Below are 127,091 nucleotides of genomic sequence, written 5' to 3' on the forward strand. Positions count from 1 at the left end.
CACTCAGATTGGCGAAAAGAAGAACCGGCAATTCCAATGGTGTGAGTCTTGCCAACGGCTGCACTTGAGGTTCTGAAGGCGAAATAATATGTGCGTGGCAACACATCGAAGCTGATATCTGAAATAAATAAATAAATAAATAAAATAAACCCACAAACAACTGGAAACCGCTCAGCCAAGACACATGCTGTGAAGACAAAAGACTGTTGGAATGAAATTATTTCCACTTCATTTAGGCTGTAAATACATGTCTGTGCTTATCATACTGTTTGGGCCTGCAGGGGAGACTTTGAAGGACCTGACGGCATGCCACTGTATTCTGAGGGAAATTAGGTAAATTAAGTCTCTACTGAAGGTCCAGGTCCAAAACTCACTGCCCACCACCGTATCATAACAATAACATGCATGGTAGCAGGGTTGAGTAGTGGTTATTACAACCTGACTGACGGTCTAGAGGTCCTAAACCTGGCATGTTCTCCCTGACTGGGTCCAGCTCACCCTTGCCACGAATGAGGACATGCGGGGAAAATAGATGGATAATAATTCTATTATTAAACAATATACCGTATGCAGGCTACTTTTGCAGACTGTCATTGGATTTCGAGTATGACAAGTATGGTTCTGCTCTACATAAGCACATTTGGACAGAATAGGTGAGAACATTTCGACGGATGTCTTTTTTCTAAATATCGAAATTAAAATTAGGAATCAATGAAGCGAGCAGTATTAACTTGGACGTCCCACTTGCATTGGTTCATGATTGACTGATGGCGCTTTGTGTGATTTAACAAATGGTTCTCTGGCTGTGACATGAGGTCAAAAGTCGTCCATATTGTGATTTCAAGGTGGTGTCTGAGTATTGGCTGCTTTTATCCATCCAGCTTGTTGCTTCTGCACTGATGATGAGGTGATGTGTCTTTCCTGGCCAGGGGATTTCCTTCTTTCAGAGGTACTCAAAGTTATTAGTGTGGAGGAGGATCTGCTGGCAGTTCTAAGTTCTAAATAATATTCGCTGTTCTGCTAAACGACCCAAAAAGTACATTCTCAAGGATAACTGCTTTTACGGTATAATAAAATCAGTTCAGATGAGATCTCACTTTACATTTGTTCACCTGAAAAATTAAACAAAACAATCTCCCAATGTTTCATTGTACCCACATCCACTACAACGCGTGCAAATTATGTAATAAGAGATTGAATATCGCATTTTGAGTGATTACGAACATATTGAGTCACATGGACTTGAGTGAAGTGTTTTCCCTCAGGCTCTCTTTGGCTCTATAAAGCCCACACGGATGGATCACTTACGACTTGCTGAGACTTGTCCAGGGAGAGTCACATGATTTAAACTGTAAATCGCAGTGGGCCGCAATTTGACAGCGGCAGATTAATGTACTTCATGACAAAGCCCTTTTTCAACTTTATGAGAAACATGGAAAATGACCTTGAAAGCAAAACGATTTTTGTCTGTTAGTGTAAGGATTCAGTAACAAATTGAGGGACTGAGACACTTTAAAGTGAGACTTTTGAAAAGGACAGTGATGGGAAGTGAGAGCGCCCACCTACACACACTTTGATATACTGCTGCAACCAGGAGTTTGAACGTGTGAAAACAAAGATGACACTTGAGTATGAAAGGGCGGTTGTTTGTACATCGCTCCTTATCTGCCTATATCATGCATAGAAATATGCTTCAGAACAGTCTTTGATTCAAGATTCAAGAGCGCTTTATTGTCCCCACGGGGCAATTTGTGGTGCAGCCAGCAAGCCAGAGCCAGACAAACAATACAGAACTACAATCAACAATGACAGTAAATAGCTCAAATACATGACAATAATAGCTCAAATGAAATCATAAAAACAAACTTAACACCACAAAGACCACAGTGAGTGCTGTATGCTTTAACCCTTTCACGCACCAATAACGATAACTTGTAAAGATAACATGATAGGCTGTCCACTGTAGTCACCGCTGTCCCTGAAAGGGTGAAAATGCTAAAAGCGCTAAAAACCAGGGTAAAAAGACTGGAAAATGGCTCAAAATGCACACGGTCAATTAGGGCTGTGTAAAAGGGCCAGTGGCCACAGCAATCCGGGGCTTTTTTTTTTTTTACCTTTTTATACCGGAGCCCAGAATGACGCAGTTTGAATTCAGATGCCAGGGGATGCGTAGGATCTGATAAAACCTGCCTTGTCTTCATTGAAAGACCTGTTCTGATAGGAAAGAGTGTGAACAAATTCAATAAAACAAGAGTAAAACATCTTCATAATATCGTTTGTACTAATGTATAATGATGATCTATCATTACAGCACATTTTTTTTTTTTTTTGCAATAACCAGCTCTGACCGTGTTTTCTCTATCTCGCATCATTTCCATTAGTGCACTTTTGAGTAATGTGGTTTATAAAACAACAAGAGTGTAAACTTCACATACAGTGTACGCATTTGAGTGTAGTTAAGAAATTCATCCAGCAAGTAAGCTGACACTGTGTAACAACCGAGCAACAGAGACATTAGCTAGTCCACGTTGAGTCATTCGGCCCATTTGTATTCTTGACATCGTGGGAACTCCTGAATGGAAAAAAAAATGGCATGTCCAACTTGCCTCGCTATTTCCTAACGATTTTAACAATTAAATCTAAAAAATGATTGCAACCTTGATTAGAAGTGAACGACCTTCAAAAATATCAGCAAGAGCCACAAGAAAAACGATCATTCAGGTAAGAGCCAACCCAAACATCACAGGGAAGGGATTTTCAGCCCTCTCTTGCTGCGGCTGGGACACTTGCACGCTTCACCAATAAGAAGAAAACTTAGTTGACCAGGCTTTCATGAAAGCATTGCTTGGAAGAAGACACTGCTTACAAAAAAAAAAAGAACAAAGTACCTGCACAAATCCGGAGCATTTTAGAAGTCCATTCTGTGGACAGATGAGTCCGAAATTCAACTGCTTGCTCACAATCCAAAACTGTCATGTTTAGCGAAAACCTTCACCTTACAGTGAATAATAGATGGTGAGAATGTTAAGATCTGAGCTTGATTTCATCTTCAGGACCTGGTCAACTCCACATAGATCAGGGAATATTGCAATCTCCTGGACCATAACCTGAAGTCATCTGTTGTTAAAGTTTGGCAGAAGATGGATCATGCAACATGATAATGATCCAAAGCATTCCAGCAATACAACCAAGGAGAGGCAGAAGAAGAAGATTCATATTCTGGATTGGCCCTGTCAAAGCTCTGACTTAAATTGTATCAATTGCTGTGGTGGGACCTGAACTGGGCAGTTCATGCCAGATGCCAAGCCAACCTGTTGCATTCTGCAAAAATCGCCCCAAATATAAATGTAAAGAAAAGGATCAATTTCTCATTTTCAATCCTCTTCAAATGCTTTGCCGTGGTCTTCTTCTAGATGTAATTTAGCCCAATAATGCATGAAATATCTGTCCATAAATACACCAAAAGTAGCAAGTTCTTCAGCACTTTGCCTTATTAGGGTGGCAGGTGAATTGCAGTCTACCCTTGAATTGGTTGCCTTTTAATTAATATCGACAAACAACCACTCACACTCACTTTCAAACCTGTGGACAATTTCGAGAATGGGTTGTTTCAGTTCAATTATTTTCCTACGGGAAACTCTGAACACATCGCAAGACAACCATTCTGAAAGGATTGCATTGGACCTCGGACATTCTGCTGCAGAAAACACTTACTTACCTGGGATGAAAGGTCATTGAGGTCACTGTTTTTGCAAGCCCTCAGCTGGTAGACGTTTCTGCTGCACTTAATCAAAACTACTGCAACCAGTTCCCTGTGACCAGGCAATAAATCAAACATTGGGAGAGTTTTATAGCATGTCTCGTTTATTGTCTCAAATCATCAGCTGCTGTTTTGACCAAGAAGGGGGGGGGGGGGGCAACAACACTGTTTGCCAATATGGCCACAAGCAGGGGTAATTGGTAGTATTCAGAGTTTGGGATGGCGGCTAAATTTGAGCAGTTCATCTGCCACCGTGAGCCGCGCTGCATGTGCATGTACGCCGGGCTCAAGTGCGACGGCCAATAGATGTGCAGGATTTCACGCTAAATTCTTCTCACATATCCTTTCTCTCTGCCCTGTCTTTAAGGCGCTACCTCTAAGCCCTCTTTTCTCTCAACCCCCCACCCCACCCCCCTGTTTTGTTATTTTACCTGGAGGTGCAGGTGTGAAAGGGTGAGGCTGTGGAAAAACATAAGAGCTTGTCATGAAGGAATCCACTGACCGACCTCTGCGTCTTGGCACACAATGACAAATGGCTTCACAATTTTCCACCTGAACGAGGGGCAACAAAGCACATTTCCACTAGCACTGTTCGGTCCAGCCAGTGAGAGTACAGTCCTCCTCTATCGTCCTGTCGAACCAGCAGCACACTAAGCTGACAAAAACGCACTCGTGCCTATCCACAAGAAGTGTTTCACATCATACGCTCATGAGCTCATCTCCGATGCGGGGCTGAATGAGGATGGATTTGACTGATAATTTGCAGACAAAAAAATTTGAACAACATACAGTAGATTAAAAGTGTCACGGGTGTTAAAGTGTGTGTGCCTCTTGTCTCCTTACTGGTAGCAAGGGCTCTCCCGCCAAGTGCCCTGTTTAGTTTGGCAGTCTTGAGAGAACACCACGTGCATGTTTTATCTTTGAATTTATGGTTTTACCAATAACTCCTTTCAAGTGTGTGTTTATCCTTCAGGATCCACAGCACCGCGGCGAAACCAGACAGACAGCTGGTGGATGTGCAAGAAACCGTATACGCTTTAATGGACTTTGCAACTGCATTGCATCATGCGCAAAAGCCATTCAACACGAACCACACACGATCTGCCAAAAGGCTTTTGAGTGGGAATTCCTAAAACGGGATTTTTTGCTCCTGACCAACTGCAGCACGTGATTGCCTTCAATTACCACAATCTCTAGATTTTGACTGTCTGGCGTCCGCAAGGTTGCGGACAGAATCGGACAGAATCGGACCCCACAAATGTAGACTCAGGAAAGTTGATTGAACGAAAATATTTCTTTACAAAAATAAATGCAAGGTCGACAAAGTACAAATAATGATGCTGGACAACAAGCCAGGATGAATGCGAAGAAAACAAAAATCGTTCGCTGAAGACGAGGAAAAAACACAAATGAAAATAGCTTGAAAAAAAAGTACAAGAAAGACCAAACCACGTGCAGAGCAAACCGTGTTTGCACTTTAACACACCAAACACGACTTACTTGAATAACAGAGAAAACATAAATCAAGGCAAAAGTCAAAAACGGAACAAGAGTAACATGAAGAATGACTTGAGCAAGGCAAAATTATTCGACAGGTTGGAGTGGGTCCATGAGGTCCTAAAATAGTCCCAATAATTGCGATGCCAGACAGGTTCACGGCAGAAAAACCGGGAACGCCTCTGCCACCTCTTGGACACTAACAGAACGCGATCATGACAGTGACCTCAAAGACAATGGGAAGAAACAAAAAAACAACTAAAGAAATAATCAAATGAATGAATACATTGATTAATTTATCGCTTTTCATACATAACAAAAAGGAACATAAATAAATAAATGCTTGGGGATTCCATCCAGGTCATTTCTTTCTCAGAGCAATGAAGTTGCGTCCAATTGCACTGCTCTGCTGGTGGTTCAATTCCAGCGCCGGCCTCCCTGTGTGGAGTTTGCATGTTCTCCCCGGGCCTGCGTGGGTTTTCTCCGGGTACTCAGATTTCCTCCCACATTCCAAAAACATGCATGGCAACGATCAGCTCATCAGCAAGCTCTGTCGAGGCCTGAACAATTGAATCAGGTGTGTTGGAGTAGGGAAGGACCTAAAACAGGCAGGATATGGCTCTCGAGGAACTGGAGTTCCCTACCCGTGCTCTCAAGTGTTCCGAGGTGTGAGTGTGAGCACGGATGGTTGTTCGTCTCTATGTGCCCTGCGATTGGCTGGCAACCGGTTCAGGGTGTCCCCCGCCTACTGCCCAAAGATGGCTGGGATAGGCTCCAGCACCCCCCCCCCCCCCACGATGTTTGTGAGGATAAAGCGGATCAGAAAATGGATGGATGGATGGATGGATGGATGGATATACTAAAGAGAGAGTTGCACAATTATCTCACACTTGTGTGGACAGGGCTAGCCACTCAAAAAACAGGGTGCGCAAAGTGTGGTGTGGATCTTGCACAGGCAATATTTACCAAGTCACATGAGAACTGTTTTATATTGTGAAATAAAAAGCATGATATGTCTTCTTTAAATCATTCACTCCCAAAGACGTTTTTAAACGTCTTTTCAGGCTTGATCCAGAATTGGCTGGTACTGAATGAGTTAATCATCTCCCGTCTCATGATGTCTCATGTGCGTAATGATAGTTAAAACAGCATTCAACGACATATACACCAAAGTCCATTCGAACAACTTGCACACTCTCATTAGAACTCAGGTATCGTGATGCTCGGTTGAGTGATGCGAGGTATTCGTTTAACTAGATAGATAGATAGAAAACAGTGGACTGTATGGAATCCGTCCTGTTAAAAATGTCTGATAGTCATCTGAATCATCTCCCCAACCCCTTCAGATGCACATGATATTTGTCAGAGGAATCCATCCATCTTTTGGAGAATGCCGCGGCTAGTAATTCCTGCTAACCAGTGTTTTCACTGCTGATTGAATTGCTTCCAAAGCAGAGAGGAATGTTTCATGTGGAAGCTATGGAAATGAACCAATTGACCTTTTGCCTGACCCCAAAGATCTCTACGCCCTGTGGGAGAACAAACTGTCAGGCGGCACCAGAGTCGGGAAATCAAAGGGGGAGCGCTATGCTGTTATTAGTGCAATGGCACTGTGAGACATGCCGACACTCCTCTCCTGCATGGCTTGAGATCACAGAAGATAACAGCCAATTCTAAGGAGGTGAGGTGTAGTTTATCATCAATAATAGTATAAAGGCAGGCAGTAATAATACAATACAAGCTGATGAATGCTTATTGAGCATGTGAGTATGTGTGTCCTGGCGGGGCAGTCCGGCTGGGTGATTATGTCCTATAGGGATAACCTGTCACAGTGCTGAGAGCTTAATTGATGCCTCATGCTTTTCGGTGGGCAATTATGCCGCCCAAATGTCAAGCCCTAATTTGTGACTGTGTAATGTGGACACACACACACACACACACACACACACACACACACACACACACACACACACACACACACACACATACACACACGGGCCAGCGGAAGGGGTGACACGACTTCTCCACAGGGATTCACTCACAGGTTTGTTCAGCAGATGTGCTAGCTTAGAACATAGCAGCTCAAATGCTGTCAGAGTTTATGTCATGAATCAGTCACAACAATACAACAGGTTTTATTAACACAATTTTTTTTTGTTAGATGAAATCATTTAATGTACAATAAAAGTCAAACCTTTGCCCTAAATATGAAAATACGTCTTCTGTTTGAATCGGTTGCTTATTTATGGCCTCGTACTTACACAAAGATATTGAATTTGTTCTCAAAATGAGCACGCTGAAAATAAAAATCAAAGATTAGCTGTTAATAGTTTTTTTTAAAATGCAGAACAATCAAGAAAAAAAGATTTTAAAACATTATTATTATTATTATTATTTTTTTTTTTTAGGGGACAAAAATATTTTTGTTCACTTATGTGATGTTTATTTCTGCCCCTTCAAGACATCAGGCCTGGTTAGTTTCAACATCCCCAAAGACCATTTCATAATGTTTGTGAACAAAATGCACCAGGCTTTTAATTATGGACTAACCCTGCCCTAAACTATCAACAACAACAATCTATGACAAGTGTTTAGGGTTGCGCGACCAGATATTCCCCAAAGGTTTTTTTTTTTTTTTGGGACCCATTTCCTTAAAAACCACCACAGTGATCCAGCAGAATATGTGCGTGAAAAGGATGCATCCAATGCATGTTGCAAACAGTTGGACAAAAAAAATAAAAACGCCTGCTGTCGTCTGGTAACCACTTCTAATTGTGGGCATTTTCTCACAGGTATCTATAAAATGTTTGGTTGGCTTGACTTACAATATGTTAGCCACTCCTAATGTTCCAGCCTGCTAAGAGACCACAATGTTAGGATTTTTATTATTGACTCAACTTACTGATTGAAATGTAAAATCATGTAAAAATGTCGTGTTTCATCGCCACAAGGATCTGGTTTTGAATGTCTGCTTGGCCCTTTTTTTTGTCGACAGTTTGAATGTTTTCCCTGTAAATATGTCAGCTTTCTCCAGGTAGTTTGGCTTCCGCCCACAATCCAACAACATACATGTTAGGTTAATTGACTCTCAATTATCCATAGGTAGGAAATATTATGATTGACTGGAGACAAATTCGGGTTGTATGGTCATTTCATGGCAACATTTTTTTCCCCCCATGGTTATTTTGTCACATGTGAGGACTCAGGACCTTTATTCATTGGAACCTAAGGTACTTTTGCAGTATGAATATTTGTCAATAATTTTCTTGTATCTAACAATGGCTGCTTTCTATTCATGTCTCCATGGAGATGGAGATAGAAATGCGAACAGAGGAGCATACTTTCCACTGGAGCAAGCCGGCAACTTGAAATGTGTCAGTAAATCAGGTATGCTGCTCTAATTGCTCCTCGCAGATGTCAGACCACAAAGTCCTGTCCTGTCAGCGACTACACCAAACAGAGTAGAACTCAAACTCAGTGAAATGTGGCCGCAAATGCACGATGGATGTTTGTTGGGGAAAGGATGAATGGATCGCACAGTGCTCGACACCTCTGGCTGCTGATGTCAAATGGATAAAGCTACACTTAAACTGCTGGTGTAATCCATATAAACACACACATGCCGCTCCATGTGACATTTACAGTACCTGCGAAATAAGCACACTTCAAAGAGCCCTAAATCAATAGTCACAGGATTCAATTGGCATAAAACAAACTCTCAGAAGGGGCTACAGGTGAGCTTCTCGGTACCTCTCTGTCCTCCCAAAACACTGCATTTTAAATATAGAAGTGATGCTCCGGGATCACCGGGGCCAGACAACAAAGCAGGCTATATTATTTCCTCCCTCCTCCCGCTAAGTCTCGGCCTCAACAACGGGTCTGAGATCAGACTCTTTGAGGGAACACCTGTCAGGGTGGACGGTCGCTGATTTCCACACCTGCCTGTGTACTCACTTTGCACACACACACACACACACACACACACACACACACACACGCATGCGCACACACACACGTACACGCCAAAGCACGCATGTGCACAAACTTGATTGGGTTTCAAGAGCCCTTCAAGGCCACCGCTGAGGAGGTGATGAAAGTCAGGGAGCGTCCATGAGGCTTAGGAGAGAGGCTTTAAGTGTTTTGAGCAAGTAGTTACACACCACCTGGAGGAGCTGAAGCACAAGGGCCAGGTAGATTCCAAAACATTCACTGGCAATATCCATCATGATTCATGTGTACCGGTAACTTAGATGTGAGGCATAGCGAGGGGGAGGTAAACCTCTCATTAAAGAACTCTATTATGCAAAGGTAATAGCCTCACATTTATTGCATAGTTAACTCGAGGACAAAGTGTAAACAAACATGCAAAGAAATATATATATCAATGAGCCTCCATTTATAGCTCCAGCTGTTTCTTACTGATAACAAGTTTACAGGATAATAAATGGATGTGTGATGTCAATATAATTCTTGGGTTTGTCTTGGTTTTTTTTGGGCGGGGGGATATCAAACGGTTGCAAATAACTCATTAAAGCAACAAAGTAGCATAAAGCCTTTTGTCAGATACTGTGTTCTTTGGATCGCTTGAAGAGATGGGACTGGAAAGGAATGATGAACACACCCCTTCCATCACTTCTATTGTGTGAAGTGAAAGAAAGATGAGTAGTGACATATTACAACATTAGAGTTGTGTCTCACGATAGGCATGCGTGTGTTTACACAGCGGAGAGGGGAGGTCCACACGCACGCAGGTGATAATTCCGGTTGCATGTTGCTGACATTAATCGATGACAGGGGTGTGTTGATGTTCAAGGTGTGCAAGTGGGAAAGTCCCAGAGTATCATGCAGTGGAAGTACAGAGAGGGAGCGAGAGAGAGAGTCAGAGAAAGAGAGAGAGAGAGAGAGAGAGAGAGAGAGAACTGTCAGGAGGCTTTGCTCCCCCCAGCTCGCCATCACGCACATACATCACAGGCTGAGCTTTCAAGCTTCAGTAAGGATCTGCTCTCGACCGAGGAGGAAACAGCACGGTTATGATATGAGAATGTGGAGTCCTAAAAATATATCACTCAGACGTTCATCTTTTTTTTTTTTCTTACTACCGACGAGTTCATACACGAACCTCCTACAATACTATTACCATTTTGGTTACTTCTTTTATCGACATGAGTCAAAATATGAGAAACCGCCTCTCAGTATGACACAATGCGATTCTTCACGAGTACAAACTACAATCACTTAAATACGTACCTATTGCTCAATTAATAATTCTTCAACAGTGTCAATAATAACCATAACAGTAATGATACATTTCATCAGAAGTGAGCAATATTATCTTTACAGAAGCAGACTTTGTGATGCAGCTCTTATATTGGATCTCATGAGACTGTGCAAGAGGTCTGCTGTTTCTTTTCTTTATGATTGTTGCAACGAGGACACACGTTGCAAGAGATACAGTCTTCTTATTTTGTAAAATAAAAACCGTTTAACTTTCATTGTAAAAATAATCTGGCGGCAGAGGTCACCTAATCTTTATCACTCTGACCTCCACTTTTATTCAGCCACTAATTTCTCAGACCTGCTGTCGAGGTCGACATTGTAATTGGCCTATTCAGCCAATGGTGGACTTTGAGGTTTTTATGTGTGTATCAACTCGATATGAGCTGCGCCCAAGAATGATGGAGCCCATGAAGAAACACAACATTGATCTTGTAAACAGGTTTATATGTTGAAACTGTGGATGATAAAGGCAACCAGTCAAAGTGTTTCTTTTACAAATGGCTTTCGAAAGTAACCATGGGCGTCAGTTAGCTCCGATTCTCACGATGAAACACATCATGATCACATTCGTATTTATTGTTTGACATCAATAACTTGTAAGGGATATTGCTGATGACACACACGGTTGGTCTGTAACTGTGCCACATTTTTAATTGTGACTTGTACTTGTGGTGAAATGCATTGAGAACATACGATTAAAAATGTCACTAATATTGGTGGCCTGACAGTATTGTGGAGCTTTTCAATGGATAGAAGACATAGTAATTGTACAGTGTTTCAGTCTTTACATAATTCATACACTTTCTAGTGGTTTCTCTATGCTGCATGTATCTAAATGTAAAAAATATATTCTCAAATAAATAAATATATAACATAAATATATGTATCTAAAAGGAATAAATAAATCAGTACACTTTAGCTCCTCTTTAAAAAAAAAAGTCACTGTTTTCCTTCAAAGTCCTCCTGAACAGCGCAAAGCACCCAAACAAACACATTCCCACACGCTCATCGGATGTCCCAGAAGACAAGGCCGTTCCCGCTTGGACTCCCGTTCTATTGCAGGTACTTTGAGGTTCTTCCGTCCGCACGGACAAACGGCCCCCTCATGTTGAGCGTGCAGACTGACAGAGTCAGACAGTCTCGTCTGTCTGGGGCTGCTGAGAGATGCCCGTGCATTCCCAGAAGGGGCCCGGGTGCCTTTATCCCCACCGGCTGGCCCACTGTCCTCCAGCCTGTACAGCCTGCATCCGTCCCCATTCACTTGCTGCCTGCGTGGAAAGGGTGGCAGCAGCTTTTCCCGCTCTGGACCGGACCTTGGCAGGTTTCAGCTATGGCCCAGGATGTCCCTGTATAGCTCTGGCACGCGATCAGGGTCAACGGGCCTGGGCAAGAAGTGTGTAAATTTTTGATGCCGCCTGGATTTAGTCCCATCCCTTGGTGTGCCGTCTTTATTTAAAGCCACAAAATAACGCGCCCCTTTGTCTCCGTGTTTGTAGAGGTTGGACGAGTATGTGTTGTACCAGTTCTCCTCAAACTGCTCTCGAAAGACACATTCAGCTGTCAGCTTCTCCTGACAACAAAAGGAAAACAACTTTTCAACATTTTTTTCCAAATACAAAACCTTTTTAACATTGTGCAGCTTCTGCACACATATACACTGTAACATCGTTACTTCCAATTGAATGGAAATTTATTCAGTAGAAGTTGTAGAACGTCAGTACTTTACAATGTACAGTCATTTATTGTGCATGTATTTAGCTACTGATTCAGCGAGCTGTACATCAGTGAAAAAAATAGCATGTTGAATTTACTCAATTTTATTTTGTTAAGTGGCTGCACATAATAGAATCATCTGATTTCGATTGTTTAAAAGTAGATGTAGAGTCTACTTGAGCATGTACTCGGATTCAGTTTGTTTTGTTTTGTGCAAGCCATTTGACAAAAAAAGTGATTACATTCAACACAGCATATTTTTCAGCAGTGTACTTGAAAGTTAGTAAAAGCATTTATCTATCTATAAAAGCTTATAAAGGTACTTACAGAGCCATATAGCTCTCCTTTGTCATTCATTCCCAAATAGAGTCCACTGTCCACTCCTCGGATGCTTATTAGGCCAACAGCAAGGCTTATAAATTCCAAAATACCTGGAAATGTAACAGCACATGACAGTCAGTATAATATATCAGTCATGTTTCAAACTACATGACAGATACCAAATGAGACCCGTTTAATTACAGACTAGACAAGTATGACTAATGTATTTTTGGGGTTGGTTATCAAATTCACATTTTAACATTGCAGTATGCTCTTTTTTTTTTAGATCAGGATAAATATCAATGTACCGAAACGACTGTGGTCCTTTCTCGTCCCTTGCACGGTGCCATCCGGAAGTATTTCCAGATGGAAACCAGTCCTGCAATACAACTGCCTCCTCCTCAGGATCCCTTTGAGGTGCGTTAAATCCGCGGCCGAGCTGCGGGACAGTCCGTCCCCCGGTAAGAGTTGCTCCCCGAGCAGGGTCGGTGGACTGTCCACGATTGGGGTCAAGAGGAAATGGGACCCGACGTGCGCGATACCGTCGATGCCGTGCAGGACGCCACTAAGTTCCCCGAGAGAAGCAGTCGAAGCAGCAACAGAAGCAGCCATCGCGAAGTTCACAGAGGAGCACACTTGGCGTGGATCCTGAGCGCCTCGATCACTTATTCCATGTTGTGCAAGGATTTTTCGCCACTGTCCACGTTCTGCAAATACACGCTTCTTCCTGTCTCTCTCTCTCTCTTGCTCTCTCGCTCGCTCTCTTTTACCACTCCTCACGCTGCGTACCTGCTGGATGCCTCTGTGGGTCCGTGGGGTGGGGTGGGTGGCGGAGGGGATTTAAGGATGCGTACAAACTGCAGTGCGGGCAGGTAGGTAAGCTCCTGGGAGGCTTGCGCTCAGTGGCAGGCAAGGTAAAGCAGGTGCAAAAGCAGAGACGTAGGAATGGGCGGGGCTGTCACACTTGAGACGAGCTCTGGCCGGGCTGCAACCCCCCCCCCCCCCCCCCCTTTCTCCCCTGCTCGAGCGACCCATGAGGACGCGAACAAAGGTTGAGAATGAACCCTCTATTTTTGCCAATAATATTTATCAATGATCATCCGTTGGTGAATTTCCCCACGAGGGATTAAGAATCATTTAAAAAACAAGTACATAGACGACAACAGCACAACAACGTAAGAGCAGACTGGAGTTGATTTACACCACATTCCAAGTGATAAAGTAGTAAATGTGACAAGGAATATAGGCCATGAGTCACCAAACCTTTTGAAACTGAGAACTACAGGTACTTCTTGGATACTGATTAATGCAAAGGTCCACGAGTTTCATACTCACTTCTGAAATAACAAATTAGCTCAAGCTGCCTTTAAAGTGTTTGTTTGTTTGTTTGTTTGTTTATTGAACATAAAACATATATACAGTAATAATTTGACAGAAAATAAGGTAGATAAAAAAAGTAAAAAGAAAGAAATCAATCTTCATTCAACACAGTTATTATGTTCAAGGGAGTAGGAAGAAGTAAAAAACTTATCTAGTCCTACCCCGTTATGTGATTGTATCTAATAAATCATTTTTATATCAATCAGAAAAGTAAGAAGAAAGAAGTCTCCATTAAGGCTCATACTTTACCCTTAACCGTGATATTTTTACAACTTTTGGTTTGTATCGGGATTATATACTTCCACACCCTGACACTCTTGTGTCAATTTTCTCTTAAATTCATAATGGATATTTATATACCTTTCTCTATTTATCAACTTAGTTCTGATTTATCATTATATTTAATGTTTTGAATTTATCATTTTAACTCTGATTGATGTAGGTTGTTTGTACTATTTTTTTGAATTTGTTTTTTAACTCAGCAAGCGATTTACTCATTTTCAGGTCCGTTTCGAGATTATTCCACAGATTAACACCTTTGATAGATACACTTCTTTGCTTGATGTTTGTTCTTGTTTTGAGTTTTTTGAATAAGTTGGTACCTCTTAAATCATAGCTGCTTTCTCGAATTTCGAAAAAGTGCAAGTCACCACAAATATTTTCTTTACATTAATATGTTGTGTACACCCATGGTAGTCGAAAAATTGTATTCTGATTAATGTTGCGTTTGTGGACTAGGAATTAAGAAGCAACATCTACTCTGTTTTTATCTATCTCAAGGGGCGGCCATTTTGCCAGTTGCTGTCGACTGAAAATGAATGACATTACAGTTGCTCTGGGCTGTTTTTTGCTTTTTTTTGGAAAGCAGAATAGATTTTCACCGACCAACCCAAGCATGATTAACTCCAGTCTGTTTGATTGAGAAAATCACTTCAATAGAACCTGTCATAACAAAATTAAGTTGGCCAAAAGATCTCGAAAAGGAGAATAAAATACCTCGATCCCCCCAAAAATTCAAGAACAGATGCGAAATAAAGTAGACACATATCAATCTGGAAAGGAGTAAACACACATTCCTAAAGCTTGACAACTCAAAGATTCTATGGTGAGAGCCATTATCCACAAATGGAGAAAATATGGAATACCTGTATTGATTAACCTTCCCAGGAGTGGCCAGCCAGCAACAATTACCCCAAGAGCACATCAACGACTCATCCAGGAGGTCACAAAGAAATCCAGGAGAACGCCAAAAGAACTGTGGGCCCTCTCAATTAAGGTCAGTTTTGATTACGCAACAATAAGTTGATGTCTCTGATCCACTGGTGAAAGGATACTTTGATCCTCTCCTCTTTCATCTATAACTGCTTCAGACAACAAAGTGTATGCAGAAAAGTGGTGAAGATTGCACGACTGTCTGTGTCCTAGGTGTTGTGCTGTGTTATTTTTATTATTTTGACTTCAAAATGGCGCCGCGTGAGTGGCTGCCTTTCCAGCAGCTCCTATATTTTGTTGTTCTACTTCTTCCTTTCATAACTTTGCTGCTGTGAATCGGGAATTTCTCCATTGCGAGACTAATAAAGGTTTTCTTAAGGAAGAGACTGGACAAAAATGGCATCCATGTCAGAGTTTCAAGGCAAAACCCACTGTTGAGCGAATAGAACAAAAGGATCATCTTGCTTAAAAAAACAAAACAAAACAAAACATTAGAATAGTTCCCAAGACTTTTGGAACAATATTGTTTGGACTGATGAGACAAATGTTTACCTTTTTAGAAGGTACTGTATGTGTCTCGTTACATCTGGTGTCAATGTAACAGTATTTCAGAAAAAAAAGAACATCAACCTCTCAATGGTTTGAAAAAAATATATAGAGTTTTGGAGTGGACTTGAACTACAACTACAAATGTTTAAAACCAGTTTGTAATGCAACAACAATCACATAAATCACATAAATCTGTCAAGCAAATGCAGTAATACCTTGATTTACAGGTATAATTTTCTGTGACCAAGCTCATAATCTCATTTATTTATTTAAAAATAATATTGTTTATTGAAATACATTGAAAGCAAAACCAACAGCTATAGTGTTCTATGTGTGCCTTCAAGGGGTGTGGCTTCGAGAGTGATGTCAGGAAGTCCTAATGCGAGCTTCTGGATGTGTGTTTTGGCTTGCTGTAGCTGTTTGCTCATGTTTTATTTTCGTACTTTTGTGATTCCCATTCAACAGCTGAAAGTGCATAAGCAACTGTCACTCCATAAAAGTAAGCAACATGTACTACTACGCCATATCAGTGCAAAAAATACTATAACCTATCCAAAAATTAAATTAAGTTCGTCTGTTCTTCTTCAGAACTGCTACCAACAAAAAGAGCCTGAACAACTTGTGGAGTGTGCGTGTCACAATGCTCAGGCGGCACTTTCAACATATTGGCAACCAATCTCAAAACACACATCACTTTGATGGGTTGATATATGTAATTATGTTCCTGAAAAAAATAAATAAGGGGTGTGAAAACATGTGATCAAAGCGGCACATCAAAGGCAAGCCAAAATGTGGGTGTAGGGGTTATGCACCTAATGCTCCCTGGTTCCACCACCTTTACCCCCCCCCCCCTCCTAAAAAAATAAAAAATACTAAACTAGGCTCTATTGATCGTGAACTGCTTTTGGGTGCCCTCTAGTGATTGCAGTGCCCAGACCTGGTGCTTTTTTGCTCATGTCTTTGGCAAGACCTGGATGGCACTAAATATCTTGAATTTCAATGAAAACAAGAAGTTATGGTGTTTGGTCCCAGAGGCCCTTGTCCATCCCATCCTGCGGACTTGGGCCCCTTGGCTTTTCATAAGCCAACAGTCTTGAATTTGGATTTTAAACTGGGCGGTGATTTTAAATTGGTGCCATTGTTAAATCCAGCTTCTTTCATTTTAGGCAGCTGGCTAAAGTAAAGCCTCTCCTTTCTCAAGAGCACTTTGAAACAGTAATTTGTGCCTTCATCACAGCTGTATTACTGTGATGGACTTTACTTTTGAGTCAGCCAAACCTTCATTAAGCAACTCCAGTTGGTCCAGAATGCTGCTGCTCACCTCTTGACTGGTACTCATAAGAGGCAGCCCATAACTCCTACTCTGGCATCCCTTCACTGGCTCCCTATACATTTTAGAGTTCTTTTTAAGATCCTATTATTTGTTTTCAAGTCTTTAAATGGCCTCGCCTCACCTTACCTCTCTGAGCTCCTCCACCCCCACGCACCTGCCCAGTGCCTCAGGTCTGCGGTGCCAGACACGACTAGAGGTACCAAGAACTAAGCGGAGGCTCAGAGGGGATCGAACCTTTTCTGTTGCTGGGCCCTCTCTTTGGAACGATCTCCCACTGAATGTTCGGCAAGCCCCCTCGCTGCCCATTTTTAAAACTCATCTTAAAACTAATTTTTATTCTTTGGCATTTAATTCAGTATGCAACTAGATTTTTTTGTTTTACTGTTTTCGTGCGTTCTACTGTTTTTGTTATTAATTTATTGTTTGTTGCTGTATGAATTATTTTTGCTCCATGTACAGCACTTTGTATACAGTTGTGGTTGTTTTAAAGTCTGTTTTCATACATTTGCATCAGGCCAAAACTCCATTCTAGCTCAGTTTAAGGTACAATTTTGATACACCAATTCAGGTTGGCTTTACAATGACATCATCAAAGGCATGTGAAGTTACAGTACTCTTAGTGTTGTCATTATCAGGCGCTGTCCATTGCCCTTTGGTGCTGAAACAGCATGGTGACCACATGACCTAAAAGATGTCCTACGTACATGCGTTTGAGGAATATAGAAAGGTTTACACCACACCATGTAAATAACGAGCCCCCACGTTGAGTTTCTCCACTTGGTGACGTGTCAATGCACCACATACATTGTTTGTACTGATACTTCCACAAGTAAAAATACTTTTATTGGCTTTATAGGCTCTGTTTTTGCCCCTGATACTCATGCAAGCAGCTGATCTCAGCATACACTGATCTGACATTGTACCAATCTATCTATCTATCTATCTGTCTGTCTGTCTGTCTGTCTGTCTGTCTGTCTGTCTGTCTGTATGTCTGTCTGTCTGTCTGTCTGTCTGTCTATCTGTCTATCTGTCTATCTGTCTATCTATCTGTCTATCTATCTATCTATCTATCTATCTATCTATCTATCTATCTATCTATCTATCTATCTATCTATCTATCTATCTGTCTATCTGTCTATCTGTCTATCTGTCTATCTATCTATGTTGGTGACATCATGGCTCAGTCGGGTGGTCGTCTCCCAACCCAGAGGTTGGGGGTCCAATCCTCAGCTATTGCGACCTTGTCGAAGTGTCCTTGAGCAAGATACTGAACCGCCTGTTGCTCCAGATGCTGCGTCATCAGTAGGTAAATGAGGAAACAGTGTAAAGCAAAAAGTGCTAAGTGACGGCCCATTTCCCATTCTCTCCCTCTCTTTTGCGTGACATCACATGGTCAGATGGGCTACACGATTCTGTGCCACACATCACAATTATAATAACATTGTTAAATTAAATTCAATAGGTTGTGGCTGTAGTATTGTTGCTAATTGCTGTATTATATCTGAAACTAGGTCACTGTTGGTGTTGTGGACACAATGCTGACTTTCGAGCAACCAGTGTGGGATCAGTTCCACAGCAGTTCAGTGTAAGTGTGAATGGTTTCCTGTGTGATTAAGTGGTGGTCAATTTGGGGCGCACAGTATTCAGCTGCGATAGGCTCCAGCCTCCCCACAACCCTATACAGGATAAGCTGTTGAAAACAAATTGCTGCTGGAGGTACTGGTAACTAATGCTTAGGCCGCAGGATCCTGGTACACAGGGCTGACGTTCGATGATTGGTGGGGTCAGTTAGTGAGGGGGGTTAATGGTTAAGCGGTGGAGAAACACATTCTCTGTACCCATTACAAGTGGCACAGTGCCACCTGACTGAGAGATCTGCTCTGTCCTCACCAGTCCAGCCGCTCTGATCTGGCTGGGAATGGACTTTTGAAGAGACAGTATCTGGTGCACAAGGATGAAAAATGTGGCCAAAATAACATGCACCTTGTTACTGAATTCAAGCAGGGCTTCTGTTTTGAGCAATCCGGTCTTTATAATCACAAAAAGTTATAGTATCAAATTTTAAAAATGCACTTCATGAATGTGGATGTGTGTTTACAAGCTTGGCCCTATGGCCCACATTTTCAGCTGTGTACAAATTGCAAAGGGATTAGCTCTTTAAGTGTATATTAGAAACAGCTCATCACTGTCCGAAGTTAAAAACAAGAAACTAGTCCACATAATAATTGCAGACTTCATTGCTGAGGCACGGCTTTTCATGGATTCCAGAAATGCACATCGTTACAGTAAAAAAACAAAAAACAACAAAAACAAGACAATTGGACAGTGTAATATGTAACGATTCATAATTAATTATGTTTGCTTGAAAGCAGGACGGTGGCCTGCATACGTTAAGCACATCCATCGGCCTGTTTTCAGGTTGGCGTCCAAATCCAGACTCTGGCCGTCTTTGAGGGGTTTGTGTGTTTTCCCCTTTGCTTTTCTCCAAGTGCTCTGGCTTCCTCCACGTTCCATAAGCATGCAGGTTAGCTTCATTGAAGTCTTTAAACTGTCCTTGGGTGTGAATGTGAGTGTGAATGCTTATTTATTTATTTTTTGTCGATATGTGCTCTGCGATTGCATTTTTGGAATGTGTGAGGACAGTTGAGATTTTATCAAAAACCTTGAGAACTGTGTGGCAGACACGCGAATCACAGCACCATTGTGCTTTTGCCTCCACTAAGGCGATATACAGTGTGATAGCCACATACTGTGTTTTATAACCTGTTGACATGTTTATACAAACACTGCATGGGCTGATTTTCATCTGACTTGTTGGCGATGGATGTTTCCAGTGTTTCAGGTAACTGCTGTAGGTGTATTCCAAGTCGAACTTCCTGATGTCAGTATGGCTGTAAATATGTTCCTATCTTTGCTATTCTGTTGATAAACTGACCATGTGCTCAATAGCGATTTGCCTAATCACACCTCAGTCCAGTTATCAGATTAATAACGCCAATTTTTCTTTCCTACCGCAAAGATTTACGGTCCTGATGGCACCTACCAACCCTTTAAAGATCTTAAAGAAGTTTGAATTCCCCTGGCTCTTATTTGAAAGGTCAGGCCTCACATGCTGAAGGAAGAGCGCAGAACGTTCTGTTTCATATTATCCATCCTACCTCAGTCAGAGTTTGATCTGCCGGTGTTACTCAATTTAAGGGTTGGGTATATTGTAAAGGTATTTCTCAGTTTGGCACATCTCCTTTGACTGACAGACGGAGCATTGAGCCAATCTCAATGCAAGTTTTATTCTTTATTACCGTCCTTTTCTAAACAGTTTCATTTGTCTCGTCACACACTTTGTCAAACTATCCAAGTGTAGTCACTCCTGCAGAACAACATGTTGAAAAGCAAATGGGATGCGTCATCAGACAATATGTGCAGGCTTGATGTGCTTCAGTCATAACACCTGCGTAAAGATAGACATCTTTACCAGCAACCCCACTTTTATGGCTCATTTATGCGGCAACAAACTTGAGATCCACAGTGATCAAGCCATGCAACAGGCTTGTAATAAATGGAATGGTGAGGCATTTTGATAACTGTGATTGATTGGCATTTAAGGTTTCTGACCTGCTCTCCTTATTCTTTTGTCACTTGTGTTTAAAATGTTCATGACCGTCTTTGATAGTTATACTGTGGTTTTTAACAGACGGAAGATTAGTATTGACCTACCGTGTAATATTAGCCACTCTCATCGCCACTGAATGTGGAAGAGAATGATTATTGGTGTTGTTGAAGTCAACTTTCACTTCACTTTTGTTTACAAGGGCAACTTTCATTTGCTTCTTAATTTGTCAGGAATGCATGTTTGTCATGCAAGTTATTCATATTAGTATTCAGCAGAGTAATGCACTTTAGTGGCGAGCACGTCACATCATATAGCAATGATCATCGCCTACTTTCGTGCAGCCTATAAAATGTGTCAATGCAAGGTTATTGGCAGTGTTATCAATGCCATTATGTCCGCCATGTGTGTTTACGACACTCTCCTCTTATCTTCTCCTTTATTGGCCATTGGAATGCATGGGCAGCAATACACAGAGTGCATGGCTGTCGGCATTAACTTGGTTTTCACTTTTTGTTTCCTGGTTCTGTATTCGCGCTTGTTTGATATGTACACTGTATCTATGAAGCTATTTGATCAGTTATACCTTAAGAAAATGTTATTCATATACAGGTGCTATACCATGTGCACCCATCCATCATCTGATCCGCTTACCCTCACAAGGGTCGCGGGGGTGCTGGAGCCTATCCCAGCTGTTTTCGAAGAGTAGGCGGAGTTTACGCTGAACTGGTTGCCATCCAATTGCACGGCATATATAGACAAACAACCATTCGTGCTCACAATCATACCTTGGGATAATTTAGGACATTCAATCAACCAACCATGCATGTTTTTGGCATGTGGGAGGAAACAAGAGGACTTCAATAAAAACTATTTTTCACACAATGAGTAGCCCCTCACACATACAGTACATGTTGATGATTCTCCAAAAGAACGTAACACAACTAATTATGAAATTAAAATAATTTCATTTTGTCTTCTTAATTTCAACATTTAATTCTCAGGCATTGTCTTCCTTTAACTCAAATTATAGAAGCAATACAGTCCCCTCCAAAAGTATTGGAATGGCAAGGTCAATTCATTTGTTTTTGTTGTATACTGAAGACACTTAGGTTTTCAATCAAATGATGACTATCCCACAAAAGTTCAGAATTCCAGCTATTATTTCATGCTATTTACCTCTACAAGTGTGAAACAACTCGGGGACAGAGCACATTTTATTTGAAGCCACCCACTTTTCGACTGGTGGAAAATTCGCATCCTTGTATCAATGTACTAATTTGTACATTCAAGACTCTCTGTTATGATTAGGCACTTTACAACCATTACTATAAGAGGCAAACCTTTCTCACTTCAAGTTGTTCATTTGTCACTCCAAGCTGTTGTTCCAAACAAAATTATCATGGCAAACATGGCAACTGATTTAACATCAAACGTCCGCTAACTAAATGCCATCATACAGTACATGGCAGGCACACTTACCAAAATGAGCACAGATTTTTTGTTAAATAACAATACAAATCTCCAGACAACACACATAGAGGGCATGGTGTTGTATATTTATCTTCTTATTTGATAACTATTAAGGAGGACACAGGAAACAAAATCACGTCTGCGTTTAAATGTGAAGCTCTCTCCCACCACTGAATTGTGTGTGCCTTGTATTATTATTACCGATTTGTCTTACTGTTTATTGTGCATGTTAAATTGCTCCATGTACAGCACTTTGTATGCAGCGATGGCTGTTTGAAAGTGCTCTATAAATACTGTTGACTTGACTTGACTTGACTTGTAAAAAGAGGTGGCCTGATTTCTTCTTAGTTCTTTTTTTCTTTTGGGTGGGTGTCAAATTGCTGGTTTGTAATGATTTCGGGAAGACTAAAAAAAACAAAACTTTCTCCCCGACACAAACTGCTCCAAAAGAACGATGAGACCCATGCATTTTTGTTTTCTCATTAAAATATGTGACAGTGACTTAATCATAGCGACTGCTGTAAACACTCTGGTAGAGCAATCGGGTTGTGTGTCTTACCTAAAGTGTGTGGTTATATATTCGTACAAGCTTTAACTTCAGTGAAGGATTTCATTAACTTGTTAGTTGTTGAATAACAATGGATCAGCAAAGTTGCATGATGTAAGCGAAGCGGTCAGTGTAGGCGAATAGGGTTTTAAGGTTTCCACCCGAGCAAGCACCTTTCGCTCAGTGGGTGAGGTGAGCCAGTGAAGCATCAGCTCTCCCAACTCTGCTCTCTCCTCTGTTGCTTTTGCTAAGTGCCAGTGTTGGGATTCGGGGCTTTTAATCCTGCTGTTAAACGTTGCGGCTTTGTCAGAGGGAGAAAAGGACCGGATTGATCTGGGAACAAAGCGTTGCTTTCGAGAATGAGGGAGTCGTTTGAACCCAGCAATGTCGAGACTTGTCCCACTGGCCACCCCCTGATCACTGCGGACATTATGAAGCCTGAGAATGGCATTGGATTACATCTCTGGGACTGCCACTCTGTATGAAGTGTTTCTGTGGAATTCTCTGTATTGTCTAACAACATCTACTTGAGCTCAGAGGTTGAGCTGGCGGGAGGGAAGGGGGGGGGGGGGACGTTCCCTAAGAGTGAAGGTGTGTGGTATTGGTGAGACCTGGCTGGAATCTTAAAGGTTTTCTTTTTTTTTCTTCAACCCATTTAAGCTTAAAAGGCTTTGAAGTCAAAAATATCTTGTCATTATAGGGCCGTACCTGCCAAACTGAGAGCGCTTGATGAGAAGTTGGAGCACCTTGGTGTGCCAAAGTCTCGGATGAAACTTTGGCATGTGCATACAGTATGTTCCTATGACTTTCATGTCAACCAAAAAGCGGGTGTGTCCCACTCTCGGATTGTGGATGCAAAGCTAAATTAAAAAAAAAAAGCTTAATTGGTTCCCATTTTTAATTCAAGTGTTCAATTTCCTAAATGTCTCCCTGCAGCAAATCACAAACCAGATTTTTTTCCCCCCACCCATGACACTCAGAGCAGTCACCCAGAACTATCTTTGCACAATTCTCTATCTTCCCGAGGAAACAAAAGCTTGGGAATGCTTTCAGAGGCAGAGAGGACAAGCCTCCCAAGATGGCTCGTGACACTTACTCTTCCCATCTCCGTGTCACATAACAAAGGGAGCTGAAGGACACGGCACAAAACCTGAATCGGCCATTCTCAATCAGTGACAGATCACTTGAGAATGTATTACACCTTGTTACCCAAACACGATCAGAAGCCGTAGGCCTTAAATTTGTTTGGGTTTGCCTCGAGATAGGTCAGCTCAGTTCAGTAAAGCTTGTGTTTGTGTGAGGGGAACACCAAGCATGAAGTCAAAAGGCACCTTTTAAGATGTTATCAGTCAGCGTGAGAAGATTACTCTTGTCTGAAGGCGTGCTGTCTTTCTTTGGATGGCTTATTCATCTGGGATGCGTGACTTTGAACATTTGTAAACACCTTAAGCAAACTAAGTGATGCTATTTGATGCCACATTTCGGGCCAAAATGGAACATCTTGTTTTTTGTTTCTTGACTAATTGTTCAGGCTGTTCTTGCTGTCATCCGCTGAGAGAGTACGTCTTTCCCAACAAGTCAGTGCAATGTTGACTCAGGTTTTGTTTCATTCCTTTTTTTTTTTTTTTTAATTATTGTTTTTGGGAATGCAAAGCCGACAGGCCCATGCAGGCTTCAGAATTATTTTATTTATTTTATTTAAGTAATGACATTTTTGAGAATTTCATTCTGTAAAAGCTGGAAAATTTTCAAATTGGTGGCCATGCCCGGAACATCTCACCAGGTAGGCATCCAGGAGGCATCCTAAACAGGTGCCCTAGCCACTTCATCTGGCTCCTCTCAACATGGAGGAGAAGCAGCTCTGAGTCCCTCCCAGATAACCGAGTTTCTCACCTTATCTCTAAGGGAGAGACCCGATACCCTGGGAGGAAACTCCTTTTGGCCTCTTGTATCCGGGATCTTGTTCTTTCGGTCACAAGTGGTGGGTCGTGACCATAGATGAGGGTGGGGACATAGATCGTCCTGTAAATTGAGAGCTTCGCTTTCTGGCTCAGCTTATTCTTCACCACGACAGACCAATACAAAGTCTGCAAGACATAAAATGATGAAACAATAAACTGAATAGTAATACAACATACAAAGTCTCCTCACCTGCTTTCTCCGTCTCACTCTCTCTGTACCATCAACCAACAGGCAGATAATTAAGCAATGTGTTTTATATCTAATAAGACATATAAAACTAATACATTAATCCACTTCGCATCATTCTAGGATGGACCATTTGCTCTAACTCTGACCTAAACCTGGTTCGTGTTATCGTCAGTAAATTTTGCTGGTCTGTCATTCATCATCTGTCAATAATCAGGCCACCCGTCCGTCATCATCAGTCCATTATTATTTCAAGCTGACCAAATCTATCATTGTCAGTCCATCACTCGATTAGTGTTATTTTCCCCACGCTTCATCATCACTAAATTACCGCAACAGGGATTGTTTTAATGCTTTATTAAACAATTTATTACAGCTCATCACCACTATTTTGAGACAGTCAGATCTTCTTCTTCGCCGGCGGCGCATCTGCGACAACAATGTACTTACATGGTGCGGTGAAATAAAAACAATGTGGGACAATATCATTGCGGTCTGTCATTTCTTTCTCAGAGCATTGAATCAATTGCAACTGGATTGCTGAGGTTGTCTTAGAAGATGTTTAGCCTCTCACCGGAAAATATTTAATCAGTTCGTGCAACAAAGCTTGGTTCGGAATGACCAGCCTGAATTGACTATTTATGCTCTGCGTTGGAAGCATGCTCCACCATCATAATTGGTGCCATTCATTTCGGATGCAAAACAACCATCATTAAGATGTCGTGCAGGGACAAGTCATTGGGTGAAACTCCCTCATCAATATTCCATTCAGTTGTGAAAAGGCAGTGGAACTACCTCTGCAATCAAGAGGGACTTTGTTTTGTCATTGTGGTCGGGGTAAAATTATTGAGCCTCTGAAGTCCCTATCCTACTGAGTGGTGAACATTTGCGACTTCTTGGCGAAGACGGCAAAATGCGTGTGCACGTCAGGGTTCGTTCAAGGTCGCAAGTGCTCACCAAACCTTCACCAGATGTCACCAACAGCTTTCCTGTTTTTTTTTTTCTTGTCGCAACATGTTCAAAATTCACTTGCGACAAGAAAAGTACAGGCAAACGTCTGACGAACATGTGGGGACCGTTTGGCGAACATTTGCGACCTTGAACGAACCCTCACAAATCATTCGCACGAAACATTCCCTGCCTTCGAAAACATTCACAAATGTTCGCCGGTCTGTGGGATAGGGGCTTTAGAAAGGGATGAAAGGATGGCATTGTATGTGTGTGTGTGGGGGGGGGGGGGCTAGGTGCTTCAGCACCTCAAAAATGAACTAGACATGCCTATGGATAATACTTGATCAGAATGTTAATATGTTTCTCCACCATCCATTGCTTTGGTCAGAATGAACAAATGATGACTCACTAACTGAATGAATGAAGCTTTTGAATTGACATTTGCACCATTTAAAGTATGAAATTGTCCAAACAGGGTGAAACTTGTCTGAGGCTTTTATCTCCTGCACTACATGCAGGTGGATGTAAACATGCATAGCTGTATAGAGAGATAAGAGCTTCGCTTTGAGGTTTTATCACTCACACACAGAATAAGGTAGCTTTGCTGGGCCAAACCTTCGCATCTCTGGAAGGTCTTAGATTAAACTGAAGCCCGCACAACCATCAAAAAGATCATTAAAATGGGTGCTCCGGTTTTGAAAAATATCATTACGCTTTGCAGGTAAACAAACATACTTTTCATGTATTCATAACGCTCAGAAATAAGTGGCAGAATTGTTGAAACACCAATTGTATGGACTAGACGGCGATGACAAAAACAAAAACAAAAAACAATTGAATCTTCCAATTTCTAAAATACTAAATGAATTCTGTCTGGAATTTCTCTTAATGCCCTTTTTCTTTCATGAACCTTTCCTTTTTTTTTCTTTTACAGCATACCTCTCAAGTCAACATGGATCATTGCCACACAGCATATGCATTGTTATTTTTTGTATGTCTTCGTTGTTCTGTTTTAAAAAATGCATATACAGTATATTCCAAGAGCTGATTTGTTTTTCTTCATGTGAGATTGCTGCACTGAAATCATCATTATGTCAAGTGCAATTATCTTATCTTATTGTTCTCGTCTTTGTGCATGTAAGCGTGTGTGGTACTGCCGTGCGCATGATTTATGTACTTGTCAAGATTGGCCGAGAGGCTGTACTTCAAAAACCTCTTAACTGAAGATTGACACCGTTTCTGTCCAGACCCACATGTTTTATTTTTACAGTTTCTTGCGAAGTGGTATTTGGGCTCAGGTTACCTTTTGTGATGGGTTTGACCATGACGATACCAGTCAGAAAAGAAGATGTGTCACTGTGGAAAGCACTCCCTCTCCCTCTCTCTTGCTTTCTCTCACACACACACACCCACGCATGCACACACACTCGTGCACACACACACATACACACACACCTCCTGATAGACAGATCCATCCTTTCAGAACTCGGCCTAAAGACTTGAACCGTAGGTGTGTCTTTTTTGTTTTGATTCCCTCTGTATTACCGCTGGTATCTTTCCAGCTCAAGTTCAAAAAGTGAAATGCTTGCAAAACACGTAACAGACATGTCTTCAGGCCTGCGGTTGGGCTTTCCCCGGTGTGTTCTAATTACAAGTGTATGAGGATCTTTTCATGGGCTGAGATGGCAACAGCGAGGTGCATTCAAGAGTTCTTCCGTAATTAGCTCAGGGATCATGTTGTAAATCTCCTTCTCTGGTGAAAAGGAGCGACGCACAGAGGAAGTGGTATTTTATCAGCGTTCTCACATCCGTCCGTAGTCCAGCAACATGTAAAAAATGAAAATTAATGACTTGGTTTGCTGATGTTGAGTGATGTTACTGTGATCATTTAATACACATAACACCAATTAAAAGAAATTGTCTGTTGTATGTCAGCAATGTGTAGTTAAAGTGGTTCAACATCCACGGTGAAAGCACTAGCACCTGTGTAAACTGTGGCAATAATCACCATTGTGCAATCCCAGATCAGCAGTATGGCATTGCGACCACCATGCTGCTTTAAAGGGGAAAAAAACATTTGCAATATGTTCTATGCAGCCCCACGACTCTAAACACGGCATTCTGATTCATATTGCGTATGTGGAATATGAGTTAAGCAGTAAAATGTACCCGTTTTTGTCCATCTCGAGGGCGGCCATTTGGCCACTCGCTGTCAACTGAACATTACATCACAGTTGCTCAGAGCTCAGGTAATGAATGACCAATCATGGCCCTGCTTCAGAAAACAGGTGAGCCATGACTGGTTGTCTCCTGAGCCCTGATCCACTGTGATGTCATTTTCAGCCAACAGAAAGTGGCAAAATGGCTGCCCCTTTAGACTACCGAATGCTAAAAACAGCTGGATTTTACTGCTTAATTCATATTCCACAAAAGCAATACAATTAAAAATGCAGGAGTTAGACTAGTGAAGGCCCATAGAACATATTATTGTCAGGACAATTTTGGGGTTGACTTCCTCTGTAAATGTGAGAGTTCTGAGGCAAACAGCGGATGGAATGGACCTAATAACCTGCATTTACCTTTTAAACAAGCGCCACAACACCCACACACCCATCCTTTCCAGGAATTACCTCTCAGATTTTGACCCTGCGTGCTGCACCCTGTGCATATGATTCATTGGTTCAATGTCCTGTCAAGAGACTGCATGCATGGTTGCAGCCAGTCTCATGTCAGACATGATGGGCCTCTCAGATAAAGTACAGTCCGTCAAGCCTGTCATACTCCCTTTTGGTCTGTTTGAAGATGGAACTCTAAATTCAAACTGAATCTGTTTCGGGACTCCTGAATGCCATCATGAAAGCTTTATGAAAGCTTTACAGGCAATGTTTTAAATCCATTTTTTTATACATGTGTGTGTGTGTGTGTATATATATATATATATATATATATATATATATATATATATATATATACTGTATAGATGGGTGAATTAAATGGTAAAAAGAAAAAAAAAAGACATTACAGTAACTGTACCCTTAGGAGATCATTGACAATAATGGTTCTTTCATGTCTCGTGCAACATGCCCCTTTCCAAAATTTTGTGAAAATTGTTTTTGTTATTAATGTGCAATCTTACGAACTGGAAGTGTCTATTATAAATAAACATAACAAATTTTTCTAGCCAGTTTATCCTTATCAGGGTTGTGAGTGAGCTGGAGCCTATTTTGTCACTGACTTTGCTCAGAGGTGGGCTGCACTCTGGACTGGTCACCATACAATCAGATCATTACTTGTGTTTTAAAAATCAAAACGACTGCTCTAAAAAGGGACATTTTGAATGGATGGAAAATAGTTACGATACAACCTTCCTATGATGTCGCATGTCTGTTTCGTCACTAAATCAGCTGAATCAGGTCTACCTCTTTGCTCTTGTCCTTTGGCTTTTCCCTAATCTAGATCGCATGTGCCAAATTTACAGTATTTTGGCTTCTAAGAGCTGACATTCAATGCCTGTTGCAGGTCTTAAAAAAGAGAGAGCCAGCATGCGGAAGCCCGGAGCATGTGGGATGGCAGCAGTCTTGGTCTGTGTTTTGATCTCACAAAGGTAGCTGCAGCATGCCTTGTTTATTTATTTGCTTAAATGGGAATTCAATACAGTGTTTGACCTTCTTTCTAGTTCTCCTACAAAGTACATATGCTTTGGCGTTCATAGAGTAAAGTGGAAACTTTACTTTTCCTTAAAAATCTACTTCCTTTGAGTACAATAACACTTGTAAAGATGCCAGTAGTATGTGGAAGGACTGTGCTGTACAGCTTGTATTTGTATTGTGCAGGATTAACGACCCCCCTGTTTGGTCACAGGCACAGTGAGATATTAAACATTAACTTTGAGTAATTATTCAATAGCTGGATCTCTGTACAGCTATTAACTAACATCTTTACAGCTTTAGGCATAGTGAAGTCAATGCCAGTGTTAATATTTACCTGGCAGCCAGACCACAATCCAATTGCAATCGATGCAGTGTGAAACAGACCCAGATGATAGTGTCACATCAGTTGTGTATTGGTAAAGTGCACGTGAGAAAACAATCCGGGGGATGTGACGAATGTTATGATGCACAGTTATCGTATTTTCTTTTAGAATATTGACTGAAACATTTTTAGGACAAAGCTTTGATGGTTCACTTTTTTTTGTAGACTTCAGAAGGGCGTGCTTAGTCTGTTGTTTTTCCTGAGGTAAATATGTTCTCACGTGTTAATATCCCCTCAATGACTTGCATACATTGAAACTGTTGTGATTTGCTCGTGACCGGGTTAAGTATTGCTTTGTATGTGCAACTGTGGTGGTGGCCTTTCCTGTCAACAGCCTGGCTCTGTCACCCATGTTCAAGGACGAATTGCAGACAGAACTACTTGAAATGAAGTTCTTCTATTCCAAAGCCTGCTATCGGTCAAGGAACTTTTCACTTATCCCTCTTCGCTATACACCAATGTATGTGATGTCAGCAGATACTTGTGCAACACAGCATACCAGATAAAAAGTTGTACCGTTCTTTTTAGCATTTCAGCGAGCTTTATACAAAAGGGTTTTCTATCAGTTTCTTCTGACTGTAAATTTCAACTATACAATGGATATAAGGTCTACACACCCCTGTTCAAATGGCAGGCTCTTGAGGAAACATTTCCATTTGAACCTTTTTGAGACGGTAAGTAAAAATAAAACACTTCATATGGTTGCAATAGTGTGCACATCCTGTTCTAAATGATCAACGACAAGAAATCTGATCATTTTCATCTCGTTTTTGCTTGGGGTCTAAAATGTCCATCGATTTAAGCCCAGTCTTTACTTAATGAACTACATTTTGGTTTCATCTCCATCAGTCTATGAAAATGAAATTGATTTAGAGCTCATTTCCTTGTCTGTTGAGTAGAATAACCTTTGGCTAATGACAAACTGGCAGGGTTTACTTTCTGGACCTGGATTTAACACCTCTATCAGATAGAATTTGCATTTTGTCCATCAATAGGTTTCATTAAAGAGATGGTTGATCGGGATGAACACTGGCAGTTATATAATAGGTGTGTATGTAAGGATGTATTCACACCTGTACTGTTCGGTCCACTGTAAACGGACCAGGTTTTGTTTCCCATACTGGTTTGGCCCTTTTACGCAGATGTGAATACACACAAATGAATCCTGGTGCAGATCAAGCAACCAAACCGAGACCCACTTTTTGAGGGGGTCCCAGTACACTTACAAACTAACAGGTCTGAATACAACCCACTGCCCATCTGCACCCAAAACAGGATATGTGTGACTTTTTGGGCTGAACAAGCCACCGTGGAAAATATTAGCCCGGACTAAATGCTGATCATACCTGATTTGTCTTCTGTTTAGCCATGTCGCTGGCAGCAAATTGTTGGGTCTAAGCATGCAGAGTCCACGCTCCTGCGGGTTACTGCATGCATTTGCTGACACTGTTCTACAATTGAGAAACATGGCGTTGCGAAATGAATGAGCTGCTCTTGACACTCAAAATTATTTTGAAGCTCTCATAACAGCACAAATATGCAGAGCAGGAATGCGGCATGTAAAAAATTGCATGTTTGTGCTCCCTGTACTGCCCTCGTCATTTCAGTCCAATGAGTGCACCGATTGTCACATGTGGCAATGTGTTTACAGAATATAGTTCACCTGCAAAAACTACAGTGTGAATATGAACTGCATCAAACAAAAACAAAAATAATAAAGTGGACCAAAGGACGTTTCTGGTGCGACTACACTCGAAAAATGTCATTCACCTCCCTGAAAAAGTCAGTTGTGATTTCATGCTTTTTTTTAAATGACTACATTCAACACATCTTAATGACGGCCATTATTTATGGGCGAAGACAGCTTGTTTCAAACATCAGCCTGACGATGTCATTGAAGGAAGGAGACAAGACTGTAATATTGTTTCCTTGCTCACTTTGCCACATTCTGTTGTTACCTACCGTCTGAAAACAGTGACTGATCATGACCAAAATTCATATGCACAGCTTTACTCATGTCCCCTCCATCCTGTGAAAATATACAAGCCATCAGCAGAATATTTTGTATTTTATTGAGATTAAATGTGAGCTCCGAAGAGGAAAAGCCGTTATCACCTCCACAAAATCAAAATATTGTGTCGACCATTTTTATATTTTTACAGGTTGAACTGGACAACTGGACTGGAGAGTAGGGATGTGCGCATGAATTTTGGTGGCGATTGGTTTAGTTTTCAGACATTTAGTGGCAGAAAGTAGTCAGCTGCACATTGCTTATGCAGCCAAAGTTACTGGGGCGAAGCTGGCTTCTGTCTGGCCAGAGATAGACCTCCAAACCGCTATAGGAGTGAAGTACATCCCGGATGGAAAATAGGTCATAAGACGGTATGACATGCGCTCATTGATGTGGCTGCTGAGAGTGCGTCAATGTTGCATAGGCAGCTGATGCAGATGTTGGCTTGGCGAAGTTTCAAAGTTGCACTTTGAAAAATCCGACACATTTATGACCAGGGTTCTAAATTAACTATTTAGATCAGAGTTCATCATATTGGCTGTTGACTCTCTAAAGTTACCAGCTAAAGAGAATTTCCACCAGCCATTTTTTTTTCTTTACCTCTGCCGTTTTTATCCATTTTGAACTACATTCACACTATCTCTGTTCATTTCTCGCATTGGTTGCACCCTAGACTGCAGCATGAAATATCACATTCTTACAGTCAATCGTCGTATTAAACGCCATTATGTAGCATTACGGCACAATATTTATTGGAAATGTAGGAGTCACCGCCAGGGTAAAAATGACTGAGAGCAAAACATAGTGGAGCATAGGGTTGGCCATCATTTGAATTTGAACGATTCTGGTTTCAAACAATTCTCTATTTTGATTATTTTTGGGGTGTCTAAACTATGGCCATTTATTATTTGCGGCTCACAGCAAAGACTATAATAACACTTGACATGGCCCCTGTCATTTGCCTGCATTGTATTACCGTACTTACCTTCTACACTGAGTGGCAAGGCAGGAGAACAGAAGTTTCTTCTTCATCTTCCTTGTTTTAAACCAATCAGTCATCATTCAATAGAGCCACGGGACACACCAAAATGTTGAAAAATCATTCATGTTTCTCGTTCTTACTTAAAAAAAATTTAAAATATGCAGGTACTGTCAAGAAAAATAAATACAATATAGCTTCACAAACCTTTACCCACGCTGATGAATTGGTTAAGTGTTAAATGAAACATGTCAAAGCAGTCAAAAGCACAGCCAGAAATGTTTTAGTCGGGTGCCTGGGATGACACAGTGAATGTGCTTAACATATGATACTTATTTTTTGAGTTTGCATTCAGATATGTTGTACATTTATTCTTTAAATTTTCAATTGGTATTATAAATAAAACATGGCAGAGTATCAAGAGGTCAAAGAATACCGCATCCATGTGAAAATTGAAGAAATATCTCATATCCACATTTTAAATGACTCTCAGCAGGAAGGCGCTGCAAACTAGCGTTTATCACAACGTTCTGTCCTCTTGGTCCGGGATGTCAGTTCAAAACATTGGTCTTGTAGTCACCGATTCAACTTATCCTGCTTGTTGGTCCAACCACCAACAGTGCAACAAGTTCCTAAGCCATGCAAGATATTTTTCAATGCAATGGGGGCGAATGATAGAGTGCAAGTCATTTGATTTTGAATATCTGCTGATACCGAGTCCCGATCAACACCTCTGCAATACAATAGAATGGAGAGGAAAAAGAACCCCACATCCCAATTGTTTCAATTATCTTATTCATTTATTTTGAATGAAGGTATCTTAAGATGAAACCCTTTATATGGCTGTTAATGAGCAGTGGTTCAAATAATGAAAAGAATGAAACAATTTTATCCTTGACTTTAGAAATTTAGAACATTTAAAAATTGAATCTTTTTGAGCTGATACCAATCAGCTGAAAGTCATGTGATCGCCCCGAGTTTTAACCATGTCCACTGGATGCCTCAGAAATGTGCTTGATGTGATTGTGACCAGACTCAATTGCTGGTACAGCGGTGAATCTGGTTTTCCGCGCTATAATTTATGGTGATTTATCTATACACATTTCCATTCAAATGTTGACCCAGAATTAAAGCGCATATTTAGTGTGATGACGTTCCTGGTTAAGTTCGGAGGAAGTGATCGAACAGCATACTGCATGTTCATCTTTACCTGCGTGACAAGACACCAACAAAACACAGCACACTCGAGCAGCATGTTGCTAGATTTCCATTGATAATCAAGTGGGCCTCATCATTAGGCTAAGAGATATTTTATGGCCCACACCTTGTTAAAACAGCAAACCATCACAGAGAAGTCATTACTCCATTTGTTCGGCTGTGTGTGTTACCTGTTTAGAGGGGCCCCCGGTGAGAGAAGGAACTAGTCCCGTGGGATGCTTGAGTGGAGATCAATAGGCCCAATGTTTAAGTCACCAGCCAACCCTGAGATGTTTGGGGATTCATCACTTTTGTTTTTGTTTATTCAAGTATCAGGTTAATCTGCTTTAGAAATGTCTGCAAGAGGCCTGACCTCTTCCCAAAAGCGACAGCTTACCCCCCTTCTCTGTTGATGAGAGCTCTGCGAGTCCATACTGCACGGGGAAAATCCAGCAATGTATGCTTTATCTCTTAGGATGTGTTATCTACCTGGTGGCTTTAAGGTCCCGTTCACACCAAAGGAATCGCCTTGGAATGAAAAGAAGAAGATTATGTTTTGTGTGAACTGGAGCGCTGCCCTTTGTTGACACTTGTAGCTGTCTGCTTTATGTGGCACTTATAATTTGACGATTTGCATTTCACAATGCTCAAGTTTATGTCTTTGCAGGGAATTGTCTTTGAAGACTTCAGATCTTTCTTACAATTTCCCAACAACAACCTGGATGATTGTACCTTAGCTAACTGTTACGCTGGTCAACAGGGCCGGAGTGGGACTGACTTTCAGCTTTGGCGTTTCAGGGCTCAGAGCTGCCCACTTTAGTTCACAACGTTTTAACCGCCAGCAGTGCAACAAAGTCCCAAGCCGTACAAGACATTTTTCAATGAAATGAGGACTAATGACTGCTTAAAAAAGGAGGTGAAAAAAAGATGCAAGTACACCACTCCATGTAACGAAGCTATATCAAATAGGAAAATTTTAGCTGAGGTCTCTTAAGGTCATTAATGTCATCTTAATAAAGATGACTTTGACCTGGAAGTCACATTCTCATTTCCCCATGAGAGCCCTCAGAAATAAGGTGGATAAAATGCTGCATCTGAGGAAGGTGGTAGGTGGGACTTTTCAAACTCCTGACAAGGGAAATTGCACGACAAGACAGAAGACATCTTTGAACTGTGAGTTCGAGTTCTGAAGTCGGAAAAAAAAGGACCCAGAGTTCACGGACCTATTTCAATGTGATGTTACTCGATAATGGCAACCCCAGGGAGGGAGACCCAGACCGTTAATGGCAAAACACAACTGACAAGATTCCAAACATATATTTAGCTTTATTTATTTATTATTACGGTACATTAATTTAGTTTGTGATTTGTACTGACTGTGTGAATGAATAAAATGCTTTGAAGATAAGATATTCCTTTATTTATATAAATGGAGGAAATTATGAAGAAGGTTTGCCGGAGCTCAGCTGTGATGAACATGTGTTGTGATGAACCAGAACAACAAACAATTTATTGGAATCAGCCATCTTTGTTGTTTACATTCACCTCAAATGCTTTGAGGATGGAACTTCGACCATCCATCCATTGTCTGAACAGCTTATCCTCACGAGGGTCGTGGGCATGCTGGAGCCTATCCAAGCTGAATTCGGGCAGTAGGCGGGTACACCCTGAACTGGTTGCCAGCCAATCTCAGGGCACACGTAGACAACCATTCACGTTCACAATCACACTTAGTGAGAGTTTAGACCGTTCAGTCAACCTACCATGGAATTTGGGAGGAAACTGGAGTACCCGAAGAAAACTCACTTCTGCACTGCACGGGGAGAATATGCAAACTCCAGACAGGTGGGGACAGAATCAAACCCCTTCTCTCTGCACTGTGAGGCCGACGTGGTAACCAGTGGAAAAATCAGACTTCCCGCCTTCCTCAAATGCAGTATAAAATCTGTGGCCGGCAACCATATCACGTTATCATCCTACAATCCATTGGGCATGTGAAAAACATAGCGGCCGCTATATATGAAATTGTTGGAAACAAGCAAGTATTTTTACAAGAAATTAACAATATGTTTAATAGTAGAGGTCAGCGGTTGTATTTTATGAAAGCAGATTTATCGAATGCTGTTAAAAGAGCAAGATTAAGGCAGGTGACAATGAGATTGGTTTGCTATTGCGATAAATGCAAATACCACTGCAGTTGGCTTGCTGGTTTTCGAAATGATTCGCCTGAGATTTGCTACTAAATCTACATCTACAATATATTCTCATCTGGAAAGGCTGCAGGAAAGACATGAAACCTGGGCTTGGGTAATCTGTAATTACAATCAATAATGGATTTCCAAACCGTGCAAATCTACAAATGGACGTGTATGAAGTGTCAAATGGAGACAACTATACTACCAACCAACGTGGAACATCACCACCATCTACTGGATTAAAATGGATATAAATTGAAATTTACAGCGCCCCAAATAGGCTGAGCACTGAACTTTATATTTGTTGTTGTGACCTTTTTCCCAACGAATATTAGACTCGTTGCTTAGCAATTACTGGAAAGACACTTTTCCAAGAGCTGCTAATTGTTATTGAAAGATGGAATGTAATGAGGAGACTCGTTGCTTAGCAATTACTGGAAAGACACTTTTCCAAGAGCTGCTAATTGTTATTGAAAGATGGAATGTAATGAGGACGGGAGTATTCAACTAAAAATCCCAAGGACCCCTTGTAAACGCAAATTTGTTCAGGGATCCAGGCGTGGCGCTACACCGGGGCGACGGGGTGCTATTGCACCGTGAGAAACTTATTATCAGGAAAGTATCATTACATTATTGTGTCGTATCTCGGGCCAGTGCGGGCAATGCCACACACAAACATTCTCATTTGTGTGCACTTGATTATCACACTCGCTTCCCCATTACTGTTTTTTTTCTTCGGCTGAGCAAATCTACGGCCCCGTTAAAAGGAGCTGTCCCGTCCGCTTGGAGTGTGCCTTTACTTAAAAGAGACACGCCATCTGCCGCTAAAAACACAGCTGATTGGCTGACAATCCTGTGAGTTCAGACAGATTGTCGTTCAGCTGGAGCTCGAAGAAAAATAACAGCTTGTTTTAAACTAATTGTCGCATACACATTTTCATTGGATCGAGGCTGCTTTTTTAAACGTTGAAATGTAATTGCATTCGCTCGACTAAATTTCATTTGAGGAAGAACGTGAGGATGTAATATCGACCGTTGATTTGAAAGGATATTGAAGTCGCTAATGTTAGCTGGTGTTGAATCGCTTATTAAAAGAGGCTAGTTGGCTAGTGTTGTAGTATGTCGCAGTTAGCTTCATGGCAAACTCGGAAATCAGTTTGCGAATGATTACATGAATATTTATGTCATGTTGATTCTAGTTAACAACTTTCACTAACATCGTGTGTTAGCCTCGCGCTATCCGGGTTTAGCACTGCCACTAAGCTACCTCTATCCATTTGTCTCCAAGGTGACAGTGCTTGTGCTTTCGTGCATCAATTTCCGCATGGTATCAGCAAGACGTGTGCCACTATCGATCATTCGAGATCAACCGCGGTTTATCTGGAAGACCTTACCGTGGATGACTGAAGTAATGGTGCTGCGTGGCCGCCGCCGGGCGGGCCGGTGTTAGGAGCCGGGCACACAGCGGAGTAGGTCGATCTGGAGATGCCGGAGCGGGGATGCCGCTTTTTGAACACAATGTTGTGGGTATAGAAGAGTGGATCTACCTCTCTGACTCGGCACTTGGACTAGGGAATCAACTTTTCTGCCCAACCTGCAGTGGCACATATATGGATGGTGGGGTCGCAGTATGCCCACCCCCTCATCTACCACAACAAAACAGACTGGAGGGAGCCGCTGTGCAGGAGAGGGGCCCATGTTTGCCAGCTCTTCCTCTCCTCTTAGCTCCTCTTTCCGGTTTGTCCCGGCTTTCTTTCTGGGTGCAGTGGCAGCAATAGTGTTCCAGCTGTCATGGGGAGGCTTGTCCCTTACCTCTTTCATCTTGAAGCTCTTCATTTATGTGTCATTCGCCCTCCTCTGTTTCCTGGCTGGGAGCTTTGTTCTGCTTGTCCGGAAGAGTCCTCTCAAAGTCAGCTGCTTTGACAGACACAGGAAACATTCAGTCCAACAGCTGGAGTTCTTCAACAAGCTCATGGTAAGATGTTTCTAGTGTCTCAAAGACACAGGTTCCCTCCTTCCACCAACCACAACATTCGGTACACTTGCACAATCAATTGCAGTTACAGTATTACCAGCCCGGGTGCTTGGCTCACTCTTGTGCCGCTAGAGATGGTCAGGGGGTACTGTGGGAAATGATCCAATTTTATGAAAAGCTTTTATTGATAAATTACAAATATATCTATGTTCATTTAGGCAGAGCAATGAAATGCTCTTCCAAAGGATGGCAAAGAGTACAACATATCTGTCTATCCACCTGTTGCCATTCATGCACCAGAATAAGTCATGGCTTCCTGTTTGTATATTAGTTTTCTGTTTGATTCAATGGGCACAGGTTTCACACTGGGTTGGTCAGTTTATAAGTAAATCATAATTTCAGTATTCATACTTTTTATGACAAATTGTGTGTCGGTGTGCTGGTAGATTTTTTTTTATTGTAAAATAGGATTGGCTCAGTCAAGGTTGGGAAACACTGGTCTAATGAGTTCTAATATAATCTGTAGCAAATGACCTATAAATATATTGGTGTAGTTTGCAGTGGAGTAGACCTGCACAGCATCAGACTCAGTCAAGATTTTGCCCCTCTTAGTTGAATGAGGTAGATTTTAGACATACAATGCAGTGCCCTTCTACACCACTGCAAATAACACATATTGTATGTATGTAACTTGGTTGGCGTGCCGATTAAAACTAACCGATATTATAATTGCAAAAGCTGTTTTAAAAAATTTCACACAAGTATTGATGTCAGATATCGTCATGTGGTGCTGAACTGAACTAATGCATTGGTTTCAGTGAGCTCGATATACATTTCTTCAGGCTTTTACTGAAATTGCTGTGTGAAAAGGGACCACATGCATTCATCAACAAAGAACAGGCTTGTGCAATTTGGTTGAATCATTCTAAGAAAAGTGATACTGTCTTGCTTTTTATGGGAAAGCAGTGGCTTTGTTTGTTCATTCCTCTGCTCAATGACTTATTCATGTTGCTTCTGTGGAAAAGAAAGTCAACATATTTCTTTTACTTTCAGTCTGAAAGACATTGTCAATTGTACATTTTTCGCTGTAGCACATTTCCCCCAATGTTTATATTGCTCTTTTACATTGTCACAGACTGAAGGGAATGAACTGATGTTAACTGTTTTTTCAGACTCGATTTTCTGCCCCAGTTCAAGAATTGAGCCAGAGTCGGAGGGTGGTGGTATCACACAATTTGGACAAAGTCCTCAAGGAAGGTAAAGTAAGAATTAAGTTATTTAATTTTTTTGTGTGGCAGTGCGCAGGATGAAACGGAAGTTGTACATCACCAAACTTTATATCATTAAAGACACTATAGCAGATGCATAATTGTAGCAAAATATATTCATCATTCTCTTCAGGAACATCTACTCCGTATACAGTACTCCCTTTGCTGTGTTTCTTGCATTTCTTATTCTTATTTATTGTGATAAATGTTATGCAAATGGCCAATGCAAAATCGGCCAATGTATTTTTCCGTGTTTCTATATCTTAAATGTTAACTCCAGCATAAAATCAGTGTATTTGCACTTCAGTAAAATGTCACTCCTGACAATCCTCTGTTCTATAATTCATCTTGCATACACACTAGTTAATTCAATTTGTTGTGAAGTGATTAATCATTTAATCAGCGCTTTTCTTTTAACATTTTTTTTCTACACCCAAATGATGGTCGTATGACTATTAACAAAATTGCACATTCTGATTACGAGTAGACACCTTTTTGTGTTACAACTTTATGCTGAGCAAATGCCAAATGTGTTACACTGGCTCTGCTAAATGTCACAACAACCTCAGCTCCTAAAAAAAACTGCTGAGTGATGGATCTTTGCTCCCCCATGTCATCATAGCCAGACACTGTTTTAACACGCCTGCAAAATGAGTTGCGAAACTAAGAATCAGTTGCCTTCCTCATTTACACAATGGGTGTGTATTTAAACCTGCTGCATGTGTTTGGAAAAAATACTATTGATTATCATTAAAAAAATACACTACTGTCAAGGTATTCTTGTTGTCATTGTAACCACAATGAATACATCTCCAGGTTTTAAGGTCCCGATCGGATTATAGTTGGAGACCCAACCTTCTGTTCGTATTGTGTTTTACAACAATAATAAACAGTATTTATAATTCGTGTGGATAAAATTCATCGAGTGCGTATGAATAGCATGGGCGTCAGTGAATGGGGGGCGATGGATGTACAGGTATATTTGGACACACTGTTCTTTTTAAAATGCCATCATAATGCCCAGACTCAGATATATAATTTTCAAGCAATAATAATATAATAATAATAATAGATTTTATTTATAAGCGCCTTTCAAGACACCCAAGGACACTTTACAATAACAAAAAACACAAAACAACACGGGTTGAGCAGCGGCAGTGGTAATAATTTACCGACCCTGGGGGTGTCTGATGATTTGAGATTTTCATAATTAAAGTCAAAGGTGCTTTGTCCTAAATTGTTCAACACCTCTAGACCATGAAATAAATCTGGAATTCTGAACTTTTGTGTCACATTCATCGTTTGATCTGAAACCCAAATAGTCTTCGGTATACAACAGAAGCAAAAGAATTGACCTTGCCATTCCACTAATTTTGGAGGGACCGTATTTGGCTAACTAGAAGCACATTCACTTGTAAAATATGTGGATCATTATGCAATTTGTGTCAACTCTGATGTGAATATATATTTAGGTTACTATCTCGTGTGATATTTTCTGTTCCCAGATGTGCTAAAGCTTGTATTTTCAACCACAAAATATATTTGATTAAGACATGTTGTCTACCCACAGTGTTGGACTATGCCTACAGAGACTACATCCTGTCCTGGTACATTCCTTTGAGTCGTGATGAGGGCCAGTTGTACTCCATGCTGTCAGAGGACTGGTGGCAGATGATTGGGCAGTTGAGATGTCGACTTGCCGATATAGATCTTGTTAACGTGGTGTGTTACGACACCATCCGAATTTTACATACACACTTCACTGGCCTCAAGGCTGCATCTGCAAGGTACACACTTCTACCAATCCATTTATGTTCATAAAAACAAACAAAAATGAAAAATGTACAGAACCTGCAAGGGAGTGTGGTAGAGTAAACCACTGGTGTCAAACTCAAGGCCCGGGGGCCAGATCTGGGCTGCCATATCATTTCATGTGGCCCACAAAAGCAAATTACCGGTATGTGCATTGACTTCATGTTTCTTGGTAAAATACCAACTTAGCAAATTAGCTTCACTTTTAAGAACATTGAGATGTTGCAAGCATTGTTTACCATTCAAAAGTACTTATTCATAAATGTGTTGAGTGTAATATGAGGCGATCATTTATTTGGGTGCACAGTCATAACGGCCCTCTGAAGGAAACCGTAACTGTGATGTATCCCGTTATAAAAATGAGTTTGACCCCTCCTTAACTTTCAAGAAAAAGTTTGTTTTACAGTGTTGTGGTGGTCGAATGTAATAAAGTAACTGTCACCTAATTTTTCCCGCTTTCATTCACTCTTTTCTCTGCTTATGTTAGTGGAGAGAAATTACATGATCATCGACGCTGACACACACATTGCCACCAAAACACAAAGTCCAAATATTCACTTATCAACTAGTTTCATTATCATATAAAGCCAGGGAAGCCTTAATATTACTGTATTGCCTTCCCATTTGTGAAAATGATTTGGAATTAAATGTGTCTACCAGAACTCTATGCGATGCTTGGTATTGAAATCACTCGGACTTTTAAGTACTTCATGTCAAGATGACAGAACCTGTCCTGTTCCTTCTTCATTGTGTGTCTTTTATGTGTGGACAGACCAGATGAAGGAGCTCAGCCATTTCCGCTCCATCCATGTTTGGTTAGTCCGGAGTCAGAGTTGGCCTTCCTTCGCTGCGTAGCCAGAATACTGCTGCTATGTTTGTTGCCACAAAAGGATGCAAAGTCTCACACACTACGCTGCTGCCTCACAGAAGTGATCACTACGAAAGGTATTTCAACTTGTTTATCAGTCACTGCAATACTTAGAAGTTGTTAAAACAAAATCTGAAATCAAGTCATGTGGTTTCGAGAAGGTGCATAGTGCCTTTTGATTTTATTACCATGTTCTGTTCTTTGAGGTTAGTGATGCCAATGTAATCAATTTTAGCAGCCATTTTGAATAGCTAGTAATCAAATGCATTCGTATTTTGAAAATAGTAATAATAATAATACATTTTATTTATAAGCGCCTTTCAAGACACCCAAGGACACTTTACAATAACAAAAACACAAAACAATACCGGTTGAGCAGCGGCAGCCAAAACGCGCCAGCGTTCACTCAATCCGGAAGGCAGAAAGAAACCACAAGGGAGGGAGAGGGGGAGAAAAAAATCCACGCTCGAACTACCCTCATTTTGAGGATAATTTGAGTTAGGCAAAAAACTCCTGCACAAGCATATGACAGTTACAACAGGTCACAAGACATAAACAATGAAGACGGTGAAACAAGGGAATGTATGAAGGAGGGGGTGATGGTGGGGAACTAGCTTCCGTGCATACTTTCATCAGGGGAAGGTCGAGATAACAGATGTTGTTTTGGTAGCAGGCTGCCCAAGAATTTAAGACAGCATTGAGTCCGTGGCTTATGTCTCTTTAGTGGCGTCGATCAGCCAAATCCGTGATTTCAGTCAATATTTGAGCACGGATTCCAGTTTCTCCAAGTTCTTGACCATCTTGCAGAGACGCTCCAAAACCGCAACAGTTTGTGGTTGAGCACAGTCTGAGTCTGAGTGTTCGACATCCGCACTATGCCATCCTTAGACCGGCAGCCTCTTCCCTTCCAATAGAGCCGCTCCCGTCGGTTGAATTTTGCGGTAGATCAGGTAACTGCTAACACCAAACAGCAGCATACCTGTTATCGGAAGGCCGATAATGTAGATGTCATCCACATCCTCAACGGACAGTGTTGACAGGCACACCATTCTCCGCTTCCTCCAAGGATCTAGGGTGTACCCAGCAGCAAAAGTCCCCGAGGGGCAAGTAGGCTCCCCACTGCCTGCTCTTCTCATCGACAAAATTTTGTCGATGGCATCGAGAGACCAGCCAACCAATTCCATGTTTGTTTTTAGGATGAAAATACGACAGGAGGCTAGGAAAAGTCAGACAAAGACAGCACATGGACTGAGTGGCGAGCAGGGAAGGGTGGGGGTGGGGGGACAGGAGCAGACAGCAAAAGCGTCCGCCTTCGTCGAGAGCCAAGCAAGATATGTAGTTTGATATAGTCGTTAGAAAAGGTACTGTTCCAAGATTTCTATTGCATTCTTCAGTGATTAGACCACGCGATCAACATATAAACCGCAGTAGAATGTCTATCTCCAGTAACGGCAATTAAATACCTGTACAAATTTGCATTATTTATATGGCCAGATGGACCACTGTTTTGTCCCTTTACAAAGGAGTCAATAGCAGACAATTGCCACTGGATTGTAGAAGTCAGCAACATGAGGCGGAAGTCATTGATCACCACACCAAATTCGGTGTGTGCTAAACAAAACGAAAGACTCCTTTTTTGTTTAAAAACAATTATTTAAGTCAAAAAGTCTGAAAAAAAATAACCTTTTTTTTTGGTGTGTGTGCGTGTGTGTTCTACAGTTTTGAAGCCTTTGGTGGAGGTTCTTAGCGACCCCGACTCCATAAACAGGATGCTGCTATCTCAAATGGAGCAGCGGGAGCAGCAGGCTGAGCAGCAGAAGAAAGCTTACGCCTATGCTGCCTCTTATGAAGACTTCATTAAACTGATATCAACTTCCACTGATGTCATTTTCCTCAAACAACTCAGGCATGACACCGAAATAATGCACAGCGCATGCACAATAGATCCTACTGTCCTTACATACTAAGTGCAGTTTACGCAAATATGTTTAGCAAACAGTGTAAATGGCTCATCTTTTTGCTGCTGTGGGCTGTTGTTGCCATGGGAGCAGACTATGCGTCTGAGGCAATGTAAGAGAGCTCAATGCAGAAAAAGTCATATTGCTGCTTTGTCTCATTAATCCAATATTATTTGCTAACTTCAGTCATATTACTCAGATTCAACACTTTCTCATTACATTAGGTTGCAAAAGATATCAAATGATTGTTCATGTAATTTTAGTCATACCGTATTAAAGATCCAAAGACATCACACTATTTACTCAACAACCTTTCCTCCCTGCAGGTATCAGATAGTGGTAGAAATTATTCATGCCACCACCATCAGCAGCCTGCCACAGCTCAAGAAACAGAAAGGTACTATTTATTGCTTTTCATCAATGTTTTTTGTTTTTTTTTGCCCCCCCCCCCCCCCCCCAAAACTTCAGTCAGGCTTTTTGGCTTTCTTTTGGTTCTGTGCTGTTAAATTCTATAGCGTCAGCTTTACTAAATTTAGAACCTAAATCGTTAGCCTCATCAAAGTTAGTAATATTTTGCTTCTGTGAATATGTTTCCATAAAAGAATGCCTTCAAATTTTAGGGGCATCTGTGAAAAATCCAAAAATGAGTGACTTAATGCAGTGGTCACCAACCTTTTTTGTGTCATGGACCAGTTGAGCCAAGAACATGCTGTTTGTAGACTGGCCACCATTTTTTTCATTGCTATAAAATTGCCGGCTTTAAAGCACTAGTAATAATAATAATAATAATAGATTTTATTTATAAGCGCCTTTCAAGACACCCAAGGACACTTTACAATAACAAAAAACACAAAACAATACGGGTTGAGCAGCGGCAGCCAAAACGCGCCAGCGTTCACTCAACCATAGAATAATTAAACATGTTAACTGATTTTATTTTCATTCTACTGTAAAGGAAAGGTAAAATAAAATAACACGGTGAACTATTAAGACATGGACCATTCATTCATTCATTCATCTTCCGAACCGCTTGATCCTCACTAGGGTCACGGGGGGTGCTGGAGCCCATCCCAGCTGTCTCCGGGCAGCATGGACCAATCAGAAATAATAAATTAGCTAATAATTTTTAAGTTGTGATCTATGTACAGCATTAGCATCGTTGCTACTTGCAAATGTGACTGATCAAAAGCTGTACAATTGATTGCTGCTTTCATCCGGTGGTGGCCGGCTAGTTATTAGAGTGGAAACTGCACGACACTGGGGGGTCACCAAACTTTTTGAAACTGAGTGCTACTACTTGATCACTGATCAATGCTAAGTTTGATACACATTGCTGAAATAACAAATGTGCTCAAATTACATTGAGTAATATTTCTAATTATTCATGCTAATCATTTATGTGAAGATAATATTCATGTTAACGGTTTCTCACAATAAGTGGGAAACGGATGCATATCAATATGCAACACTTTAGTTTGTATATCTCTGCCAGTGTTCACAATGTCCCATTCATTTTGTTCTACTTGCTGCCCGCTGGTGATCTCTATTCTTAACACATCCTGGTATTGAATCTGATGACAAAATATTTCACATTCATGTAAAATGTGTGAGGGTTATCTACATTTTGGATCTATTCTGCAGAATTCAGTTCTTCAAGGAAGTTCGGTCAGCAATTGGGTTTTGAACCTGCCGTGATGTGACACTGCCTCGACACTAAATAATTTGGTCTCACTCACTCGGTTTGTCTCTGTCTCTCCCAGAGCGTAAAGGCAAAGAATCAGCAGCCATGAAGGCAGACCTGCTAAGGGCCAGGGACATGAAACGATACATCAATCAGCTGACTGTTGCTAAGAAACAATGTGAGAAACGAATCCGGCTACTAGGTGGACCAAACTATGAGAACAATGAAGATGGAGGAGCCGATGACAGTGATGAGCCTCTCAGCCAGAGGGTACTCATTTTTAAAATTTTATTATTATTAATATTATGTACAGTACATTTCTGACTTATCATTCTGGCTCATTTTACAGAATAAAGCCTGAATTATGATTATCTCATTGGACCAAATCCCATTTGCCTCATGTTAGCCTTTTTCCTCATATTCAGATTCTCCTGTTCGATGACATCATGTGCAATCCAGGTTACAGGGAACATTTCAGAGATTACATGGAGAGAGTTGATCGGAGAGCTCTGATAAGCTTCTGGGAATTGGTGGAAACACTGAAAACTGCCAACAAGGTGACGCACGTAACCAAATATTGACTATACTAACTCAGCGAAAGTTTGAATAAAGTACAGTTGGCATGGGTGTGTCATTGTGCATTTGTATTCAACAGAATGAGGTGCCCCAAATTGTTGGAGAAATCTACCAGAAGTTCTTTGTAGAAAGTAGAGAGATTCCGGTGGAGAAGTTTTTGTTGAAGGAGATCCAACAGAGTTTAGTAGGAAATAGAGGAACTGAAGTCTTTGTGAGACTACAGGAACAGGTCAAATTTCTACTCCTAAAACTATAGGGCACTAAAGCCATGCAATGTCCAAATGTTCTTCTACAGTGTCAGTTCTGTCCATGCCAATTTCTAGGTGGCTGAGACAATGAGGGAGCGTTACTACCCTTCCTTCCTGGTTTCGGATCTCTACGACAGGCTCATCAAACGAGATGAGCAGCACAGCCAGTCACAGTGTCGCACCGAGGAGAAGGATGAAGGGGTTAGAAAACATGCACGGATTCTTACCATGAATGCACAATATCTGCACATGCCTCGTGTGTACATTCCTCTTGGGGGTGTACACATTTCAAGTTCTACATCTTCAAGAAATATGTTTGTGTTGTGGTGTAGTGTCGGGCTCTAGATGCTGGAGAGGAGGTGTGTGATGAGGGCAGTAAAGGAATCAATGAACAGGCCAGCTATGCTGCCACTAAACTTCGCCAGCTGTATGACAAATTGGAGTATAAGAGGCAAGCCCTGGGCTCTATTCAGAATGCACCCAAACCAGATAAGAGGGTAAGGAAATATTAACAAATAATTAATGTTATTATAAGTAACTAGCTTTGTGAGGGTATGGATCGAATTATTACATGTGTAAAACCTCATGGCCTGCAGGCCAGACCGGCCCGCCACATCATTGTATGTGGCCTGCGAAAGCAAATTATGTGTCAACAAAATTGAAATCTTTGAAATTATGAAGGCTTTTACTTGACATTTGCTGTCGGTTAGCATGCCGGCTAAACTGTTTGTGTGTTTCTAGATTGTGAGCAAACTAAAAGAAGAAATAGCGGCCATGGAGAGAGAGCACAGTGAACTTCAGCGACATATCACCAGAACTGACTGGTGGTGTGAAAACCTGGGTCACTGGAGCGCTACAATTACCACTGCTGAAGTAATTTCTTTTTGATTAAATTTTTGATTTATCATATACCTTAACATAATGAGCCAGCTGATGCCCCATATCATTCTGTGGGTAGGAACAAACAAGAAAAAAGATGTCACTGGGTAGATTAGGTCTGGCAAACGCTTGACTGATTGCATGACAAATATTTCAGTTTTTTTTTCCACAAACAGTACAATCCCAGAGTGTCTTTTATTTTGTGCTATCTAATGAAGCATCGAATACTACAGGTTTTTGTGAAAATTAATGTGTACCGTGGACATTTTAAAATGGTAAAATAATTTTTGACAAAATGAGTGTTGGTGTTTTTTTTTCCAGGCTACAGAGGAAGGCGGGGAAACTGTAGCTTATTACAATGTGTGTGTCGACCTGTTGGAAGGTGAGGAGACCGTGAACAGCCACTGGAGCGTCCAAAGAAAACTTACTGAATTCCACATGTTGCACCGCAAACTGACAGAGGTAACACAAAATCAAACAGACTAATTCTAGTGATCACGTGGAAATATATTGCCAAGTCATTACTTGTGGCGATAAGGGTGATGTCCAATATCACTGCGACCATTAATAATTACAGTCTTGTTCTCTCAGTGTTTTCCATCTTTGAAGAAACTCCAATTACCATCCCTCAGCAAGCTTCCCTTCAAATCCATTGACCAGAAGTTCTTGGATAAGAGCAAAACTCAGCTCAATACCTTTTTACAGGTAAATAAAAAAATATATATATAATGTACAGTCACACTTAGACCAGTATTTAGAATGCTACACGGCTATTCTTTTAAGAATTAAAGTGCTTTTTAAAATAACTTTCTTTCGTCACATTTAAGTAGTTTTTTTTAAACTCTAGTTGTTTCCAGAAGGAAGCACAGAAAGATAAACTGCTCACCAAGATTCAACAAAAAAATTCTAATAGTACTATAGATTCACTTCAAGTCAGTCTAAGAGATCGATTGAGCTTGTTTGGTTCATGGCAGCTCAGTGGCCACACTGTCGCTGAGCAGTTCATAAAATTTAGTACATGTGCTTGCAGCGTCTGCTGACAGATGAACGACTGTGTCAGTCAGAAGCACTTTATGCATTCCTCAGTCCGTCTCCAGAACACCTCAAGGTAACCAATTTGTTCTCATTCTTCTTTCAAAGAAGTAACATGTACGAAATCAATTTTGTCATTTCTGTGGCTATTAGCTCACACCAACTTTTAGAGTTAATTTCGAATACGTTTTTTCAAAACAGATATAAATGTGTCATCAAGGGCGACCCTTCATAGAATTGATCGTGATACTCTAAAGTGATGAAAGATATCACCTTTACTAAGAGCTGTTTGTTTAATACAGTATACCGGTAGTATTAATTTGGTGTTGTATGACAGAAGCAATGCAGTCCATTCATGTTATGCTCCTGTCTGATGTTTAAAGGTGATGTCCATTCAGAAGAAGTCTTCTTTCTCTCTGGCCTCTTTCCTGGAGAAACTTCCTGGGGATTTTTTTTCTCATACAGAGGTACCAACTCATACAGGCTCCCTGGCCATCATTTGGACTGTGAGTGCCGCATGTGCTGTTATTGCTGTTTATAGGAGGAGGCAGACGACGACAGCGACTTGTCAGATTACGGTGATGAGACAGACGGAAGGAGAGATGCACTGGCTGAACCTTGCTTTATGCTCATTGGCGAGATATTTGAACTCAGAGGAAGTGAGTGCAACACTTCCTGCATCATATTTTGTCGCTTTCGTCACACTTTATTAATTTGATACTTCTGTCTTGAATCAATTTTGTAAATCTCTATTTTTGTTTATGAACACCTAATTTAAATCCACATATTTCTGTTCATTCACTCAGTGTTTAAATGGGTGAGGAAAACCCTTATTGCACTAGTCCAGGTGACATTTGGACGAACTATCAACAAGTGAGTACAAGTGGAAAGTCAAAGTGATATGAATAACATGTAATTCTGAACACGGTATCGTGCATATCCACTTGAACTTTTTGTCCTGCCCAACTGCAGGCAGATCAGGGACACAGTGAACTGGATCTTCTCTGAACAGATGTTGGTGTGTTACATCAATGTCTTCAAGGACACTTTCTGGCCCAACGGGATTCTGGCACCACATGTCAATGTCCGAACTGATGCTGAACGCACTCAAACCAAGGAACGAGCTCAACAAAAACTACTTGAAAATATTCCAGGTAGCAAATAAATATTGTTAGGTCTTTATTTCAAAAAGAGAGAAGGAGCGAAGTGAATTATTTAACTTTGTGATTTTAACATTGCTCTAAGTTCGAAACTGAAATGCAACATGCACAATAACTGGTAGCCCCCCCCCGTATGTATTTTACCTCCTATATGTCAGATGCATTAGCAAATCTAGTGGGCCAACAGAATGCCCGTCATGGAGTCATCAAGGTCTTCAATGCCCTACAAGAAGCGAGTGCCAACAAACATCTTCTCTATGTAAGAACACTAGCTTTCTTAGTAAGTTTTTTTTTTCTTTTTGTCTGTGCAAGTGTAACTGGAGTGTTTTTTTCTTTAAAGGTCTTGATGGAAATGTTACTAAAGGAAGTGTGTTCTGAACTCAGAGAAGAAGTTGAGAACATGTGAACAAGTACATTTTTACACTCATACTTTTTGCACTTGCTTATCTTTTATGCCCTCCCCTCCTTATACACACACACACACACACACACACACTCACAATAAATGTGTCTTTTCTTGCAGAATGTGCTGCCAGGAATTGAGATGAAGGGATACCCAGAGTTGGAAAAACAGGGTTTGGAATTTGTGTCAGTGGTAACCTTCAAGCATTGCGACTTTATTCATCTGTTTATTTTATCATCTATCATAAGTGGAAACCTCAGGAAGCTCCCTATCGTTGCCTGGGAAGATGATGTCGTGATCCTTTGGAAACATCAATGAGGTCAAGATTAGAGTCCACTTCTTGTACTTTTACATATCTTTGCACAGGTGGTAGTATCTCCAGAGCACACAATGAGGCTTGAAGATGATCTGAGTGTGATGGAGACATGATCAAAAGTGTTATTTTGTCACTAATGACAGACAACAAAGGCATCTTAATAAAGTTGAGGGGGTTTTTTTTGAGTGGTTGCATAAAAAATATCAATTGGGGGGAACAAAAATGTGCTATGTTGGCCTTTGTAAAGTTAACCGATCATTACCAACAAAGATAGACTGACAAAGCAGTGTTTGGCCCTTATGCTGATTTGATATGTAAAACCTAGCCTGTGAAATGAGAAAATGTTGGCCTGGCAAGCAATTAAAAGGCACTAATGTTAATTCTGGTAAAAATTGCAACTACAGTACTCAGATTTGTATTATGTTCACTCAGACGAGACTAACTACAGGTATTCGGTTCACATTTATTCCAGAAGACTGGAACGTTGTTCTTGTGTGAATTTAAACTGTGAGACCTCCTTCTCCTTGATCATTAGCAGCAAACAGCAGATCTGTAGATCTGTATCACAACCAAGATTGTTTCTTAATCTAAAGCTAAGGCAGCAGCAACAAATTGTGAAAGTAAAACACTTGGTTGTTGAGTCATCATGTTCAAATTGATTTGTGTAGACATTGATTCAATGCAGCAAAACAAATGAGGTTCGGGTTGCTTGTTGCCTTTGTAAAATGACAAATATGTTGAATGCAACCTCTCAACATTCCTGCTACACAAAATCTGAGCAACACTTGTTCTGTGATTGTTGTAAAGGCTTATAATTGTGCAATATAATGCCATGTCAAAGTCATTGTGATTATTTTATTTATAATTATTGATAGATTTTATTTTTACCAAAATTGTTTAGAAAGCATTTATATAAGGAATAAATAAATGGGAAAAAACCTTCACTGTGGTATTTTGTTCTCAAAAATGGCCTGAAAAGTATAAGCTCTTGACTAATCATCATGCTTTCAATGATGGGGAGACGAATGCAAGTCATATCTCTTTTACTCTCCACACACAACTGATATCTTCAAAAAGCAAGTACCAAGTACCCGTCCTTCATCCCTTGGATCCAAGAAGTGTCACACTACCGCCACTCCCTTAAAGATACAAGTCCCTGGTGATTGTAGAAAACCGCTTGATACAGTGTGGAAGAAAGGAGGAGTTGAGGAGTATTGTAGTGTTGATCGCCCCAGGAGTCGTTGCCACCATGCGACAAGACAAGAAAATGTCGAAGTATAGGAGCTGCAGCATCATGCTTTCAAAATAAAAGCGTTCGTTGACAGTGAAGCGGTTACCTACTGTGACTTCCGTTATGGTGGCGTCAATCGTTTTCCCTGTGATTCTTGTCGGCTCCAACTTCCAAGCAACGCACAACAGGAGAACAAATGGCGCTGGGACGACAGGAACTTTTAACACGCGCATTCCCCAATAATTTACGGCTAAATCGGTAAATACCGTTTTTCATTTTAAACGTGACAATCAATGTGCTGGTCCAAACTCCAAATAATAACCTGCCCTATGCGTTTTATTTTGACAAGTTACACCGGAATCTGCATTAACATTGTCGTAAATATTTAAGACGAACAAGGCGCCGCAGAACAGTTGCTAGGTGCAAGCCGTTCTACAGGTAAGTAACGTTGCATATTACGAACAAATGATGAAGTTTGGCGAACAGCGTGAGACGTTAGCATCCACACATTTGATTTAGTGTGAGGTATTGTTGAGCTTTGCTGGTTTCATTGTTCGCTTTGACTGTTATATTCAGGCAAACAGGCTAGCTAAACCTTAAACTATGGGATTGGATTAGCTTGCACAAAATGCAGTAAACCTAATTGATCGTTCGTGCCTTCAATGTACAGTAATAGCTGCGCTGGCTACTATTTATAAATAAGTTTGACGCCGTGTGTAGCTCAATAGTTTACTGCTCGGTGCTTATGTGGTTGCCTGACAACGGGAATTAAAGAGCCAGCAACCGCATTTATTCATTTGACTGGTAATGAATGGACAGCACCTACTAATTAATTTGAACTAGACCAAACGGGTGTTGAACCCACCCCATTTGAAAAATGTAACTCGTCTGACAGAAATCACTGGCTAGTGTGATTCCTGGGTCATTCCAGGCAATTTAAGCATCACCATGTTTGGAAAAAGCCACCACTTACTTTGTAAAAAATCTATCTGCATTTAGAAGGTCGAGATTATCTTTTGTGGCTCACATACAGACGACAAAAATTTCCACAACAAATGCATGCTCCCGCCTTTTGTACATGGATTATTTGACATTTGGGAGAGAGGGGCAATTCTGTTTTCGAGATAAACAAGGTGTCCATAAAACATATTACAAAATCAACTGATGATGATATATGTTGATTGGATTAGTTCTCTGCGTTCTGTGGTTTATCTCATTGCATTCGAGACTGTGTTTCACTACATTGGAAACTGCATGTCCTTGGATTCTTAAATTAAATGTTTTCATACCGTTGGATTGGAAGATGCGTACTAATGTTTCGGCCACCTCATTCACCAAGCATCACTCTCTGGGACTTTCTTCTGTAGGGTCATAATAAAGACATTGTGCATTGAACAAAAACTTCAATATCTACTCCTCATTTTAATCATTTCCACAAATGTGTCTATTCATTTGCTGTTATAATAAATTTGTGAAATTGTAAAGAGACTTTCTGGACATGTAATGTTAATACTGTACCTTTTGCCAGATTGAGATGGAAGATGAGCTCGAGCTCTTCATCAGGGAGCGGAAGGCAAGGGTGGCCCAAGATAGAGCTAGTTTAGAGCAAGATCCTCCTTACATGGAAATCCAGGTGAGTTGGCATATTCTTCAAAACCAGGCTACACTTTTCAAACTTTGATAATAATGCTATCACACATTCTGATCAAATGGTTTATTTTTGTCCACAAACACTCCAATATTTGACGTTATGGAAAGGCTGAACCCAATACTCTTCTGTATTATGTTTATTTTTATACTGTTGATGTGAGCCACTTTTGTAAGTAATTAAGTATATTTTCATCTGACAGGCAAAACCTCTTAGAAGCTATGGGTCCCTGCTCAAGGAGAACATTCCGCCCAAGTTAACTGCACAGGAGAATGGTACATGATCATGAGGGCTGGGTGATGCACCTTTATTGTATCCAAATCGAAATATGGACATTCAAGCTATTGACATCGAAATGAGGATTATATCAGTCACTTGACCTCGCCACACTTGTGTAGCACAGAAAGCTTACATACAAGTTGTCTACTTCCGTGTTCGCCAAGGATGGTACACTTATTTTGTGTTTCATAACATTATGTGACCATATTCAAAATTACCAGCGGATAAAATAGCAGAGCTTGTGAGTGAGCCTCACCTTTCAATATATCTATAATAATAATATCATTCTCGTATTGTTATCAAGATATCCGGCAAACATATTATGATAGTAAATTTTGGCCATATCACAGAGCCCTAATGACTACACACTAATCCATAGTGTTAAGGTTTCCAGCTTTCTGTGATGTCTTTATTGTTGTACATTTAAAGGAACCACATCTGCTTATGGTTCATTTGGTGTGTTTCTATCAGAAGAAAGCAGCAATGTGGGTCTTCCCCTCGGTGTGGAGTATGAAAAGAAGAAAAAAAGGCTTCAGCATGAGCTCCGTATGGACTACAGACACTACATTGCACAGGTGACAAATTTGTCATGCTCTCATAAAAGTCATGATCCAGCCCAGTGACAATTCCAAAGTGCACAAATAATGACAGCCTTTCAAATCCCTGCCAAGTGAAAATTCCACTATGGCTTGTACCATTTGGAAAACTGAATTGAGAAACTAGGCTCGACACTACGTTTTGCAGTGTTAGCACTGGTGCGACCAACTTTTTCAGTTGGTCCCACCGCATAGGATTTGGTAGCAACCATTTTTGGAGAGGCATGATATAGCATGATCATGTTTGCTGATCTCATTTGGAACACCGTATTTTCGTACCATGTAAAGATGGACTCAACACGTTTGCAAAATATTTAGCTGTAATAAGAACTGTTTGCAACAAGCAGCGGCTGACAAAACAGGTCAGTTGTTTTATGTAACTTTAAAAGAAGACAAAAAAGGGAAACAATACCATGGTAAAAAACTTAAAACATAAGTAAAAAGCAGTGAAATGATAACTGAAAGCTAAACAACTTGGAATTACTTTTAGTTGTATTACCGGTAATTCAACAAAATACGAGGATACCAATTATAATGCTTTTGATTACATAAAAAACCCCCCACACATTTTGAACATGTTTGAACCCAGAACAACAATTAAACATGGAAAATCAAACTGTACATTACATCCCTCTTTCTTTAGCAAAATGGTGTCCTCAGACAGCGCCCCCTTTCACGGAGGGACGTCGGCACTCTGACAGAAGCTCATAAGGAGTCTCACAGAGCTCTTTCCCCTCCTGAGAGTCCCTTACACCAGGTCAGACGAGAGATGCTTGTGGACCAGGAGTCAGAACAGTACACGGAGGAGAAGCTATCGAAGGTCACAAGTAGCAGGCGACTGGGGTTGGACTGCAGTTCCAAGAAGACACATTTCAACAAGGATGGTGGGAGGTAGTTGTAACACAACTTTTCGCCTGTTTCTTTTTCTGTATTTTCTGTGTGCATCTTTTAAATAAGCTTTGGCGTTTTCCCAGGGAGGAGAGTGAGAGTCCTTCAGGTTTTGCCGGCCAAGGTAGACGATCAAGAGTACTGAACAAATCTGATGAGGCTGAATTTTCTACTGGCCTTTTAATTGGTAAAAAGGACTTGCATAACACAGTTAAGTTGAATTATTGCCAACAAGCTGCCCTGTGACCTTCACAGTGATTCTGAATAAAATACTAGGACAACCTCTTTTTTTCAGGAGAAATTGATACAGATGAAATCCTACAAAGGAGGAAAGAGCGCTACAGAGTGGAGCTGCAGGAACAAATAGCTGAGCAACACAGAAACAAAAAAAGGTAAGTGTATTCACCACAGGGCTCTCGACTAACTTTTTGTACGGGTTGTACTCATCGATTTCTGTATAAAATGCAAACCATCGTACAATCCCGATCCGGTCACTCGCATCGATGTACAGTACATTTATGATTCACTTCCTGGTTTGGTCTCTAACATGTCAAGAAATGGGCAAAAATGTTGATCATTGTTTTCTAAATTGAAGAAAAAGAAGGTGTTTTGACTTGTAAAGAAGGTGTTTGACTTGTGACAAATGACTTTGATTGAACAAATAATCAGTCTGCTTTCATGGAGGAGTATAGAAATCAGAATATTTTGTGTTGAAAGACTGAAGTCAGAGCCTTTGGACAATTTTTAAGTTAAACGATAGATCGAAACGATGAGTCGGTTATCAAACAAGTGTTTAATTTTATAAACAATTGTTTTCCAATTAATTGTTGCACCTCCAAATGGGTTATGTTTAAGCATTTATTCATGTTGTATTCTTTGTACAGGGAGAAAGATTTGGAGCTGAAAGTTGCAGCAACAGGAGCAAACGATCCAGAGAAACAGGTCAGCATATATCTGACAAAGGGTTTTACGATATATCGTTCGAACATGGTCATCGCAATGTACTCGTGCGCAGTAGTGACATCACTGGTCCTGCTATGTAGGAGGCAAATTAACTTTGTGTGTTGTCATCTACATTCAAGGGCTACAGGTATTGTATTTTCTGCACTGTAAGGCACTTGGGATTATAAAGCGCAACCGATCCCACGCTGCCCGCATACAAGTCAGGCGAGTGTACCACTACACCATCAGTGACTTAGTGTTGGTGAATGCACATGTCTATTAGTGTCGGGCAGAACCCTTTCAGGTTCCTGCTAATAATCACTGTCAGCTTTTGGGAAAATTGAATGCTTTTAGGTGCACCTTTTGGTGCGGAAAATACAGTACCGGTACTTTTTATTAAATGATAGTGCATGAGTACAGTTTGGCAGTTAACAAATTATGCTCCAACTAACAGGCAAAATGGTGTGTGTCATAAAGTACCGTCAGGTGCGCTCATCCAACCTGCATATTATCAAAAGGCAATGCCACAATTCATTGACAAAACAGACAGCAGGAAAAACAATCGTGGACAAATGAGCAGAAAAGAGTCGGTGGCAAAAAGTAAAAATGTTAAGGCTGATAAATATAGGGGGACAACAGTCATTCGGAGCACAAAATCCTTGAAATTGCCACAAATGCGTCAGGACAGAAACCTCCCCGAGTGGCCATATTTACGTCTATAAACGCATGGCACCATGTGACATGTTTTGTGTACATGCGTGTCACTCCACGGACGAGTTCCGTTCCCATTAAAAGTCACATTTGTTTTTATTATGTGAACGACCACACAAAAAAATCTGATTGGGTATCATATCCTGCAACGTGAACATAGCATGTTCGTGGGCGATGTAAATGACATGGACTCTTAGGTCCTCCACTCCATGTCACAAAGCTTTTGAATGACATTTAACTCCTAGGTTATCATCTCCTTGTCACAAAGCTTTAATAGAAACCCTCTATCAAAGTGATTCACAGAGAACTTAAGTGAGACGTGTCAGGGCAACCGAGACTTTGAAAAGAGGGGCTTCAGGACACAAAGAAGCGAAAGACAATGCCCATGACAGACCAAAGCTACAGAAAGAAGACAGCTGCAGTCCTCAATCTTAGCTATGCAACCTTGGCAAGCGAAATGAGGTGATTTCCTTTTGTGGCCATAAAAAGACACTGTATGCTTCACTGTGTTGTTTTGATCTTTTCGTCAATGTTCTACGCATTTGTACTTAGTTTCCACAATGTTTGATGATTGCGCGCAGTGTCTGATGGTACCAAGCTGCAAAGAAAGCAAAGCACCATCTGGAAAATTCTTACCACTTGAGCTCAGGGGCAACTCAAATCCTCATAGCACCTGTCCTGTATGGAGTTGTTGGCCACAGCAGAGTTTAGGCCTTTTCAAGCATTTTAACATGATCTAAACCAAACCTACCTTTACAAACAACTGAAAACCTTTTTTGGAGAACGATCAAAATTGTTTGATTAAATTTACCCGCAAACGACTTTGAAAACCGTCAGTCAATTGTGATCATGTCTCGTCACCTGATTCATGTCTCGTCACCTGATACTGGTCGAAAGTGGACAGTGGTGATGCTCTCATTTATAGCAAACTTGTGTGTCTGTCTGTGCACATTAGCCAAACCGAATCAGGCAGTTTGGACTGAGCAAGAGAAAAGAGTCTTGGCTGTCGGGGCACTCCATGTTGGGACAGAGCGAATCATCATCCAGCTTACCTAATCATGACAAGACCGGTGTTGGAGACAGGCTGATGCCTGCACAGAATCAGCCACATGTCGCCTTTCAGTCTCCATTGTTGGATTGCAATGGAGGTGGGCTGTGTCCCGAAAGACAGCCTTTTGGCCTCTCTGTTCCCAGAGTGATGGACACTTCCAGGTATACATTGTGTTATTTACTCGTCACGTTTTTATGCCTCGTTGCTGGGAAACATTTTTGCTAATAAAGGTTTATTAACCAGAAGAGATGCTCATCCTGATTAGGTTATGTGATTGCGGAGGGAATTGCCCCCTTTTTTTAAACTTTTTTTTTTTTAAACATGGTATAGTACTAGCCTCAGATAATTTTTGTTGTTGTTCTTTTTAGTTGACTGACCCATTGCTGCACATCAAATGACCTACAATCCTTACACCAAGACAACATGATCAGTTTAACTTTGTTTCATTCCTCAGAATTCCTTTGTTCTCTCCTCATCCTGCTCACATAGTCAGTCCCTATCGAGAGCCCCGTTACAATTACAGCAACAGAAACTTCCTTGACCCAAGCCTTGCCTACTGTGAGTACTAAACTCTTCTGTTGAATACGATCCACTCTCGAATCTCAAGCCACAATCAGCTTTCACCATTTCAATGAATCTCCACATATAGATCATTTGCCTTACCCTGCTGCGGGACTTCCCCTGTCTTACTATAACATGCCACCAGGAGGAGCTGTGTGCAGTCAATTGAGTGACACAAGCCCCCAAAGTGGAAGCAGTTTACCTGAGCCCACTCCACAGTAAATATCCTCGCTTCTCTGTTAAATCTGTTTTGCGTGAGGACCCAATGTGCATCATTGTTTTGATGAAACATCCTTTATTATTTAATCTTTAGGCCTTGTTTGATTTTACTGCCCTAAAGTGTTGAATCTAGAATGAAACCAATTTAACCCACATTGTTATGAGTGTTGTCAAAATGTTTCAAAAAAGGATGCACATGGCCACTACAGAGCCCAGGTGGTTAAATAGTTGCAGCCCTAGTTGATACCCATCTAACGATTATTTTAATAATTGATTAATCTCTTGACTTTTTCAGAAATTAATCAGATTAAAAAATATATATATATTTCCATCTCTTTATTTCAAGACATGACATTATTTCAGATTGACAGTGCAGAAAATTGACAAATACAAATTATGATTCAGTTACTGATTCGGTCTGTAACATGTCAGTTAAAATTTCATCATTGTTTCCCGAAGTAAAAGCAAATGTTTCATTTTGATTCAACACAGAGGTAACCAGTCCATTTTCATGGAGGACTACATAACACAGTTATTTCCAATTGAGAAGATGTAATTCTCATTATTTGGACAATTTTAAATTAGAACGGTAACTAAACTATTTGTTAATCGTCAAAGTTGAGTTAATGGCTGTACCTCTAGGATCAAGAAGTGCCTATTTAAGATTTCATCGAAGTATCATGTTATTAAGTCTTGAAATTTCTAATTAGGTTACGAGGTGAAATGATAGTACAGAAAACGTTTAAATAACAAAATGGTCTTTGCAGTGCATGGGGTTTTTTTTCCCTCCCCGATCCTGGCAGGCCCACTACTGAGACGGTTTCAACAGCCCCCTATACTGGGCTAGTCCCCCCAGAGAGACCCAAATCAAACAGGGAAAGGACATTGAACTATGGAGAAGCCCTGAAAAAACAGGTAAGAAGTACTATAGAAATAATTAGTTTTGTTAGAAACTCTCTGCATAAGATAAGATAAGAAGATAAGAAAACCTTTATTAGTCTCGCAATGGAGAAATTCCCAATTCACAGCAGCAAAGTTATGAAAGGAAGAAGTAGAACAACAAAATATAGGAGCTGCTGGAAAGGCAGCCACTCTCGCGGCGCCATTTTGAAGTCAAAATAACAAAAATAACACAACACAACATATAGGACACAGACAGTCGTGCAATCTTCACCAATTTTCTGCATACTTAATGTTAATGTTATAAACAATAACATCTGATTATTTTCATTATTTTGTCACTATATACTTTGTTGTAATTGTGAATATTGCTGCTGTGACAATTTAATTTCACCCATGGATGGATGCATCCCTCCACCAAAGACAATTTGATATGATTGTCAATACGTGGGGTACGATACGAGTCTGGGATGGAACGATTTGTGAACGAAGTGTTACAATTTGATTCAGTGGGATTACGATTTGACATATTACGGCTGTAGTATTTGGTATGATATTTACAACGTGTAGATTTTGCCATGATATTTACAGTTGAACCTCGTGAGAGGGTGAAAAAAAAACGGGTTGTCACAGTGTACTAGGTAGCACCAAGCACAGCAGTGTTTTTCGAAGGTAGTGAATGTTGCCTTCACGTCAGGGTTCGTTCAAGGTCACAAACATTCACTCAACATTTGCCAGGCATCCACCTGTAGTTTTAGACTTTAGAGCTGACCTGAGCATATTAAACATTTTCTTGCGACCCCCCCAAAAAAAAAAACTTGGGCGGCCATTTTGCAAACATTTGCGACCTTGTAAAAACTCTGGCCGTGAACGTTCATTTTTCTACAATCGCAATTGTTCGCCCCTCAGTGGGATAAGGGCTGTCGGAGCACTAAAACATGCACTTTGGGCTGTGCACCCGGATTATTATTATTATAATATTTTTTAATTAATTATTTTATTTTTTTATGAGCACACCTTGAAAAAACGGGACATTTACGAGCCTTGCCAGTGTGGTATTGATTCATGAAAATTTGGACAAACTGTATGAAAATGTGAATTGGTTGAAGAGAAGTTTGAAGAGTGTGAGATTCATTCAGTGCATCTTAGTTTGCGATGTGTTGGCAGAACGATGCCAGTGAAAGGAGCAGCAAGCTATTGAACAAGGTAAAATAGGTTTATGAGCAGCCCTATTGAAACCTTGGATCCCCAGTTGGACAGACATGTATTTAGTAGATGTGTTTGTTAGACTGTCAGATGTTAAATGCTCCCATGCACCACCATTACTGCCCCTATCTTCCTTTGTCTTTTCTGTAGTGCCTCTCATCATTTGTGTATGTCGGATCCTATTCTCGCCTAAGAACATGTTCTATCCTTGAAGTACAGTATTCTCTTGTATCCATACAACAAGGCAGGTTTTTATTATTAAAACACATCACTGGGGTATTTTCTGGGTCCTGCTAGAGCCCTGGATAAAGCAATTACGGTACTTAATATCCCCATTTTGATGCAGTATTCAGCACAGAAATGGACTTTTGTTGTCCAATGGTTGTTGAACTAATGTTAAGTATTGTATCCTGCCATTATTTTGCATAGCAGAAGACATGATCTTAATTTAATCTTAGTGAGGAAAAAATACGCACCCTGACAAAACTATATAAACTTGAGGAAATTGCAATATTACTCCAAATTGTAATACGTACAGTAGTTCAGTTGTTATTATGGGAGTACATTTGATGTATGATTGATTTGATCAGATGGAATAGAAACCAAATTTAGCCACAAATCATCAAAGAATCACTGGTTTGAGCATAAGTCGGGATGCGGGGTCTTCATCTGATGAAAGGAGGACTGTTTGTTTTGAAGATTTTGGAGCAGCAGGAGCGGAAACGAGTAGAGAGGGAGGAGCGGGAGCGTTACGAGGCCAAGCTGGAGGTCGACATGAAGAGGCATCAGCCTTGGGGTCGAGGCGGCGGTGGAGCCCCACTCAAAGACAGTACAGGAAATCTCATCGGTGTGTCCTACTGTCACCCTCGAGTTTTGCCTAATAATACCCAATTTGATAACTTCACTCACTCCTTTGTGTGTGTATATTATGGTAAGCTTTTGTTTTCTCGTGGCCAGCTGACCTCAAGCAGATGCACAAGTTGAATGAAGAGGCCCACAGTAACCCAGAGTGGCAACAAAGAGCCCCAGCTGTGATAGCCCCCTGCCCAATTGAGCACTCCAACTCCAATGATAGGATCTCTGGTACTGTAGCAATGTTGCATACCGTCCATAATTCTGAACTGAAATCTTCCTCTTCAATCAAGCTATCTCTTTATCCGGACTACCAATCTTTGAGCAGTCCTGTTTAGAGTTTCACAGCACTGTTATTCAGAGCTGCAAGGAGTAGGAAAGAGCACATGAAGGAGTTGAAGAAGCGGATTGTTGTGCACGTTTTCCCATTTTTTCATCTTTTCATTTGGGTAGATTTTATATTTATCTTTATTACGCTTATTATTCTAGTAAAAGTGTCCCCAGACGGGCTTTCTTACTGCTGTTACAGCACTCTACTGCAGGGGTGCCCAATACGCCAATAGCGATGACCGGGAGCCAGCGAACTGGTCCCAAATTGACCACGAAGGGTGGGAGGAGGAAATAGGAGGGGGTGGGGCGATGTGTGTGTCTGTGTATTTCAGTTTCGTTCATGTTAGGGGCCATTCCGGCTGTTGCTCGTCGTGGCGTACATGCGTGCATATGCGCGCGTGTGCATAGTTGGGCACCTGCCCGCGTGCCCAATCGGGTCGATGGCGTGAGATTGGTTGCTTCAAAAGTTGATTTTCGGTCCAAAAAGTTTGCCCACACCCCCTCGTGCTACAGTATATTCATGTTATACAGTATGCTCAATTTCAGGTAACCAGTATTTTTAAGATAATTTCATTTTCCAGGTCATCTGACACACATGTCGATTGAAGAGGCAAACAGTAACCCAGAGCAGCAACAGAGAGCCCCAGTTGTGGTTGCAGCCTGTCCATCTGAGGATCCCAACGACAGGATCTCTGGTACTGTTGCAAAGAAAAGAATCAATGACAATTGTTCTGCGAAATATATTCCATAGCTGGCTACTTCAATAAGCAAAATGGAGTGGTCAAAACTAAGAAAATATTTCTCAGGTATGGCTGACATGGCCAGTATTGCTGACAGCCTGAGGAGGCCTGAATGTGCTTAGATATGAGCTCTAAAGTTGTACATCATGTTGTGAATCTCTGTGGCCGATGTGATTTAGAGTTAAACTCTAAATCATGCGTTTCCAAGTCTGGTCTGGGCCAATATCTTTGCTGCAATCCCGACTAGCGGTAGTATTTGGATCAGAAGAAGAATGAGCTGGGATACAACTTGGTGAGCGCAATTTAGTGCAGTGAAATAGACCGATGGCTGGCCAGCCAGAGATTGTCTTTGGATAAGAAACGACATTTGGACACAGTCTTGTGACTTAAACATGAAGAATAAAATGGAATGTGTTGTGGGAAACGTGAAGATGGGGAGAAATGCGCCCCCCCCCCAAAAAAAACAACAAAAAAACCCTGAATCTGAAGCGACATCTTACAAAACGGGTGCCTAGGTCTGGTCCTTGAGAGCCCCTATTCAGCCTGTTTTAGATGTCTCCCGATTCCAACACACTGGATTCAAATGAAATCTTTTTTTTCTTAATGCATTGCTGAGGTATTGGATCGTGACTCGCTTTTGGCAGATACTTAAAACCGAAGACAAGGTACACATTTGGTGACTAGTGTAATGTAATTGTTTTTATTTTTCCCCATTTTCCCCCACAATATTGCAATTGCAATTTAATGTGCTTTTAATTTTTTTCAATATCCTCTACCAAAGTTTTTTTAAACAAACGAATCTATTTCATATCAGATTTATAATACATACAGCGATCCCTCACTTATCGCGGTTAATGGGGACCGGGACCCTGCCGCGATAAGTGAAAATCCGCGAAGGAATTTTTTTGTAAGTGTATGTGGGTAGCAGCATGTTTAAAATATGTAAACAGTGATTATACTTTACATATTTGAGACAAAGACGACAGCAGTACACATATTTAATTTTTAAATTATAAAACCTTATACAGTAATTAACATTCATCAGTAATTAACATTCATCAGCATTGCCTTCTGAGTGAGGTGAACGAGAGTTAACAGCGTAATGAGACACAAGGGAAGGTGCTGGGTGGGGCTGTGAAGATGCGCAGCCAATCAGCTCACGGGATGAACCATGAGTTCATTTGAAAGACAGTTTATCATTTAGAATTGTTAACTTACTAAATACTTTTAAGGATTCACAACCACTTCACAAAATTCTACCAAACAAATGTAATGTAAACATAAATCAGTAAGTGATAAATCAGATTACAATGATGATACAAACAAATCTGCGGCTTTATTATTTCATCTTTTCATGTTTCATGAAACAATATGTAAACATCTGAAATGCACTTCTTAAGCACCACACGTATCTAGACACTATACCATTGAAATTACATGTATGTAAAAGCCCACTGTCCAAAATGAAGCTGTGTCCTCTCCCAAAAATTACAGGCTTTTTTTAATTTGAAAATTGCATTTTACTACATTGTGGTGTCGATTTGAATTAGATTAAATGAAATATTACCGGCTTGACTTAAAATAATATTTTTTTCTTTTTTAGGTTTCACTCATGTTCAAACGCCCCAATTTTCCAGGGGCAGTGTGTTGACCAACCATCCTAGACCACAGCAACTCGATGAGCAAGACAAGTACAAAGCTTACCTGAAAAAGCAGGTATCTCGTAAAGCAGCGTTCGTTCAATAGGACTGATTTTGATTGGTAAATGACGCTAATGCAAATCGGAATCTTTTGGTCTTCAAACTCCAAACGCAGAATTGAGATTCGATTTTGGTTGTTTGACCGGAAAGAGTGCCATTTTGTTAGACTGCACATAGATTTGGAAATTCGACAGATCATGACTATCATCTAGCGACAAACTAAAAGCGGCCTCATCCCTCCAAGCTCCAGCGTACCTCCTCGGTAAGGCTGATTTAGGCTGGGAATTTAGATAGAAACTGCCTTTGCTTTCAGATTGAAGAGAAACTTCATAAACAGGCAGAGGAGAGGGAACGGAACAGACTGGAAGATGAAAAGCTCGAGAGGAAGGTGGCAGAGCAGATGGCTCGTATCAAGAGAGAATATGAAGAAGAACAAGAGAAGAAGAAACGGAAGGAGATAGAGGTAAGGTGCTTTTTGTTCAAAGGCACCATGCCCAAAAACTTAATTCTGGATCATTTTGTGGGGTGTGTGGAATCTGCATTACAGCAAAATGCCAAGGAACAAGAACAGCTTAAGATGGCAGAACAGAGGAAGATGGAAGCAGAAAGAAAGAAGACTGAGGAGAGGGAGAAAGCAGCGCAGAAGCAACGTGAGCAAGCGAAGCATGCTCAGGCACGTTGACTCTGGTCTCCCGTTTGGTCACTTGTCTTCCCTAATGAATTGTTAGGACAATAACAAGTAAATGAAAAATGAGATTTTTTTTAAAGTGTTGCAATGAAAGTCACAAAAGATTCTACAAATTCGATTTTCCCCAGTGGGGCATACTGTATGTATCATTTATTTTGTAACTTTAGGTTCACCGGGAGTTGTCGGCTCCAGTTCCAACTCTGCAGAAGAGTCCCAGGTCATCCATTTTTGAGAGCCGTCACTCCACTGCTGCCGTATCTGTGAGTCTCACTTTTGCGCAAATAAATCATTTAAAAGTAAGAATGCGGACATGATTCTAGCCTGCTTACAGAGTCTGGACAGAGCAAGAATCTGCTTACGATCTTGTTAGGTTATAGAACAGAAATGCCTTTCTTTCTTACAAGTTTCTTTTTTTCTGGTTGAAAATGTGACCCGTGCTTTTCTATTTTTGTCTTCAGGAGCAATCTATGTCTGGTCACAGATCTCCCCCTGTTCCTGCTTGTAGAAATCAACTACGAGCTGCAGGTGCGTACACGCAGAGTGTGTATATTATTACTAGCAAAAAAATTATGAACTACTTTGCGTCCATAAAATTGTAATGAACTCCCTTTCGGGTACAATTTGGAGCGGTATTTCATGAAATTAAACTTTCCATGGTACTCTGCTTTCATTCACATAAATCCATATCTATACAGAGACGCTTCTCTGATGTGCGTTAATAGTGATTACCAAGTGATTTAGCCATGCATGTCCTGCTCTGGTCCCAGGTAGTTGGTAGTTTAGTGTGTTGGTCAAGGGCACCTCTGCAGTGCTCCATAAAAACACCATCTCTCCCACAGCGTGAACATATTCACCACCTTTTTGGTACTGTGTGCGGAAGATTCAGCAGTAGTTGGAACCGATCTCAAATCGGCAAGCATTGATTTTTGAGTCTTTACCCAATAACTGTCAGCAATGTAAATTCATAGCATGACATCCTAGCTGCACACCAGTTATAATTATTCCAACAAAAACTAGTACCACGCAACAATTACTTCCTCTTAGCCTTTTATGTTTTCTTTTTGTTGTGTAACGCTTATCACAAGACCATGCGCTTTGTTTAAGAAAATTGAGATTTTGTGTTCCCATTCTATTGTGGCTTCCACCGAATTGATCATTCTATGTATTGTTTATATTTTCAGTCAGTAAACGTGACGTGTACAGTGAACTGTCAGCGTTGCGTCGGCAGCTTCGTGCAGAGCAAAAGCGACTTGAGAGTCATCTGCAGCAGGGCGTTTGTGATGAAATGGACCCCGTAATAACTGGAAGGTCAGATCCCTTACGTTTGACAATGTTCAGCTGACAATTGCAGCCTGGCCCGAAACAATTTCATGTATAGCAGTGAGAGAGAAAATTAATGCTCCCGAACTTGATTTGTATTAAACACCAAGGTATAATAAAAAGCAATGCTAAAAATAGCTTGGTCTCATTATTTGCAGCGATGGATAGACTTGTATGGCTGTGTAAATTTTACATTGATTATTTAAAATGTTTCTTTCTCTATTAACACAGACAATCACGTCCACGAGTGGATGTTTTTAATATGGCGATGCTGCGGCTCCAGGCTCCGGTTCGAAAGCCCCCCTCCAGAAACATGGAACCAAGTAATCTGCTCCAAATTCATGACTCGCTTCAGCTCGATTACACAGGTTGAAGAACTTAAGCTTTTAATTGCATTATTTTCAGAAGAGATAACGGCCGCAAATTACTCCTGACTGCTTCGTATGTGTATGTCAGATCGTGAATCCAGGTTGAGTTCCGTGGAGGTTGAGAGGATGGAGAGAGTGGGTGCGGCCAGCAGGAGGAGGCGTGTCTACAATGAACCGCTTCAGAAGCTCAGTAGCCAGAGGCCCTCATACACGCATGGTCGGAGAACAGTGCTTCTTTTTAATTCTAATTAATATAGATAAAGTAAACTTGACCTTTTTGAGTGTGTCTGAATGATGAACTGGCTTCATGAGACTGCCATGTCCTTATGATAAAAAGAAAAATTCAGGAATGACTCAAGTTATTCAAAATATGTAGGGGTGCATCTGTAGTCAAAGGTTCTATGGCTATGGCCACTCACATGGTCACAATCTTCAAAGGCCTTTCTACACCATCTGCCGCAGACGTTGACACCACGTGCAACTGTGCCATGGCCCCAAAGAAGGGAATTTGGATCAAATGTGTGCAATTGCATGCTTTTTAAAATGGAAAAAAAGAAGTCCAATTTTAATCTCTATTTCTTTGGCGTTGGGGGCGACTACGCCTAGAACAATGGATTTCATCCCTCTGGTCTTTCATCAAATTATCTTTCATTGATACTCTTGACCAATACAGTATCATCTACGGTTCAATACACTGTTCTTAAAATTTCTGACCATTAATGGGACATTGTGATTTCCTAGGAATGCTGTAGAAGTGCTCATTGGAAAATATAAAAACTTGGAGAGATTTGGACAAAAAGCATTGCCTAGTAAAATAAGTGTCCTTGTTAAATCCATTGACTTTTGTGACAAATCCCTTAACGTGATCAATGTCTTCACAGAATATGATTAAAGGTAATTTGAGCCAATTTGTTATTTCAGAAGGGTGTATCAAACTGGTAATTTTTTGTACTGTAGGGGTAGCTTTCATTTCAGTTCGTTTGAAAAGGCTGTAAAATACATTTGTTCTTAACTCACTATCATATTGGCTAAATTGTCATGTCTTTTGTCAAAAAATCTACCCTAATAATTTTTTCCAACGGGATGCCATATTTAGAAATACGCAGTATGGGTTCTGAGGTTTTGCTCCATTTGTAATTTGTGTAATTAGTTCAAAGATTTGACACATGTCTTCTTGGACTGAAAAATGAAAGCCATTTTTGGGAGGTGTAAATATAAATGACCAAATTGTTTTTGCTAATTGTGGAAGCCATAAAATAAAACTTTTGTGTTTCAGGCAATTTTGATGTATGCCATACTCATCAAAACGATCTGGTGAGCGACAAATAATGGTTGCGTTGTCATCCTCAGTATTTCTTCTGTGAACTTCACTGTAACCTTTAGCATGGAGTTCTGAATGGGAGGATTTTGTGTTTCAGGAAAGTGTGATGGAGCGACATGCAAGAGGATCTCTCCTTGAGTCGGATAGCGCTTTTCTTGGTAAGAGAGCTGTGCTTGAAACTGATTAACTCAAAGCAACTTAACACGGGTTGTTTTCAAGAGGTCAAATAATACATTGTTGAAAAAAAGCTTCATTTTCAAACTTTCTCCTGTGGTTAGATTTGACTAATTTTCTTATTTTGGGTGTGTTCAGACCCTTTGGGAGATGCTTTTTCTGTGCCAAGCTCCCCAGAGGCTGAAACAACGCTGCTCTCAGCCCGGGAAAGGAGGAGGCTGACCAAACAGTCCCAGCATTCTCTGGTGCGAACCTTTCCATAACTTAGTGTACATACTTCAACCATGTTTTTCATCTCAGTGCTCCTGTGACATTTGTCCTGTTATAATGCAACAATGATGAGCCTTTACTTATGACTAATCTTGTGTTTCACATCCTCTGATGTTTAGGAACTAGACAACCCCACCCATTCAGGTAGCAGGAAGCAAAGAGAAGCAGAGTCGAGCGGTGAGGAAAAAAGCCAGGAAAAGATGTCCCCTGCTTGTGGTGACAACAGAGCCGGTACAGCCTGTGACATATTTAGAAATGTTAAAAGCTATGTGGATTTATAACGAGTGACTACTGTTCCTCGATCTCCAGGAACAGTGGACCTATCTGATGATGACTTGTTGCCTCCCCAAATTTCTCAGCTCACTCACAACCGTCAAAGTTCAATAGAATCCTTCTCGACTGATCCCTGGATGCGACCGGGTACTTCAGAAACTCTCAAATGTTTAGAGGAATCCATGAAAAGGGACCGTTTGACAACGTAGGGGCCTATCCAGTCTGTACCTGACTTACCACATTATATTTCTGTTTAATAAATGACAAAAGAATGGGTCAGTGGGAATTTCTAATCAATAGCTTAGTGTCAATATTCAGTTTACAGGGAACTTTTAATTTATTTTACAATATACTGATGCAATGAAAGGGCGGCCCGGTAGTCCAGTGGTTAGCACGTCGGCTTCACAGTGTGGAGGTACCGGGTTCGATTCCAGCTCCGGCCTCCCTGTGTGGAGTTTGCATGTTCTCCCCGGGCCTGCGTGGGTTTTCTCCGGGTGCTCCTGTTTCCTCTCACATTCCAAAAACATGCATAGCAGGCTGATTGGACGCTCTAAATTGTCCCTAGGTGTGAGTGTGGGCGTGGATGGTTGTTCGTCTCTGTGTGACCTGCGATTGGCTGGCAACTGATTCAGGGTGTCCCCCGCCTACTGCCCGGAGGCGGCTGGGATAGGCTCCAGCACCCCCCGCGACCCTAGTGAGGATGAAGCGGTTCGGAAAATGGATGGATGGATGATGCAATGAAATTTTCAATAAATTATTTGTATGGCTATTTTTTCAAATCAAACTTGAATGACGGTGACGAAGCGCAAACTACTTGATCAGGGCCCACCGACTGTGTGCGTGTGTGTGCGCGTGCGCGTACGTGGGTGTGTGGGGGTGTGTGCGCGTGCGCGAAGACGCAAGGCATCATAGGACACGTAATACAAGGGGGAGTGGATGCTGGAAGGACTCGGGGTGTTGTTGGATGAGAGGGTTAAGACGATTTCTCCTGCTCATTGGTCGAGAGAAATGGAATCAGATGACGTAGTGGTTCCGGGTTCGTGAGTCCTTCGAAGAGGTAACTGTCGGTCATTTGGAATGGAGACTCGAGTCACGACTAGCCGGCTTCACGCTGTCCAAGGTAAGAATGGCGCCATCCTGTCAATTAAGCTGGATATCACTCGCTTGCTGCCCACTATAATCCTATTAGCGACTTTATCCGTTTGTAGCTTGAAATGGCGGTTAATTGGAGAGGGAAGTGTTGAATAGGTTTAGATCAAACTGGTCTCAATATCCGTTGTTTGTGGAGGGCGGGCATCAACGGTTGCTCAAAGCCGTACTGACAGCGGCGGCTTTTGTCCTCTTTGCTTCCTATTCTTTGACAATCAATACGAAGCCTATTGAGCCGATTTTTTTGTTCATATTATGCCACAAATAAGGTTGGGTTTGAATCTTTTTTAATTGTGGCGCAAGTCAACAGGAAATGTGGTAAGAGTGGTAAGTGGTTGATAATGAAGTCACAAGAAGGTAGTTTAGCATCTCTGGCGTCAAAACTACATTGAGTGATTCACCTCATAGACGTTAGTCAGCCGACGTTCCATAACCTGCGTCACGTTACGCCGTCCCTTCCATAACCCGCGTCACGTTACGCCGTCCCTTGAAGGCTTCCAGGAAAACGCCGTCCTTTCATCACTTTGATGTCTTTATTTTTTAAGTTCAGATCGTAGTCCTCATGCGATTGTGGAGGAACGTTTTTGTGTTGGTTATTTTATTTTTTTACTTTTACATTCAGGCTCCCTGTAGCAGTTTTGTAGTTTTAATGTAACACGGTCATGAGCGGGTTCACCTGAGAGGTCAGCGAGGAGGAGAAGGAGAGCTTGACCTTCGCAGGGTGGGGTGAGTCCTGCGTCAAATGATTGGTTGGGCTACGCTGTCACTTAAAAAGCGCTTTTCTACCTCGGGTACTCATCGAGCTTTACACTGTTACCCCATTCATCTACTGATGACGCAGCATCGGGAGCAACTGGGGGTTCAGTATCTTGCTCAAAGACACTTCGACATGGTCGCAATGACCCGAAACGACCACGCTAAGACCTTAGCCGAGCAGCTCCCTGATCGCATAGAGTCACTCTTAATTGGGCTTTTTAAAGATGACGTGGCCTGTTACTGCTGAATGTTTGCCATTGTGAGTTTGAGCTTTCACACTCATTCAGACTTTGACATCATTTGACTGTTTCTTATGAATGGACAGTGAAGCCAAAGAGTAGCATCATGAGGATAAGCGGATTTGAAAATGGATGTTGGATGGATAGAACTCTAAATTATACTGCACAAATTTCCTGGGTCCTTTGGAACAGTGCCCAAAAGAGGTTTCCTCAAAACTGTTGTAAGATGAATAATTTTGTAAACGTATAGACGAGACTAAAGTCTTAAAAGGCATTGAATGCATGAACCTAAAAATTAGGCTATAATAGGCATTAAAATGTCAAATCAGTCTTTCAGAAATCCTACTATTAACGTTAACACATGAATAGTAGGATTTTATGAATTTTGTTTTATGATTTGGCATTGTTTCCGTTGTTAAAGAACAGCGATGTGATTTTGGTTGGGTCAAAAGATTAGACACATTTCATTATGCGTGGTGGCAACTTGGGCAACATGGAACAGAAGGAAGTAGGTTGTAAATGTAATTTCAAATGTATTTAAAGAATCTTGAATTTAACTTTACCGCCTGTCTACTGATTAGGATTCTTTTTCAGGTGTGATTTTGAAAATCTGACATGCGCCCCTCATGGTTTTAATGGATTTGATGTGCAGTAATGCTTTTTAATATAAAAAAAAATCAAATCATTGCAGTTTCAAAAAGCTTTGTTTATTCAAATTCATTCTGCATTGTGGAGCTTTGGTTTTTTTCAAAAGGTGTTTATGCTCTACTGTCTCTTGTTCATTTTTTTTTGGTCATTTACATAATGTAAAATTAGGACTATTTTTATGGTTTTTCAGTTGAACCTTGAAGATTGAACACACCTGGTTTTGGGATACTGGTAGACATCCAATTTGTTGGATTCTGCAACTTAGAAAATAATGTACTGTAATAGAAATAATCAGTCACACGGTCAAACCAAAATTATGTTAAAAGTAACATTTTAACATTCTTGTAACTATCATTGACGTATTCACTGTTTCTATGCATCAACAAAACAGTCACAACTCCAAGGACAAAATGTATTGACATCACAGATGCAGTGTATTTTTCAGCAACAGTAACTGTTGTGTAAAAGGAAAAGTAAACCTCAAATTATTAAACAGTGAAACCACTACCTTGGATAACAGCTTACAATGTAGACACCGTTGTCTTATAAATAAAGGATATCTTATTGCTAGCTAATTCTTTCAAAAATAAAAACAAAGCAAAGCTGTATCCCTTTGATGCTGGGTTAAAAGTCTTGCATGGTTGATTATACACACTGTACATCATGCGTGATGGTGGTTGTGATAACTCCCTTGGCGCTGCATCAGAACCACTAGGAAATAAATGTTTCGGACACAAGACGTTCCTGCGTCCTATTATGTTTTGTGCTCAGATAGCAGCCGCTGTCCTCTTGACATGCTTGACGTAACTGCACTTACCTAAACCTAACAGTTCAGAGTTCAGTTCCTGTGTCATCAAAGGGCATTTAGACTTTTCTTGGTTTGGTGTCGTGTAAAATTCAACTCTGCATGTCACCTTACTTGCTCTGTAACAGACTTTTGTCTTTTCTTTCAGTTCAATACTCTGGCATCTGAGGGACAGTGGACATCAAGCCATTGCTGGGCCTCTAAGGCATATAGTGTTCTTCCCTACCCTTTTTTAGAGCAGCTCCCCATCTGAAGCAGGGCTGCCACTCTGCCTTCCCCTCCTCCCAACATAATCCTTCTGTAACGGTATGGGTTTTCAGTCAGATACTGTTCAATCTCTCCTCCTGTTTCCTGTCCACCTTGTGGTGTGGCTCTACTCTGTCATCTCCTTCCTACCATGGTACTACATCACCGGGGCTGGCCAGAGGAACACTATGTCTAAGCGGGTCAAGGCCCGCTCCACTACAGGCTGTGCGGAGGGACCTTACCGCTCCGTGGACCACTTCGACAAGCTGGCCAAGGAAGACCTGCCTGGCAAGGACACTCTAGATAAGTTGTTCACATTCGCTGTGGACCGCTTTGGAGATTTGCCATGTCTTGGCACCAGAGAAGTCCTGAGCGAAGAAAACGAGATACAGCCCAACGGCAAAGTTTTTAAAAAAGTTCGTACGGATGTCTTTTATTTGTTTGAGGCTTACCTTATTGGTTTTGTGTATTTGATGACTAAAGGCTCTGGTTTTGCATCTTGACTCCTTCTAGCTGATCCTTGGTGATTACAAATGGCTCTCCTACAATCAAATCGACTCTCTGGTCAGTCAGTTTGGCAGCGGATTGGCAGCTCTCGGACAGCAACCCAAAAGCACCATTGCAATCTTCTGCGAGACCAGAGCGGAGTGGATGATAACTGCCCAAACATGCTTTAGGCATAATTTCCCATGTGTGTATTATTTACAGTGTGTCTCCAGTGAATTTTGTGGAAAATGCAACATGCACACATTCAGTCAATAAATGTTCTCTCAACAGTGGTGACATTCTATGCAACATTGGGAGAGGAGGCAATTGAGTTTGGACTGAATGAAACTGGAGTTTCACATCTTGTAACCAGTGTGGAGCTGCTAGAGACCAAACTAAAAGTAAGTTTTTATCCCTTGTAACACATGATTACCATCAGCTTTGCAATTTCTCAACTTCCTCTACACATTCAAATAGTGGTTGTTCTAATAGACAATGGGTCTCACATAATTGACGCTAAAAAAAACAAAATCAATCCCCCTTAGGGAAAGAGTTCCTACCAAAAATAACACACAAACTACACCATTATTAACAATAGCAATCTTTCTATCAAGTGGTATGTCCGCTTTGGTAAAATACACCCTGAGTGCCTTGTGTGCATATATAATGTATTACATACAGACTGAAAATGTGGCACATGACAATGCTCTATGGCCCATAGGTGTCAAAGTCCGGTCCTCAGGGGCCGCTTTCCTGCATGTTTTCCATCTCGTCCTTTTGCAACACACATGATTCATCAGTGAGTTCTGCAGAAGCCTGATATCGATCCTGTTCATTAGAATCAGGTGTGTTGCAATAGGGAAAGATGGAAAACATGCAAAATGGTGGCCCTCGAGGACTGGAGTTTGACACCTTTGCTCAGGGGTGGGCAATCCCAGCCCTGGAGAGACGCTATCCTGCATCTTTTCCCATCTCTCCTTGTTGCACCACACCTGATTCTAATGATCAGATTATCAGCAAGCTCTGCGGAAGCCTGATATTGAACCACCCCAAAGCAAATTAAAGAGGGCTATATGCAGTGATCTTAAATTGAGCCACCGCTTGCAGCAGTTAAGAACTGGTGCATGTATAGTAGTTCCTCCACCACTGGCTGGGCCTATTACAACTCCAATCAACAGACTGTGTAGTTGCGCTGATGTTTAAAGTGAATCAATGCTTTGTCCTTTACTGCCTTCATTTCCATGCTTTGTGGGTTTCTATAATATTCAGTAACCACCATGAAGTCCTCAAGACTTTCTTCCTTTGCCATTTCTGGTTGCTGACATCCTTTCTCACTGCATTTGTAATTTCCCTGGTGATTTATTTTTCCAGTTATCACTCCCTGTTATCAGTATTTTATGCAAATGTTTTCACTGTACACAAGCCATGAAACCAAGTTTATAGAGAAGTTGCGGTCTCTTATTTGTAGAGGCGTCAGCAGTTTCGGAGCAATAAACCTATGCAGGCATTTTGACACCCTGTTTTTGCTCTTGTTTATCCAGAATGTGCTTCCAAATATCCCAAAACTGAAACATATAATCTATGTGAACAAGAAGAAAATGACCACAGAGGGCTTCCCAGCAAGACTATCTATCCACAGCATGCAAGAAGTGCAAAATCTGGGTGCGCTCCCGGAAAATGGTGCGTGTCCTGCAGTCACACCTTGGAGCATGTACAGACAGTACCGTACCGAGAGAAATTATCATACCCAGTTTGAGGTGTTTTTTTTCCTCCTCAGCAGCTTCAAATTTATTCGTCTCTGTGCTTTCCAGCAGAGATCACATGATCCACCACGTCACACCCAATCACGTGGTACTGAAATTCAAAAGACGCATGCGCACCAAGAGTATCTTTTGGCACTTGCCAAAATTAAAATACTGTTGGCCGAGTTCTTAAGTGTAGTGTATTTGACCTGTTTTATATATCTATATCGACCAATATTTCATACTTGTGTCGTGATACACTTTTCAGTCATATCACGCAGCCCTAATAATTAATTAACAGCTAACGATTGGAGAAAATTTGAAATAATTTATCTAGGAATGTGCTTTGCCGCAGAAAGTATTTTTTAAGTGGCACATACCAGAAATGACACGGAACACATGAAACCACCAAGCTTGCACACAATGCAATGACGTTTGAGTGTCACCTCACGCATCTTCCTTGTTCTTTTGTTGAAACATTGTACGTGCTCTGATCACTGTTACTTTACTTGGTTTTTCCGTCCGGAATTTCAGAGTCCTTGGCCGCAAACATTTCCCGCTTAATTGCCCCTCATAATCTTTTGTTAGCAGCAACAATGCTTCTCCAAAGTTCCATTGTGTTTCGGGTTGCGTGTCGTGTTTAGAGTTTCAACAATACTGTTTGGTGTTGATTCCATTAGGTCAATTTTGGTCACAGCTGATCGTCACACCTCAGTCGAGCAGTACTCAGTCGAGTTGCACTTTTATAATTGTCTATTCTTTAAATATTATCTTCAGTTTTAACTTTTTAAGATTGGGTATCTCCAGCCAGATTTACTTTCGCAAATTTGTGTTTATCACATGGTATGATGACGTCCGAGGGCACTGTCAGGAATGAGCAGAAAGAAACAGTAATTGTAATGCACAATAATTGCAATCATTTTTCTGTTGTGTTTTGCAGCAGGAAAGGAACTTGTGAAACCGCAGCCGTCGGACCTGGCTGTGGTCATGTACACCAGCGGATCCACTGGGCGTCCCAAAGGAGTCATGATTATCCACAGTAATTTGATTGCAGGAATGACGGGGCAATGTGAGCGCATCCCAGGACTTGGGTACGTTTGAATATTTACAAAAGCAGTTCAAACTTGAGCTGTAAATGTATGACTTTGCAAACAATCATTCATTTCGAATTTTATGGCTGCAACACGTTTCAAAAAAGACTGAAAGTGCCATGATTGGGTATGGCATGAGCTTCCCTGAATTGCTCAGTCATTCATAAGAAAATAACTGCATGAGAAAATAGTCAAAACAGTTTAAAGACAATGTTCATCAATGTACAGTTGACAAGGAATTCAGGGATTTCATCATCTACGGTCCATAATATCATCAAAAAGGTTCAGAGAATCTGGAGAAATCACTGCTTGTAAGCAGCGAGGCCCGAAAACCAACACTCAATGGCCGTGACCTTCGATCCCTCAGGCGGCAACGCATCAAAAACCAACATCAATGTGTAAAGGATATCACCACAAGGCCACAGGATCACTTCAGAAACCCTTTTTCCAGTAAATACAGTTTAACGCCACCTTCGTAATTGCAACTTCAAACTCTACTATGCAAATCAAAAGCCATTTATCAACAACACCCAGAAACGCCACCGACTTCTCTGTGCCCGAGCTCATGGAAGACGGACTGATGCAAACTGGAAAAGTGTTCTGTGGTTTGACAAGTCCACGTTTCAAAGTATTTTTGGAAATTGTGGACATTGTGTCCTCAGAGCCAAAAAAAGAAAAAGAACCATCGGGACTGTTACGGACGCAAAGTTGAAAAGCCAGCGTCTGATGATATTTGGCTGTGTTGGTGGCAATGACATGGATAACTTACACATCTGTGAAGGCACCATTATTGCTTAACGTTATATACATGCTTTGGAGAAACACATGCTGTCATACAAGCACAGTCTTTCTTCATGGACACACCTGCTTGCTTCAGCAAGACAGTGCCAAATCACATTCTGCACATGTAACAACAGCGTTGCTTCGTTATAGTATCAGAGTGCGGGTAACAGACTCGCTTGCCTGCAGCCTAGACCGGTCTCCCATTGAGAATGCAAAACTGCACTGCATATTTTTTCGATTACATATTTTCAAAAAGAACCTCTCAAGTGCTGTCAACGCTGTATGTGCTTCCCAGCTGCCAAAGAAATGGTGGAATGTGTGATTAGAAAGAAAAAAGCGAAGTTGAATAATACTGTCATCTACCACTGATAATGCCTGAAGACGCCCTTGTTTGATAAAAAAAAAAGGCAGGTTTTATGTTACTGGCGGTCTGTATAATTTTTAGCAATCATATGAAAATGTTGTTTAATTTTTTTTTGGGGGGGGATATTTCGAGCATGTTGGCATGATTAAATGTTTTATCTATTGGCTTGAAACTGAAAAAGGCGGATGTCACAAAACACAGCAGAGGAATAGCTTTACTGTAAAGTTCCGAGTATTTTATTTTCTTCAAGTTGATGATTATGGTTTGCAGCTAAGGAAAACCCCAAATTCAGCGTCTCAGAAAAATGGGAATATTGTGAGAAGGTTTATTGTAAAGTCATGGCGTCACACCCTCATCAGCTAATCGACTTGAAACGTCTGCAAAGGTTTCCTGGTCTCAGTCTCGGTCAGTAGGCTACACAGACTCAGGAAAGGTGTCCATTGACACACTCCACAAGGTCATTACTGACGAAGCTGTTTTTCCACAAAGTGCTTATTACAAGCATGATCATAGAAAGTAAAGGCCCACCAGCAAAAGGGATAACTGCAGCCTTGGGAGGATTGCCGGGCAATATCAATTCAAGAATGTGGGAGGGCTTTACATGGTGAGGAGCTGTGGACTGAGGATGGAATTGGCTCATCAAGAGCAACCATGAATCAATGAATCATCTTTGACATGTTATCATGTCAAGCCCCTCCCGAATCAGAGACGGAAGCGTCTTTCCTGGGCTGTGGAGAAAAGGAATTGGACTGTTGGCTTAGTGGTTCAAATTTCTTTTTTCAGTTGGAAGTAAATTTTTCATCGAATTTGGAAATCACAGTCTGGAGATAGAGTAGAGAGGCACATTGTTTGAAATCCACTGTGACGTCCTCGCAGTCAGTGATGAGTTGGATTGCTTTATCAGCTTGCAAGAAATAAAAGTTTAACACATTTGAATTTTAGGTAACATGCTGTACATATACCCGATATTTATGATTGCATAATTAAAATTTGTCGGTGCTGCGGTTTTCACAAATTCTATAATAGCTTGAGTTGCAACAATAAGACATTACTCTGGAAATACTAAGTCTCTCATCTCTTATTTCACAAATGCATAAAATACCAATAACTTAATAATGGGAAAGAGCAATGTCACAAAAAGAAAAAAAAAGGAAGTAGTTCATACAAACCAACTGTGCTTTTAAATGTTCCAACCATAACACGCGATGTGACTACACAGTACACAGCTGCAGGCTCTCACCTTCTATTTTTTCTCCCACAGCCCAAAGGATATTTACATTGGCTACCTGCCTCTGGCTCACGTTCTGGAGATGACTGCGGAGATCAGCTGTGTCACATACGGATGTCCAATAGGTTACTCTTCCCCACACACGCTGTCCGATCAGGTAAACGTCCCGCATAGCCCTATTTCAAGTCAATTTTGCATGTTGACCCAAAGTGTCGTTGGCTTAGTGGATGTGATCATCTGTTCTTGATCTTCTAGTCCTCAAAAATCAAGAGAGGAAGCAGTGGTGACACCACTGTGCTGAAACCCACGCTGATGGCAGCTGTGCCTGTAAGAATCGTTAATTTTTTTCCTCTTGTCACTTTTTGTTGCATTCCCCCTGCTTTTAGCTCATCATGTCTTATTTTGCCCCACCAAATAGGAAATTTTGGATCGCATAAACAAGAATGTGATGAACAAAGTGCAGGAGATGAGCTTTGTTCAGAAGATGGTGTTCAACATGGGGTACCAATACAAACTGAAGCAGATCAAGAGAGGCTACGATGCACCGCTCTGCAATGCGTAAGGACCGTCTGTGGCTTTCGAACAAACATTCTCATGTTGCCACTCGCAGCGTTAAAAGTAGAGCAGCTGGTTGAACTTCTTCAAATGATGAAGAGCCTGTTGTGCAGCCTGTTGTTCGACAAAGTGAGGAAGCTGCTGGGCGGGCGAGTGCGGTTGATGCTGTCAGGAGGAGCTCCTTTGTCCCCAGCTACACAGCGGTTCATGAATGTGTGCTTCTGCTGTCCCGTGGGCCAAGGCTATGGCCTCACTGAAACCTGTGGAGCAGGCACCATCACTGAGGGTAAGGCCACTCCAGCACTGATCAGATGCATTGTGTTTGGGCTCTGGCTGCACACGATTTTTTGGCTGGGTCTGGGAAAAACAATACTGTGGTGAAGCTACTGACTGCTTATCAGCATTTGTGTATTCAAGTCTAGTGTCGTGATATTCTAGCCAATCGGCACAGGAAATTTATGAAAGGAATGCATACAATACTCACATATTCATACTGTAAATATAAATAACACACTTTCAAGCGTTAAACAGGCTCTCTAATCTCAGTAATGTTACCATTTTATGTTGTATGCATGAATGTAAATCTATTATAATGGGACCAGGGGGTTCTTTATCCCGCCCCAGCCTTTGAAGTTGTGCTTCACGGGTGACTGGACAGAGATTTTGTCAAAACTCTATTGTGTGAAGACTACAACAAAGGAAATTAGTATGTACAGTGGGGAGGATAATTCTTTGATCTCCTTCATTACAAATAAATGAATACTACGAGCATATTTTAACACTGAGAAACAGACTCCAAGAAATACTGGTCATAAAATATGTAAATTGTCATTTGCTCGAGAGAAACAAGAAACCCACAAAACAGTTGACATTACCTTGGAGGCACGCAAGCTAGCCACACTCTTTTTGGAGAAGAACCTGACCACATTCCAACTACTGGAAACGCCAAGGTGCCAAGGGATTTGGGGAAATTTGGATTCAGATAGATCCTACTCTGTGAAGTTGATCTTCTGAATATAAGAATACAAAGTAACCAATTGCCCTTGGCCCTGCACTTCCCGCACACGGAATAAGAATAATCGAGAAAAGTGAGAGATCAGCCCGGAACTACATGGGTGGATCTTGTTAATGTCCTAAAGGTCGTTGGTAACATAGTCAGCAATTAAAGACACTTGGTTATACGCTGTAATGTAATAAAATCCTGCTGTACCGTTAAGGTCCCCCTGTTTGAAGTGGCACATGCACCAGGCACGTCTCTGTCTAAAGTGTGCAAATGAAAACTTGAATTGAATTATGTCAAAAATTTGGGTGATGTGGTCAAATGAGACCAGATTTGAGATCTTTGCCCAAACGCTAAAAACGAGTGGTGGAGTGGCACATGATACTGACACGAAATTTAAAGCATGGCCTCACCTGTCTTTTAAACTGTAATCCTGTTGAACATTGGCGCCCAGCTCATTTCCTTTGTGGGATGTGCATTGCATTTTCTTTTAACAACAAATTAAATGAGAAATCGGAAGCTATGGAGAATGTTGACAACCAAATGTTAAGTATACACCTTTTTTTTTAATTTAAATCTTTGAGATATTTTGTGTTGTTTGTAAAAAGTGAAGAAGGAGTGCAGTTTCAGAACTGATGTTCTTTAGCAAGTAACATGAAGTACCGGTAGACATATTCTATTTACTTTAGTGGGGCTGGGCCACCGAATATGATTAGTGGGCTGGATCAGGCTCCCGGGCCTTGAATTTGACACGGGATGTTGATTATTTGTAGAGGTAGAAGAAGCTTGGAGTTTGCAATTAACAGTTGAAGAGGAATGGACGAATGTTCCTCTGAAATGTGTGCAAACCTAATGAAGAATTACAACATGTCTGATTGCAAACAAGGGCATGTCTACAAAGTTATACTTCACTTGGGGATCAAAAACCCTCCAAGCACATTAACATTCATGACTTTTGCACTCTCTCTGTAGAAATACACCAAGCATCAAAAAATGGACTGCGATCAGTGGACACATGCTCAAAATCGGCAGGAGGGGATGATTTTCTCATTTTTATTGTTCTGTCATACAGTTGCAGATAGAAGCACCGGCCGTGTCGGAGCGCCACTTATTTGCTGTGAGTTGAGACTGCGGGACTGGGCTGAAGGTATGTGTATTTAACAGACTTGTTCCCTCTTGTCTCACATTCCACCAAAACAACCGTCAGTTGCGGTGTTAATACATTTTTGTGCTTCTTCATTTGGTTCTTTGAATCAGGCGGCTACACCAGCAAAGATAAACCGAACCCCAGAGGAGAGGTCCTGATTGGCGGCCCAAATGTGACCATGGGTTACTTCAAGTACGAGAGTAAGGATGAGGACTTTTTTATGGACGAAAATGGTCAGAGATGGTTTTGCACTGGAGATGTTGGCGAGGTTCATCCAGATGGCTGTCTACAAATAGTAGGTGGGTGTCATCACAAAAATAAACGGCAGCCAATGCCGAAAAAATCAGTACATTTAAAAAAAAAAAAAAAATCCCCAGACCGTAAGAAAGACCTGGTCAAACTGCAAGCAGGGGAATACGTGTCTCTCGGTAAGGTGGAGTCGGCCCTGAAGAACAGCTCCCTCATAGACAACATCTGTGTTTACGCAAACAGGTGAGTCACATGATACCACTGTCTCAATTCTTGCAAGCGTATCGACAAAGTACATGAGGACTGGCTTGTGTTCTATTTCAAGACCAAAGTGTTGCTTTTGTTGCAAAAGCTAAAGCCAGATGTGGTCATTGCACAGGAAATAAGAGGGGAAGAGCATTTTTCCTATTAGCGAGGACAAGTTACCAGTAGGTGGCAGTAGTGTCATTCAAATGAGACACGATACAAAATCTGACATGCATGAGGAGTCTTCAATCCAATACTGTTACTGTACAAGTGACTGCACGCTACCGGATAGCACAGTAACTTGATAGGGTACTCTGAACCAATCAACCAATCAATATGATTCCACACTTTGCCATCAACTACCTTTGTGTCCAGAATTTTGGGACACCTGATACATTGGGGACACCTGATACATTGCGTGCTATTAGAAACTTAGGAATGTCATAATTACAGTAAGTGCAAGTGTGACACACTTGTAGGACATAAACAAAACACATTCAAAGTATAAATGATGAATACTTGTAAGGGGGATTGGCATGTGACAACGTGACCACTTAATACTTGGCTCAGTTTGAAAACTCTGACGTCAGGACCAGTTTAAACCGCAAATGCCCTTCATTTACATTTTTACATCAGGAATCTTCCACTGATAAGACTACCACATCCTGTGTTGGTACTTTCACCTCTGCTTATTTCAGTGCTTCCCAATTTTTTTCTGTTACGCCCCGCCTAGGAAGAAGAAAACATTTTCCGTACCCCCAACTATAGTATAATTTGAGAAATTAAGTACACCTCTGCATAACATTGTGTCTTTAATAACAATAAAGGCAGCAAAAGAGATTAACTGATAAAGAACACCTTTAATGTTTTTGTAGTCTTATCACAAAAGATTTGAAGTGATTCAATTTACCTGAAATAAATGCCACTGCCACCTACTGTTGTGGAACTGCAGCTACATTTTAATCTAGTACTTTATGTTCCCCTTTGACAAGGACTGGCTCACTGGCTAAAAATGGTTTGTGCGACTTTCGTTTGGCAACTTCCATCTCCCTTTACTACTGCTAATTTATTTGGATTAGTGTGCATGCAGTTAATTACCCTGTCTTCATTATCTTCCCCTTCAGTGACCAGAACTACGTGATCAGCTTTGTGGTTCCCAACCAGAAGCGGCTGATGGAACTGGCCAAGCAGAGAGGACTGGTCACAGATTGGGAGGAAATCTGCATACATGCCGACATGGAGGAGGTGGTCTTGAGGGAGATCAAGGACGTTGCTGCTAAAAGTAGGATCTCATTGTTATAAGACAAATCCATCCTCACCTGTTTTACCTTTTTTGTATTTTATTTTTCACGCCATATAATTGAAATTGTTTCCCTCCCATCCTTGTAGTTAAACTGCAGCGCTTTGAAATTCCTGCGAAGGTCCATCTGAGCCCGGAGCCGTGGACGCCTGAGATGGGTCTTGTGACAGACGCGTTTAAGTTGAAGCGGAAAGAGCTTAAGAACCACTATCGCCACCACATCGAGAGAATGTATGGGGGCAAATAACAGTCACATTTTCTGCCAAGAGGCTTTATTTCAGCTTGACCACTTTTTTGCCTGTAGTTTTCCTGTGAAGTGTGTGGGTTTCTTTGCTGTCTGTGTTCCAGAGGCACACAAATGAAAATGGGCTGAACAGGGAAATTACAGTTTTTGATCCCCCCGTGCCACTGGCATGTTAAAAGGAGGAAGGATGGTTACAAATGACCAGGGAAGTAACTTTGTCACCCTTACAAAATATCACCTCTCCATGTGTTGATAATGCTGTGCTATGTTAAGGTCAATGAACTATTAATGAAAGCGATGCTCTTTTGTAGTAGGAGTACTGATGTTACTGTGCCTTCAGTCTGTAGCGGAATTGTGTGGCGTCTTGGTAACAAGCAGTCAGGTGTTTCTATGGCCATGCTAGAAGTTTACATGAAGCATTAGGTCACTTAACACTCCTATCCAGAGAGATGCTTGACGACCTGGACTTAATTTATTCTGGCAAAATTTTTTTCATGCTATTTATGTCAATTGATGCTGAAAAAAGACCAAATGTGTAACCATAAATGACTCAGGAACACCAGGAGCAGATGTTTTATTTTTGGACACTGCCAAAAATGGTTTGCTTGCACTTACAGCACATGCCGAGCAGCTTATTTTGTTCAAGATAGATGGTTAAAAAAAAACATGCCTGGTGGCAGCAGCCACATTTTTAGCCTTTATAAAGGGGAAACTTACCATGTCATTGAGTGTTTTGTATGTATTTTCATGAACATGTTTGTATACTGTACACAAACCACTCCATTCTGATCATAGGCCTTATTGTTCAAGCTTTTCCTGAAAATAAAACCTTTCATATGAAACATTGAACTGTGTATATATATAAAAATAAAAAGAAATCTGAGGACACTCAGCTGTTCCAGTCTTGAAAACGAAAACAATCACTAGCAATCTTCCACACTGGCTGGTCGTTGTTCGGTGACGCCTGAGCCGTTAAAAGAAAGTTCTGGTTGTAGAAACGCTGCTTGTTCCCTTCAAACTTGACTGTTCCGCCGGTCACCACAAGTAAAGTCATCTGACCTTGGGTTGCTTGATCTGTGAGGCAAGGGAGACAAAGGTGAGCTTTTGATCAAGATCTTGGAATTTGAATCTGTATTACAAAGGGCATCCTGAGTCTGGCCGTAAGGCCATGTTTGTTTGTTTTTAATCAGCTGATGCAGCTGGCAATGCTCTTGGGGGAAGGAAAAATTGGGGCATCAGTGTAAAATGTTCAAGTTCCTGTGGATGGACCCTTAAACAGTCTTAAATGCATTGAATCTTCGAATAAGGCCTTAAATGTCAAATTGATCCATTTCACAAAAATGTTGAAATAATTTACCGAACGTGACTTGTGTAACATCTCGGAATCAATACAACTGATGTGGTTTTTGTCGTGATTTGTATAATATAGATACAAATTGATCCATTTCACAAAAATGTTGAAATAATTTACAGAACGTGACTTGTGTAACATCTCGGAATCAAAACAACTGACGTGGTTTTTGTCGTGATTTGTATAATATAGATAAAGTATATACACAGATATGTATACAGTACATACAAGTCTGTGCACAATCATCTTAACGGTCATCCAAAGCCAGAAACCCTTTTGGTCACATCTGGTCCCCATCATATTAGCATTTGGCCTCTCGGGGTGCCACGAACCGTGAACCGGTTGACAATCCAGTGTCTGGACTTGGAACTCGCTGGAAGGCAGGGCCTCAAAGAACTCTCCCAGCGCATCTAGTCCGGACACAGTGTTTCCATTCCACACCAAGGTTGCCTTATCCAAGTAGAGTCTGGTGAGGTTCTGAGACACAAAAGTAGCGAGACATCAGAAAACAGTGCAGTTTGATATTCCGTGATGATAGAATGAGAGTACCCAGTGGTGTAAAGATCATCCAAGGCCAACTAATGCCAAATAAGAGTAAAAGGGTTTTGCACAACTTGCTGTTCTCAAACAAACGAGTTCAATGGCAAAATTCACAAATATTTGATCCATGAATGGACCATTAAATTTCCCGTTTCAATGCACTTCGACACAAAACAACACTAGGATGTTCTCGGAGGTTAAGTGGCCACAGAGTTGATAGTTCCTTAGAGGTTATCAGCGGGTTGCAACGATGACATATGGAGACTGAAAGAGTCACAGAAAGACAAATAAGTGGAAGACTTTCTTTCCTTGATCACTTCATGGTTTAACCAACTTTGGAGTATTTTATGGTTCAGCTCCTTGTTGTAAAACATTACGTTGTGCAAAGCATATTGAAACATGGAATTTATGAGATGGACAAGTGCATTTGAAAGTTTAGAGGTCAATTTTAGAAAGAGGGGGAAGTTGAGAGATGTGCATGTGAATTTTTGTGATGATATATGGCATTTTTCGGACATTAAGCGACGTTAAGCTTTTTTCCACCCACATTAAGCGTTGTACACGTCTCAAGATGAAGACAAGACATTCCAATTTAACGGCTACTCACTCTTCTTTTCTTATCCATGCAGTCGTAGTAAATGTTGACGAACTCCTCCGAATATCTGCACGACTGGTCCGCATGGGTCCTGAAATCCTGCGGGAATGCAAAACGGTTTAACGGCAAATTGGTATTGCTGTTTCTACCCACGTGCACGTCAAAAAAAAACGAGCAAGAGGCTAACTACATTGTGGTGTCTGTCGACTAAAAAAATGTTCAACTATACCTTACCAACGTTGCTGCCATTGGTAATGTCTGCAATGCTTCGGGACGACACTGGAGAGTTCGTTAGATAAATTTAATCCAGTATTGCTGATTGTATTATTTCAATTAGCTTGTCTTCAATCTCCACTATGCTGTGCCATCGATCCTTGTTTTACTTCCTGCAAAAGTAGCTTGACCTACCAAAATTAATTCAATGTGGGTTACATGCAATATGGTTGTCCACTTTAATTGTTACAGAATTTTTCATCTATTTGTTTATTACTTATATTCATATTTATTTGTATATCCATCAAAAATATACAGTATTTCAGTGGCACAGATTGTAGAGGTCTCGCGTTGAGTTTTATTGTGACTGGTTCGCTGGTTTTATGCGGAAGTAGAAGTCATAATTTCCTGAGTCATTCCCCGTGTTTCAAATCCACCAAAGTGTGCACTTGTATGCATTCTGTTTTTCAGAATACATTTTGGTGCTTGTTTAAGTATATATTAGAATGGAGGGGTCTGTATCAAACGTTGACGTGTGTAATTTAGCATATTTGGGTCAGTTTGAGAAACTAAAAGAGTGCATTTTATCAGATAAAACCCTTGCCTGCAAAACGGACCAGGTAAGAACGCACGACCCAGCAAGTTGTTTTGTTTACGCGATGACAGCACAGCTAAACCATTCATTTTGCACATTTCTCTGATTTCAGGATCACAGAACTGCCCTTCACTGGGCTTGTTCGGCTGGCCATACCAACATTGTTTCTTTTCTACTTGACCTGGGAGTTGAAGTGAACCTGCAAGATGATGTATGGATTAAAACACAGAACAGTACATTTAGAACGAAGAACCACTCTTCCAGCCTTTCAACTGTTTTGCCACTAAAATAATGACAATAGATGGCAGCACACGTTCTGGTCAAACACAATCTCGAGTTTCACCAACAAACACGCTTACAATACAAAGAATAACAATATCGAGTGGCAGAGGTTATTTCGAGCACCGATCATTTTAGGCTGAGTGCATATTAGGTAAATTTCAGTATATGCAGGGTTTCCCATAAATCTCCATACATAGGAAAAATAAACATTTCTTGACACGAGCCATACGACTGCTTGCCGAACCACCCATCAGGATGATTTCAATTCGTTGCTCTTTATTCAAATGCATTCTCTGGGTTATCTGAAATATAAAGAAATAAATGTTAGAACCATGTATATATGGAATGTATTTTTTCTCCTGTGTATGGAGACTTATGGGACACCCTTTAGTTCCTCTTTTTACTTACAAAGTAAAAACAATGTAGTAAGTATATATAAATATATTGATTATTGGCTGGAGACCACTCGAGTTTGTGCTCCACCATTCCCCCAGCTGTGCCCCGAATGAGGACTGGTGGTACTGTATAAAAAAGTGGATGGATATACAGTACAGTATACTTAAGAAAGTGATCCAAAAGCATCACTGCGGTTATGATGCATATATATATATGTTTGTTTCACATTGAATAACTGCTCTGTATTCTATGCATATAAATGCATTTTAATTTTAAGAATTTATTTTTCATTGATATGCTCGAAAACAAACATGAATCTTGCGGTGTGCTGATTGCAGTCACCACTGTGGGGTGTAAATCTGAAATTATTTTAATTTCAGTTATTGACCTTCATTTAATGTGCAACAGAGGTACTTAAATAGAGGGAAAAAGCAAGGGAAATTATTGCTTGTTGAATCGGGGAACTCAAAATGAGAGCCGTTATTAATGTAATGTGTTATTTCCAGGCTGCATGGACCCCTCTTCACATTGCATCGTCTGCAGGTAGAGAAGACATTGTCAGAGCACTAATATCTAAAGGGGCTCAGCTCAACTCTGTAAATCAAAATGGATGCACTCCTCTACATTATGCTGCCTCCAAGGACAAATATGAGGTAACTTTCTAATAGAAATGACTATTCTCCATCTCTATATTTTTTTGTTTGGTGTAGCCGAGACCCAGCCTAGTCATTTGGGTCCACTGTAGTGGACATTTAATGTAAGTATACAATTTTTTTAATCATTTGAGCTAACCTACTAAGTTCTGGTGTGCTCATGAGAAGACATCCTGGATGAAACCTCATCAGTTTGGGTGTGAGCAAAGGAACTTTGCTTCCTAACTAAGACAAAATGAAGACTGCAGCAACACATAAATGTCAGAAAAAGAGATACATATTTTTAAGAAATTTCTTTTTTGAGCAATGCCAATCACTAACGAAGACAGGCTGTAAATGCTTAAGTCAAAATATTTTTATACAATTTTAAATTGTGAGTTGTTGATTTAGCTCCAAGAAGGCAGAAAAATCCATCCATCCATCCATTTGCAACACCTCTTATCTTGAAAAGGGCCGAGGGGGTTGCTGGATTTTGTCCCAGCCGACAACTTGAATGTCTCCGGTTGGTCTAAAATGCTGCTGTTCGCCTCCTAACTGGAGCTTGTAAGAGGGAGCACATCACCCCAATAGTGGCTTCTCTTCACAGGCTCCCAGTACATTTTGGAATCCATTTTAACATACTTCTATTTGTAATCAAATCTTTAAATGTCCTTTCTCCAGCTAACCTCTCTGAGCTCCTCCACCGCTACGCACCTGCCCAGTGCCTCAGGTCTTCAGACCAGATGCTACTGGAGGTGCCGAGGACTAAGTGGAGCCTCAGAGGGAATTGACCCATTTTATGTGGCCCTTTCGGGCAAATCATGCATGCCGACTTTATGTTTCTTGCATATTATCTTCACTTTGAACAATGCCGAGAGATGAGATATTGTAAGCATTTTTTGTTACCAATCTCTGTTTTAAAATAAACTGAAAATAGTTGAAGAACTAACTATTTACTGGCTTCTGAGTTCAAAACTAGTTATCCATCAATTTGTTCTGGATATGTGATAATTAATACAAGGCAATCATACATTTATATGGGTTAACAGACATATCAACTCTCCTGTAACTATGACGTTACCCACGGCAAAAATGAGTTTGACACCGCCGCTTTAAAAGAACATATAATGTGAACTAAGTAGAAAAACAAAGAGAAGTAGGCTTCTTTCAATGTCGGGCTTCTCTTTCCCATAGATTGCACTGCTATTGCTTGAAAATGGAGCAGACCCAAATGCCACAGACAAACTTGATTCCACTCCACTGCATAGAGCGTCCGCCAAGGGCAACTATCGCCTGATCCAGCTGCTTCTCAAACAGAGTGCCTCGACCAACATCCAAGACTCGCAGGGCAACACAGCACTGTATGTATGGAGCAATGGTTTGAAACCACTGTACCATAATAACATGATTTAAATTATTTGATACTTAGAGCGAACAATGTGGAAGTGTGAAATGACTAAAAGGCATATTTATATTTGCAATTATTTTGCTTGCAATTTTGTTGAACCAGCCACCTGGCGTGTGACGAGGAGCGTGTTGAAGCAGCAAAGTTGTTGGTTGAACATGGAGCCAGCATTTACATTGAAAACAAGGAGGAGAAAACGCCTCTACAGATGGCCAAGGGGAGCCTGGGCAATGTACTTCGTCGAATTGTGGAAGGATGATGCATTTCCAACCCTAAAGGTGCACGTTCAGCTGTAAACCACACCATTTTGACCTGGTCACTAAACTGGGGATAAGTGGAAACGCATCAGCAGAACAGATGTTGACATATTTGACCAAAAACACTGAAATGCACTGCCCAAAACTGCAGCCCACCTTCTGTGAAGTTTGAATTGTTGCAACTTGCTTAATAAAATCAGTGTTAAGCTTGTTTTTAATGTGTGGGTTTTCATTTGGATGTACTGTTGCACATCCATTGCCATCTTGTTGGGTAGAGCAATAGTTAAGGTACAACTTGATTTGCATTTACTCCTATCGACTATTTGAAAATTATAATCATAAGTAGGGTTCTTTTTAGGAATCTGTAATGCTTTACTTTGAGTCTTTATTGTTCTTATGTCTTTTTTATTTTTTTTATTTTTTATCTTTTGCTGAGAACTTTTGAAGACCGGTACCTGTGTTACTTCTCTGCTAGCTAGCCCAGGGCTGGCATTGGCAAATTTACATCACCGCATCACTCGGTTTTGTGTGTTGGTGTGGGTCCACATAACAGAGACAATTGAGAAAATGAGAACTGTTTATTAATCTAAGCAGCAGAGCACCTCTTATTCAGCCTGTGACTCACACCATAAACTGAGGACATGCCTTTGTTCAGGAATGCATTGTGATGACAGGTAAGAGTTGAGCACGGAATGTTTTCAACACATTTAGGGGACACACCCACAGTATCTGAGAGCTAAGTGGAGGGTTTTATTTTACACGCTTTGGGAGTCTCATTTGATATATTTTGTTGATTTATTTATTTTCATTCATTCAAGTTTGCCAGGCTTGTTAACAAAACTGTTCTCTGTGGTTTGTAAATTTGTAAGACACTTTACCATAGCTGTAGAGGAACATTAAAAATCATAGAGAGGTGCTGAATTTAGTTGCTGAGCAGAAACGTTGCTAATTCCGCACCGGGTCTGAATTCTTTCAGTTCCCTGTGGCCCCTCCAGCACTCTCAGGCAATTTCAATGTTCACTCTTATGTTTCAGAATCAAAGTGGGGCCGGGGAGGTATGATCCCCCTCCCTCCCACACACACAAATGTATGTCAGTGAATTTTATTGCAGTTGAGTAAATACATCCGCTTGTACCAGTTATTCTTGACACCTGTATGTATTCTGCATTTAAAGTTCGTCGTGTGAGACTGATTATTTGTTGTTGCAACCACTAATTTGGTTTCTACCATCGGGGACGAAAAGAGTTTCAAAAACATGCAAACGATATGTGCGTTTGTTAAATCGTCTCAAGACTGCGTTTGCTTGCTTGAATGATAATTTCCTTTCATGATTCATAATTCATTTCTTGAGGGGTCACGTGGGATGCGCAGTACGTGTTGCGCACCAGTCAACCTTTGATCAACTACTTCCTGAAAAGGTCGCGTCATACGATACACCTCTTTTATGCCACTCCTGGGAAAGATTTACAGTGAAATTGTAGGTGGATTAAAGCCCGACGAACTGGACAGATAAAGGTAAAACTTGAACTCTGACAAACAAAAAATAAACTAAACACATGTAGAATAGCCCGCATAGTGGGACTAGCTACATGTTTACAGCTAGCACGAATGCAAAATGACACTACGCTGTTCCATGACTGCTCCATACAGTCCGAACAGTACTGTACGCTTGCCTTTGACATCTTTTTTTCAATTTTAACCACCGAGCGAATGCTGTGTTTGTATCGTTGGTGAGGAGCAGCAGTTCATTCCTCACCACACCATGAGAGAGCATGACGACTAGCTCACTAAAAGCCGCGTGAGTCGTTTCAGAGGTTGTGGTTGGAATTATTTGTTTGTTGGGGGAGTTGACGGCCACCGCAGCAAATGACTGATTTAACGGCATAACACTCGCCTTGTATTTGGAATAAAGCAAATGAATGTCAACGTAACCCATGTTCGTGTTTTCGCACAGTTGCAGTTGGCGATTAAGTTCGACGTTTAGAATGTGGGGTTCAAAAAGCACAGGCTGTCAATTGATTATCGGCAGTTAGATGTAAACGTTTTCATCCATCTATCAATCAATCGAACAAACAAGCTTCCAAGACTTTAAACATTGAGATTAAAGTTTTGCGTTGAGATTATTGTTTGGCACACAGCAACAACGTTTTTTAACTCCTTTATAGTCGCATGATAAAATACTACATCATGCATTGCAGTTGTGCATCACTCTAAACTCTAGCAGCAATCAACCATAATCCACAATCAATGCTTTTCTAGTATGTTCTGCTTGCATATGAAACTGTAAGTTGAATGTTATTGGTTGTGTTGACAGGGTTTGTGTTGCTGGGTGGCAAAGTGATACACCCTGTTCTGTAGACATTGCCTCTCACGACCGTGCCCATCCCACACACGTTTTCATGTCCCAACACCGCATGGAGTACATGCCAGATGATAAACCTGAGGTCTAAAATGTATTATTTTGAAATATTTTGATAATTTTTTTCTAATCAGTATAATCTAGTTTTGAACGATTAATCTTTAATTTGATATCAAGTTCAAGTCAATTTTATTGTCAAATGTGTTCTATGTGCAACATACAGCACAGATGAAATTTCTTTTCTTGCAACCACAGGAGAGGAGCCGCAGCAGGTGCCCACGCCGCCATCAACAGAACAGTTAACATAAAATAACAAAATAATACATCAAAACACAAGAGAGACAGACAGGCGTGCAAGCCTAACCACTTCTTCTGCATACACTTTGTTGTTTGAAGCAGTTATAGATGAAAGAGGAGAGAATCAAAGTGTCCTTTCACCAGTGGATCAAAGACATCATTCTGAAAATGTGCACACGTCTGCTACAAGCTAAGTTTGAAAGCAAAGAAGAAGCTGTAGCGTCCATTGACGAAAAAGAGATTGGCTCACATCTCCTGTTTCATGTAAATCCGCTTCAATTCCAAGCGGCGACTCCCAGTTCCACATACACGTCTGTGCTCTGCGCTGATGCTCCTTTTTTCTCATCGTCGGTTCCACAAGCCATCCATCCATCCAGTCGCACACTGACCAACAGCACCGACATTTCCGCTGAACAAAATTCCATCCATCCAGTCGCACACTGTCCAACAGCACCGACATTTTTGCTTAACAAAACGGGCTGTGAAAAACGCTGCCCATTCCAGGCGCAAAAACACAAGTGCCCGGGGTTGTCCAGCACCGACAGTCAAATGGCGCCGACATTCCTCCCAATCAAAAACATATATTAGTAAATTGTACCATGTTTTGTAAAAACAAATAAATCAATGTAATAATGTCAACTGTCAAACGGTTAGTATGACCTGACAGTAGGGCTACCGCATACAGTAATTTTGCTCGTCGACTCATCACCAACAGTAGTCGCGATTAGTCGACAAATCAGATCATATGTAAACCTTGCATTTCGCACCAACAAGCAGTTTAAGCAGTTGCGCTCTTGGAGTAACCATCATTAGCTTATGGCTTGAATTCTTTCAGGTATGTACAAATGAATAATAAAGGTGACAGTATATTCAACTTTGATGAAACTGTGACATTGCACCATTTTGCGCTGTCACGTTTAGTGTTTGCACTGTTGGCCAAAAGAATCCTCGAGTGCAAGCTAAGCTGTTTGTAAATGGACTTTGAAATTTGTTGTGTTACAACTCTGCAAATAAATACGACAGCTTGTTGATGTTAGCAGGTGAACAGCGTTCATCTGGCTAGAATCCAAAATGTTGCTGTGTCAGGGTTTGGAACTAATTCCCTTTATGCCGCCGCTCAAATTCTTGCAACTGTACAACTACAGCCGTCTGAAAATATAGCTTTAAGTGTGTGTTTTGAAGGAGGAGTGGGGGGTTCACCTCACACAGCCGTGAGCAAATTGACTGACAGGAGAGGGAGCAAAGCAGTGCGACTGAAGTTGGTTAGAACCTGTTCTACGTACTCTTATGAATGAGGCCACTAGTAAGTTGGCGAGATCACTGTTCAGGTTTTAGAGGTGTCATAGAATAAAAATATATTAGCATCATCTTTCTGTTTGCCTGATATTTGCTCATGCAAAAAGCAAATTTTCTCCGGATTTTGGGCAAAGCAGCCGAATTTCTTAAAACTTCCCTACACTGTGTTCGACTGCTAATCACCTGAGAACAGAAAAGGGTCGAATCTAACTATTTTCCTGGTAACATAATAGACAATAATTTTTTAAAAGTAAATATATTCTTTGATTTGGTAGATTCAATGTAAAATTAATCAGAGCACAATATTCTTGTGGGTCTTGAGAAATCAGCCAAAATGCTCCAAAAGTTACGCTGGCACTAGGGTTGCCATCATTTTAAATGGCTGGAATGAGTTAAGTAACCTTTAGAAGTGTAAATTGCACCTGGCATGCCGTCTCCCTTCCAAGTAACATGTTCTTGATGACACTTCACACATTTGAAAAATGGCAGTAAAGAGGAAAAGTAATATCATCGTTAACCCGTTTTGTTTGTTTTCTCAATACCATCGTCTAATTACAGGAAAGTTTGCTTACTCGCGGTCCACGAAGAGCTATTGCCACTGGAAGTACGCTGGCCACCTTAGTGACAATGTGTAGATGGCTGTGAGTCGTACAGCAAACGTCTGACTGTTTTCTCATCTTTTTTTCCCCTTCTAGTCTGAGACAGCAATTTCCTTGCCGGCTGCAATCATGTCAGACCTCAAAGAAGATGGCAGACTCGAGAGCGATAATATGGTTGACTTCTCCCTAATGAACAACCGTCTCCACTCGTTCAACGGCTCCAGTCTGGTTGAGCAGGTGCCCGCAGAGCGACTGGCCCGGGCCGGATTCTACTACACCGGTCACGCCGATCGCGTCCGCTGTTTCAGCTGTGAAATGACGGTTGAAAACTGGTGCAGGGGAGACACACCTGTAGAGAGGCATAAGGAGGTAAGTCTGGATGAGATGGAAATGGGATACACACACACACACACACACACACACACACACACACACACACACACACACACACACACACACACACACACCTACCTTCTTATCCGCTTCCAACATATTTGATCTGAATTTTAGGTTTCCCCACTGTGCAAGTTCCTCAGCTGCACCCATCGTGCCGATTTCCACCACAGTTCACAGTTGACAGGCTCTAGATACAATGAAGAAGCTGAAGATATGGAATATCGTTTGAGAACAGGCGAGGTGGTTGACGAGTCCACCTACCCAATGATCCCTCACATGAGGCGGGAGGAGGCCAGACGTCAGACCTTCTCGTCTTGGCCATCTACTGTTCCTGTGACAGCCAGAGATCTGGCACAAGCTGGCCTTTACTACCTGGGCCAGGGTGACCGGGTTCAGTGTTTTTGCTGTGGTGGCATCCTAGGGGGCTGGGAAGCAGGGGACACGGCCTGGGGTGAACATGGCAAACATTTTCCCCACTGCTTCTTCATCCTCGGCCATGATGTGGGCAACTGCCCATCCGAGGGGGGTACGGGAGTGGAGAATCGTAGGAGTCTACCTCAAGTAAACGCTCACGTGCCTATGGGGAGCTTCGAAGAGAGGCTACGTAGCTTTACAGGAGTTCAGCACCCTGTAGATCATGCTCGACTTGCAAGGGCTGGCTTCTACAGGACAGGTAGGCACCCCACTTAGATCAGTAATTATTATCATTTGTAAATTGCATGTACAGTGGAACCTCCTAAATTGAACATAATCCATTATGTAATGCTAGTTGACTCCCATGTTGTTTCTTGTTCTGAAATTACGCCATCTGAATATATTTTTTTAAATGTTTGTGTGCGTGCGTAGGGACAGGAGACATGGTGATGTGTTTTCGTTGTGGTGGAGGACTAAAGGGCTGGCAGCCTGATGAAGACCCATGGGAAGAGCATGCCAAAAGTTATCCTGGGTAACAACAAAAATTTCAACAAGCATTTCACCTAATGTTGGTGTTCAAACTTAACTTTTATGACATTCCAAACTCTCCATTAGATGCAGCTTCTTGTTAGCAGAAAAAGGACAAGAATTTATCAACACCATCCAGCTACAAGATCCTCAACAAAACAAAGCTGTAAGACTACATTACATTTATTTGCCACTCAAATTTTAAATCTCAATTGATTATGCCAAGTTGCAAATGTATCACTTTTGTTGACAAATATGCCTCATAAATGACAGAAAAAAAATCTTCTCAAATTTGTATGACATTTAAGAATGTTTTTTATAGGGAAACAAGTACAGTTAAATATATCCTGTACATATTTTCAAGAAGATGACAGTTTGTCTTTGAATTGATTATTTCTATTTATTTGTCTATTCTATTAAATGTGAATCAGTATGAGGTCTTTGTCCCTGAATCAGGGGTATAACAGTTTTGGATTTTTGCATTTTCGTTCATTTTTGTTTCATTTTGACTTTTTATTTTTATTTTTGGCTAGTTTCCAATTCTCAAACGACTGAACTTGCTCCTTCTGTACGGACATAGAGCAATACCGAAATATATACAGGTACATTTTCTGTACCTGAAATGGACAGCAACAATTTTTGTCAATTTAATCTGGTTATTAAGTTTGGGAAAATGGTGTACTGGAAGATTGAATACTGTATGTCTGTGCAGGATATTGTCAGGAGTATTCCCCCCATTTTCTAACTACGCACATGTTTGTTTTCAGACCTCAAGTCATCAAAATGGATTCACAGCGTACAAAAATGGTAAATACATTTATAGACTAGGTTTCATCCATCCATCCATTTTCTGTACCACTTTTCAGTTCGGGTCATGGGAAGCCAGATCTTATTCCATCTGATTTTGGGTGAAATGCAGACTACTGCCTGGCTGGACCTAACACTAGTTAATCATGGGACCCATATAAAGACAAAGAATCAGACACACTCACATTTACAATGTCACTGAGTGGGAAATGAACCCACACTGGCACAACAGAAGTCAGGCAGGTATAGCACTACACCATCAGTGACTTCGAATGGATTTTGTTCTTTCCCTTGCTTGTTTTACATTGACAGAAACTGGCAGAAGGTATAAGGGATGAAAATGGCAAAGTAAATCCTTGATATGATTTCACCTTGGTGCCGCTGTGCTGTACAGTAAATGTGCATTAATCTATATATTGGAACATTCGGTCAACTTGTAGAAACATTATTTGAATAGGACAATGTGCAAGTGAACCAGATATTTTTTTCCCTATCAAAATCAAAGTAACATCAAAAAAATAAGTCACAAAATAAAATGCTTTCAAGAGGGTTGTAAAATGGGGGTGGAAAGTTGGCTAAAATTGTTGATCCTTGGTATTTTGTCCAAAGTATGTCATAGATGTGTTATGGCACATGAGATTAGTTTTTATTGAAAAAAAGGTTGTCTCCTTTAATCCTGTGAGAGAAAACAACATTGTGATGTTATTTTGCCCCTCAGCTTGTAAGATGTATGCACATAACACTAAAAAACAAACAAAGTGTCAGAAGATGGGCAATCATGTATGTTGTTGTGTGCACTCATGTTCTGATAATGAGTAAGAGTGTTCTTTTCTTTGGCCTTTCAGATGAGGACCCATTGGAAACGCTACGGAAACTGCAGAGGGAAAAACAGTGCAAAGTGTGTATGGACAGAGATACTTGCGTCGTCTTCATCCCGTGCGGTCATCTGGCCACCTGTGAGGAATGTTCACAGACGCTTATTAAGTGCCCAATTTGTTGTGGGGCCATTACACAGAAGGTCAAGACGTACATCGCTTAAGAAAAATAGACTTTTACCAAACAGACCTTCTGTGCTGCTGTCTCATAATGCCTGACTTTGTATTTTAATATTAAGTGTAGATAATCTGTAATATTGCAAAGGACTGTTTGACCACAAGAGTGGCTATTGTAAGGTTACGCAAGAGTATATCATAAAAGCGTTTTTAATAGGTGAATAGTTAGTACATAAACACTGAATGATTTCTTTCCATTCCAGATGTGCCTTGACTTAATTTGCTTTTTATTTGATGTGTTTGGAATAGCTCCAAATTACTAGTAGTGGGAAATACTGTATTTGATTTCATGCTCGTTTAACTTTGCTTTTGTTTATAATACCGTGACATTTTGAAGAAGTCACTTAAATGGCTATTTGTGTTGAAATAAATGATCAATAATGTAAGTAATGGATCCACAAAAACTCCCCATATCGCTCATGTGAAAACAGCTTCACCAATAAAATTTACTATTTGGTCATAAATCATGTTGCAATGCATATTTATACGGAAGCACAGCAAATGACTACCAAGTTAAAACAAGCATATATTTCAATGACATAATTTGGATTTGTTTAAATTTGGTTGATAAAGGGAGAGTGCAAGAAAATGGTTTCGATCCCCTGCAGTACAACATAAACATGGGTGTCTGACGTGCAATACTGAGCAGTGGCCAGTGGGTGTCGGAATGGTCGAGCGCCGCTGTTGTGGCCGCTAGGTGGTAGCTCTGTACAAGGATTTCCTCCTCCCGGGTCGTCGAAACAACAAATTGAACTACGGAGCAAGCGGGCGAGAGAACGTCCGAACCCGCTTCTGACCGCGACTTTTAAACTTTTTTTTTTTTTTTTACTAAATTAAGTGTGAGATTCGTCCTGAGGCTTGTCGAAGAAGTACAAGTTAGGAATCAGCTGGGACTATTATTTCTCAGCAAGGTAAGTTAGCTGTAAAATGGCGGAAAGCTATATGCAACTTAGTTGATTTGTATTTTGCTAGCCGCTTGCTAGCGAGGCTAGAGCGCGGATGTCTGCCTCAGCCAAGTCGCCTCGCTAGCTCCGCTGTGAGAGGCTAGCTGCGCCCTGGTTGGTAGCGAGCTAACGCACACGATTCTTACCAAATTGACGTAAAATAGAACTCTTGAAACGCAACGAAGTATTTTGTTGTTTCGATGTACTTGGTTGCACTTCACAATGTTTGTTGCTTATGCAATACGGTGCTGGAACTCCCGAGGCAAGATGGAGGACGCAAGGACGTGATGTTTTTTTTTGGGAACGTTAGCACGTACTGTTAGCATGGTTGACCATTCGTAGTTTATCGTGCTCGTGAATTTTTCCTTAATTATCAGTGTGTATGGCATTAAAGCTGAACCTGGGATAAGAGTCGTTTATAAAACGGTCATTGGATGCGCTTGCTTCTCACGCTAGGTTCTTCTCGCTCATATTAGCATGTGATGGCACCGTCGAGCTTGCGTTGTTGTGTTATTATGGTCGTCCTAAGATCGCGGCAACAAACGCTGACCCGTTGCCGAAATCCAAATCATACTTTTACGCTCAGGTATAGTGCACTTGCTTGTGCATTCCCACTCATGAAGTCTCGGAAATTCACGGCTGCTAGCGCCGCTAGCAACACCCGCGCACCGGTGTCAATTTTGACAGGAACCGACGAAGAGCGTGGTCGCGTCGGCTCCGTTGGAGGGAACGGAGGCGTGTGTGCTTCTGCGTTGACTCTGGAACTCCTCAGTTTGGAGCTTTACGGCTCTTTGCTAGCCAAGATCTTCTCCCCGAGCTTCATTGTGGCAAGTTTATGAGATTCACTGAGCGATTTGGCGCCACTTTTTCAGTCAACACCCATTGAATCCCGTCATCTTGTCAGCACCTAATATTTACGTATTAACTCGCGAAACGGCCACATGTCTTCAAATGGCAAAGAAGAATGGTTTTAACGAACAATGCCATGTTACATTACAAACAAAGCACCTGCGTTGAGGTGCGATTGATATCGTCGTAGTTTCCGGTAGATAGATATGCTACTTGCATTGTCGTGGCAAATACTACCTATTGTAAGCAGCGACAGGCCTCCTCTTGTATTATCTCTCGTTTATTAATTCGCTTATTAATGGGCCCTAGTACTGTAATAACGGCTAATTCACTGTCTGTTGTAGGATGCACGATGTGATTTATTAGCATCGGGTAAAGTGTGTATTTATATCGTTTATTTTGCAGTTGGCAAGTCGGTGATTGCCTTTGAAAAGTTACTCTCCCGAAACGCATGCATGTATGTGCCACTTTTCCATACAGTACAGTAAAGCAGTAGTTGTGGCCTGCAGTATCTTGTTGATGTTGGTAACGTGTTCTGATTGGTTGAAGTACGCGCGGGGGGGGGGGGCAGAGCACGTCCATATATGGCCAGTGAGGAAGACACTCCAATAATTGAAAAGCAAGGAGGTCGAGGAAAAGGGAACCAATGCTTTGAGTGCTGAGCGCCACAATAGCATCTGTACCGCCCACCGTTACCATGTGAAGCAAGAAAAATCTGTTTTCATCAGTTTGTTTGTCTAAGTGTTACTTCTCTTATTTTATATCTTTAGATTTCATGCAAGCTTCCGTCTTGTATTTTCTGAGTGTTACAAGCCAGTAATAAAGTGGAAGTTATCCAGAAGATGTTAGAGAAATGATAGCAGCACCAGAAATACCAGCAGACTTCCCCTATGCTCAGTAAGTGCTCCTTGTAATTTTTGGCTCTTTGTATCGGCCCAAATGTTCAATTTATCATTTATTTTTCCATCTCTAGGGATACAGACACACAATTTTCTTCAGACACAGACTTTTCAGAAGATCCAGATGGGAGGACTTCAAATTCAGCGAAAGGAAAGGTATGTTAAGCAGTACTGGTTTCCTTCTCTTGTAACTAACCATTTTTAAAAGAAAAGAAAAAAAGGTGACAAATGTTAGCCTTTAAATATGACATTCAGTTAGTGGTAACAGAAACACACGTATATGACAAGGATCAACGTAGTAAAAACTCTGTTGATTAAATGTATTGCGCCACGCAATGCACTCTGGGAACCGAGTCGCTACATCATGGGACACGCCCGTGCAGTGTCGCTGTGTTCTGTTGATCGGCGGCACAAAAACTTAAGGGGAAAAAAAGGCAAGGGCGTATGCTCTGTATTGATAGCACACGTTTTGGCATTGCCAAAATAAGTCGGCCTCATGAAAAGCGTTTCTGTGGCTTTGGTTCAATGCACATGGATTGGCTTTGCCTTCCTTTGGAATGAGCATCAACACCCGCAGAGGGTCAACGCCACCAAGTGTTTCAGAATGGGCGACGGTTGGTGTCTGGACTTGTTGACCTACAAATTTGATTACTGCAAAATTGATTTATTTACGCATTTATGGTGTAGCAGAGTGCCATCCATCCATCCATCCATCCATCCATTTTCTGAGCCTCTTATCCTCACGAGGGTTCGCGGGCATGCTAGAGCCTTTCCCAGCTGTCTTCAGGCTATAGGTGGGATACACCCTGAACCGTTTGCTAGCCAATCTCAGGGCACACATTGGCGAACAAACCTGTTCAAACCCACAGTCACACGATGGACAATTTAGAGTGCCCACTCAACCTACCATGCATGTCTTTGGAATGTGGGAGAAAACCGGAGTACCCGGAGAAAAGCCACACAGGAACGGGGAGAAGGCATTTTGTTTCACCCCTTTAAACCCAAATGAAATGTCATTCCATTTGGTAATTTGGTTTAATTGTAATTGGAATACAAAACTCTATGTAAACGTGAGTAATAATACGACTTTTGCAAACAGCTGCATTTAGATGGGGAAAATACGGCCCTTATTTTCTGACATGTTCCTGACATAGTAACTGAATCATATTTTGTTTTTACATTTTAGTCAATCGGACCTGCTGGGCAAATCCACACACTGGGTGAACAGTGCGATTATGAGAAGCGTATTGTTGTATCTATTCATTGTGACCCTGGCTGTGACCAACACATAACTGCAACATTGCAGCATTAATTCTGCGTACTCTAAACATGTTGATGGCAAAAATTAGCAACTCGTTTACCCCAAGTCAGCTGGGGTAGGCTCAAAGTGCCATAGAAGATGGATGAATGGATGGGTGTCAAAAATAGACAAAGCTGCAAAAACGGCACAACTAGAATACCCTTTCTTTTGTAAATAATGCACTATCTCGGATTTTGTTGAACAGACAGTTGTAGGAAAGTGTTTTTCATGTTTCCCTCATGTCATTGGCTTTCTTTCAGGGTGGAAAGAAAGGCAAGAAACCAGCAGGAGACAAAAGCAAGGGGGGAAAGGGGGCAGGTCGGATAAATGGCCACCACCAGGAGAATGGCATGGAAAACATGATGCTGTTTGAGGTGGTGAAGTTGGGGCGGAGTGCAATGCAGGTGGGATATGTTATATCACAAACACCTATGTTGTCTTATTAAAAAATCCAAAACTTTTCTTATGTTTCTTTAAACATATGTATTCCCTTTACAGTCGGTTGTTGATGAGTGGATTGAGTCTTACAAACATGACAGAGATGTTGCGCTGCTTGATCTCATCAACTTCTTCATCCAGTGCTCAGGGTGTAAAGGTATGTTACTAAATGTTATTTTCTTGCAATTCGCCCAGCCCTACTAAGACGGTTACTTAATCTTTAAATTGACTAGTTAATTTGACTTTTTAAATAGTTTTACTGACCCCATGTCACTGTTGATAATGCTTCTAATTCTTTTTTTTTTCCTGAATCGATAAGGTGTTGTTAGTGGAGAGATGTTCCGCAACATGCAGAACTCAGAAATTATCAGACGAATGACAGAGGAATTTGATGAGGTAATTCGATTTGACCCTTTACTGTGTAATGTAGATTGTGTTGATGTTTGAGATTTTCTTAGAATCGTTGCTCTTTGCACATACTGCTTCATGGCACGTGATTAAGGACACATGGAGTAGCACCTCTTGCTAATAAGCCTTCTCTTTTCCTCTGTAGGATAGTGGAGATTACCCTCTCACTATAGCGGGGCCCCTGTGGAAGAAGTTCAAGTCAAGTTTTTGTGAATTCATTTCAGTCCTTGTGCGGCAGTGTCAATACAGTATCATCTATGATGAATATATGATGGACACAGTTATCTCCCTTCTCACCGGACTATCAGACTCTCAAGTCAGAGCCTTCAGACACACATCTACACTGGCAGGTAAGATTGTTGCTGTTTGAAATTGAATAGAAGGGTTGGAGTTTTCACCGTAATAACTAATCTCGAATTGCCTCGAGCTGACCTGTGAAGAGCATTACCGTATTTTCCAGACTATAAGCCACTACTTTTTTCCCACACTTTGAACCCTGGGGCTTTTAATGTGGCACGGTTTGTTTATGAATTTTTATAGGTGAGCTTCAAGCCGTCAATAGATTTATCTTTTAAGTCTTGTCACATTTGACCAGCGAAATTACAGAACACGTCACATTGGACGAATGCAACCGTCCAGAGTCTGCCCTCTTTCTGAATTATTCATCAGCTATTAATAAAAAGTGACGTATGTATGTACAAATTCGTTTTTATGGCTACATGTAGCTGTTGCGGCTTTCAATCAGAAATGGTTTGTAGTCCGGAAACTATAATACTTGATTTATGAAAATCATCCATATTGGCGCTGTATCTTTCTTAACAGCAATGAAGCTGATGACAGCCCTGGTGAATGTAGCTCTAAATTTGAGCATTAACATGGACAACACCCAACGACAATATGAGGCAGAGAGGAATAAAATGGTGGCCAAAAGGGCCAATGACAGACTGGAGCTGCTCTTGCAGAAACGTAAAGAGGTATGGTCAATTTCATTTATATAAATCTAATTTTGGAAAACTCGAGTTCATTTTCAATTAGAAATTAATTTGGGATGAAAAGAAAGGGTATGACCAGCCAAATGCCAGATTATTTTTACTGGAGAATGTTGAGCAACAGCAACATGTAATTCGACGCATGCCAACAATTGTGCAAATTATTGTCATTTGGCCTTCTGTTATTGTTTGCCAAATGGATGGGTGTGTTTGTATTTATTTTTTTATTTTTTAAATAGAAAGCGTAGCAAATAATATGTCCTCTGGGTTAGTGTTAAGAATTCTGCAGCTCTATTTATTTACCTATTTTCCCTTTAACGTTCTGATAATGGAACAACTTTCACCACGTCTCAAAGTCTGTGTTCGGATTGTATCCCCCCATTAAATTAATGACAAGTAGGAAGCACGGTTACAGTAAAAATGCAGTACAGTATTTGCCAGTTATTTTACCCATTTGTGTCTTGGCTATGGTGCATCAGTTAATCAGTGTAAATGAATCACTTTATTTTGTGACAGAATTCATGCCTTCCTGTTTTGGAGGTGTAACTGTTAATTTGGTGGTCGAAATGTTTTCAAGTTCACTTCTAGTTTTATTCAACGAGCATCTACTGTTAACTGGGTTATGTCACAGCAGGTCCCACCTGCCTCTCATTTATCTTGACGGCACAGTGTATTGCCTTGCTACAGCCTAGTGCAGTATTTGGCTGCCACAATATGATCATGCACTTTTGATAAAGGAAGGAAAATCCCACAATGGTCACTGAAATAACTGACAAGACGACAGCGTCATTCCACAAAATGTATGGGAGAATTTCCTTTGGACAGTTTAGACAACTTTTGGCAAGTCATTTCAGTTCAACGCAAACATAATGTATACCAAGAAAATCTTAACCTTTCCGCCACAGAACTCTTGCATGATGATGTTCCTCCCAAATTTTTCAGGCAATACAGTATTGAGTAATTAACTTTGTTTCCATTTCAGCTCCAAGAAAACCAGGATGAGATTGAAAACATGATGAATGCAATATTTAAAGGAGTCTTTGTACATCGTTATCGGTATGTGACCATGAAATTAATTTTTTTTTTTTTTTGGGCTGCCTTGTAAGACAGAGTTGTGTCTTTTAACCAATAATCATGATCCTTCACCAGTGATTCAATAGCAGAAATAAGAGCCATCTGTATAGAAGAGATTGGAGTTTGGATGAAGCTCTACAGTGATGCCTTCCTTAACGACAGTTATCTAAAGTATGTGGGATGGACCATGCACGATAAGGTGGGTCAGCTAAGAAATTTACCTTTGCTTCAAAATTTTTGACAGCACATTCTTTCCTTTGCTGCATGAAGGTGCTATCTTAATGTTTTAGTCAAATCGAATATTTCTTTATTTTGGACTCCTGCCTGGGATACCTGTGTAAAACTCAAACTTCCCCCCCCCGGAAATAAATCTTTACCAATGCCCAATGTTCTTCCAAATATAAAACGCATGGTATAGGTAGCCCACGCTACGGTCCCCACCCTGGATTTTGGGCGACAGTTCGTTCCAACTTTGATAATTATTGTGGTGTATTGAATAATTATAATTTATTTCAAGTTGACCATTGAACACTTTTGAATTGTAAATTGCCTCTTATTGCTTGACAAATTTTATTCCACGTGACAATAAAGTAATATCAAACATGTAAAACAAAGCATAAACGTGTAGAAAAAAACAACACTGGTTTGATTGGTCTTGCCTGCACACCACTCTGCAGGCATCACCAATTGACCTGCGCTTTATCCAACTGCTACACTTATGGTAGGTTCAGCCCGAACATGAAATTTTGCGGCACCCCATATGTCTCGCGTGCTTTTTTTCGCTGGGGAACTACACAAGGTTGCTTCCTGTGGAGAAGAGGTGGGCCTGCTCCTCCTCCAACATAAATAAATAAACACCTGTACATTCGAACAGCGAAAGTCAATCTGGCTGTGTTATTGTGGTTGCTGACTGCTATCTTGTCTGACCGTTCAATAGTTATCAACAAGTCAGTACACTCTGTTCCTGTTTGCGCTGCGTGTGACATAGTAACTACATTTGAGACGTCGATTGGCTGGTGTCGATGCGACAACGCCAAAAGTTCAAATTTGCAAGCCCCGGCGAAATGGACAAAGAAGCAAAATTTTCGGTTAATCTGCGCCACCCGCCACGCAGCAAACTGCATTGACTACAATGGAAACACGCCACCAGAAATGCTCAGTTTGTGTTCAGTATGACTGCATGCAGCATTAGGTTGGGAATTAAAACATGGCTGACCTCGTTAGTGACCAAACCACACGTTTTCAAGCACATAAAAAAGGGCTGCAAACGTTAAGCTATTATTGCTCCCACTGCATGGGTTCTTTTCTCACGTTTGTATGAAGTGGCAATGTAGCTGTGCTCCTTAGCAATCTCAATAGACTCTTGTTTTGCTGGTGTGACCTGTTGAAGTCCAAAAAGCAATTAGGATAAGGATTCAAACACAGGAGAGGCTTCTTTTGTTCATTTTGCTTCTTTTGTTCAAAGTCCGGGAGATGTTTCAAGCACCGCTTGCACACAGTACAAAATTGACCGTTTTCTCTACTTGCCACTGTATTTAATTATGAAATTGAAACTAATCGACACCGTAGATTTGGATGAAGAATCTTCAAATGTTCAGCTCTCAAATTCGCTGTTTCACTGCGTCTGTTAGCTGCACTTTAAAGCTGCAACTGTGACACAAATGTAAATGCAAAGTGCATTGCAAAAAAAAAACTGTTTTCCAAAAGGCTGTATTAAGGCCCATTTAACATCCCGTTCCTACTTTGTGATTCAAACACATGGTTGAAAACATAATCATTCATTTATGAACCCAAAAATCTAAAGATCTTGATTACATGCTTCCTAGTGTTTCAATTAAAAGAATTTTTTCAAACGTGTTTCATCAAGCTTCCTACAATATTTCACTTGTTTGATGCAAATTTGTGTGTGTGGTTACCGAATCGTTTAATTTTAATACAACATTTGAATATTTCCAAATTATTTATTTTTTAGCAAGGTGAGGTACGACTGAAGTGTTTGACGGCTCTACAGGGTCTGTACTACAACAGAGAGCTTAATGCAAGGCTGGAACTCTTCACCAGTCGCTTTAAGGTCAGTGCCACCTGCTGGACAGCTTAAACACCACAATTACACTCCTTACAATCCAATACTTAGTACATATTTATCAATCTCGGCGGCCATTGATATGTCTGACACAACTGACAAAAGTTGGGGGGGGGGGGGTTCAATTGCTTCATTTGTACTGAAAAACATGTTAAATGTTTCTACCCTTTCATTTTTCCCAGGACCGCATTGTCTCCATGACCCTCGATAAGGAGTATGACGTTGCAGTACAAGCAATCAAGTTGCTCACTCTAGTTTTGAAGTAAGTTCTAAATGGTCATCCCAGTTTTGAACCTTGTTTCCCATTTATCAATGGGGAAAAAAAATCTTCTCGTTGTAAGCCCGTTGTATGCACACACACTCAAAGTACTCCATCCAGGACACGGGAGTAACTTGTAACAATTTTGTTTGCACCTTTTACTTGAATGGCTCTTTTTTTGTTTGTTTCTGCAGTAGTACAGATGAGGTACTGACCCCTGAGGATTGCGAGAGTGTCTATCATCTGGTCTACTCAGCACACAGGCCGGTTGCTGTTGCAGCAGGAGAATTCCTCTACAAAAAGTACGTCAGACGTAATTTAAACAGAATTGAGCGTTTCACTGACAAGCTGACGTTCTACATTTGCCGTCTGTCTTTACCCTCGGCTCAGGTTTTGTGTCTTACCTACCAGGATACACGGAATTTATTTTATTTTGTATCCTGCGTTTACATGAGGGGCTTGTAACTCTCTTCTAATAACCGAATTTGGATTGCAGTGAAGTTTAAAGGGTTTAGTGTTCTGTTATAGTACTGTTATTTGTCAATTTCCTCAGTGGGTATTGCCAGAACAGGTTACAATGTTCAAAAAGTAGAGTTTACACTTGTGGATTCTTTATTTTGAATTTGCGTATCACATCCCGTGACATGACACTACAAAAAACAAAATGTGGCAGGTTCACCGACACTGTGTGTCCACGGAACAATTTACAAAATCCAAACATCGACACCAGCGACTCCCTGTATGCTACTTTTTGAGAGACCCTTGCTGCTTCTATGCGTGATTATATTTAATGCTCAATAGAGGATGTTGTGGGAGTGAGTTGCCAAACTACTCTGTTTTCAAAGATTGTTTAGCCAGAGGGAACCAGAGGAGGAAGGTGCCCCTAAGAGGAGAGGCAGACAAAGTCCAAACGCCAACCTCATCAAGACCACTGTCTTCTTCTTCCTGGAGAGTGAGGTACACACATTTTCAGTCTGTCTTCATTGATTGCATGCAAACTATCGAGTTATTCACCCATGCTGTGTGAAAATCTTTTTAGCTCCATGAACATGCAGCCTACTTGGTGGACTCTCTCTGGGATTGTGGTCCGGAGTTACTGAAGGACTGGGACTGTACGATCAGCTTACTATTAGACGACCCATTCGCAGGAGAGGAAGGTATGACGAAAACCTCATCACGTGCCACTGACAAGTGGCTGAAAGCAAACGCGTGTATTTACTAACCAGGACTTTTTTCTTCTTGACTTGTAGCTCTCACAGATAGACAAGAGACAGCTTTGATTGAAATCATGCTGTGCACTGTGCGCCAGGCTGCTGAATGTCACCCCCCTGTGGGAAGAGGCACGGGGAAGCGTGTAAGTTGCATTTATGGGATTGTAGTCCTTTCTCTTGATGTTTTTTGTATGGAGCGTTATCAGTTTAGAGCCTATAGCAAAGGTTTAGTTCTCTCCACACATTGAATCAAGCAACAACTGTTCAACGCCCTTTCAGGGTTTATCAGCATCATGTTCAAACTCAACAAAATATATTAATTTTCTAATCCAGATCCACAGCGAAATATAGTAATTCTTTTTCTCGGCCCTTGAAAGGTAATTATAATGTTGGTAACAGTCGTCAATATATTGGAACAACCCTGGAAAGTGTTGACTATTTGCTGGAACCGGCTTCCTCTGTCTAATGCCTAAACAATTAAAGGAATTACCATGAATTGCTGCGGTTTTCTAGTCCATGTATTTCTAATCGCTAGTGTATTTTTCATTAATCATGAATTGTGACAGCACAAAGGTATTTGACTTGCATTCAGGTGATGACAGCCAAAGAAAAGAAGACTCAGCTTGATGACAGAACCAGAATGACAGAGCTCTTTGCTGTGTCTTTGCCCCCTCTACTGGCCAAGGTACGTCATTACGTTGACACGTGGTCTTGTGCATGTTCTTCAGAAAATAGCTAAATTGAATGTTTGCCCTGTTGACAGTATGCTGTGGATGCAGAGAAGGTGACCAACCTGTTGCAGCTCCCTCAGTTCTTTGACCTGGAAATTTACACCACAGGACGTCTGGAAAAGGTCAGTCAAATGTTCTTCTCAGATTATATTGATTTAATGAATTATAATACGAGTAATACGCCACCCCTGCATGTCATGCATGCCGAGCTCATTCGAACAGGTTGTATGCCTAAATGTTCTGTATTGTGTTGTGTTGTATTATTATATGATATTATTTATTCATTCAATATGATCCAGAGCTTTCCTGCTCACACTTCCTCAATTCCTTGGTATTGACTGTCTCCACCAGTCACCTAAAATGTTTTTACGTTACTTGATCTACATACTCCATTTTTATGCAATTTGTTATTTTTATGGGATTCCTACTTGGATTTATTTACATTGTTTTGTTGTAACGTGACCTTGAGAAATCGAAAAAGTACCTCCAGATGTGTTGTTGTTGCATTGTATAAATATTACCAATTCATCAGTGCGCATTTTCAATCCCACATTTTGGACTTTGTTGACTGTGTTATCTGTTTACTGTTGACTGCAGCACCTTGAAGCCCTGCTCCGCCAAATCAAGGAAATTGTTGAGAAGCACACAGACACTGAAGTTTTGGAGACATGCTCTAAGACGTACCATGCCCTGTGCAATGAAGAGTTCACAATATTTAACAGGGTCGACATTGCCCGCTCCCAGCTGCTGGATGAGCTGGTGGACAAGTTCAACAGGCTACTGGAGGATTTTCTCCAAGAGGTATGAGTCAAAGTTGACTTTTTATAAGCCCTCTTCCTGATAACCATACTTGATTATTCTCTCGCTCTCTTTTTTTTAAAATTTGTTTAAGAAAGATTCGTACTTTTAGTCTTTTCCTTTTACATGCTCATCTTAAGTAGTAATTGAATGTTAATTAATGGGTTAATTGTGCCATGTCATCCAAAAGGCTGCAGTTCATGCAGAATTTATTTTAATATATATTTTTGTGTACGTTTGGAATCATTTTAGGTTGGGATGTGCTGATACCACTTTTTTCAGACCAAATGCAAGTGGAAGTACTTCGATTTGAGTACTAACCAATACTGAGCCAATATGTGATACTTCATTAATGTCATTACATCTTGAAATTGTGAAGAATTACTTTTATTTCAGTCAGAAATTGTTCGGAAAACACAAAGCACACGTTTCACTTAAAATGTCAGATGTCACACAAGGCATTTTAATTATGTCGTGTCTTAGTCTGAACACCAGGGGACACTATACAAAAGGAGAACATGGAAGCGTGATATTAATAAATGAAATAGCCCAATAAAAACAATCATACTGATATCTTATTGCCATTATGAGGTCACAATCCTTGCTTCAATCCTTTCTCCTTCTTTCGGGTTCCTTTTCACACTGGCTTGAAGGGAAGAATTGTGCTTCAAAAGATATGTGATTCTTTTGGCAGACCCGTTGTCACAACCCAGATTCACTTAAGAGTTTTGAGGCATGGTGAGGGGTTGTGATGAGCAATACAGTGGGAAAATCGGTCACAAGACTGTTTCTTTAATTGATACGCACACCAAGACAAGGCTTCACTGTTATGAACTCGCCATATGGAACTCGCCGATGCATTCGTTTTGCCAAGCCCATCACAAGTATTGTTCATTGAACTGAATGTTTCTTTCCAGGGTGAAGAAACTGATGAAGACGATGCTTATCAGGTTTTGTCAACTCTAAAAAGGATCACAGCTTTTCACAAGTATGAATTTCTTCTATTTGCAGGCTGCTCTTTCTCATGTCTGTCCATGATGACGAATGTAAGTGAGAAGTGTCTTCTTTTAACTTGATTATTTGTATGTCTTGTAGTGCACACGATCTCTCTGGATGGGATCTGTTCACCAGCAACTTTAAGTTGCTCAATACAGGGATCGAGAATGGCGATATGCCCGAGCAGGTTATTTAAAAACACTTTCAAATAAATTGATTGAATGCATTGACAGTCATGTTCTCAAAATCAAGCCCACTCTTGTCAGCATTTGCAATTTTAATATTCATCTCTTTTTTTGAGCAGATAGTCATCCATTCACTGCAGTGCACCCACTATGTCATCCTGTGGCAGCTGGCCAAGTTATCCGAAGGCAGCTCCCGAAAGGTGAGGGTCGACTCGCCCAACTTCAGTGTACTTCTGTGAAGTATGACTGTGCCGCTCAAATCACTGTCTGAACTTTCAGGAGGACATGGTTACCTTGAGGAAACAGATGAGGGCCTTCTGTATGATGTGTCAACGATACCTCACGAATGTCAATACAGCTGTTAAAGAACAGGTAAAAAGTACCTTCTACTTAAGCGATGAGAAATCCTGTTAATCATTGTTATATTTTAGGACTCCTCCTGTATGGTTATGGAGGAGAGTATACAGGTTATTACTACTTTTTCCTTTTCTTTCCACTGCAGGCATTCACCATCCTTTGTGACCTCCTGCTCATCTTCAGCCACCAAATGGTGGCTGGTGGCAGAGAACACCTGGAGCCCTTGGTTTATTCCCCCGAGGACTCGCTTCAGTCTGAACTGCTTTCCTTCATCCTAAATCATGTTTTCATAGACCAGGATGATGACACCAATAGCACAGGTACAAGCAAATATGTATCCGCTGCTCTGATGGGTGTGTTGAGAACTAGGGTTGGGCATCGTTTGAATTTGTATGATTTCAGTTCGCTGCGGTGCATACGTGCAATGGTTCCAATGACAAGGAGGAGCTTGTATGACTCGATCTCTCGATCTTTAAAACGTCGTAGAAGAAAAATTATTATTATGCAGAACAGTACGGGTTGTTTACAAGTTCCCGACGTGGAGAAAGTACCCTGAATGCGCCATGTTGCTTGCGGAGCATGCATGTAGCATAAGTGATTCTGTCATCACTCGGCGTCCTTTAAGCTGTAAGCAGTTGGCATTTAGTGTAAAACTAAACACACACAAAAAAGAATTACACACATTGTGTATTTAAATACAAAACATGCTTCGTTTTTAAAATATCGCTCCTCAAGAATGCCGAAGTCAATATTGTATTGAAATTGAAAATTTGCATTGGCTTTGGTAGTGCTATTGCTCCAGATAACGAATATTCACACAGAAGCGGTGTGGAAATACGTGAGTTCATTTGGAAAGGCCTATTTTGACTAGAGCACATATACACTGCGCTCCTGCTTTTAAATTGCTTGCAGCTTTTGTGTTGTTTTCAGACCAATCTAGTCAAAAGTTCAAACGGGCCTTGCAAAGGTCGAAGCCACATGGCCTATAGTTTTTCCATGCCTTTTCATGAGCTGGCAACAGCCATGGCCAGGGGCATTTTGTTTTAACTTCTGTTTACATCCTATTCTTGTGAAAGTGATATGTATGACTGCCTTCAAGGAATTTCTACAAAGAATCAGAGAAGACCTGATTAGATTTTGAAAAGGCCAAGGTCACTCTGACCTCCCTCAGTTTCATCTCTTTGCCATTAATTTCTGGTACGCCTGAAAAGAGTGGTCATGACATCTGGAACAAGTGTGACCTCAAAGGCAAAAATAAATGATTTTGCCACAACAGAAAAACAAACCGTCCTACTAAATCTACTTATCATCTCAAAGAAATTGATAATTGAAATTGACATGATTTTACTTCAACCTTTGGCCTATATAGATGATAGTAGACGAAAAAGGGGATTACTTTACGATGTGTTTACTAGTATTTGAGTTTTGCAGAAAAAAAGATTGTGTTGTGAAGACTAATATTTGGATTGTTTTCTGTCTTTAGATGGCCAACAGGACGATGAGGCAGTGAAAATTGAAGCATTACATAAGAGGAGAAACCTCCTGGCTGGCTATTGTAAACTGATCATCTACTGTGTGGTCGAAATGAAAACTGGAGCTGACATTTTCAAACAGTACATGAGGGTTAGTTTGTTTTTTCTAATCATAATTTATTTCAGGATGATTTTCTTTCCAATCCACATTCTTTGAAGCAGGAGCACCAAATCCAAAACTATCTCTGCAACTAACTATGTGCCCCCCCCCCTCTTCATTTCTGCAGTATTACAATGATTATGGTGACATTATAAAGGAAACAATGAGTAAGACGCGGCAAATTGACAAGATTCAGTGCGCCAAAACCCTCATCCTCAGCCTTCAGCAGGTCAGTGTTCAGTTTTGCTCAGTTTCTTTCATCCACGCATTAAATTTGTTTGAGCCACATTGCAAATGTTAATACAAATGTTTCCTCTCTGTGTCTGTTAGCTTTTCAACGAGATGCTGTCAGAACTGGGTCATGGGTTTGATCGCTCCTCCTCTGCTTTCTGTGGAATCAAAGAGTTGGCCCGTCGATTTTCTCTAACCTTTGGCCTTGACCAAGTGAAAACCAGAGATGCCATTGCCATGCTGCACAAGTACGACTTTTCTTTCATGTTTGTTCACCTTGGACGTTCCAACTTGCAAACACCACATCAATAATATAAGCAATTAAATCGAAAGCTTCGATGTAAGATTTAATGCATTTAAAGCCAATGAAACACTCCCTCTTGCCACCTCAATGCTTCCTTTTCTTCTTGTGCACATTTGCTTATATCCTAGGGATGGAATAGAGTTTTCTTTTAAAGATCCAAGTCCCCAGGGAGAAGGAGGCCCTCCCCTCAACTTGGCTTTCCTAGACATCCTCAGCGAATTCTCCTCTAAGCTGATGAAACAAGACAAGAGGACTGTGTAAGTTTGATTTCTGTTGTGCTGCGAAGTGGGAGGCTCAGTGCAACAGGTGTTTGTGACAAAATGTAAAAAAAGACTTAATTCTTCATTCAAAACCTGCCTTCTTTGGAGTATTTGTTCTTTTTTGGTGGCAGCGTGTGTTTGTTTCTCTAATCCCTGTCACTTTTCCATTTCTCCACAGCCACATGTACTTGGAGCGTTTCATGACGTTTCAGATGGCACTGCAAAGAGAGGACTGCTGGCTCCCCCTCATTTCATACAGGAATTCCCTACAGGCTGGCGGTGATGACGACACGATGTCCGTGATGAGTGGCTACTCCAGCAGAGGCTCCTCCATTCGGTCAAAAAAGACCAAGGCTCCTGCTACTACAACTGGAACTTCTGTAGCAAAGCGGAAGCTGCCTGAAGGTGGTGAGCATTTGGCAATCTGATTTCTCTGCATTGTTTAACACTCAGAACAAGTCTCGCTTTTCTGTTACACTACCACCTATAAACAATCCCGTTAGCCATGAGAGTGGCATGGATTAATACGTGGCTGCAATAGTACAGTTGAAGCCCAGAAAAGCAAGAATGTCTTCCAACGTTTTCAATGTGTTCCAAGCATCTTGGCTCTCGCAATCGAGTCGATGGGCAAAGGGATAAAACAGCAGATGGTAGAAGCCTACTAATGACCACAATTTCCACATCATTTCATCAACAACGAGAAAATGCAATTCAGTACTGGATCACCCAAGGTGGTGACTGTAGTGGAGTTTGGATCAAGTTGCTGTCATCACAGGAATTTTGATTGAATTGTTGACAAAAAACCACAAGCCATCTGTGCAAAGTGAAGTCTATGTAACTGGGATGGAACCGGTGTTCATGTTTCATTTGTGTCTTTTCCTTTCTTTCCAGAGGAAAGCAGTAGCAGCGAGGTGTGGCCGCAAGGCATTCAAACCCCAGTCATGTTGCCATCGCCCCACCTCACCTCCACTGCCATGCGAGACCCGAAACGGGGTCGTGATGACAGCTACATGGGTGTCTACGCCCTCCCTCACGACCAGCCGCCGCCCCACCAACACCCACAACAACACCACCAACAGGCATCTCAGCATCATCAGACCCCCTTGGATTACAAGTACGGAAATCTATAGACTTCTCTGTCTGCTCCATTGGAGTCGTTGAAATTCTCTGACTATTAATTCCGCTTGGATTGAAGTCGATTCGTATTTCTTTTTAGTTATGACTTTTTAATTGTTCAGTGATGAAAGTCCTCCGGATTTTCCCGGGATTTCAGATTTTCAAATTTTCATGAAAATTCCTCCGGAAAATTGAGGATAGAATGCCTAAAATTAATTCGGATGATATTAGTTGACAACATTGAACGAACACGCGTTTGAGTTCGTTGTTTTGCTTTCACGATCGTAGCCATGTTGAGGCACTAACATTAGTAACAGTAACACCCCTCTCCTCGCATTGTCATGGCCTCGCCATATGTCGGAGATTTCAAAATTTCGGCGAAAACGGAAGCCACAAACGGTGCACACAAAAGGCAGATTAATCTTTGAATGCCAATATTTGAATAGCGTTTTGTGTAAACTAATTCATGCGTGATCGGCCAGGTACGGCCCCAGCGCAATGTTCAAACAGGTAGACAGGCAAGCTGACCTACGTGCAATAGACGCGAGTGTTAGGAAAACGTTCAAGTGGTCATGGCTTGAGGAAAAGGACTTGAACAGAGATTTCTTTTTTGTCCGACTACATTGGAAAGGTCGACAAACCTGCTAAATCAGTTAAAATCTCATATATATATATATATACTGTATATATATATATATATACTGTATATATACAGTATATACTGTATATGCGCTCGCATTTGTATTTTCAGGAAAGTCCACTTTCATCTCTGATTGTTGACCAGTCGAATACAAAAGAACAGACTACGATTGACTTGGGGCCGTTAAGCTTTTGTGATGATTTTATTTATTTAAATGAATGGAATTTAAGCTTTCGTACACGTTGACCCTTAGTTTTGTGCTGTAATTTTCACTTGTCATTCGTAACATTTCACTGCTAAGTTTCAGTTTCAACACTTGGATGGCTCCTTTGATTCCTAATATTTACAGTCTGTGTACTTTAATAAGTGTTCATTTGGACCAAGACTCATTCTTCAGTTGAGTGCCTATCGTGTGGGACTGGGATTAGAATTTGAATGTGCAGCCTACCAGGTGGTCTTATAGTGACAGTGATTGATGTTGATGTTTTTTTGATAGCCGGCCAGTGAGACAACAAAACAGTATTTCTAGCTCGTTGGTGAACAGTAATGGCTAATTAATGTAACTTGCCTAGTTCCCAGGTGACGTGGATGCTTGCCCAGAGACAGCAAGAAGAGGCTCGTCAGCAGCAAGAAAGAGCAATGAACTACGCCAAGCTCAGGACCAATTTGCAGCATGCTATGTAAGATATTCAACCAGTGGGACGGTGACGTTGAGGTGATATAATGTCTCTAAAAAGCCCAAAACCTTTTAATAAATGCATATTGGTACATTCACGCAGACGTCGTGGCACTGGCCTCATGGAGGAAGATGAAGAGCCGATTGTGGAGGATGTGATGATGTCATCTGAGGGTCGTATGGATGACCTGAATGAAGGCATGGACTTTGATACAATGGACATCGACCTGGTGAGAAGCATTTACCATTCATCATTTATTGCACGCTCCTTATTTATGAGTAGCAAAGATTACATCGAGCCACAAATGTAGCATTTCCATTGTACTTTTGTGAGGCTCAATATTAAAATTGCCACAATATCATCATTGTCATGTTACAAGTTTAAAAGCAACACCACATCTCCGTCAAAATCCTGACTAACATTGGCCTGCTTCAGGAGAACTCAGCATGTCATCTGAGTGAAGAATAGACCAATCATAGTCTATACTGAGTATAAACCATGATAACCCACTGAGCCAAAAGGAATAAAATGACTGGCCATGCCCTGTTCTTAGTCACTGCTGTTATGATGAACAAAAACACAATATAGTATCGAGCACTTTTTTTAAAAAAGCAATATTGTGAGTTTTTATACAGTAACGTGAGCTCTTTTTATATCACAAACCTCACCACAGTATCGTGATTATCGTATCATGAGGTTGATATCTCAATAGTATGGTATTAAGACATTTGGATATTGCACATCCATCATTTTTAATGGTACTTTTGAAAGAAGATGGTTGAGAAAATAATTGCATGAAGTAGCTGTAGCTGTTATGGTCTTAATTGTTGTTACATTCCTAGACTTTGTTGATTTGCAGCGCCATCACAAAGCGCCTGCAACGGGCCTTCGAGGTCACTGCAGTGGAGGTGATTGGGCAATATAAGTACGGTTTTTTTTCCCATCATCTGGTTGAATTTATCCTCATGTCCTCTTAAATTTTAATGTCGCATTTTAACACTCAAATCTGAGGATCCAAAATAACGTACAGTTGCCCATTTTCCTTTGGCAGTTGTTTCTCCAAACATAACCATTCAATTTATTTCATCACCGCTCCTTCCAACAGACATCTTTCTTTGACCCAGACGACATGTGAGGTTTACTAAAATCCTCAGAGCTCTTGTTGACTTTGAGGATCCAGTCAGTCAGAGAAGACTTATTTGTTAGGCCTACAACAACTATTACAGACCATCTTGTGCTGATTTTTCAATGTCGTTTCCAAATGCACAAAGAAAAGAACTGTAATCATCAAAAGCTTGGTTTTGGCTGCGTGTAAAAGGGCCTCTGTGTCTTGTTTAATGAAACATTGTGTTGACAGTGCATTGCAACATCATGACCAATTTAGTTGACAATTTACACCCGCTCCACAAAACCATGCATGATGACTGTAAAACCAGAGCTAGATGTAATCGGAAACATATGTCTCAACTGCATACCAAACGTCAAGTTGATTTCACAAGTACCTACAGTAAGCCATTCCACCGATTTCTCATATTAAAACAGATAAACCGACCTGAGTGACCTCTGATTTTTTTTATTTTTTTTTATTTTTTAACCCCCCTCTCTCTTGAGTCACTTTTCAACACACTTTTCCTCCTCTCGTCTAGCCGCCATCTAAAAATCGACGTGAAAGGTCTGAGCTAAAGCCGGACTACTTTGACCCTGCCTCTATCATGGATGAGTCGGTAAGACCGAGTTGCTGCTTACATGTGTGGTGTTTGCATGTTGACAACCAAGTGTCCCCCCGCTCAAACATTAAACTTGGCTGTGTCATCCATGGTCCATTGGAGTTGCTGACATGAAGCTTATGGCCCGTCTTTGTACGCGTTCAGCCATCTGAGCTGTGTGCACCCTAGCCAAATTCCTTTCACCGTGGCCTTGAAATCCAGGTCAGACAGCAGACGCTCAGCCCTGAACAATGTTCATGAGTGTCTTGTGTCCACTCCAAATGATTCATCACTCGCATTTCTCATAAACGGGTTTCATTTGAAATTTGTTGAGAAACATTGTGCCACAGATTACTTTTTGCCACTCTTACCATTGTAGCTAAAGTATGTTCTTGTGTTCTCTGGGACATCGAGCAACATTTTGTACAAAAGGTAATTGAAAATAATTTACCGGCTATTGCGCGCTTGTGTGTGTGCGTGTGTGCGGGTCAGCCTTTCATAAATTTTGGACGTGTCATATAAGTGAATATTTTTTTTTTCCTTTTAGGTCCTGGGAGTGTCTATGTTTTAAACTAATATCCAAATTATGTTGAAGCTGGGATACGAGAAGAGGAGCTTTGTATTTAAAGAGAATTTTAGATGCGAAAACAAGTGTGTTTTCTGTAAGAAAAAGCAAAAATTTAAAAAAAAAAGTTTTGGCTTGTACTTCATGTGGACCAATGATGACCCACACTCAGTGTTGCTTGCTCAGAGAGGACTTCAAATATATACTTTTATAATCTTGGTTAATTTTAAAAGTGGCCTGTTCCAGAATAGTGAAACAGGCCACTTCCAAACCTATCAAAGACGATATATGTCTGAAGAAAAATCCATAATAGCGTTTTCCCTCTTTTTTTTTTTCTTCATTTCTCTCCCAGTGAGGATGGATTGGTGTGTTATAACTTAAGAAACATAGCTTTTTTTGTTGTTTTTGTTTTTTTTGTCTAACCCATTTTACATTTGTAGTAAGTTACCAGGTGTGATGTAGTAATTTATAAACAGACTGTAGTAGCTTGCCTGTACCGTGTTAGCCAAGTGGATGGAGGTCTTTCTGTTCTTGTACTTTCATTGCCCTCCTCTCTCTTAAGTTCATCTTCCCGCTTTGAGGTCCTGATAACCACTGGTGGTTAAGATTGTGAGATGTCATGTAGAATCAGTCTCAATCCTTGTTTATGCTGTGAAGCGTCCCACAGTCCAGTAGTACGCAAGTCTTGGCGCTTACCCCAAGATTTGGACCACTCCAGAGAATTGTTCCCTTGAACCACAAGTAGCCTGGTCCAATGAAATAGTTTGTTTGTTTTGTTTTCTTTCCAATCTAGCAGCATCATGTCAAAATGGGTATCTCTACATTTTAAATAAAAAAAAAAACAACATATGAATTGGTGCTGATTTTTATATATGTGCTTTGTTTTTCTTATTTTCAACCTTCAGTCACAAATGAAAGAAGTGTGTAAGAAACTGAAAAATTGAACACGTCAGTCCATGCAGCAAGAAAGATTTTTAGATTTGTATTTTTTACATTTTGATTTTCTTTTCTTCCTTTTGTCTTGATAATGTCTTCGGGTTTTTACCTTCTTTCCTAACGTGTAAATTAGTTTGGATAAAACGAATGAAATTCAGCTTTAAGAGTTTCTCCGCTCGAGTCCTGTCACGAAAATACTTCATAGAGACTTCAAATGTTAATAACCGGGAGGTCCTCTTTCAGAGATTACTGAACGCAAGCTATTCAGCAGTGATGTGGCAGCTAGACAAAGCTTAGATTTTGACTTATATTTGTCACACATGACTTTTAATGAACTGTTTTGTCTACTGAGTTTGTTTTTGTAGTCATTCCATGCTAAAGCCTTAAACATGCTTCTTCTCTCACGCTAATCTTCCATGTCAGCAGATTGGTCATGTTTAAAGGGTGGATAATTGGCTTCTTAGAACATGAAACATGAGATGGTCAAATGTATCAATGTGATCAAGTAGATGAGCAGTCTGTGTGTGTTTTGCCTAATTAATTTATGTAAGTAAAAAGAAAATTCTTTTAAGGAAAATGTACTGTTTATTATTTGTTGCTTACCACTACATTGGTATAAATCCTTATTAGATATTGTGTATATATCTTCAAATTATTTTTTCTTTTTTGGCTATTTTGTGTTCTGCACTCTTGCCTACACCCTGAGTTGTCTACTATTCTCCCATCCTCTTTCAGTCACTCTGTTTTCTGATTTGTACTTGTCTGGAGACAGTAACTTTTGAATAAAAATCAACACACAATTTCTACTGTGATAGATATTTACTCCATTTACGAACCACGAATAATAGGCTGTTGCAATTTTGAATTCAATGGATTTGTTTCTGACCAAGAGTGAACCAAAAGATAATTAATTTTTTAAAATATGTATAGAACCACTCAAAATCCCAATCAACATAATGTCGTCTAGAACATTCTCATCACGTATAAATTTAGAACATGGAATACCTGTATACCCGTAATGAGTAATGTGGTATTCATACTGATGGCCATCTAACTAAAAAATGAGAAAAGGAATGAATGATTCTCTTAGTACACTATCCTGTCTGTGTAATTTACAAGACGCTCATTTACCAAATTTATAAAAACGAAAGAAAAAAAGCACAAACTCAAAATTTGACCAGAAGGTGAAATATTTTGGATTTGGCAGTGCAGAATGCTTGATCGAGCCCTCATGCCGACACCCCGTTGTGGTTCACTTTGCAGACGCCAGGGGGCAACGTAGACCAAGTTGTAGTCACCCAACGTTACTTAAACTGCCATCCATCCATCCATTTTCCGAACCGCTTGATCCTCACTAGGGTCGCGGGGGGGGGGGGGGGGGGGGGTGCTGGAGCCTATCCCAGCCGTCTCCGGGCAGTAGGCGGGGGACACCCTGAATCAGTTGCCAGCCAATCGCAGGGCACACAGAGACGAACAACCATCCACGCCCACACTCACACCTAGGGACAATTTAGAGCATCCAATCAGCCTGCCATGCATGTTTTTGGAATGTGGGAGGAAACCGGAGCACCCGGAGAAAACCCACGCAGGCCCGGGGAGAACATGCAAACTCCACACAGGGAGGCCGGAGCTGGAATCGAACCCGGTACCTCTGCACTGTGAAGCCGACGTGCTAACCACTGGTCTACCGGGCAGCTACTTAAACTGCCACTGAAGTGCTATTTTCGCAAACGATGCCACTTGGTCTTTTGAATTGTTCACATTGTCCCATCCTAGAGACAATATTGCTCTGTTATGGTGGACTGTGTACTATTTACTCGACTCATATTGTTGTTGTCTTTTGTTGTGCTGTTTGTATCATACTGAGAGGCTTATATTTTGGTCGTCTTTTTAGCTGAGAATAAGGAAACAAAAAACACATTATGATGTTTTGCCGTTCTATAACAATGATAAGCTGCAAGCACCATAATAAAAACAAACATCAATAGCACTATGTACAATATATACACATACAATACAGTGTGTACATATCTATATACATAGATCGTTGTTGTGTACAGCGTGTTTGTGGAAGTTTACATTTAATTCCCTGAAAAATAATTGACAGAAAAATGTCCTATTCTGCAAGTGCTGCATTATTGACAACTGGCTGATTTTTACGGTGTCACTCCTGACATTCTGCACGAAAAGTGTCTGCGATCAGAAACGTGCAGAAAAAAGCCTCATCTTTATCACTCCTTTGTGATAGGAATTTTTGTAATTGGGAAACCAGTTCTGCATGCAGCTGAAACTGTCAAGCCAGTTCCCTGAAAGCCGAAAGACTCCCTTTGTCCACGTTGCTGTTGCAGTAAATCAAGTTTCACTTTCTCTTACTCGATCCTACAACATTTTATGTGTATGTGTTGAGCTGAGTTGTAACATGGCTGCAGACCTAAATCTGAGCCTCTTGAGTGGCTTCCATTTACTCCTGATAACCCCTGGCCCTCCACAGGCCTATCAGCACAGGCCACGTTAAGACCTCAAGAGGGTCAAGGAGGACTGGCATACATGTTTCACACACATGAATTAACAGGAAAAATCGCCAGATCAAAACAGTACTTTATGAAAATGTAAAATGCACATGCTGTACGTTAAACACAACCTCTTCTTTCATGTACAGTACAGGGCGTGGGGTGGGGGGTAAACTCTCAAACACACAGCCTGAGACTGACGAGTCTCCGTGAAGATAAATCCAGAACATGTTGAATTCAGTGAATAAATCATTAATGAGAGCACCAGTGGTAATCTGCTTGTAAAGGCAAAGCATCTGATCCTAGAAAATCATTCACCAGCACCTGCTCCAGATTAGAACTCGGAAACACACTTAAACACAACTAATTGCACTTCAAAAGTGTGTCACGGTCAATAAGGTATTTCTATCCTCTCTATTTCTACCCATGCACTTCTTGTTTTTAGGATTATTACATGTATATTTGCACTGACAGTTTAGTGCTACATGCAGTCGGCGTTGGATTCCCACCACTGCCTGGCCCGAACATGGATAAAAATTTGTTGGTTGCATCAGGAAGGGCATCAGGTAGAAAAACTATGCCAAACAAATCAAACATGTGACTCTCAGGAAGCTGTTGAAAGTCTCTTTCTTTGTTATAGTTGACGGGTGCACACAGCAGTTGTGCTCACCACCACTTAACCACGCTACCAAGATATGAACAAGGCGCAATCCACTGTGTCCGCCGATTATAGCGGTCCTGACATCGTCAATTTTGAGGTTATGAGTGGGCTGCAGTGAAATACTTCAGCGCATTGGGTAAACACATACCGGCAATCGAGCAAGCAACCACTTATCGGATACTTGAAGAATTATCCTGAACGATTACCCTGTGGTGGTGGTGTTTTTTTTTTTTGGGGGGGGGGGGGGTTCTGCTCCCAGATCTTCTCAGAAAAAATTTGGCAAAATCATTCACCACAATACAAATGACATTGAGAAGAGTTAAATGTCGCAATCCCATTACTAAATAAGCTAACAGTTAGCCGAGCCTCTTGTGTTTCTTCGACTGAAGTACTACCATTTCTACTTCTTTTGGTTTTTCCAACAATCCGGATGCCCGGGGGCAGTCTTGGTATTACAACAGACCTGGTTTGGGGGAGGAGGCACTCACTTTTCTGTGGAGAGGTCTTTGTGTGTGGTGTGCTGTCTTGGTTATCTCGAGCACGCCACACACTATAAGAGCAGTAAGAACACCCTTGATATTGTCCTCATTGTGTGTGGGGTCTCTCACATTGAAAACCCCCCCCCAATCCATTCAAAATCCGTGTGTGTGCGTGCATGTGTGTACATATATGTGTGTTCCCTACTCTTTAGGGCACCACAACAGTGCAACCACCAGACAGCTTCTGGCACAGCGGCCGTAGGGCCCGGAATTGCAACGATACAGTAAAATATGTGTTGAGCAAATAAAGTGAAGGAATGTGTTTTGGATTAGGGGGAGGAAGCAGTGTTAACGTGACTGTAAAGTGAGTAAAGGATCAATGCCCTTCAATGACGAGACAGGCCAGAACAGGTTAGAGATAATGAATAAGAGCGCCGTGGGAACTTCAGAATTGTGTGCCGTTGGCTTGCTGTGAACTGACACGCAGGCGTCAACGCAGCTAAAGGTGTGCACGAGTGATAGGGCTATTGACCTTAGAGGACACAAGCGGTAGGATTAGCGCTGAGGCCCGAGATGGTCCAAGTGTGTGGAGGGAATCTGTCATCAGCGGAGCTGCAGGTGGTCCAAAGGTCCAAGCGGGCCATTCGGCCTCACCAGGCGAGAAAACAAGAGCACTTTTCAGCGGGGACTAGAAGGATATTTACCCTGGAATCGGATTCTCTTCGGCTTCTCGCCTCGCGTCACATTATTGTTGTCGGGCCACTTTCCCTCGTCCCACCGGGTCTGAGCTTGAGCGCCGAGGATTATCATGGCTTCTCATGCAGAAAGGAGAACCACTGTAGTCATTTTACAGTTGAAATGGTGCACGCGTTGTGTGCGCGCGCGCCGCGTGTGACCTACACTTCTACACTTCCCTATTCCTTACTCCAACAAAGCTTATTCAAAGGTGACCCGCGGATGACTGAATGCATTGCCGGGCCAAGCTGCTCTGCTAAATCATGAGTCTCACTGAAGTTTGGATGTGTGTCTTATAAGGATTGATGAGACAAGTGCCATAAAGATGACGAAGAACTCAGAGTGTCACTAAGCCCCTGCCAGGAAACCCCAGTGATTAACGAGATCCGGGACACCGCCGCTAATAAGACTCTTCTCTTTAATTGGCTCTACGGTGTGTGTGTGTAATGGACCAAGGTGCAGATGTGTGTTCGTGCAATGTCTCTCTGTGCTGGCCACGCGTGCCAGTGATTAGCTTTTCACTCGTGTGTGACTGTGAGCCAGCGATGAGGTAGGCTCGCCTCATTAGAACGAGAGCACTTCAATGGCTGGCCAAGAGTGATCCCCCTTCCCAATACGGATTCATTCAATCTATTCTAAACTATGGCATGCGCTAGTAGACAGGGGTTAGATGATGCAAGGGTGCTGCTGTACCAAGTTGGACTGCGTTATGATGATGATGATGATTATAATTCCAAGGGAGGGGAAAGACGGTGAGGTACTTTAAAGGTTCAAGCAGGTATAACTCCTCTGCAGAGGAGGGAAGGACGGCGTGGAATTAGCCCGAGCCAAGACAAGACGAGAGAGTGCAGGCACAGTAAGGGGAGAGCTGGTCCTTGTTAGCACACAATTCATCTGTCTCGTGAGGTCATGGTTCATGCAGGCCTTAGGGGGCAGTGTGTGACCCCTCACCTTTCACCCATGACCCCGATCCCAGCACCTGGAGCTGAGGTATTTCCTCATAACGTTTACTTGTAACATTTTGTCTCAAAAAACACATTTGTGACCCGGGGGCATTTTTGGGCCTCATATTCGCTTTGAACTGGTAAGTAACACTCTGAGGTCTCACACTACAACATCAGAGTGGGTACTGGTTTTCACTCCAAGACTGGGTGGCATGGACAGGAGGGAGGGAAAGGAAAAAGCAGCGCTAGGAGTGGAGCTGCGACAAAGGGGTCACAATGAAAGATGTTGCTCGATTGAGAGCGAGCGCAAAAAAACCTCCCCTTAAAATAGTTTGGAGACTTGTTCATTTGTCATCTGTGTCGTGTGTGTCGGGTGCGAGCAATGTGGCGCTTGATCACAGAGCAGGGAACGGCAAACTTCTGTGATCTCGCAAACTGGGTTAACAATGTCGAAAATGTGTCCAGGGGCACTGATGGCAGTTTGGTGACACAACAAGTGAAACAAGTCCTTTGAGTTATTTGCATCACGCAGCATGACAGAAGAGTGGTTAGCACATCTGCCTTCTAGTTCTGAGGGTTCGGGTTAGAATCTCGACTCCGCCCTTTTTGTGTGGAGTTTGCATGCTCTACCTCGCTGTTCACGCGAACCTCTGAAAAAGTCTGAAAATGCTTTCAGCGTTACTGATTGCTTTTTCTTTTTTCAAGTTAAAACAGATCCCAGGTGTCTTCACTTGGCCGTGAGAGGCTTTCATCAAAATTCCCCAAATATCAAGAATTATCGAATTGATCATATTTCTTGTCATGCTAAAGTTAGCTTCTTTGATGGGACGATCGGTCACTTGCAGTGAGCCAGCCCTCATTCTGCCCCACAAAACTGCTGGACCAGTGGTGGCTCCCGATTTTACTCGTCTGACGATCACCGATCGGCATTTCGCAGATGTTTGCCCTCTGGTGAATGGCTGTCTCCTTTTTCATCTCTTTCGACAGCAAGTGTTACATTGGCTGGCTGCTTTCTTCTACTGTACTTGCAGAGACAGAGCTCCTTCCGCTTGAAAATATTTAGAGCATAGGTGTCAAACTCAGGTCCTGGAGGGCCGCTGTCCTGCATGTTTTCCAAGTCTCCCTGTTGCAACACACCTGATTCAAATGAACAGGTTCAATGTCAGGCTTCCGCAGAGCTTGCTGATGATCTGATCATTTGAATCAGGTGTGTTGCAACAGGGAGACTTGCAAAACATGCAGGACAGCGGCCCTCCAGGACCTGAGTTTGACACCCCTGATTTAGAGCATTTGAACTCCACTCCTAGCACTTCTCTATCAAGTAATAACCTGTGAACCAGTGTAGAACTTGCAGCTCTGCTTACCTTGGATGAAGCTACCACTGCTAATTTTATCATGCTATATTACCTTACCCTCATAAAAAGAGCTCCCTTTACGATTCCACCGGATGATCACTCATGGATACAGCATTTAATAACCACGCTGTTTAATCACACCAACTGGTCAATGAATGAATGGTCAAGCAATGAACTTCCGTATCTTTGCAACTAGGGATACATGATTAGAAATCAACATCGGTACTCATGAACATTCGACCTATAATTAGGCACAGGCGCTCTGAGGACGGGCAGAATCAGCCTCACCCATCCATCCAAGCTGGCGCCCATCGCATGGGGACTTGGCCGAGAGGACATCACACGAAGACGGCGGACCCGCTGCTATCCAATGATCATTTTCTAAATGGCTTCCCTTACTGAAGGGAACTTTTGCGAGCTCTCAAATCGACCAGCTGTAAGCGAAGCTTAGCCACACAGGCTGACTTTCTGGCTCTGCACACAAATGCCGCACAGGGCTCACACCGATTTGATCACTTATGGGGCTGACATCTATTCTGCTGCACATCCTCTTTTACTGTTCCTCCCTCAGAAGAGTAACGGAGGGAACTGCATGAGCGTTGCAGGGCGTACCAGTCCCTCTCTCGTCACACATCTGATGGTCATTCCTTGGTCAAGCGCCGGATGCTGAAACGTCTGGCCTCAAATATTTGTCCATCACAGAGCCTACAAGAGCTCGTCCTCAGTCAGTCGCAGGGCACATTTCATTTTACACACTTATGGGCAATTGAAAATCTGAAGTGACCCGAGTAAGCATGTCTTTGGGATGTGGGAGGAGAGCTGAGTACCTCTAGGGGGGGGAGGGGGGGTGACATGCAAAGTCCACACAGAATTGTTCTAACAGAGATTCAAACCATGACAAAATCAGTGCGGTGAAAAAGGACAAGAAAGGTAGTGGTTGCAGGATGTGGTGATAAACAAAGAAAAGATCCCAAAGCAAACCAGATCATTGGAAAACAAGAAAGCAATTTATTGAAGAACACAAGGAGAAGGAAATACATTGTAGCAGCTAAAAGGGAAACAAAAAAACAACGACAGAAGAATATCATGGAGAAAGATAAAAATGATCTTTAAAACAAAACAAAACAACTGAAGTTGGTTTCTGGAAAGAGCATAGTTCAGTATGACTGTCTCTGTTGTCGACTGAGCGGAGGGACCGTCAGTCTGAGACAGAGCTTGGATGCTGAGATTCAGGATGCTAAGTGATGATAAAATTGAAACGGGTTGCTGTAAGAACAGTACCCTCCGTGGGGATTCAACACTAAGCTATACCAAATACCGGCAAGGTTGTTCTAAGGCATTTAGACCTGGAACGGCTCCGCCGTGCCCTCCATTCAATGCCCCCACTACTTTAGTGCCAGTACGACGGCCAGCAGCTCTCTTATTTCCACCATCATGATTGACTTCAGCTTGGCAAAGGCAACGTGAGAACAATGTGCAGGAGTTGAGCTTCTGATTGACTAGGGCAGTGGTTCTTAACCTTGTTAGAAGTACCGAACCCAAACAGTTCATATGCACATTCGACGAACCCTTCAACAGTGAAAAATAAAAATCAGATTTTTTTTAAAAAAACAAATTCAAGGCATAAAAAAAAACAAAACACATTTTTTCGAAACAGAAAAAAACGGTGCACAAAATGAACCAGCCAGTGATGGCCAAGCGGGTGTGTCGTAACTAATTGACATGTTGAGTCGGGTGTGCCTTAACCTCCATGGCAGAGGCTCCGTCGAACCCCTGAGACCGATTCACCGAACCCCTAGGGTTCGATCGAACCCAGGTTAAGAACCACTGGACTAGGGGCTCACGGTGAAGGAACCGCTCCCACTCCCGTATCCGATGGATCTACCGCTACAACAAAAGGA

At 41.2% G+C, this 127,091-nt stretch overlaps 8 protein-coding genes and 1 long non-coding RNA gene across 20 annotated transcripts; 6 read left to right on the forward strand and 3 right to left on the reverse strand.

The window, feature by feature from the left end:
• Positions 1–10,961: 10,961 nt before the first annotated feature.
• On the reverse strand, positions 10,962–13,465 carry fgf20b (fibroblast growth factor 20b). The gene is made up of 3 exons (XM_086105979.1): positions 12,877–13,465; positions 12,575–12,678; positions 10,962–12,104 (listed from the first exon to the last, which is right to left on the reverse strand). The coding sequence occupies exons 1-3, from the start codon at positions 13,178–13,180 to the stop codon at positions 11,859–11,861; spliced, it is 654 nt and encodes a 217-aa protein (XP_085962105.1). The 5' UTR covers positions 13,181–13,465; the 3' UTR covers positions 10,962–11,858.
• Positions 13,466–24,416: 10,951 nt separating this feature from the next.
• Positions 24,417–37,720, reverse strand: LOC147208665 (uncharacterized). Its single transcript, XR_015104131.1, has 5 exons — positions 37,577–37,720; positions 34,385–34,515; positions 34,179–34,272; positions 31,147–31,251; positions 24,417–24,756 (listed from the first exon to the last, which is right to left on the reverse strand). It is a non-coding gene; the product is annotated as an uncharacterized LOC147208665 (long non-coding RNA).
• A 92-nt stretch (positions 37,721–37,812) lies between these two features.
• On the forward strand, positions 37,813–51,300 carry snx25 (sorting nexin 25). The gene is made up of 22 exons (XM_086138965.1): positions 37,813–38,157; positions 39,330–39,414; positions 40,996–41,212; positions 42,010–42,182; positions 43,825–44,011; positions 44,390–44,460; positions 45,824–46,014; positions 46,170–46,301; positions 46,400–46,549; positions 46,644–46,769; positions 46,901–47,065; positions 47,310–47,441; positions 47,769–47,909; positions 48,039–48,152; positions 48,478–48,555; positions 48,863–48,946; positions 49,021–49,138; positions 49,286–49,352; positions 49,452–49,633; positions 49,798–49,898; positions 49,980–50,049; positions 50,163–51,300. Exons 1-21 carry the CDS (start codon positions 37,813–37,815, stop codon positions 50,043–50,045), a joined length of 2,925 nt encoding a protein of 974 aa, XP_085995091.1. The 3' UTR covers positions 50,046–50,049; positions 50,163–51,300.
• Positions 51,301–51,977: 677 nt separating this feature from the next.
• On the forward strand, positions 51,978–68,902 carry LOC147208667 (centrosome and spindle pole-associated protein 1-like). Of its 6 annotated transcripts, none has more exons than XM_086138984.1 (29): positions 51,978–52,027; positions 53,118–53,222; positions 53,440–53,512; positions 53,988–54,091; positions 54,756–55,003; positions 55,087–55,187; positions 55,296–55,392; positions 55,885–55,942; positions 57,609–57,865; positions 58,159–58,262; positions 58,354–58,483; positions 59,252–59,399; positions 60,552–60,590; positions 61,290–61,437; positions 61,548–61,673; positions 62,354–62,467; positions 64,116–64,228; positions 64,526–64,675; positions 64,760–64,885; positions 65,068–65,160; positions 65,359–65,425; positions 66,082–66,208; positions 66,452–66,588; positions 66,677–66,805; positions 67,865–67,902; positions 68,007–68,067; positions 68,222–68,328; positions 68,473–68,584; positions 68,663–68,902. In XM_086138984.1, the coding sequence occupies exons 2-29, from the start codon at positions 53,124–53,126 to the stop codon at positions 68,833–68,835; spliced, it is 3,279 nt and encodes a 1,092-aa protein (XP_085995110.1). In that variant the 5' UTR covers positions 51,978–52,027; positions 53,118–53,123; the 3' UTR covers positions 68,836–68,902. The 6 variants fall into 6 exon arrangements, with proteins under 6 accessions (XP_085995110.1, XP_085995127.1, XP_085995119.1 ...); XM_086139001.1 differs by having other exon boundaries at positions 59,288–59,399; XM_086138993.1 differs by having other exon boundaries at positions 53,991–54,091.
• A 710-nt stretch (positions 68,903–69,612) lies between these two features.
• Positions 69,613–83,753, forward strand: acsl4a (acyl-CoA synthetase long chain family member 4a). 4 transcript variants are annotated; one of them, XM_086139068.1, is made up of 16 exons: positions 69,613–69,746; positions 72,372–72,529; positions 72,649–72,885; positions 72,983–73,160; positions 73,247–73,356; positions 74,497–74,635; positions 75,638–75,788; positions 78,197–78,320; positions 78,419–78,490; positions 78,582–78,721; positions 78,832–79,004; positions 80,791–80,865; positions 80,976–81,164; positions 81,243–81,357; positions 82,485–82,642; positions 82,750–83,753. In XM_086139068.1, exons 3-16 carry the CDS (start codon positions 72,658–72,660, stop codon positions 82,905–82,907), a joined length of 2,010 nt encoding a protein of 669 aa, XP_085995194.1. In that variant the 5' UTR covers positions 69,613–69,746; positions 72,372–72,529; positions 72,649–72,657; the 3' UTR covers positions 82,908–83,753. The 4 variants fall into 4 exon arrangements, with proteins under 4 accessions (XP_085995194.1, XP_085995169.1, XP_085995185.1 ...); XM_086139043.1 differs by having other exon boundaries at positions 72,372–72,885; XM_086139059.1 differs by having other exon boundaries at positions 72,372–72,885; positions 75,641–75,788.
• On the reverse strand, positions 83,462–85,774 carry nxt2 (nuclear transport factor 2-like export factor 2). 2 transcript variants are annotated; one of them, XM_086139082.1, is made up of 4 exons: positions 85,625–85,774; positions 85,403–85,489; positions 84,588–84,732; positions 83,462–83,978 (listed from the first exon to the last, which is right to left on the reverse strand). In XM_086139082.1, the coding sequence occupies exons 1-4, from the start codon at positions 85,637–85,639 to the stop codon at positions 83,794–83,796; spliced, it is 432 nt and encodes a 143-aa protein (XP_085995208.1). In that variant the 5' UTR covers positions 85,640–85,774; the 3' UTR covers positions 83,462–83,793. The 2 variants fall into 2 exon arrangements, with proteins under 2 accessions (XP_085995208.1, XP_085995217.1); XM_086139091.1 differs by having other exon boundaries at positions 83,806–83,978; positions 84,484–84,732.
• A 242-nt stretch (positions 85,775–86,016) lies between these two features.
• psmd10 (proteasome 26S subunit, non-ATPase 10) lies at positions 86,017–89,381 on the forward strand. The gene is made up of 5 exons (XM_086139103.1): positions 86,017–86,223; positions 86,311–86,409; positions 87,383–87,529; positions 88,703–88,869; positions 89,019–89,381. Exons 1-5 carry the CDS (start codon positions 86,110–86,112, stop codon positions 89,170–89,172), a joined length of 681 nt encoding a protein of 226 aa, XP_085995229.1. The 5' UTR covers positions 86,017–86,109; the 3' UTR covers positions 89,173–89,381.
• A 1,175-nt stretch (positions 89,382–90,556) lies between these two features.
• On the forward strand, positions 90,557–97,382 carry xiap (X-linked inhibitor of apoptosis). Its single transcript, XM_086139115.1, has 7 exons — positions 90,557–90,685; positions 93,818–94,090; positions 94,232–94,790; positions 94,964–95,063; positions 95,147–95,225; positions 95,827–95,866; positions 96,712–97,382. The coding sequence occupies exons 2-7, from the start codon at positions 93,851–93,853 to the stop codon at positions 96,903–96,905; spliced, it is 1,212 nt and encodes a 403-aa protein (XP_085995241.1). The 5' UTR covers positions 90,557–90,685; positions 93,818–93,850; the 3' UTR covers positions 96,906–97,382.
• Positions 97,383–97,640: 258 nt separating this feature from the next.
• stag2b (STAG2 cohesin complex component b) lies at positions 97,641–119,306 on the forward strand. Of its 3 annotated transcripts, none has more exons than XM_086139128.1 (34): positions 97,641–97,829; positions 99,482–99,608; positions 99,685–99,766; positions 101,171–101,314; positions 101,409–101,505; positions 101,668–101,744; positions 101,902–102,106; positions 102,579–102,730; positions 103,728–103,801; positions 103,895–104,018; positions 105,792–105,890; positions 106,085–106,164; positions 106,356–106,463; positions 107,007–107,118; positions 107,201–107,318; positions 107,412–107,515; positions 107,965–108,057; positions 108,136–108,225; positions 108,701–108,904; positions 109,819–109,889; positions 109,997–110,084; positions 110,202–110,282; positions 110,362–110,454; positions 110,585–110,759; positions 111,923–112,062; positions 112,199–112,300; positions 112,402–112,550; positions 112,735–112,863; positions 113,045–113,274; positions 113,758–113,980; positions 115,195–115,302; positions 115,402–115,528; positions 116,946–117,023; positions 117,553–119,306. In XM_086139128.1, the coding sequence occupies exons 2-34, from the start codon at positions 99,565–99,567 to the stop codon at positions 117,574–117,576; spliced, it is 3,825 nt and encodes a 1,274-aa protein (XP_085995254.1). In that variant the 5' UTR covers positions 97,641–97,829; positions 99,482–99,564; the 3' UTR covers positions 117,577–119,306. The 3 variants fall into 3 exon arrangements, with proteins under 3 accessions (XP_085995254.1, XP_085995273.1, XP_085995264.1); XM_086139147.1 differs by having other exon boundaries at positions 113,045–113,271; XM_086139138.1 differs by lacking the exon at positions 97,641–97,829 and adding an exon at positions 97,921–97,976.
• Positions 119,307–127,091: the final 7,785 nt, after the last annotated feature.

This window comes from Hippocampus guttulatus, chromosome 2, assembly GCF_054856545.1.
Source record: "Hippocampus guttulatus isolate MCC_2025c chromosome 2, RoL_Hgut_1.0, whole genome shotgun sequence".
Classification (NCBI taxonomy): domain Eukaryota; kingdom Metazoa; phylum Chordata; class Actinopteri; order Syngnathiformes; family Syngnathidae; genus Hippocampus; species Hippocampus guttulatus.

Bases quoted from the DNA above. Each gene is read 5' to 3' on its own strand.
- fgf20b (XM_086105979.1), bottom strand. From the start codon at position 13,180: ATGGCTGCTTCTGTTGCTGCTTCGACTGCTTCTCTCGGGGAACTTAGT. The intron at 12,679-12,876 runs GTACATTGATAT...TTACATTTCCAG, and splicing joins AAAGGACCACAGTCGTTTCG to GTATTTTGGAATTTATAAGC. The intron at 12,105-12,574 runs GTAAGTACCTTT...TTTTGTTGTCAG, and splicing joins AAGGAGAGCTATATGGCTCT to GAGAAGCTGACAGCTGAATG.
- snx25 (XM_086138965.1), top strand. From the start codon at position 37,813: ATGCCCACCCCCTCATCTACCACAACAAAACAGACTGGAGGGAGCCGC. The intron at 46,302-46,399 runs GTGACGCACGTA...TGTATTCAACAG, and splicing joins CACTGAAAACTGCCAACAAG to AATGAGGTGCCCCAAATTGT. The intron at 48,556-48,862 runs GTAACCAATTTG...TGATGTTTAAAG, and splicing joins CGTCTCCAGAACACCTCAAG to GTGATGTCCATTCAGAAGAA.
- LOC147208667 (XM_086138984.1), top strand. From the start codon at position 53,124: ATGGAAGATGAGCTCGAGCTCTTCATCAGGGAGCGGAAGGCAAGGGTG. The intron at 61,438-61,547 runs GTGTGTCCTACT...TCTCGTGGCCAG, and splicing joins CAGTACAGGAAATCTCATCG to CTGACCTCAAGCAGATGCAC. The intron at 68,329-68,472 runs GTGCGAACCTTT...TCTGATGTTTAG, and splicing joins AACAGTCCCAGCATTCTCTG to GAACTAGACAACCCCACCCA.
- acsl4a (XM_086139043.1), top strand. From the start codon at position 72,532: ATGGGTTTTCAGTCAGATACTGTTCAATCTCTCCTCCTGTTTCCTGTC. The intron at 75,789-78,196 runs GTACGTTTGAAT...TTTCTCCCACAG, and splicing joins GAGCGCATCCCAGGACTTGG to CCCAAAGGATATTTACATTG. The intron at 79,005-80,790 runs GTAAGGCCACTC...TCTGTCATACAG, and splicing joins AGCAGGCACCATCACTGAGG to TTGCAGATAGAAGCACCGGC.
- nxt2 (XM_086139082.1), bottom strand. The intron at 84,733-85,402 runs GTGAGTAGCCGT...TTTGTGTCTCAG, and splicing joins GCATGGATAAGAAAAGAAGA to AACCTCACCAGACTCTACTT. The intron at 83,979-84,587 runs GTTCGTGGCACC...CTTGCCTCACAG, and splicing joins GGATTGTCAACCGGTTCACG to ATCAAGCAACCCAAGGTCAG.
- psmd10 (XM_086139103.1), top strand. From the start codon at position 86,110: ATGGAGGGGTCTGTATCAAACGTTGACGTGTGTAATTTAGCATATTTG. The intron at 86,224-86,310 runs GTAAGAACGCAC...CTCTGATTTCAG, and splicing joins TTGCCTGCAAAACGGACCAG to GATCACAGAACTGCCCTTCA. The intron at 86,410-87,382 runs GTATGGATTAAA...TGTTATTTCCAG, and splicing joins AAGTGAACCTGCAAGATGAT to GCTGCATGGACCCCTCTTCA.
- xiap (XM_086139115.1), top strand. From the start codon at position 93,851: ATGTCAGACCTCAAAGAAGATGGCAGACTCGAGAGCGATAATATGGTT. The intron at 95,226-95,826 runs GTAAGACTACAT...GTTTGTTTTCAG, and splicing joins ATCCTCAACAAAACAAAGCT to ACCTCAAGTCATCAAAATGG. The intron at 95,867-96,711 runs GTAAATACATTT...TTGGCCTTTCAG, and splicing joins ATTCACAGCGTACAAAAATG to ATGAGGACCCATTGGAAACG.
- stag2b (XM_086139128.1), top strand. From the start codon at position 99,565: ATGATAGCAGCACCAGAAATACCAGCAGACTTCCCCTATGCTCA. The intron at 103,802-103,894 runs GTATGTGACCAT...ATCCTTCACCAG, and splicing joins GTCTTTGTACATCGTTATCG to TGATTCAATAGCAGAAATAA. The intron at 112,551-112,734 runs GTACGACTTTTC...CTTATATCCTAG, and splicing joins GCCATTGCCATGCTGCACAA to GGATGGAATAGAGTTTTCTT.